The sequence below is a fragment of the Pristiophorus japonicus genome, chromosome 7 (assembly GCF_044704955.1).
Source record: "Pristiophorus japonicus isolate sPriJap1 chromosome 7, sPriJap1.hap1, whole genome shotgun sequence".
Lineage (NCBI taxonomy): Eukaryota > Metazoa > Chordata > Chondrichthyes > Pristiophoridae > Pristiophorus > Pristiophorus japonicus.
This window is the reverse complement of record NC_091983.1, coordinates 222,149,761-222,292,915: the sequence shown is the minus strand read 5'-3', so window position 1 is coordinate 222,292,915 and position 143,155 is coordinate 222,149,761. Positions and strand designations below refer to the sequence as shown.

Genomic DNA, 143,155 nt, shown 5'->3' with positions numbered 1-143,155 from the left:
TGGAGAGAAAGCAGGAAAGGGGTACTGAGGGAATGATCAGCCATGATCTTATTGAATGGCGGTGCAGGCTCGAAGGGCCGAATGGCCTACTCCTGCACCTATTTTCTATGTTTCTATAATCTGTGTCCTCTGGTTACCGCCCCTCCTGCCAGTTTCTCCCGATCTACTCGACCACTTTTCATATATTTTGAGCGCCTCTGTTAACTCTCCCCTTAACCTTTCAAAGGAGAACAACCCTAGCTTCTCTAGCGCCCCCCAGTGTTGCGGATGCTAATGATGACGGGGCTCACGGTGGCTGTGGTTCCAGACACACACAAACGAGCACAGTCTAATCGATGGGATTCAAAGCCGTGATGCTCAGGTCTCTGGAGTGGGGCTTCAAACCCATCACTTCTCGAATCGAGAGGCAACTGAGAGCTGCCAACTGAGCCAAGTCAACAGCTGATACAATGGGGGGGAAGAGAAAGGAAAAATAAATCTACCAGGCTGGTGGAATGGGCGGACACGTGGCAGATGAAATTTAACGCAGAAAAGTGCAAAGTGATACATTTTGGTAGGAAGAATGAGGAGAGGCAATATAAACTAAAGCCTACAATCCCAAAGGGGGTGCTTGAACAGAGAGACCTGGGGGTATATGTACACAAATCGTTGAAGGTGGCAGGGCAGGTTGAGAAAGTGGTTAAAAAAGCTTACGGGATCCTGGGCTTCATAAATAGAGGCACAGAGCACAAAAGCAAGGAAGTTATGATGAAACTTTATAAAACACTAGTTCAGCCCCAACTGGAGTATTGTGTCCAATTCTGGGCACCGCACTTTAGGAAGGATGTGAAGGCCTTAGAGAGGGTGCAGGAAAGATTTACAGAATCGTTCCAGGAAAGAGGGACTTCAGTTGCGTTGATAGACTGGGGAAGCTGGGGTTTTTCTCCTTGGAGCAGAGAAGGTTGAGAGGAGATTTGATAGAGGTGTTCAAAGTCATGAGGGGTCTGGATAGAAACTGTTCCCATTGGCAGAAGGGTCGAGAACAAGGGACACAGATTTAAGGTGATTGACAAAAGGACCAAAGGCTACGTAAGGAAATACCTTTTTTACGCAGCGAGTGGTTAGGATCTGGAATGCACTGCCTGAAAGGGTGGAGGAGGCAGAATCAATCGTGGCTTTCAAAAGGGTATTCAATAAGTACCTGCAGGGCTACAGGGAAAGGGCGGGGGAGTGGGACTAGCTGAAGTGCTTTTGCAGAGAGCCAGCATGGACTCGACGGGCCGAATGTCCTCCTACTGTGCTGTAACCATTCTATTTATACAGCACCTTTTATAACCTCAGCATGACCCCAAGCACTTTACAACCAATGAAGTGCTTTTGAAATGTTGTAATGGAGGAAACACAGCAGCAAATATGCGCCCATTAAGACCCCACAAACAGCAATGTGACCATGACCAGCTCTTGTTTTTTATCCTTTCGTGATGTTGGTTGAGGGATAAATACTGGCCAGGACATCGGGGAGAACTCTTCTGCGAAATAGTGGTCACGGGATCTTTTACGTCCACCTGAGAGAGCAGACGGGGCCTCGGTTTAATGTCGCTTCCGAAAGACGGCACCTCCGACAGTGCAGCACTCCCTCAGCACTGCACTGGGAGTGTCAGCCTAGATTTATGTCCTCAAGTCCCTGGAGTGGGGCTTGAACCCACAACCTTCTGACTCCGAGATGGAAAAAACAGCAACAAAGAATAGAAAGGATAGCACCATACCCCCTGACTGGGATTGACTTGATATATAATTTATTTCATTTTATTTACAAATATCATACATGTGTGTGGAATCTGAGTGTAGTCAGTGGGAACCAGCGCAATCGCCTACACGGGGAACATGTTCGATCAATACCTGCTCTGCATGACGTGGCGATGTAAATCACATTGAAAGCCGACTTTTACCCGGTCTTAACTCTCCCTCTCGACCCTCATTTCCATTTTAATATCAACACCTTCTCATCGAACAAATATTTTCCAAGACTGTCCTTTCGGGGATTACAGTATTATTAAGTGCTTCAAGGATTCTGGCTGTGCTCCCATCGAGTGGGAAATGTACGAAACGGCCGAGATATCTCCAAACAGTGCCGACATAAATAACGGCCACCCATATCAGGGCACTGGGGCCGGGCCGAGGGGCCGGTGTTGCAGTGGGGGTTCTGTTTCCTGGATGAATAACCTGGACTAATAATTCAATTACACCCTGGTTGTTTGCGAATTTAAATCCCGATTCTGAAAAAAATGCTAGTGTCTGGAAAAAAACCCAACTGGTTCACCAATGGCCCCCTTAGGCAAGGAAATCTGCTGCCCTTACCTGGTCTGACCTATATGTGACTCCAGCCCCCAGCCATCGCCCCCCTCCCCCCCGTGTGTTTTCACCCCAAACCATCCTCCGAAGCGACTTGCAAGCCACGGGGTCGGTCGAAGAAGACAGGCAATAAATGCCGGCCTTGCCAATGACGCCCCCCCCCGCGCCCCCCGAGAATGAATAAAAGGAAACGGATCAGCGTTTATCATTCCAAACTAAGGGTTTATGGCACTCCTCCGACTGTGCAGTGCCGTGGCTCCAGAGGACCAGGCTAGGCCTCGGGGGCCGCCCCTCCTTCATTGGTCACCCAGGCTACTCGGAGAACAAGATGGCGATGGGGGGGCCTGCCGGTAACCATGGAAACATAGGCCGGCCAGCGAGGCCTTCAAGGAACGCAGCAGGAGGGAGGGGCAGGGGGGGCACAGAGTAAAAGGACAAAAGGAGGTTAGGCCCCCTTCCCCCCCCCCCCCCCACCCACCCGGGAGGGGGGCCGCTGCTATATCACCGAGACGTTGTCCATGGTGCAGCCACACTTCTCGATGATCATGTTGGGGAACTCGGCCACCTCGATCTCGGTGTAGTCGCCCCTCTTCACCAGGTACATGACGGGCAGGGAGTTGCTCTCCACCACCGCACAGCTCCTCTCGCCGTAGTCGAAGGGCCCCTGGGGCTGCTTGCAGCCCCCCACACAGTGGAAGGCCTGGTATCCGGGGGGCTCGATGATCCAGTACTGGGTCCACGTCAGCTCCCTGAAGTTGATGAAGTATTCCTGCCTGCAGCACGTCCCGCTTCTCCGGGAATGGCTCCCCCCACAGTCCCCGGCAGCACTGAGGGCAATAAGAAAAGAAGCAGGTTTTAAAAAATAAAAAAAAGAAGTATTTTACAAACAGGCTGATGCAAGAAGTTGCTTTCCTGTTACCGCGTGAACATAAGAACATAAGAAATAGGAGCAGGAGTAGGCCATACGGCCCCTCGAGCCTGCTCCACCATTCAATAAGATCATGGCTGATCTGATCATGGACTCAGCTCCACTTCCCTGCCCGCTCCCCATAACCCCTTATCCCCTTATCGCTCAAAAATCTGTCAATTTCTGTCTTAAATTTATTCAATGTCCCAGCTTCCACAGCTCTCTGAGGCAGCGAATTCCACAGATTTACAACCCTCTGAGAGAAAAAACTTCTCCTCATCTCAGTTTTAAATGGGCGGCCCCTTATTCTAAGATCATGCCCTCTAGTTCTAGTCTCCCCCATCGGTGGAAACATCCTCTCTGCATCCACCTTGTCAAGCCCCCTCATAATCTTATACGTTTCAATAAGATCACCTCTCATTCTTCTGAACTCCAATGAGTAGAGGCCCAACCTACTCAACCTTTCCTCATAAATCAACCCCTCATCCCCGGAATCAACCGAGTGAACCTTCTCTGAACTGCGTCCAAAGCAAGTATATCCTTTCGTAAATATGGAAACCAAAATTGTACACAGTATTCCAGGTGTGAAGCGCCGGTTCCTGGGGAGATACAATGCAGGCCAGGCCGCTGGCTGCATGTGTAGTTCTGTATTGTAGTTCGGCATTTATTTCCCGTCCCTTGCCACCTTTGACAAGGTGGTGCTTTTGATCCACAAAATCGGCTCGCTAGGCCGCATCAGAGGCCAGTTCATGGTCAATCCCGTTGGTGTGGGACAGGAGTCACGTATAGGCCCGGACTGGGTAAGGACAGCAGGCTTCCTTCTCTGAAGGACTTTACTGAACCAGTCGGGGTATTTTTTTAATGTCGATGCCGACAGGTTTGTGGTCACTTTTACTGAATGCAAATTCTCAGTAGTGACCCCGCGGAGTGGGATTTGAACTCACGCTCTCTGCTAACGTTTAGCCACTACACTACCACACCCCTCAGTGGCATTAACACAATGGAGTGGGGGGCGGATGGGGGTGGTGCGAAGGGTCAGGCTCAAAGTAAAATCATTCTGAGATACGCCCCCCCCACCCCGGCACCTTTACTCACTTTGACTGACTGCTCCCCCCCCAGATACCATTACATCATTCATTTCAACCAGCACCAAGCAACATCCTACCCAATCTCCCTGCCCCTGATCCCTTGCCCCCCCCTCTCTCCTGATCCCCTGCCCCCCCTCTGCCCTCCCCCTCTGCCCCTGATCCCATTCCTCTCTCCTGATCCCCTGCCCCTCCCTCTGTCCCGATCCCTCCCTCTGCCCCTGATCCTCTGCACCCCCCCCGTCTGCCCCTGATCCCCCCACACATCCCCAACCCCAAATTTCTGTGCCGCAGTAACGGTGGAACAGACCAGACAAATGTGCAGCTGGGAGTTGACCAATTTATTTCCAGCCAGCTTTACAGGAGGAGAAAGTACAGAGTGATCAGGTAGACCCCCCCATTCAAGGCCAGCACGGCATTGAACCCGTTCCGGACTACCAGGCCGTTAAATTCATGCCTGCCAGAAATTCCTTGCTTTGCCATTCTGCCTTTAAATGTGTTAGCCGATTTACGCATAGCAAGATCCCACAAACCGCAATGTGATAATGACCAGATAGGGCGGACAGGGCCTCGGAATAACGGCTCATCCGAAAGACAGCAACTCCGACAGTGCAGGAGTGTCAGCCTGGATTTATGTGCTCAAGTCTCTGGAGTGGGACCAGAACCCACAACCTTCTGACTCAGGCGAGAGTGCTGCCCACTGAGCCACAGCAGCCTCGCGAGGGTCGCCGGCGTCTTAAACCCTTTAACTCTGCGCGAAGCCTGCTTAAGAACATAAGAACATAAGATCAGCCATGATCTTATTGAAAGGTGGAACAGGCTCGAAGGGCCCCTCGAGCCTGCTCCGCCATTCAATAAGATCATGGCTGATCTGATCATGGACTCAGCTCCATTTCCCCGCTCGCTCCCCATAACCTCTTATCTTCTTCTCGCTTAAGAAACTGTCTATTTCTGTCTTAAATTTATTCAATGTCCCGGCTTCCACAGTTCTCTGAGGCAGCGAATTCCACAGATTTACAACCCTCTGAGAGAAGAAATTTCTCCTCATCTCAGTTTTAAATGGGCGGCCCCTTATTCTAAGATCATGCCCTCTAGTTCTAGTCTCCCCCATCAGTGGAAACATCCTCTCTGCATCCACCTTGTCAAGCCTCCTCATAATCTTATACATTTCATAGAAACATAGAAAATAGGTGCAGGAGTAGGCCATTCGGCCCTTCGAGCCTGCACCACCTTTCAATAAGATCATGGCTGATCATCACCTCATTACCCCTTTCCTGCTTTCTCTCCATACCCCTTGATCCCCTAGGCCGTAAGGGCCATATCTAACTCCCTCTTGAATATATCCAATGAACTGGCCATATAAGATAAGATCACCTCCTATTCTTCTGAATTCCAATGAGTAGAGGCCCAAGCTACTTAACCTTTCCTCATAAGTCAACCCCCTCAGCCCCAGAATCGCCCGAGTGAACCTACCCGTATTCGCTGAAGTTGAGGGAGTACAGGACCAGCTCGGGTTTGCCCAGCATGTGGTCGGCGGGGTCCTGGGAGGTAAAGCGGACAAATCTGGCCCGTTCGGCCGCGTGCCTGCCCGGCCTCTCCGCCTCGATCCAGATCTCCAGGTACATCTCGCTCTCCTTGGTGGTCTGCCAGTAATGCACCGCCTGGGTGACGTCGAACATTTTCCACCCGGAGTCGAGGATGGGGATCAGCCTGTCACAGGGGAGGGGAACACAGGGGTGTTAGATCCACAGCAGCAATCCGTATCGAGAAGCCCGCGCTGAACGGGGACGGGCTAAATTCAAACCGAATCTGCGGAAACAGCACTTCGCCGAGCGAGCGGTCAATCTATGGAACAGGTATCCTGAGGAGGCAGTGGCAAGGGTTACATAGAATCATACAGCACAGAAACAGACCATCGTTTGGACAGCTCTTTCAAAGAACTGGCACTGGCTCGACAGGCCGAATGGCCTCTTTCTGTGCTGTAGGATCTATGATTTATTGGGCCCAACAAGTCCATGCCAGTGTTTATGCTCCACACAAGTCACCTCCCACCCTTCTTCATCTAACCTTTATCAGCTAGTTAGTGTTAGTTCATTCAAATGCAAATGAGATAGATGACTTTCAGAAAGCTGGTAATTGGGATTAGACTGGATAACCTCTTGTTGGCTGGCGCAGATATGATGGTAAATACTGCAGGGAATCGAATATGGCCAAGGTGATCTCCTAGACTATCGCCTGCGTGGGTCGGAGAGGAATTTCCCCCAGATTTTTCCCCCCAATTGGCCTGGGTTTTTAATCTGTTGTTTTGCCTCTCCCAGGAGATCACATGGTTCCGGTTGGGATGGAGTGTAGAATGTTGTGGTGCAAGGGGTGTCACGGTTGTGTGGGACGGACTGGGTGCTCTTTACCTGTCCACCATTGTTCATTGTTCATAGGTTTATGTGTAACCTTCAGGGCTGCTGACTGAGGGCCATGCGGCTCTTTGTCGGCCGGCACGGACACGATGGACTGAAATGGCCTCCTTCTGTGTAAATTTCTATGTTCCTATGTTTCTAAAACATTATCATGGGATCCAGTATATGGGTAATTTGAGGCATGACGGTGTAACAAGCTCGGGAGGAACAGGTGACCTTGGACCTCTGGACCCCAAAGCTCCCCACCACTGGGAGGGGGTGTTCCTCACCTCATGTCTGGGTCTGCTGTAGACTCATTGATTGATATAGTCAGTCAATGATGCCATTATTGTATCATGTGACTACCAGGATGGTAGAAGGTGAACTCTAGCACCTCTAGCATCACCATCTAGCATTTCCTACGTAGCAGAGGGGTTAATAACCAGGGCGCATAGTTTTAAAGTAATTGATAGAAGGATTAGAGGATTGAGGAGAACTTTTTTCACCCAGAGAGTGGTGGGGGTCAGGAACTCACTGCCTGAAAAGGTGGTAGAGGCAGAAACCCTCACCACATTTAAAAGATACTTGAATGTGCAGTTAAAGTGCCGTAACCTACGGAGCTACGGACCTAGAGCTGGAAAGTGGGATTAGGCTGGATAGCTCTTGGTCGGCCGGCGCGGACACGATGGACCGAAATGGCCTCCTTCTGTGCCGTAACATCTATAATTCCACAATTCTATATATCTCCTTTCAACGCCCCGTTATCATCGCCAGCTGACTCTCACGGCGTATCACACCTGTCCCGCAATGTCGCCACCAAGGGGAAGGGGCAGCACAGCACCGGGGGGCAGGGGGGGAGAGAAGTGACGCTGTGTGAGCAAAAGGAAGCTGTGTTGGTACCTGGAGTCTATGAGCGAGGTCCTGTTGCTGCCATCGGCCAGAATCCTGACCCAGTACACGCTGACCCTGGCGTTGTTGACCGGCCGGCTGTGTCTCCTGGGGGGCAGCTCTCCCCTGTGGACCCCTTTCTTGAAGAGCTTGAGCTCCGCCATGGTGACCTCGCTGTTTTCGGGGATCAGCCCCTTCATGTCGAAAACCAGCCTCTGCCTGGTGGGGTCGGAATAGAGCACGTCTCCCGTGGTATCTGGGGAATCGGGGCAGAGCAGTGTGAAGTGGAGGCCAAGTCACTGAATATATTTAAGAGGGAGATAGACAAAAAATGAGGAGGAATTTCTTCTCTCAGAGGGTTGTGGATCTGTGGAATTCGCTGCCTCAGAGAGCTGTGGAAACTGGGACGTAGGATAAATTTAAGACAGAAATAGACAGTTTCTTAAACGATAAGGGGTTATGGGGAGCGGGCGGGGAAGTGGAGCTGAGTCCATGATCAGATCAGCCATGATCGTATTAAATGGCGGAGCAGGCTCGAGGGGCCGTATGGCCTACTCCTGCTCCTATTTCTTATGTTCTTATCAAGGTGTATGGGGAAAAAGCGGGAATGTGGTGTAGAGGATCAGCCATGATCATATTGAATGGCGGTGCAGACTAGAAGGGCCGAATGGCCTACTACTGCTCCTATTTTTCTATGTTTCTATGAGAAACCAAATGGAACAGGAGGAGGCCATTCAGCCCCTTGAGCCTGTCCCGCCATTCAGTTAGGATCATGATTTATCTGTATCTTAACTCCAGCTACCCACCTTGCTTCCCTAACCCTTAGTACCCTTGCCTGACAAAAAGCTATCAATCTCAATACTCACCACCCTTTCAACGGGATTGCAACAGAATTAATCAAATGGTACAATTTAAACGGGTGCAGGAACAGAGAGACCTGGCAGTGTATGTACACAAATCTCTGAAGGTGGCAGGACACATTGAGAAGGCCGTTTAGAAACGCGTACAGGATCCTTGTCTTTAGAAACAGAGGCATAGAGCACAAAAGCAAGGATGTTATGATGAACTTTTATAAAACACTGGTTAGGTCTCAGTTGGAGTATTGTGTATAATTCTGGGCAGCACATTTTAGGAAGGATTTTGAGGCTTTGGAGAGGGTGTAGAAAAGATTTACAAGAATGGTTCCAGGGATGAGGGACTTCAGTTACATGGGCGGATTTGACAGGGTGTTCAAAACCATTAGGGGTTTTGCTCGAATAAATAAGGAGGAAATGTTCCCATTGGTGGAAGGGTCGGTAACCAGAGGACACAGATTTAAAGTGTTTGGCAAAAGCATCAGAGGCAGAGGGGAGTTAGTTTTACGCAGCGAGTTGTTATGATCTGGAACGCACTGCCTTCAATTGTAACTTTCACAAAGAAGTGGGATAAGTCCATGAGAAGGCACAATTTTCAGGGCTATGGGGAAAGAGATGGGACTCATTCGGACAGCTCTTGCAGTGAGCCAGCACAGGCACAAATGGTTACCTTGTGTGCCGTAAGATGAAAGCAGGCAGAACAGGCTGTTCATAACCTCGTTTCCGGCCTTTATTGTCCGGGAATATTCATTTCTTGTCTTCAGTAGACATCATGTTAAATTCTGAGAGTTAACTGTGCATTCCAGACAGTGCAAAATCGGCTGAAGCCTTTGTAATTCGCAAGGCTGTGAATCACTCGACAATTTGCAGCTCTAAGTGTAAAAGCCTTCCCAGACAAGGCTGAGGCTGATGGTGTGCAACATGTTTATTAGCAACTGATTAGATTTGCACAAGGCAACAGCAACACACAGAAAGTAAACTGTGTAAAACCCAGGGCCCGAGTTTTGCCTGATCCCAAAGCAAGGCCGCAGTGGTGGGGGTGGGGGGTGGAAGGCTCCCAGTGGGCTGGGGTGGGGAAATCAGCCTGGCTTCCCATTCCCGATCCCTGTTGGCAAAACCTCAGGTCTGGAGACCTCATGGGGCCAGTGGGACTGCCCCCTATCCCAGTGTGAGTGGCAGATTTTGGGGTGAATTTTGGGCAGAATGGGGAGGGCAATTTAAAACATTTTAAAACCCAAACTTCATTGGTTGGATGAGACAATTGAGAATTGGTGCTCGGAGCATAAAGGGAAGGGTAAAAAAAATATATATTTTCACCCAAATGGATATTAGATGTGGACATGTCACTGCCTTCGATGGTTCAAATCGAGTCACTTACATTTAAAAGGAAATTAAAGCAAAAATATACTAAAGGATACAGGGAAAGGAGATTAGATTAGATATCTTGGCTGGGAGAACTAGCACACACACACAGTGAAGCTGAACGGCCTCCTCCTGCACCCAATTCTCTTTGTCCTAAATTTACAGGAGACTGCAAGTGATTTGAAAGTTATAAATTAGGCTCGCTGACTATACACACACACACACACCCATATACACACACTCTGGTGGGTAGCCCTCTCACCTCTGAGTCAGAAGATTGTGGGCTCAAGTCCCACTCCAGAGACTTGAGCATATAAATCTAGGCTGACAGGACCGAGGGAGCGCTGCACTGTCGGAGGTGCCGTCTTTCGGCTGAGACGTTAAACCGAGGCCCCGTCTGCTCTCTCAGGTGGACGTAAAAGATCCCACGGCACTATTTCGAAGAAAAGCAGGGGAGTTCTCCCCGGTGTCCTGGGCCAATGTTTATCCCTCAACCAACATCAGTAAAACAGATAATCTAGTTATTCATCGAGTTGCTATGCGCAAATTAGCTGCCGCGTTTCCTACATCAGCTGCTACACGTCAGAAAATACTTCATTGGTTCTAAACCTCTCTGGGACACCCTGAAAGGCACTAAGGAAATGTAACAGCTTTCTCCCTACACACATGCAATCCCTGAATTATCATCATCATAGGCAGTCCCTCGAATCGAGGATGACTTGCTCCCACGTCAAAAAGTTCACGTCAAATTGTTTCAATGACGGACCTAAAACTCCAGGTCCCGAACTACACATTGAAAGGCAGAAGATGCCTGTACGTGGATTTTTTTAACGCGGGGTGACCGTTGCACACCAGCCACCACACGGGCTTGACAGAGCTAGGTCTTGGTCCAGTGGCAAGGGTTAGCCAGGACGACTGGAGACCAGCTCTGCTGCACAGACCTATCGCAGCGTGTATTACCAAACCTATTTTCTGGAAATGGTTACCAGTTTAGACCAACTTATGCAACTTTTACCGGGATCATAAAGCTGCAACAGCAGGCTCCACAGAAAACAAAACCTGGGCAAAATAGGCAAGATGCAAATTGTCCACTAAATGCTCGAAACGAAAAAAATCTTACAAGAACTCAAAATTTGCCAAGAACTGAATCAAGGTGACTAACGAAGGCAGAGATACGAACGTGACGGAAAGCATTCTGTACCTGCGTTGCCCGGAACTCCTCGTAAGATGCCGGCCAGGCTGGGCAGGGCTCTGCGCTTCCTCTCCTTGTACTTGTGGAGCTGCAGCATGGCGATGTACTTGTTCCTCACGTGGGCCGGGACCACCGCCTTCTCCAGGTCCCTCTTGGCGAGGCGCGGGGCCTCGGCCAGCCCCAGTCTCCCGAGCATGGCCTCCTTGATGTCACGCTGGTGGTGGTGGTAGATCCCATCAGCCAGCGCCGTCCAGAGGAGGCAGCCCAGGATCCCGAGGGACAGCAGGTTACAGCCGCTGCTCATTTTCACAAGCCGAGGCGCAATTTTCTTTTTCCTCCCTTTTAAATTCTCGCTGTCATCCGGCGGGGGAGAAAATTTCCCTCCCTGTTATGTTAAAATTCCTGTCTGGTTCAGCACAGCTCCTGGGAAGCACACCCTTGCTGTAGGGTGAAAGACTGAGTCACAGACTGACTGAGGGCTGTCGGCAGCAGCTTTTAAAGGGAGGTTCCCGGCCTTGATCTCCACTCCAGACAGAGGTGGATACACAAAAATTGAAAGGAGGCGCTGGAACATCAAAGAGGCAGGAGATTTGAGATTGCGACGCCCCCACTCCAAGCAGAATGATTGACAGTGCTCACCTGCTGTGCAAATCCTCCAGGATTAGCTTAATCGCGTGTCCCTTTCGGCTTTGCGCCGGCTGCAGATTAACAAGGCTGAAATCTCAAAGCAGATTAAATAAAAATGCTGCTGCAGCTCACGAAGGATTTTGAAACTTTTTGGCCATCGCTTGCCTGTCCAAGCAAGTTGAATTTTCTCTCGCTCTCTCCCATTATCAAAGCAAATGATTCGAGTGCAGTTTATGATGAAACTGGTACTGGAGCATGTTTATCAAGGGAGGGCTCTTAACCGATAAGGGAATCATCATCATCATCAGAGGCAGTCCATCGAAATCGAGGAAGACTTGCTTCCATTCTAAAAGTGAGTTCTCAGGTGACTGAACAGTCCAATACGAGAATTACAGTCTCTGTCACAGGTGGGACAGACAGTGGTTGAAGGAAAGGGTGGGGGGACTGGTTTGCCGTTCGCTCCTTCCGCTGCCTGCGCTTGCTTTCTGCATGCTCTCGGCGACGAGACTCGAGGTGCTCAGCGCCCTCCCGGATGGACTTCCTCCACTTAGGGCGGTCTTTGGCCAGGGGTTCCCACGTGTCGGTGGGAATGTTGCATTTTATCAAGGAGGCTTTGAGGGTGTCCTTGAAATGTTTCCTCTGCCCACCTGGGGCTCGCTTGCCGTGCAGGAGTTCCGAGTAGAGCGCTTGCTTTGGGAGTCTTGTGTCAGGCATGCAAACAATGTGGCCCACCCAGCGGTGCTGGTCAAGTGTGGTCAGTGCTTCGATGCTGGGCTGATCGAGGACGCTAACGTTGATGCGTCTGTCCTCCCAGGGGATTTGTAGGATCTTGCGGAGACATCGTTGGTGGTATTTCTCCAGTGATTTGAGGTGTCTACTGTACATGGTCCATGTCTCTGAGCCATACAGGAGGGCGGGTATCACTACTGCCCTGTAGACCATGAGCTTGGTTTATCCAGCAAGGGGTCTTAAACGATGAGGAAATAAGGGGTTATGGAGAGCGGGCAGAGAAGTGGACCTGAATCCATGATCGGATCAGCCATGATCGTATTAAATGGCGGAGCAGGCTCGAGGGGCCATATAGCCTACGCCTGCTCCTATTTCTTATGTTCTTATGTTCTGAGACAGAGCCACTTCTGCCGTGTGGGTCTGTCCAGACTATGCCACAAGGATAACCCACCCGGGAATACCCAGGCTTGTCGCAACAGCTTATAGTTATACAGCGCTTGTAACTTAGCTGAGTACAGATTGGGTAGGCTGGGTTTGCTCTCATTGGAACAGAGGAGGCAGAGGGAAGACCTCATCGAGGTATACAAAATTTTGAGGAGCTTGGATGAAGTGGATAGCCAGGGCCTATTTCCCTTGGTGGAGGAATCAATTATGAGGGGGCATAGTTTTAAGGTGGTTGGTGGAAGGTTCAGAGAGGATTTGAGGGGGGGAGGCTTCTTCACACAGAGGGTTGTGGGGGTCTGGAACTCACTGCCTGGAAGAGTGCTGGATGCAGAAACCCTCACCACATTTAAAAGGTGCTTGGATGGACACTTGAAGTGCCATAACCTGCAGGGTTACGGACCTAGAGCTGGTAATTGGGATTAGACTGGATAATCTCTTGTTGGCTGGCGCAGATATAATGGTAAGTACTGCAGGAAATCGAATACGGCCAGGGTGATCTCCTGGACTAGTTTCGATCGCCTGGATGGGTCGGAGAGGAATTTTCCCAGATTTTTTTCCTCAATTGGCTTGGGTTTTTAATCTGTTTTTTTGCCTCTCCCAGGAGATCGCATGGCTCCGGTTGGGGTGGCGTGTAGAATATTTCAGTGTAAGGGGTGTCGCCGTTGTGTGGGTCGGACTGGTTGGACCAGATGCTCTTTACCTGTCCGCCATTGTTCATTGTTCATAGATTTATATGTAACCTTTAGGGCTGCTGACCGAGGGCCGTGCGGCCAAAGACCGCCCTAAGTGGAGGAAGTGCATCCGGGAGGGCGCTGAGCTCCTCGAGTCTCGTCGCCGAGAGCATGCAGAAATCAAGCGCAGGCAGCGGAAGGAGTGTGCGGCAAATCTTTCCTTCAACCATGTCTGTCCCACCTGTGACTGAGACTGTGATTCCCGTACTGGACTGTTCAGTCACTTGAGAACTCACTTTGAGAGTGGAAGCAAGTCTTCCTCGGTTTCGAGGGACTGCCTATGATGATGATCAGGTGAGGACCAGACCAGGGTTGACTATGATGCTCCCATGGTAGAATAGCCTACCGACTATCAAGGCTCTGATGTGAAGAATCATTACTTGGGAAGGTCCTAGAGATTGACTGCTGCAAATGGAATCACATTCTGACTGCAAGAGAGCAGGGGAGGGGGAAGAGAAACTAAACTCCAGCTTAATATGGAATGAATGATGTTAAAACAAACTGTACTGTGGTGGTATTTATATGGCCGATCTAGTGCCATAGCTCATTGTTATCCTGGAGTCTGGAGCACGGTTAAACTGATCTTTCCCCGTTAAATTAAATCCAAGTAATTATAGTCACAGCTTGTCAAGGTCAGACTATAGTGACTAGTTAGTGCCAGAAACATATCAAACACACAACGACTGGTGAACTGTCTGTGGCACTGGCCTCAGTCAATTGGTGAATATGTTTATATATAAATATATATATACACACACAAGATGGCAACAGCATTAGAAACCAGACTTCAGAAACGCACTCCGCAGAGCCACCTAGTGGCCAGAGCTAGAAACACCATTGTTCACCCATTACCTCAGCTCTCACTGACCTACCTACATCATCATCCCTGTGTTCAAGTCCCTCCACGGCCTCAACCGTCCCAATTTCCCGAACCTCCTGCCGCCCAACAGCCCTCCGACATCTCTGCGTTCCCGAGATTCTCAACCACAGAGATTTGTTGAGGCCAGTTCGTTAGATATGTTCAAGAGGGAGTTAGATATGGCATCTTATGGCTAAAGGGATCAAGGGGTGTGGCGAGAAAGCAGGAAAGGGGTACTGAGGTGAATGATCAGCCATGATCTTATTGAATGATGGTGCAGGCTCAAAGGGCCGAATGGCCTACTCCTGCACCTACTTTCTATGTTTCTATCTTTCGCCAAATTCTGGCCTCTTGCACCCCTAAATTTAATCACTCCACCATTGGTGGCTGCATCTTAATCTGCCTAGGCCCAAACCTCTGGAATTCCCTCCCTAAGCCTCTCCACCTCTCTCTCCTCCTTTAAGATATTCCTTAAAACTTACCTTTTTCCTGTCCTAATATCTCCTTATGTGTCTCAATGTCAAATTTTGCTTTATAACGCTCCTGTGAAGCGCCTTAGGATGTTAAACTATGTTAAAGGTGCTATATAAATATAAGTTATTGATGTTGAACCAAGTACAATTCCATCCTTCCTTTGGACTCGTGCAATCTGTCCTTATTATTACATAATATACTCCAATTTGAAATTATATATAATTAAATAGCAAAACTTACAGATGTGTGGAAAGCAGAGTTGGTTGGAGGATAAGAGTTTGTCTGCAGTACTGGTTGAGGAGTTTGGGGGTGGGAGATACATGCAATTGATGTGCAATAGTGCTACCGCTGGTAGTAACTGCAGTGTGACATGTTTACATAGATATTTTCAATGATAAATGTGGACATTAGCTGGTTTGGAACTCCCCTGCTCTTCTTCGAAATAGCGCCGTGAGATCTTTTATGTCCACCTGAGAGAGCTGATTCATCTGAAGGACAGGACCTCTGACAGTGCAGCACTCCCTCAGCACTGCACTGGGTGTGTCAGTCTAGATTTTGCACTCAAGTCTCTGGAGTGGGACTTGAACCCACGACCTTAACTAGCGTGGAGAATGCTACCCATTGAGGCAAGACTAAGCGGTGGAGTTGGATGCCTGGAACCAGTTAAAGGCACGTTGATGGTTCAAACCTTCAGTCTCCCTGTCCAGCTGCCCACAGACGAAATGAGCTTTCGACCACCTATCTGCAGCATCACTAAGAGCGTCTATTTCCACCTCCGTAACATCGCCCGTCTCCGCCCTTGCCTCAGCTCTTCCGCTGCTGAAGCCCTCTTCCATCCATGCCTTTGTTACCTCTAGACCTGACTATTCCAACACACTCCTGGCTGCCTTCCATATTCTTCCCTACGTAAACTAGAGGTGATCTAAAACTCGGCAGCCCGTGTCCTAACTCGCACCAAGTCCCGCTCACCTATCACCCCTGTGCTCGTTGACCTACATTGGCTTCCGGTTAAGCAACAACACAATTTCAAAATTCTCATCCTTATTTTCAAATCCCTCCATGACCTTGCCCCTCCCTATCTCTGTAATCTTCTCCAGCCCCACAACCCCCGGGAAGTCTGTGCTCCTCTAATTCTTCCCTCTTGAGCATCCCTGATTATAATCATTCATCCATTAGTGGCCGTGCCTTCTGTTGCCTGGGCCCCAAGCTCTGGAACTCCCTGCCTAAACCTCTCCGCCTCTCTATCTCTCTTTCCTCCTTCAAGACGCTCCTTAAAACCTACCTCTTTGACCAAGTCTTTGGTCACCTGTCCTAATTTCTCCTTAAGCAGTTTGGTGTCAAATTTATTGTCTCATAATACACCTGTGAAGCACCTTGGGACGTTTCACTACGTTAAAGGCGCTATATAAATACACGTTGTTGTTACTTCGCTGGGCAGGCCACATAGTTAGCATGCCAGACATGAGACTCCATAAGCAATTGTTCTATGCGGAGCTCCTTCACAGCAAATGAGCCAAAGGTGGGCAACGGTAATGTTACAAAGACACCCTCAAAGCCTCCCTGGTGAAGTGCGACATCACCATTGACACCTGGGAGTCCCTAGATGAAGACCGCCCTAGGTGGAGAAAATGCATCCGGGGTGGGGGCGGCGAGCTCTTCGAATCTCAATGCCCGCGAGCGTGAAGAGGTCAGGCGCAGGCATCGGAAGGAGCGTGCGGCAAATCAGCCCCACGCACCCCTTCCCCCCGACGAATGTCTGTCCCACCTGTAACAGGGTCTGTGGCTCTCGTATGGGACTGTTCAGCCACCAAAGGACTCACTTTAGGAGTGGAAGCAAGTCTTCCTCAATTCCGAAGAACTGCCTATGATGATGGGGGTTGTTGCCCTGTAGCAGCTTGCCAAAGTAGTTACTGACCTCGATCATATCATTGAGTGCCAGGCGGGTTATTTAACCGAAGTGCAATCAAGAGTCGGTGTCAGGTGAGCACAGGCTTGGCTGCGAGAGATAGGGGCAGCTCGCCAACCCTCACCGTCTAGGAACGTATCTGCTGATTGGTCACTTGGGCAGGAGCCGTATCTCAGATAGGGTGAGCACCTTCAGGAGATGAGAAGAAGAAAACTGAGCAGAGGTGGGGGTGGTGGTGGGGGGGGGCATTGTAGAGGAGTAAAAGTAAATTAAACTTTATGTAAATAAGCTCACTTTGATTTCTTAATCCACTTGAGATCCACTAATGTGAGACCATGGCTCCTCTTTCAATCTCATGTTTATTCACGAGGCCCCTGCCTGGGTATATTTGTACTACTGAAGGCCCTCACGTGGCGCTCTCTTGATCCGAGGGAGGTGTTGAGGGGAGGCTGGCTGCTTCTCGGTGGGGAAGGAGCAGAATCTGCCACCTTTCCAGCAGTGAGCTCAAACTTCCAGCTTCCTTCGTGGTCGCTATTACGATGCAGCGTGACCGCCCTTAAAGCAGTCAGCCTTGGCTGAAAGCTCTTCACCCTTATCTCCTCGGTTCCCCAGGGTACTGAGCCGCGAGGAAGTCGAGCATCGTGCTCGGGCACCCAAACACAGCTCCTCAGCAAATCACAGAGTAAGAGTGGACGCTGGCTTGATATGGATCACACGCTCTCGCTCCCTGCAAGGAAACCCTCCCCTCCCACTGCCCCCCCCGCCCCCTCCTGGGGCTCCAAACCCCTCCTGCCCCCGCTTCCCTAACGACAGGGGCAGTCTGGTCATATGGGAAATTGGGAGATATCCTGAGTGTCCCGGCGACAAGCCACATAGTACGCATGCCAGATATGAGACCCCTTCATTATCTTATATGTTTCAACAAGATCACCTCTCATTCTTCTGAACTCCAAGGCCAATGCTTTATGCGTAGCCCCTTCACGGTAAACGAGCCAAAGGAGGACAGCGGAAATGTTATAAGGACACCCTCAAAGTGTCCCTGGTAAAGTGCGACATCACCACTGACACCTGGGAGACCCTGGCCGAAGACCGCCCAAGGTGAAGAAAGTGCATCCGGGAGGGCGTTGAGCTCTTCGAGTCTCAACGCAAAGAGTGTGAAGAGGTCAGGTGCAGGCAGCGGAAGGAGCGCGCGGCAAACCAGCCCCACCCACCCCTTCCCTCGACGAATGTCTGTCCCATCTGTAACAGGGTCTGTGGCTCTCGCATTGGACTGTTCAGCCATCAAAGGACTTACTTTGGGAGTGGAAGCAAGTCTTCCTCGATTCAGAGGGACTGCCTATGATGATAATGTTATCAGGTACCCAGCTTGAGGTATATCCTTCCTTCAGTTCTGGGCACTGCACCTCACAAAGGATATGTTGGCTTTCTTAACCGATAAGGGATTAAGGGGTTATAGGGAGCGGGCAGGGAAGTGGAGCTGAGTCCATGATCGGATCAGCCATGATCATACTAAATGGCGGAGCAGGCTCGAGGGGCCACATGGCCTACTCCTGTTCCTATTTCTTATGTTCTTATTCACCAGAATAACACCGGGGCTGAAAGGGTTAAATGATGAAGACAGGTTACATAGACTTGGCTTGTATTCCCTTGAAGATTGAAGAGTGATCTAATAAAGGTGTTTAAAATGATAAAGGGATTTGACAGGGTAGATAGAGAGAAACTATTTCCTGCGGTGGGAGAGTCCAGAACATAAGAGCAAAAGGAATAGGAGCAGGAGTAGACCATACGGCCCCTCGAGCCTGCTCCACCATTTAATACGATCATGGCTGATCCGATCATGGATTCAGTTCCACTTCCCCGCCCTCTCCCCATAAGCCCTTATCCCCTTATCGTTTAAGAAACTATCTCTGTCTTAAATTTATTCAATGACCCAGCTTCCACAGCTCTCTGAGGCAGCGAATTCCACAGATTTGAGAGCAAACCATAAAATTAGAACTAGGGGTGATGTCAGGAAACGCTTCTTCAGACAAAGGGTACTGGAAATCGGGAACTCTCTCCCCCAAAAGGCCAGGGATGCTGGGGGTCAATTGAAATGAAGTCTAACAACAGTAGATTTTTGTTCGGTAAGTGTATCGCGGAATGTGGAGTAAATGCTTTGAATTGAGGCCATGATCTAATTTGGGACTGAGATGAAGAGAAATTTCTGTAGTATCCTCTGATGCTCTAGTAATGACTCCATGTGTTGTACTTGAACTGTAGTGACCTTGGTCCTTTATTGATCACTCCAGAGTGAGGATCACACCTGGTGGCCTGCCTTTTATACTAGGCCAGGCACACCTGTACAGGTAACCTACGAGTCTCCCACTGCACTGCCCTCTGGTGGCATACCTTGTGACAGTACCAACGGTAGCCATGTAGGACACATGACAATTTCTTTGCTCGGGGGGCTGTGAATCTTTGGAATTCTCTACCCCAGAGGACTGCGGATGCTGAGGCGTTGAGTATATTCAAGCCAGAGATCGATCGATTTTTGGATACTAAGGGATATGGGAAGGTGGAGTTGAGGTAGATGATCAGCCATGATCTTATTGAATGGCAGAGCAGGTTCGAACAGCCGGGTGGCCTACTCCTGCTCCTAATTCTTATGTTGTTATGAATGGCGTAACAGGCCCGAGGGGCTGAGTGGCCTCCTGTAGTTCCTATCTCCCACTCCCTTTCGGGGCAGCCAGTCTGACCCCTGACTAAAGTCCCAGAATTCAGGTGGCGGTTGGCAAGAGCCAATGCCTCTCAAGTGTGCAGGGGCATGAGTGGAGAGTGACTAACTACAACCGTGTAGCTTTCTGGCACACCGCACAGATGAGTCTGCAACCAATAGGGAAGAATCCTTCGTCCCAGTAATGGGTTCAGCCCTCCAGTTCCCGTCATCAGGCCCATTTACTATAGCACCTTTCACTACCTCAGGACGTTCTGAAGTGCTTTACAACAACAACTTGTATTTATGTAGCGCCTTTAACGTAGTAAAACGTCCCAAGGCACTTCACAGGAGTGTTTTAAGACAAAACAAATACATTTGACACCGAGCCACATAAGAAAAAATTAGGGCAAATGACCAAAAGCTTGGTCAAAGAGGAAGGTTTTAAAAACCGTCTTAAAGGAGGAAAGAGCGGTAGAGAGGCGGAGAGGTTTAGGTAGGGAGTTCCAGAGCTTGGGGCCTAGGCAACAGAAGGCACGGCCACCGATGGTGGAGCGATTATAATCAGGGATGCTCAAGAGGGCAGAATTTGAGGAACGCAGACATCTCGGGGGTATGTGGGGCTGGAGGAGATTCATCATCATTATCATCATAGGCAGTCCCTCGAAATCGAGGAAGACTTGCTTCCACTCTAAAAGTGAGTTCTCAGGTGACTGAACAGTCCAATACGGGAATTACAGTCTCTGTCACAGGTGGGACAGACAATGGTTGAAGGAAAGGGTGGGTGGGGAGTCTGGTTTGCCGCACGCTCCTTCCGCTGCCTGCACTTGTTTTCTGCGTGCTCTCGGCGACGAGACTCGAGGTGCTCAGCTCCTTCCCAGAATGCTCTTCCTCCACTTTGGGCGGTCTTTGGCCAGGGACTCCCAGGTGGGGATGTTGCATTTTATCAAGGAGCTTTGAGGGTGTCCTTGAAGCGTTTCCTCTGCCCACCTGGGGCTCACTTGCCGTGTAGGAGTTCCGAGTAGAGCGCTTGATTTGGGAATCTCATGTCGGGCATGCGGACAATGTGGTCCGCCCAACGGAGCTGGTCGAGTGTGGTCAGTGCTTCGATGCTGGGGATGTTGGCCTGAGCGAGGACGCTAACGTTGGTGCGTCTGTCCTCCCAGTAAATTTGCAGGATCTTGCGGAGGCATCGTTGGTGGTATTTCTCCAGCGATTTGAGGTGTCTACTGTACATGGTCCACATCTCTGAGCCATATAGGAGGGCGGGTATCACTGCAGGAGGAGATTACAGAGATAGGGAGGGGGCGAGGCCATAGAGGGATTTGAAAACAAGGATGGGAATTTTGACATCGAAGCGTTGCTTAACCGGGAGCCAATGTAGATCAGCGAGCCAGTAAGCCAATGAAGTACTTTTGGAGTATAGTCACTGTTGTAATGTGGGAAACACGGCAGCCAACGTGCGCACAGCAAGCTCCCACAAACAGCACTGTGATAATAACCAGATCATCTGTTTTTTGTTATGTTGACTGAGGGATAAATATTGGCCAGGACACCAGCAATAGCTCCCCTGCTCTTCTTCGAAACAGTGCCATGGGATCTTTTACATCCATCTGAGAGCGCAGACAGGCTTGGTTTAACGTCTCATCCGAAAGAAGGCACCTCTGACAGTGCAGCGCTCACTCAGCACTGCACTGGAGTGTCAGCTTAGATTATATGCTGAAGTCTGTGGAGTGGGACTTGAACCTATGACCTACTGAATCAGTGACAAGATTGTTATTCACTCATTATCATTATAGGCAGCCCCTCGAAATCGAGGAAGACTTGCTTCCACTCTAAAAGTGAGTTCTCAGGGGGCTGTACAGTCCAATCCGGGAATTACAGTCTCTGTCACAGGTGGGACAGACAGTGGTTGGAGGAAAGGGTGGGTGGGGAGTCTGGTTTGCCGTTCGCTCCTTCCGCTGTCTGCGCTTGGTTTCTGCATGCTCTCAGCGACGAGACTCGAGGTGCTCAGCGCACTCCCGGATGCTCTTCCTCCACTTAGGGCGGTCCTTGGGCCAGGGACTCCCAGATGTCGGTGGGGATGTTGCACTTTATCAGGGAGGCTTTGAGGGTGTCCTTGTAACGTTTCCGCTGCCCACCTTTGGCTCGTTTGCGGTGAAGGAGTACCGAGTAGAGCGTTTTCTTTGGGAGTCTCGTGTCTGGCATGTGGACTATGTGGCCTGCCCAGCGGAGCTGATCAAGTGTGGTCAGTGCTTCAATGCTGGGGTTGTTAGCCTGAATGAGGACGCTGATATTGGTGCGCCTGTCCCCGATGTGTATTCCAGCAGTGACTATCTCCCCTCTCCACACCCAAGCCCCCCTCCCCGAGCACCGCCCATCGCTTCCGAGTCCAAAGTGCTGCCCAAACAGACAGGGCTGATTCCCGACGGCAGGAATGTGGATTGCCGCCTTCACAGGCCGGTGCTGATCCGCTATGATTGCAAGGATTTGCCTGCAAACCCTTTATAGTGCAAACAGAGAAAGTCAAGAATTAAGACAGCTGTTGGAGCCAATGTGTATTGAGGCCACATTACACACTGGGATGCCAGACTGTGAGGGGTGGCCAGACTCAAACACAGCAAAGCCCAGCGTCTTCATTCAAAGCAACTTTGAAAAAAAAAAATGCGCCTTTCCCTCCCCTGCCTTGCCCGAGCGACCTTGCTTCAGGTGGGCTATTCGACCACGGGGTGAGCTGCAGCTGGGCCCTATCCTGTCAATGACAACAACGACGCACATTTATATCGCGCCTTTAACATAGTGAAACGTCCCAAGACCGTCCCACCTTGGCATTTACTTTCTTGTATGGATAGCGATCAGAAGCAGGGAACCTTGGGTGATTTGCCCTCCCATTTCCCCCATCCCCACATCCTAGGTCAGGCCGGCAGTCACATCCCACCTAGGTGAGGTTACACCTGGAATACTGCGTGCAGTTTTGGTTTCCATATTTACGAAAGGATATACTTGCTTTGGAGGCAGTTCAGAGAAAGTTCACTAGGTTGATTCCAGGGATGAGGGGTTTGACTTATGAGGAAAGGTTGAGTAGGTTGGGCCTCTACTCATTGGATTTCAGAAGAATGAGAGGTGATCTTATCGAAATGTATAAGATTATGAGGGGGCTTGACAAGGTGGATGCAGAGAGGATGTTTCCACTGATGGGGGAGACTAGAACTAGGGGGCATAATCTTAGAATAAGGGGCCGCCCATTTAAAACTGAGATGAGGAGAAATTTCTTCTCAGAGGGTTGTAAATCTGGGGAATTCACTGTCTCAGAGAGCTGTGGAGGCTGGGACATTGAATATATTTAAGACAGAGACAGACAGTTTCTTAACCGATAAGGGGATAAGGGATTATGGGGAGAGGGCAGGGAAGTGGAGCTGAGTCCATGATCGGATCAGCCATGATCTTATTAAATGGCGGAGCAGGCTCGAGGGGCCAGGTGGCTTACTCCTGCTCCTATTTCTTATGTTCTTATGTTCTTATGTCCCTGCCTGATAACTGCTACCTCCGCACAGGTCTGGCGTATACCAAGCAGTAGACACACACACACACATATATATATACCTGAACAGTCAGGGGACATTCCATTTTAATATTGGCTACTTGGGTGAGGTAGCTGAGGGCAGTCTGTGTCTGTGGAACAACACCCCAGTCAGGGAGTCGATGGATGGACGATAGCACTGGGAGAATGTTTATAAAAGCTTACGAAGGAGGTGATTTACAATGAACAAGGTGCAGTGGATCGACAATAACTTGTATTTATACAGCACCTTTAATATAGTAAAATGTCCCAAGGTGTTTCACAGCAGCATTCTCAAACATGTCTGTTGTGCCCCGTAGGGGGCGAAATCCGCACTGTGACTCCGGGAGGAGCTCCTCAGCCACAGGGAGAAGACGGTTGAGGAGAACTCTAGCGACTCGATGATACAAAGGCCTTTGACATTGTCGACTGTGAGGGGTTATGGAGCGTCCTCCGCCGTTTCGGATGCCCCCCAAAGTTTGTCAACATCCTTCGCCTGCTCCACGCCGACATGCCGTGATCTTTACCAACGGATCCATCACAGACACAATCCACGTCTGGACCGAGGTCAAACAGGGCTGCGTCATCGCTCCAACTCTCTTCTCAATCTTCCTCGCCGCCATGCTCCATCTCACATTTGACAAGCTCCCCGCTGGAGTGAATTAAATTACAGAACCAGTGGGAAGCTGTTCAACCTTCGCCGCCTCCAGGCCAGGTCCAAGATCACCCCAACCTCTGTCGTTGAACTACAGTACACAGATGACGCCTGCGTCTGCGCACATTCTGAGGCTGAACTCCAGGATATAGTCGATGTATTCACCGAGGCGTATGAAAGCATGGGCCTTACGCTAAACATCAGTAAGACCAAGGTCCTCCACCAGCCTGTCCCCGCCGCACAGCACTGCCCCCCAGCCATCAAGATCCATGGCGTGGCCCTCGACAACGTGGACCGTTTCCCATACCTCGGGAGCCTCTTATCAACAAGACCAGACATTGATGCGGAGATTGAACACCGCCTCCAGTGCGCCAGTGCAGCCTTCGGCCGCCTGAGGAAAAGAGTGTTCGAAGACCATCCCTCAAACCTACCACCAAGCTCATGGTCTACAGGGCTGTAGTAATACCCGCCCTGTGTATGGATCAGAGGCATGGACGATGTACAGAAGACACATCAAGTCGTTGGAGATATATCACCAACAATATCTCCGCAAGATCCTGCAAATCCATTGGGAGGACAGGCACACCAATATCAGTATCCTCGTCCAGGCTAACATCCCCAGTATTGAAGCACGAACCACTCTCGATTAGCTTCGCTGGGCAGGCCACTTAGTTCGCATGCCAGACATGAGACTCCCTAAGCAATTGCTCTACGCGGAGCTCCTTCATGGCAAACGAGCCAAAGGTGGGCAGTGGAAACGTTACAAGGACACCCTCAAAGCCTCCCTGGTGAAGTGCGACATCACCACTGACACCTGGGAAACCCTGGCCGAAGACTGCCTAGGTGGAGAAAGTACATCCGGGAGGGCGTTGAGCTCCTTGAATCTCAACGCTGCAAGCGTGAAGAGATCAGGTGCGGGCAGCGGAAGGAGCGTGCGGTAAATCAACCCTACCCACCCCTTCCCTCAATGACTATCTATCCCACCTGTGACAGGGTCTGTGGCTCTCATATTGGACTGTTCAGCCACCAAAGAACTCACTTTGGGAGTGGAAGCAAGTCTTCCTCGATTCCGAGGGACCGCCTATGAATGAATGAATCTCAAACAAAATTTGACACTGAGCTGCCTAAGGAGATATTAGAACAGGTGACCAAGAAGTAGGCTTTAAAGAGTGTCTTAAATGTCCTCATTGTTTACTGCATTTCTAAGTTTTGTGTCATCTGCAAACTTTTAAATTATGCTCTGCTTACTCAAATCCAGGTCATGTATGTCACGAAGAGCAGGGGTCCTAATACTGGCCCCTGGGCAACATCACTATTGTCCCCTCCAGTCTGGAAAAACAACAGCCCACCTCTGGCCAAGCTCTTGGTCACACTCTCCTGATGCATCTTGGTGGCTCAGCATTCATTTTTGTTTCTTTGTGCCTCAGATTGCCTTGTCGTGTTATGTCCAGTTAAAACACAATATTGGTCATTATCATACTGTTGTTTATGGGAGCTTGTGTGCAAATTGACTGCCGTGTTTCCAAACGTTACAACAGTGACTACAATTCATTGGCTGTAAAGTGCTTTTGGACATCCTGAGGTTGTGAAAGGAGCTATATAAAATGCAAGTCTTTTTCTTCTTATTCATGGGTTGTGGGCGTCGCTGGCAAGGCCGGCATTTATTGCCCATCCCTAATTGCCCTTGAGTAGGTGGTGGTGAGCCACTGCAGTCCGTGTGGTATAGAACAACTTGAATTTGTATAATGTCTTTAATGTAGAAAAATGTCCCAAGGTTCTTCACTGAAGCATAACAAGACCTAAATGAATGCAGAGCCAAGGAAGGGTAGGATGACTAAAAACTTGGTCAGAGGTGGACTTTAAGGAGGGGAGAGGGAGGTGGAGACTGAGCAGTTTAGCGAGGGAATTCCAATGTGTAGGACCGACACAGTTTAAGGCATGGCAGCTCATGGTTGGTGCAAAAGGAGTGGGGGGGGGATATACAAGAGGCTAGAGTCCGAGGCGCTGTTGGAGGGTTGTAGGGCTGAATAGGGATGTGGAGGAATGAGGCGATTCAGGAAATTTAACACGAGGGTGAGAATTTTATGTTTGAGCCATTGGTGGACCAGGTAAGTAAGCATTAGGTCAATGGGTGAGCAGGACTTGGTGTGGGACAGTGTTTTGAATGAGCAGAAGCTTTGGAGGAGAAGGTGCTTTAGTTGGAAAAGGTTTTATCCTTGCTTAGTGACAAACACCAAATTGGTTTGGGTCTTTCTGCAGTGTCAGGGGAGCTGCTGATTGATTCTACATGTGTGATGTTGTTTCGATTGGTTTGTGAGTGCATCACTCTCTATATATGGTACTGAGAATCTAAGGGAGGTGAAACCCAAAACAACTTGTGAAGAAACAAGGAATTAAAGCTATACTTGATTTTGCATTTGTTAACCAAATAAACAAAACTAGCCTATTAAAAAGGCTGAGGCTTGCGAGCTCCTAGGACCATATCTACAAAACTTCTTGTTTGAGAACTGTTTTCAAAATTCATTAACTATTCAGTTTTGCTCTTGGGTGACGCGCCCTTTGGTTAATGATCTTTGGCTTATTGTTGCTTTCCAACATTAACGTTTTCAAACAATTCATCTTGGAGCTGAAGTTCTTTCTGTGTTTGTTTCAATTTCCTGATGGGAGCAGGTTTTAAAACACATGGGGCTAGATTTTACACTTTCGTGCAGATCGCCGAAAAATTCACCTTATTTTCGGCGTAGGTGGTAAAAATGGGTTTTCAGATCACCGGCTTGTCGCCCATTTTCAAAAACCCTAGACCCCATTTTAAAAATTGTGCGTTACCGCGAGTGATATGAAATGGGAGTTAGCGTTAAATCTCTCTGACCTTCTGCCGTAAAGTGTCGCCGTCCTTAGCAACGGCATGGCAACGCTCGATTCCCGCAATTCAGGAGGTCAAGGGTCATCATTACATGCGCAGAAGAGGAGACAGAGAGAGAGGGAGCTGAGAGGGAGTGAAGGCGTGTGTGGGTGTGGTGTGACTGCTTTGGGAGGAAGGAGGGAGAGTTTCAAGCTTTATAGCAAATTGTGCAAACAAATATTAGGTGCCTATAATGGAGGGAGAGGAGGAGGTGACACAGCTCGCTGTGGAGACTGATGCTGGCGAGAGCAGTGAGCTAGGAGAGGAGCACATTGGAGGACGCAAAAGAGCGAGGAGGTTCTCAGACGAGACAAATGCCTCCATCCTACAGGAGGTCGAGTTACGCTGGGGTGATTTGACACAGGGAAGGCGTGGGAATCCCACCCCAAAGGCCTACCAGAAGATATGGGCCGAGATAGCAGAGGTGATCTCATCAGCGACCAATGAGGTGCGTGAGGGCAACCAATGACGCAAACGATGGAACGACTTTGTTGGATCCGCAAGAGTAAGTATTACATTTATTAACGTTTACTGATATAGTTATATAATTTGATTTGTAACAGTCATGAGCGATTATCAGCAGATGTGAGGTCTTTCACTTTTACCAGGAATGTTTTACTCAAAGCCTGCGGTCACGGTGTATGTCTTTAGGTAAAGAATGATAATTATCATAATAATCGTGATTACATCTGTCGGTTATGTGTTGTATCAGTGTCTGTGACAGTACCTAGCAATGATATCACGCAATGATCTCATACCATGTTGTCCTGTCACCTTTTACAGAAGAAGCTATTGACGATGAGGTCCGTGCAGAGGCGAATGGGTGGGGGGCCACCAGTCCCCAGTGACATCACTGAGATGGAGGAGCGTGTGCTCGCACTCGTGGGGAAGCACACCCGGACAGCCACGATGCATCTACAGACCCTGAAGTGATGTCACGTGAGTAAAGTATACACCATTGCGTGATGTAAAGTCAATAGATGCCACACCCCCTCATATCCGAACAATAATATATGATAGATAGTTGCTAAAATTATGCTATCAATAATGCTGGCCTCATGAGAATCATTGCAATGCACAATGTGCTGATGGTCATGAAATGTGATGTCTGCGATGATTTTGAGAGCGGTGGTGCTTTTGTCGTGCATATGTTGTGTGTAGCGCTGGACTCACCTTGTCACCCTAGTACCCCCTTCTCCTCTAATAACCCATTTATGTTTTGCAGCTCAGCCAGCAGCGCGGCCCCAGGCAAGATCACAGAGGCCAGGAGGTGGGGACACGGGGCCGGAATCAACGGATGATCCTACACCTGGTGCTAAGGAGCTCTGATTCTCGCCCGTCAATCCACTGGGGTCTGTTCTTTACTGGTGAGAGCGCGGACTTTGAGGAATCTGCATCGCCACGCTCCAGAAGCCATTCCAGAACCCCAAGGCCATCTAGTGGTCCTCCGGTCATTCCCACCTCTACTCTGGAGATACCGGCCCCAAGCTCCTCGCCACAGGGCATCCCATTTGTCCCCAGGACGGTGCCGACCCCAGGGAGATTTCGTGGACGCGGCAGGTCTGGTCCACGGGCGCCAGATGAGAGCGGAGAGATGGTACAGATGTCCAGGAGAACTGTAGACATAGGTGACCAGATCCTCAATGCATTGGGGGGCATATCCCGACAGCTGGCCAGCATCTCCGGCACCATGACGGAGTACGTTCCGCAGATGGCGGAGGCCCTGGAAGCGATAGCCAGGAACATTGCTGGCACAGGCCTCCCAGTGGTCCCGGAGCACGGCACTCCACCCTAGGTTCCGCACCACCACTGCCAATGACAGATGAGAGGCAGGAGCAAGATCCTGCTTCTGCATCAGAGAATGTTCCCACCTCGGCACCCACCGCCTCTGCCTTCATCCCCCCCCCCCAATAAGGCACTGCCTAAGGAGCTCCTCAGCCAGGCGGCATGGAGCGAGGACGGGATTGATGTCAATGGTCGAAAAAGTGGGGTGGGGGTGGGGTGTTTTTGCTGATGATACATATGATGTTAGACCAATGGTCGTATTAAATGTTTTTTATTCAACTGTTGAGCATTGTCTCAGATAACTGGACCCTTACACATGTGATTCCTTAACATGAAAAGGTATAACTAAACTTAACTTGAATCAACTTAAACTTTAACAGGCACCAAGGTGACCCATTGATGTCTGAGCTGCACACACACAGCAGTGTGTCAACTTTGTCAATAACAGCAACGTTCTTTCAGGCAAATCGCTCAGCTATGTAGTCACCACGGGGCCTTCTCCTGCAGTCTGGAGGGGGGTGTGGGCATGGTTGCATAGTCAGCCTGACTGTCTGGCCCGAGGTCAGCATCGAGCCCCTCGTCCTCCTCTTCCTCTCTCTTCCGAGGTGGACCATCAGTGCCTTCTGGCAATTCTTGTCCCCTCCTGAGAGCCAGGTTGTGCAGCATGGAGCACACGGCCACGAATTGAGCTACTTGCTCAGGATTGTATTGTAGCTCCCCTCCTGAGTGCTCCAGGCATCTAAAGTGCTGCTTAAGCACAGTTACTGTGTGTGGCTCTGTGGCTCTGGTTGTATCACTTCTCGGCCTCGGTGTGGGTGTCACGCAGGGGGGTCATCAGCCAGGTGGCTTGGCCATATGGTTGGTCACCAAGCATCCAGCATTGTCCTTGTAACTGACTGTTAAACAGAGAAACAGAGAGACAGTACTCTCACGCAGGATGTGAGCCTCATTGAAGCTGCCCAGACATTTGGCATTCACTGCCATTATTATCTGGTTGTGGTCAACAACTAGTTGGACCTTCAGGGAGTGAAATACTTTTCTGTTGCGAAAAGCTTCTGGGTCCTGAGAAGGTGCCCGCATGGCAATGTGAGTGAACTGTATTGCTCCCTCCACCCTGGGGAACTTAGCAATGCAGTAGAATGGTCCAGCCCTGTCAGTCTGAGCCTCCGTGGTCATGGGGAAGCTGATAAAGTCCATCCGACGTGTGGCATGGTGTGGCATGGTGAGACGAAGGGTAATGTCGACCGCGGAGGCTCGAAAGGAACCGGATGTGTAGAACGACAGTGCCACGGTGACCTTGACCTCGATGGACAGTGATGTCCTGAAGGTGCTGGTAGGCTGCAGATCTGCCCTGATGAGCTGGCATATTTCAGTGATCACTATTTTGTGGAAGCACAGTTTTCTAAGGCAGGTGTTCTCAGTTACGTCGAGGGAAGAACATAAGAACATAAGAAATAGGAGTAGACCATACGGCCCCTCAAACCTGCTCCATCATTTAATAAGATCATGGCTGATCTGATCATGGACTCAGCTCCACTTCCCTGCCCACTTCCCATAACCCCTTATCGATTAAGAAACTGTCTATGTCTGTCTTAAATTTATTCAATGTCCCAGCTTCCACAGCTCTCTGAGGCAGCAAATTCCACAGATTTACAACTCTCTGAGAGAAGAAATTTCTCCTCATCTCAGTTTTAAATGGGCAGCCCCTTACTCTAAGATCATGACCCCTAGTTCTAGTCTCCCCCATCAGTGGAAACATCCTCTCTGCATCCACTTTGTCAAGCCCCCTCATAATCGATAAGATCACCTCTCATTCTTCTGAATTCCAATGAGTAGAGGCCCAACCTACTCAACCTTTCTTCATAAATCAACTTTCACATCTCCGGAATCAACTTAGTGAACCTTCTCTGAACTGTCTCCAAAGCAAGTATATCCTTTCATAAATATGGAACCAAAACTGCACGCAGTATTCCAGGTGTGACATCCCCAATATCTTATATTGCTGTAGCAAGACTTCCCTGCTTTTATACTCCATCCTCTTTGCAATAAAGGCCAAGATTCCATTTGCCTTCCTGATCACTTGCTGTACCTGCATACTATCCTTTTGTGTTTCATGCACAAGTGCCCCCAGGTCCCGCTGTACTGCAACACTTTGCAATCTTTCTCCATTTAAATAATAACTTGCCCTTTGATTTTTTTCTGTCAAAGTAAGACCTCTTCTCCCTGCAAGTGCTGGGTGTGTATGGTCTGGACTTCCTCCTCAGTCTGGCACGTCTTAGATTCGGCACATAATGGTGTGCGTTAGATGTTATGCCATTTGCACTCTGCAGCATCTGCGTTGTAATCAATGCAGGCTGAGAAATGGCTGGCCCCATTCCAATAAAAGTATAATGCTGATTGTCCAGAAGCAATAAATTTCAACACGAAAAGACACCGACAGTAAAACCCAATTGCCCAGAGTCTGAAAAGATGTCTGTTCAGATGGTCACTTCACCCGAGAAGAACTCCAGAGTCAATCCAAACTCCCCCGAAGTTGAAGTAGGCTTTTCAATGAAGCGACCTGCGATTTGAAAAATGGCGTCCACACCATTGTGATTAGTTCAGAACAGCCCACTTTTTCAGAGTGGCACAGAATGGACGTTATTGTGGGCGAGATGTGTGTGAGGTGCTGAAAGTGACGCTGGACGATCTACTGGGCGTTAGTTTCAACAAATTTGATCTTTACAATAAAAAAAAGTGGGCGGTCAGTATTATTGAATCTCGGCATTAATTACATGCCGAAAGTAATGCTGGCCAATATTATGGGCGTTGGTTTCACCCATTCTGATGATTCCGCCCAAAGAAAATGAGCGGGGGATATTATTTTTTCCCGGCGTTACGTACATGGCGAAAGTAAGACTCAGTGATAAGCGTCCGAAAAATGGATGGCAGTTTCCATTTTGTGGTGAAATGGGCGATCGGTGGGCGTTACACCTCAATTCAGCGTTAAAATGGACGTTAAATGGGCGTTATGTATGCCAAAATAATGGAAAATCTAGCCCATGGTAGCTTTTGGGGGCTACTACTACTAGAGTCGGTGACTGGAGCATGGGTAGCGAGGTCGGGGCGAAGGAGCGGTGAGAGATTGTAGAACGATATGATTGGGGCTCAGGAGAGGCGAGAGTTCGGGGTCCAGAAGAGGCGAGGGCCCGGGGGCAGCACGGGCCAGCCCACACTGCGATATGTGCGCGCACTAGGTCCGTGCAGCAGAGCTGGTCTCCAGTTGTCTTGGTTAACCCTTGCCACTGGACCAAGACCTAGCTCTGTCGAGCCCATGTGGTGGCTGGTGTGCAACGGCCAACACACGTTAAAAAAATCCAAGCACAGGCATCGTCCACCCTTCAGGATGTAATTAGGGATCTGGAATATTAGGTCCTTCATTGAAACCCCTGTGAACTCATTGAACTCATCCTTTTTTGGTGTGGAAGCAAGTCATCCTCGATCCAAGGGACCTCCTAAGAAAGGAGGAGAGTTGGAGAGGCGAAGAGCTTGAGGGGGTGAATTCTACAGCTTAGGGCCCAGGCAGCTGAAGGCACGGCCACCGATAGTGGAGCGATTAAAATCGGGATGCGCAAGAGGCCAGAATTGGGGGAGTGCAGAGTGTTGTAGGGCTGGAGGAGATTACAGAGATAGGGAAGGGCGAGGCCATGGAGGGATTTGAACACAAGGATGAGAATTTTAAAATCGAGGCCTTGCTTAACCGGAAGCGAGCACAGGGGTGATGGGTGAGCGGGACTCGGTACGAGTGAGGATACAACGCAGCTGAGTTTTGGATGAGCTCAAGTTTAAGGAGGATACAAGTTGAAAGGTCGGCGAGGAGATCATTGATATAGTAAAACATTCCAAGGCACTTCTCAGGAACATCAGCACATCAGACAAAAACTGACACCGAGTCACATCATCATCATCATAGGCAGTCCCTCGAAATCGAGGAAGACTTGCTTCCACTCTAAAAGTGAGTTCTCAGGTGACTGAACAGTCCAATATGGGAATTACAGTCTCTGTCACAGGTGGGACAGACAGTAGTTGAAGGAAAGGGTGGGTGGGGAATCTGGTTTGCCGCACGCTCCTTCCGCTGTCTGCACTTGATTTCTGCATGCTCTCGGTGACGAGACTCGAGGTGCTCAGCACCCTCCCGGATGCTCTTCCTCCACTTAGGGCGGTTTCTGGCCAGGGACTCCCAGATGTCGGTGGGGATGTTGCACTTTATCAAGGAGGCTTTGAGGTTGTCCTTGAAACATTTCCTCTGCCCACCTGAGGCTCACTTGCTGTGTAAGAGTTCCGAGTAGAGCGCTTGCTTTGGGAGTCTTGTGTCAGGCATGCGAACAATGTGGCCTGCCCAACGGAGCTGGTCGAGTGTGGTCACTGCTTCGATGCTGGGGATGTTGGCCTGATCGAGAACACTGACGTTGGTGCGTCTATCCTCCCGGGGGATTTTCAGGATCTTGCGGAGACATTGTTGGTGGTATTTCTCCAGCGACTTTAGGTGTCTACTGTATATGGTCCACATCTCTGGGCCATACAGGAGGGCGGGTATCACTACAGCCCTGCAGACCATGAGCTTGGTGTCAGATTTAAGGGCCACATAAGGAGATATTAGATCAATAGCTTAGTTAAAGAGGAGACAAAGTTTTCTTGGTCTTGACACAATCAGGATGCAGAGAAGATTCGGGGTGAAGCACCGTCTATTTACAGGTTAGGAGGGAGAAGAGAGGCATTTTGCCAGGAGCACTGACCATGGTGTTGATAAAAGAGAGAGAGAGACAAGTCAGGTTGTGAGCTTGGTGTTAATAGTCTGAGATCAGTCGCTGGCCCTTCTTATCCAGCCCCATGCGATCCAGTGTCAGCGTCACACGTTGTGAAGGACAGGCCTGCCGTCTGCACTGGTTGGAATATTTCACTCCCCCACCACCATCGCCCCGCCCCCCCCCCACACCTCCTCCCCCAGCTGGTGTCCCGCGGACAACCTCGAGTGTCTGTCGATTTTAGGGACAATTTGTGGGTAATAGGTATAAGGAGGTCAGTGCAATCTCAGGAGGTGAGATACAATGGTGACACATGGAGGGGGCTTGGCACACCACAGCAGCTTTTACACTGCTGCCTGTTTTAGTTTCTGTTCTGGCACCCTTAAATCTTGCTCCCTGTGTGCAAACTTCCAAACCTGGCTGCCTATCTTCATATTCCCTGACCCCGGCAGCAGAACCGCCTCCCGGAAGCACCGGTGGAAAAATGGCTAATGTTGGCCGCCAGGCTGGGCTTATCCGGTTGGCCAATGGTGCTCACCCGTGAGAAATCAGCGGCGCTGCCTTTGCTACCGCAGTCATGCCACCAGCTACCAGCTCACCGGCGGTGGCAACGCCAGTGTGAACTCGCCCTCAGGAAGAAAAAAAAATTTGCATTTCTCTCATCATCAGAGGCAGTCCCTCGGAATCGAGGAGGACTTGCTTCCACTCTCAAAGTGAGTTCTCAGGTGACTGAACAGTCCAATACGGGAATCACAGTCTCTGTCACAGGTGGGACAGACAGTGGTTGAAGGAAAGGTTGGGTGGGAAGTCTGGTTTGCCGCACACTCCTTCCGCTGCCTGCACTTGCTTTCTGGCGACGAGACTCGAGGTGTTCAGTGCCCTCCCGGATGCACTTCCTCCACTTAGGACGGTCTTTGGCCAGGGACTCCCAGGTGTCAGTGGGAATGTTGCATTTTATCAAGGAGGCTTTGAGGGTGTCCTTGTAACGTTTCCTCTGCCCACCTTGGGCTCATTTGTCGTGTAGGAATTCCGAATAGAGTGCTTGCATTTCTATAGTGCCTTTCACAACCTCAGTACCTCCCAAAATGCTTTACATCCAATTAAATACTTTAAAAAAAGTAGTCGCTGTTGTAACTTGGAAACACAGCAGCCAATAGCAAGGTCCCACCAACAGCAATGTGATAATGACCAGATTATCTGTTTTTAGTGATGTTGGTTGAGGGATAAATATTGGCCCAGAACGCCGGGGAGAACTCCCCTGCTCTTCTTCAAAATAGTGCTGTGAGATCTTTAACGTCCACACCTCGGTTTAACATCACAAACGAAGGCAGCACTCCCTCAGCACTGCACTGGAGTATCAGCCTGGATTATGTGCTCAAGTCCCTGGAGTGGGGCTTAAACCCACAACCCTCTAACCCAGAGCCGAGAGTGCTGCCCACTGAGCCACAGCTTACGCCTAACAGCCTGATAGTAAAAGAAGCTTCCTGATTGGTGGACTGAAGAGAATGTGTCGGTTGCGGTATTAAGGTAGTTAGCGTGTACCTTTGTGGCCTTGAAACCGTGCCCCGAGGGATTGCTATATCCGTGTATTCTCAGAGTGCCAGCTCAGCAAGTTTACCTCCAGTCTGAACTGAGCGAAGGCTCTCGTTTTCACACTTCATTTTATTGGAATCCTCTGTTAGTAGAGGGACCTGCATTGTGCTGGTATCTCCCTAACTGTATACTAGAATAACAGGACACATCAGTGTAGTGGATATGTTCCTCGCAATCCCCACCAGGGGCAGTATGAGAAATTTAACCCAGTTTTTTTTTAAGTCTGAAAATAAAAAGGTGGGATCAGTAAAAGTGACTATGAATATAACAACATAAGAACATAAGAAATAGGAACAGGAGTAGACCATTTGGCCCCTCGAGCCTGCTCCGCCATTCAATAAGATCATGGCTGATCCAATCATGGATTCAGTTCCACTTCCCCGCCCGCTCCCCATAACCCTTTATTCCCTTATCGTTTAAAAAACTATCTATGTCTGTCTTAAATTTATTTAATGTCCCAGCTTCCACAGCTCTCTGAGGAAGCGAATTCCACAGATTTACAACCCCCTGAGAGAAGAAATGTTTCCTCATCTCAGTTTTAAATGGGCGGCCCCTTATTCTAAGATCATGCCCTCTAGTTCTAGTCTCCCCCATCAGTGGAATCATCCTCTCTGCATCCACCTTGTCAAGCCCCCTCATAATCTTATACATTTCGATACGATCACCTCTCATTCTTCTGAAGTCCAATGAGTAGAGGCCCAACCTACTCAACCTTTTCTCATAAGTCAACCCCTCATCCCCGGAATCAACCGAGTGAACCTTCTCTGAACTGCCTCCAAAGCAAGTATATCCTTTCGTAAATATGGAAACCAAAACTGCACGCAGTATTCCAGATGTGGCCTCACCAATACCTTATATAGCTGTAGCAAGACTTCCCTGCTTTTATACTCCATCCCCGTTGCAATAAAGGCCAAGATACCATTGGCCTTCCTGATCACTTGCTGTCGGATTGCTGTAAAAACCCACCTGATTTACTAATGTTCTGTGGGGAAGGAAATCTGCCGTCCATACCCAGCCTGGCCTCGCTGTGACTCCAGACCCACGCATAAGAAATAGGAGCAGGAGTAGGCCTTTTGGCCCCTCGAGCATGCTCCGCCATTCAATAAGATCATTGCTGATCTGATCATGGACTCAGCTCCACTTCCCCACCCGCTCCCCATAACCCTTGACTCCCTTATCGTTCAAAAATCTGTCTAGCCCCGTCTTAAATATATTCAATGACCCAGCCTCCACAGCTCTCTGGGGCAGAGAATGCCACAGATTTATAACCCTCTGAGAAAATAAATTCCTCCTTGTTTCTATTTTAAATGGGCGACCCCTTATCCTGAAACTGTCATTTATCTTACATTATTATATATAACTGTATCCTAACATGCTATACATGACTGTAATAAGATATGACCTGTAACCACCAGCATACCTTACCACCAGGGGTGCACTTGCAAGAGACAGGTATATAAGGACAGGTCTCAGGCAAGTGCAGCATTCCAGAGCTGTGAAATAAAGGTGCAGGTCCAGAGTGACCTTGACTTCACTACATGCCTCGTGTGAATCTGTACTGAGGGGACAGGACTTTACAGAAACTATGCCCCCTAGTTCTAGATTTCCCCACGAGGAGAAACATCCTCTCTGCATCTACCTTGTCAAGCCCCCTCAGAATCTTATACGTTTCAATAAGATCACCTCTCATTCTTCTAAACTCCAATGAGTATAGGGACTTGTCCACCTTTAGTCCCATTAGTTCGCTTCGTACTTTTTCTCTAGTGACAGTAATTGTTTTAAGTTCCCCATCCCAATAGTGGTTGACTCTTAACTGCCCCTGCAGTGGCCTAGCGAGACACTGAGTTGTTGCAAATACTAACCACACGGACTGCAGTGGTTCAAGAAGGCGCCCCACAACCTTCTCAGGGGCAATCAGAGAAGAAGAATAAATGCCGCCTTGCCAGTGACACCCACATCCCGAGAATGAATTAAAACAATTAATAGAGCATGCAGGGGATTTATCCATGATTGCACTCCCATCTCGGAGTCAAATCCCACTTCAGTGCAGTACTACGGGAGTGCTGCATTGTCTGAGGTGAACATTAAGCCGAGTGGATATAAAATGTTATTCCATGGTGTTATTCAAAGAGGGCCCGGGAGTTCGCCTCAAGCATCTCAGCCAACCTTCTCCGCCAGATCACTGCCATCGGAATAACGAGCTGGCCGTTCATCTCATTGGTGTGTCAAAAATGTGAGATGGATTTCAATAAATCTGGTGCAAAAAGCCAAATACTGTAACTTCTGGAAAAGAAATGAGAAAATGCTTGAAATACTCAGCAAGTAAGTCAGGCAGCATCTGTGGAGAGAGAAACCGGCTTAGCGTTTCAGGTCGATGACCCTTCATCAGAACTGGTCATCAATGGAAGGTCACAGACCTGAAACGTTAATCCTGTGTCTCTCGCCACAGATGCTGCCTGACCTGCTGACTATCTCCAGCACTTTCTGCTTTTATTTCAATAAATATGGTCATTTGTTTGGCTGGCGTCAGAAACAAAAAGACCACGGAAGCTGTGGTAACAATCTAACTGGTTCCCTTGGGAACCCACCACCCCAACACATGACTAAAGTCCAGCACCAGGTAGTTAGTTGATCCTTAATGCCCTCAGATCGACTAGGGATGGGCAATAACCGATAAGGGAATAAGGGGTTATGGGGAGCGGGCAAGGAAGTGGACCTGAGTCCATGATCGTATTAAATGGTAGAGCAGGCTCGAGGGGCCGTAGGGCCTATTCCTGCTCCTATTTCTTATGTTCTTATAAATGCGACCTTGCCAGAGACCCCATATCTCAAGTCCCCACATCTCATGGACAAAAAATGTAAGTCAGATACATGTCCTTACTTTTATTTATGGATTAAAGGGGTGACTATTGGAGTTGGCTCAGTGGGTAGCACTTTGCCTTTCAGTCCACGAAGGTTGTGGGTTCAAGTGCCACTCCAGGGACTTGAGCACAAAAATCTAGGCTGACACTCCAGTGCAGTGCTGAGGGAGTGCTGCACTGTCGGAGATGCTGTCTTCTGGATGAGACATTAAACCTCAAAAAGTACTTCATTGGCTGTAAAGTGCTTTGGGACGTCCAGTGGTTGTGAAAGGCACTATATAAATCCAATTATTTTTTTTAAATTGGCCGTGAAGTGCTTTGGAGCGGCCGGTGGTCATAGGAGGCTCCAGAGCAAGTTCCTTATTTCTTGCTTTGGCTGGGTAAAGCAAATTTCACTGAATTTGTGCTCCATTCTCTAATACTTAACATGATCTCTGGCCTATTGTGAATGCTCTCCCCTCTCCCCTCTGCCCTATCAGTGAAGGCCGTGCCTTTAACTGTCTGAGCCCCAATCTCCGGAACTGTTATGCCCTAGGATGCTCTGATAATGACTCCACGAGGCAATGTGTTGTACTTGAACTGTAGTGACCTTAGTCCTTTATTGATAACTCCAGAGAGAGGATCACATCTGGTGGCCTGCCTTTTGTACTAGGCCAGACACACCTGTACAGGTAATCTATGAGTCTCCCACTGCAGTGCCCTCTGGTGGCACACCTTGTGATAGTACCAACAGTAGCCATGTGGGATACAGGACAGGAACTCCTACCTTAAACACCTCCACCTCCACCTCTCTCTCCTCTCTCTCTCTCTCTCCCCTCCTTTGAGATCTGTTTAAGAAGAGTGGGCAAGCCCAAGATGCTGATCACAGTGCTGGGCCTTGGAATGCTCGCCTCGGTTAAAGGTGCTATATTATTGCTAGTTGTTGTTGATATTCTAGATTATGGCGCAGTTCAGAAGAACATACATCCCCTTTAATGTTTATTCTCTACAGGGAGGACTTTTTTTTTTTTAAAGCTCATAAATCCCGGTGAACAGCAGGTAACGTCAAAGCTGATCTGTGTTACTCTTCGGCCTGATAGAAGTGCGGTGTTTGCAGAGTATGACTGATTCACGCTACTTTGGGATTTACACATGCAGGAGACAGGCTGGTGCGACAGGTTAGCACGCACGCACACACACACACCACCTTCTCATCTTGGTGGTTTGAAGTGCACGGCTTGAGCTGCTAAAGAGAGAAGAAGGTGTGAAAAAATTATAAATGTGGAGGGATGGGGTGGGGGAGAGAGAGAGAGTGTTAATGAAAGTCTATTTTTAGAAAAAAAGCTGGTGACAAGACTGTTGCCAAGTGCAATACTGGGCCATGTAGACCACCGAGACTGGCATTGCACAGACCTCGAGGGCAGTGCTGCCCAATATCCTGGCTATTCGCCACTTCTGGCTAATCGGCAATCCTGATGGGGCCAATTGCGTTACTGATTCGTAAATAAACGTATCAGCAAAATACAGTCGTTGGTCACCCAATCTCCAAGCTCTGTGCATGTGAACTTTAACCTTTTTGTGCGTGTCAGTAAAATGCTAAAAAATACAAAGTGCTCTCTGCGAAAACGTTTGTGTAACACGGGCTGGACTACAGCGCCATGAGAACACCAGAAACACATTGTACCGGGGGAAGTCGCCGGTGTGGTCAACTCCAGGCCAGAAGCAGGAAGCCCAACCAACAGGCTCCAGCTGGACATGACAACGGGCAACCTGCATCAACTGGGCTCTGGATAGAGGGCAGGGGCGGAGCGGGGTGGAGAGCGGGAGAGGGGACCGAGAGCGGGGGAGGGGGGGACCGAGAGCGGGGGAGGGGGGGCGGAGAGAGGGGGAGAGGGGGACCGAGAGAGGGGGAGAGGGGGACCGAGAGAGGGGGAGAGGAGGACAGAGAGTGGGGGAGGGGAGACCGAGAGGGGGGGGAGGGGGGACGGAGAGAGGGGGAGGGGGGACGCAGAGCGGGGGAGGGGGGGACCGAGAGAGGGGGAGAGGAGACGGAGAGAGGGGGACGGAGAGAGGGGAGGGGGGGCGGAGAGCGGGGGAGCGGGGATGGAGAGCGGGGGTGGGTCTGGCAGGTCTCATTGTCTGAGTCAACATACTCAGTATTCCCTCTGATGAAGTGAACGTACCAGCTGCAACTCTTGGACAAAACCTAGAAGCTGCACTGAGGTGCGCGCTCCGATAAATTCATCCCAGAATTCCAAACCTTGGTGAGCGAGAAAGACTGCAAAGTTTTGCACTGAATGGAAGTAGATGTTTGTTAAGTAAACATACAGGTGTATTGTGTGAAAGGTGTTTTCTACTAAAATTAGAGCACCAGCCAAAATAGTCTGCGACTAGTCAGTGATTCCTATTGGACAGAACTGTACTGGGACATGAAAAAGCCACTCAGCCCATCAAAACCTTTCCCTCCGAGTCCGAAGGTTGTGGGTTCAAGCCGCACTTCAGAGACTTGAGCTCATAAATCTAAGCCGACACTCCAATGCAGTGCTGAGGGAGTGCTGCACTGCCGGAGGTGCTGCCTTTCGGATGAGACGTTAAACCGAGGCCCTGTCTGCTCTCTCAGGTGGACATAAAAGATCCCATGGCACTATTTCAAAGAAGAGCAGGGGAGTTATCCCCGGTGTCCTGGGCCAATATTTATCTCTCAACCAACATAACTAAAACATATTATCTGGTCGTTGTCACATTGCTGTTTGTGGGAGCTTGCTGTGTGCAAATTGGCTGTCGTGCTTCCTAAAATACAATAGTGACTACACTTCAGAAGAACTTAATTGACTGTAAAGCGCTTTGGTACGTCCTGAAGTCATGAAAGGCGCTATAGAAATACAAGTCATTCTTTTTGAAGCATTTAACAACAAAATCTTGTTTTTATATAGTGCCTTTAACATAGTGAACCGACCCAGGATGCTTCACAGAAGTATTACGAGATTTAAAAAATTGATACCAGGCCACATAAGGAGACATTAGGGCCGGTGACTAAAAGCTTGGTCAAAGAAGTAGGTTTTAAGGAGCGTCTTGAAGGAGGAAAGAGAGGTAGAGGGGCGGAGAGGTTTACGCAGCGAATTCCAGAGCTTAGGGCCTAGGCAACAGAAGGCATGGCCACCAATGGTTGTAGGATTATAATCAGCTATGCTCAAGAGGACAGAATTAGAAGAGCGCAGATATCTCGGGGGGTTGTGGGGCTGAAGATTACAGAGATATGGAGGGGCAAGGCCATGATGGGATTTGAAAAAAAGGATGAGAATTTTGAAATTGAGGCATTGCTTAACCGAATGCCATTGCAAGTCAGTGAACACAGGGGTGATGGGTGAGCAGGACTTGGTGCGAGTTAGGACACAGGCAGCCAAGTTTTGGATCACCTCTAGTTTACATCGGGTGGAATGTGGGAGGCCAGCAGGAGTGTGTTGGAATAGCCAAGTCTAGAGGTAACAAAGGTATGGATGAGGCTTCAGCAGCAAATGAGCTGAGGCAAGGGCGGTGACGGACAATGTTACGGGGCTGGAACGAGGCGGTTATGTGGTCAAAAGTTAATTTCAGGATCAAATATGACACCAAGGTTGCAAACAGTGTGGTTCAGCCTCAGACAGGAGTTGGGGAGAGGGGTGGAGTCAGTGGCTGGGGAACAGAGTTTGTGGCAGGGACCGAAAACAATGGCTTCAGTCTTCCCAATATTCAATTGGAGAAAATTTCTGCTCATCCAGAACTGGATGTCGGACAAGCACTCTGACAATTGAGAGACCGTGGAGGGGTCGAGAGATGTGATGGTGAGGTAGAGCTGGGTGTCATCAGCGTACATGTGGAAACTGATGCTGTGTTTCCGGATGATGTCGCCAAGGGGCAACATGTCGATGAGAAATAGGAGGGAGCCAAGGATAGAGCCTTGGGGGACACCAGAGGTAACGATGCGGGAGCGGGAAGAGAAGCCGTTGCAGGAGATTCTCTGACTACGATTAGATAGATTAGAATGGAATCAGGTGAGTGCAGTCCCACCCAGCTGGACGATGGTGGAGAGGCGCTGGAGAAGGATGGAGTGGTTAACTGCGTCAAAGACTGCAGACAGGTCCAGAAGGATGATGAAGGATAGTTTACCTTTGTCACAGTCACAAAGGATGTCATTGGTGACTTTGATGAAAGCCGTTTCGGTACTGTGGTAGGCGCGGAAACCAGATCGAAGGGATTCAAACATGGAGTTGTCGGAGACATGGGCACGGATTTGGGAGGCGACAACACGTTCAAGGACTTTGGAGAGGAAAGGGAGGTTGGAGATGGGGTGGTAGTTTGCAAGGATGTAGAGGTCAAGGGTTGGTTTTATTAGAGGGGTTGAATGGATGGTCTCAATCTTAGAGATAAAGACAGGGTGGAGACTGAGGAGAGGGGTTTAAAAAAACGGTTAGTAGTGGAGAATAGAAGCCGGAGTTTATCTTGATTCTGGAATAGTGAGCGATTTTGGCAGACAAGAGCAGGACCCGATAATGCTTCATGTGGTCCAGCCAGATCTGCCGGTGAATGGCTAAACCAGTTGCCCACCATATCCGTTCAAGTCTGCGTCCCTTGGATTAAGGGAGCGAAGATCAGGGCTGTACCAGGGGGAATGGCCAGGGTGAGAGAGAGTAATGGTTTTAACAGGGACTAGGGCATCAAAGGTGGTGGTGAGGGCGTGATTGAGCAGAAATGTCATGATGAATGGACGGCCAACGGCTAGTCAGTTGAGAGTTCATAAGTACAGTTGTAAGAGTCGGGAGAGAGTTTTTTTCCAGGGGCGGGCAGACACAGAAGGATGTAGTGTTTGGGGTGGGGTTGGAGGGAAGGGGGATGTGGGTAGAGAGCGATACGAGGAAGTGGTCAGAGATGGCCTTATCTGCGATTGACACGATGGGAGTAGCGAGGCCACGAGAGATGGCAAGGTCGAGGGGAAGGCCATGAATATGGGTTGGGGAGTTTACATGGAGGGAGATATTAAGGGAGGACAGGAGAGTAATGAACTCAGGGGAGAGAGAGCATGCTGAATTGAGATGGAGGTTGAAATCACCGAGGTTGAGAAGTCGCTCGGTGCAGAGGCAGAGGGAGGAAAGCAGTGAAGATATCTCGGTGATAAAATGTTTATGGCACTTGGGTGGGAGATAGAGAACGAGAAGCGAGAGGGGTGGAATAATTCAACAATCAAAACTCACACAATCTGCTTGTGATCTTACCATTTTACCAACAAATGCACCCAAAGGTCACCTAAATACACTGTGCAAATACAAGTATTGAAATTATATGAACAATTTGGATGTCGATCACTCATTTTTATTTCAGTAATCGGAAGTGCAATTAGCCACATCTGGGTTCCCAAATAGCCACATGTGGCTCATGGCTAATGCACTTGGCCAACACTGTCCTTTAAGGGCTTTCTCACTGTAAGGAGATGAAGATATGTGTGAATCATGGGTTTGGGACGAGAGCCTATTCATTCCATGGCCCAGAGTGTGTCAATGGGTCAGTCTCAGTTGCATTTTGTTAAGGTTAACCTGCACATTGCAAGGATGACCTTTCTCTGGCTTTCAGTGCCACACAACCGACCACCATTTGTAAGCCTGGCAGAGGGCCGGCTGGCCCAGCTGACGTCTGCACCCAGCTATAATCTCAGACTGGGCTTTAATTGTACGTTAAGCCGCTGTGACAAGGACTGATCCTAATCCATTTTAGTGGCAGACAACTGGATCCGAAAAACATAGGGATTTGGTTTAATTTCAGGAGTCTCCCACTGTTCAAAACTGGCTTTTTTTGCACCCTGTGTCCGAGATGCTGGGATAGAGATGGTGTCCTGAAACGGTGACTGGCTGCAATACAAACAGGACAACAGTGGATCTTGCTTTGCAAACGATGGCTGCGCATTATGAAAATGATCCAAATCTATCACTATTTTAACACTGCATGATGGCCTCTCATAATGCTCCAGTGAGTTTTTACAGTGGCATAGACTAGGCTTGTATTCCTGAGTGTAGAAGATTATGTGGTGATCTAATTGAGGTGTTCAAGATGTTTAAATGAGTCAATAGGTAGATCGAAAAAGAAATGTTCAAAATTTTGAATGGGTTTTTAAAGAGTAAACCTCCCCCACTCTCTCTCCTCCTTTAAGACACTCCTTAAAACCTACATCTTTGACCAAGCTTTTGATCATCTGCCGCAATTTCTTGTGTGACTCAAGTGTCAAATTTGTGTCTTATACACTCCTGTGAAGTAGCTTGGCATGTTTTACTACGTTAAAGAGGCTATATAAATATAAGTTGTAGTTGTAAATAGTGAAAGATTATTTCCACTGGTTGATGAGTCGGATACAAGTGGATATACATTTAGGATCAGTTCTAGAAGGAACTTATATAGTGCCTTTCACAACCTCGGTGTCTCAAAGCACTTCACAGCCAATGAAGCACTACTTAATTGTAGTCTCTGTTGTAATGCAGGCAGATTGAGGAACCAATTTGTGCACAGCAAGGTCCCACACAAACCTTTGAGTGATCTTGGTGGGAATAGGTGGGAAAGCAAATTGTGAGGACACAAAAAATCTGCAAAAATTTGGCAGGTGGAATATAATGTCGGAAAATGTGAGGTTATTCACTTTGGCAGAAAAAATAGAAAAGGAAATTATAATTTAAATGGAGAAAAATTGCAAAGTGCTGCAGTACAGAGGGACCTGGGGGTCCTTGTGCATGAAACACAAAAAGTTAGTATGTGGTACAGCAAGTGATCAGGAAGGCAAATGGAATGTTGGCCTTTATTGCAAAGGGGATAGAGTATAAAAGCAGGGAAGTCCTGCTACAGTTGTACAGGGTATTGGTGAGGCCATACCTAGAGTACTGTGTTAGTCTCCGCATTGAAGGCTGTTCAGAGAATAAGGGGCCGTCCATTTAAAACTGAGATGAGGAGGAATTTCTTCTGAGTTGTAAATCTGTGGAATTCTCTGCTCCAGAGAGCTGTGGAGGCTGGGTCATTGAATATATTTAAGGCAGAGATGGACAGATTTTTGAGCGATAAGGGAATAAAGGGTTATGGGGAGCGGGCAGGGAAGTGGAGCTGAGTCCATGATCAGATCAGCCATGATCTTACTGAATGACAGAGCAGGCTCGAGGGGCCAAATGAAGGGTACAGCAGGTGGTGAAGGCGGCAAATGGTATGTTGGCCTTCATAGCTAGGGGATTTGAGTATAGGAGCAGGGAGGTCTTACTGCAGTTGTACAGGGCCTTGGTGAGGCCTCACCTGGAATATTGTGTTCAGGCTTTGGTCTCCTAATCTGAGGAAGGACATTCTTGCTATTGAGGGAGTGCAGCGAAGGTTCACCAGACTGATTCCTGGGATGGCAGGACTGACATATGAGGAGAGACTGGATCGACTGGGCCTGTATTCACTGGAGTTTAGAAGGATGAGAGGGGCTCTCATAGAAACATATAAAATTCTGACGGGACTGGACAGGTTAGATGCAGGAAGAATGTTCCCGATGTTGGGGAAGTCCAGAACCAGGGGATGCAGTCGAAGGATAAGGGGTAAGCCATTTAGGACTGAGATGAGGAGAAACTTCTTCACTGAGTTGTTAACCTGTGGAATTCCCTGCCGCAAAGAGTTGTTGATGCCAGTTCATTGGATATATTCAAGAGAGAGTTAGATAAGGCCCTTACGGCTAAAGGGATCAAGGGGTATGGAGAGAAAGCAGGAAAGGGGTACTGAGGTGAATGATCAGCCATGATCTTATTGAATGGTGGTACAGGCTCGAAGGGCTGAATGGCCTACTCCTACACCTACACCTATTTTCTATGTTTCTAAATGGCCTACTCCTACTCCCCATGTTATTATGGTTGTGAAATAAATGTTTACTAGGACACTGGGAATAACTCCCCTGCTATTCTTCAAAATAGTGTCTGTCATAGGATCTTTTACATCCACCCGAGGGGGCAGACGGAGCCTTGGTTTGACGTCTCATCCAAAAGACAGCTCTCAGCACTGCACTGAAGTGTTTGCTTAGATTACGTGCTCAAATCTTGAACCCACAAGCCTTCTGACTGAGAGGTGAAAGTGCTACTGACACCTGGAAGCATAAAGTAGCAGGCTAAAAAGAAATGTGTTTACATAAAGGGTTATTAGGATTACCACAAGGGGTTGTTGAAGACAAGTGGCAGGACATTTAAGAGAGGATTGGATAAAGAGTCAAAGAAAAATATTCAAGGGGCAGGGAAATGGGAATAGATAAGATCAGGTGTGGAGCTAGCAATGGGAATGAGATAGCTCCAGTGTGGAGCTAGCACTGGGAATGAGATAGCTCCAGTGTGGAGCTAGCACTGGGAATGAGATAGCTCCAGTGTGGAGCTAGCACTGGGAATGAGATAGCTCCAGTGTGGATGCACTGAACGGCCTCCAACTGTCAAAGAATTTCCACACTTCTAATTTTGATGACTCGAGAGCTGGGAAGGAGGAGGCGGGGGGGTGGTGGCGTAAGAAAGGGATAAAACTCTAAAAATATGAATGTGGTATTGGAGTATCTATCAGGAGTTTGGAGTTTGTAATAAATGTATGTCTGGATGCTGAAACTTTCTTTCACATTACTGAATTTCTGCCAGTTATTTTCTAGTACACACTTGCATCTACACATCCTTAGGAGATCCCCGAGGCACAGCAGCAACATGGGGAAACCCAGCAGCCAATTTGTGTAGAATGAGGAGCCATAAACAAGCAAACACTAACACACCAATCATTCCAACAGCTTAATCGAAGACACGTTTGCATTACATTGCAGGTGCGCAGCTCTCCCTGTTGCAGGGCAATCCTGGGTATAAATAGCCCTGCTCTGTATAAATGAGACCCACATCTCAGGAACTGGTGCATCTGCACGTCCCCGATGCTGCTAGAAAACCCGCTTGTGTTCCTCAAAACTACCACCCAGCTCGTGGTCTACAGGGCTGTAGTAATACCCGCCCTCCTGTATGGCTCAGAGACATGGACCATGTACAGTAGACACCTCAAGTCGCTGGAGAAATACCACCAACGATGTCTCCGCAAGACCCTACAAATCCCCTGGGAGGACAGGTGCACCAACATCAACGTCCTCATTCAGGCTAACATCCCCAGCATTGAAGCACTGACCACACTCGATAAGCTCCGCTGGGCAGGCCACATCTTCGCATGCCAGACACGAGACTCCCAAAGCAAGTACTCTACTTGGAGCTCCTTCACAGCAAACGAACCAAAGGTGGGCAGCGGAAACGCTACAAGGACACCCTCAAAGCCTCCCTGATAAAGTGCGACATCACCACCTGGGAGTCCCTGGACAAAGACCGCCCCAAGTGGAGGAAGTGCATCCGAGAGGGCGCTGAACACCTCGCGTCTCAACACCGAGAGTATGCAGAAATCAAGTGCAGGCAGCAGAAAGAGCGTGCGGCAAACCTGTCCCACCCACCCCTTCCCTCAGTGACTGTCTGTCCCACTTGTGACAGAGTCTGTGGCTCTCTTATTGGACTGTTCAGCCACCAAAGAACTCACTTCAGGAGTGGAAGCAAGTCTTCCTTGATTCTGAGGGACTGCCTGTGATGATGATGATGACTGCCTCTGTCCCCTGGAGGCACCTCCCCCCTTCCCCCCCTCCCGCCGCAGGGTAAAAGTGCCTCTGTGGGTGGGATAAACACAGGACAGTTTGCCCGTGAATACCTGCAGCAAGACAGGTTTCTGAAGCACCGATACCTTGATGATCAAAGTGCTTCCTAAAGAGGTGCGAAGTGCCAATCAACACGATCTTAATCACATTTGAGCCTCTGTGACGCAGCTCCCAAACAGCCCTCAATCTCGCCCTTTCTAATATGATCTGCCTGCAATAGTTTAAGTATAGAGAGTTAACCAATTCTGTAATTCTATGATTCATTTAGCTCAATAATCACACTGTAATGAGGTTAACTTTCTACAGGGCAGCTTTATTGTAGACCACTCCCTTCCCACTGAAGCAAATGTTCATCTTCCACCTCATTTAATGTACAAAAGGAGATGTTACATATCTTCCCGAGTTACATGTCCATTTACTCCATTATTTTTCTGTAGCGGGGGGGCGGGGGACAGCCAGATGTTTGGTTGTTCACCATGCTCAAGTCTTTAAACTAAACGAGTGAGAAGCCCACACCAGTAGAGTTTGTTTGTCTGATGTGGCCAGGCATATGAATCTCTCCCACCTCACCCATCACCATTGGAGTTTAACTGGGTAAAACCATGTTAGCTGACAGGACAGGGAATCATCTCAATGCTGGGCCAGATGGGACCATCCCACCAGTTAGCAGGGCTATCTGACACGGGTCAGATAGGACTATCCCACCAGTTAGCAGGGCAATCTGACACGGGTCAGACAGGACTATCTCACCAGTTAGCAGGGCTATCTGACACGGGTCAGACAGGACTATCTCACCAGTTAGCAGGGCTATCTGACACGGGTCAGACAGGACTATCGCACCAGTTAGCAGGGCTATCTGACACGGGTCAGACAGGACTATCTCACCAGTTAGCAGGGCTATCTGACATATATCAGAAAGGACCATCCCACCAGTAAGCAGGGCTATCTGACATGGGTCAGACGGGACTATCCCACCAGTTAGCAGGGCTATCTGACATGGGTCAGACAAGACTATCCCACCAGTTAGCAGGGCTATCTGACATGGGTCAGACAGGACTATCTCACCAGTTAGCAGGGCTATCTGGAACGGTCAGACAGGACCATTGTACCAGTTAAGTCAGTGGCCTACAAGGCTGTGTGGAGCTGAGTGAGATGAATCCCAGCCTCCAGTTACTATTCTTGTGTGGGGAACCACCAATGAACCAAGCCTGGTGTACACAGCATATGGAGCTGGTCATACGGAGTTTGGGGGGGGGGGGGGGGGGGAAAGAGAGCAAGGCTCCTGTGAGACCATTAAGCAATCAATGGAGCAGCCAGTGTCTGTGACACTGCAACCCACCAAGGAATCAATGGTACCCTTGGAACTATAACCCAACCAAGGGATCAATGGTGTGGCAGAGATGGGGTGGGAAGCAAATTAAGAAAAATAAACTCTTCGCTTCTATTTTTTCAGCATTGATAAAACAAATTAAATAACGACCCACACAGTCTTAATCCACAGCTTTCGTCCGACTCCAGGTCAAAACACTTATCACAGTCAACATCAAGATACAGATTTCAAAGAGACTAAATTTGTGTGGATTGACTCAAAAGGGTGGACAATGCATTGAAGGCTTCAAACAACCATTTACTGAGTGGCCAACCCACTGAGCTGGTTGAGCACTCTATTGTCAACACGGCCATCCATAAAATCCCGGTTCCCAGCATTAAGAGCAGTTTCTCATCACAGAACAGTTAAGAGATCCAGGAGATTCTGAAAGCCTGGGCATTTACTTATCTAAAAGGAGTTTGGTGAGAAAATAAATCTGATTCTTTCCTTCCATCATCATTTATTCAGGATACCTCAATAGGAAGATAAAAAAATCTTATAAAAAAAAATTGCTTTGTCTCTTGTCTCTCTCTCATTTCTTCTTCCCCTTGGCTGGTTTGGCAAACAGCGCCGGGTCAATTTCTTCCTTGGACAGTCCCTTGACAGAGAAAAGCCTTGCTGCACGCTCCTGTAAGGTGCCCCCGCACTTTAACCCGAGCGCCATCAGCTCACTCTTGAGTCTATCCAGTCCTAAACCTTCGAGCTCCTCCACAGAGTTGAGCGCCGTCCAATTCTTCAGTGAGGGCTCCTGAGGGAAAAAAATAAAACAGTTTCAGTCAGTCACTAAAGCTACGGGGTGGGTCACGGGAAGAGAGATCACTCGCGATGCCTGAAAGAACTCAATGATAATGGAGTCAATATTTTCAGGAGTGGAGCGGACAGGCAACACTCCTTATTTTGTACTGGGGTTCATAACATCACAAGTGCAAACTGCAGTAACTCATCTACCCTGAGCCAGCACCAATAGAAATTGTGGAGTAACACAGCAGCTCCCCTGATGGCGCAGTGAATTTATTCAGGGTACTATTCGGCTACGTAGACCAGGTGGGTCCCAAGTTCAATTCGCTGAGTTATTTGGCCAGGTTGTGTGTTTTAATAATGTTGGTTGAGAGTTAACAAGATCCGCAAGATCCTACAAATCCCCTGGGAGGACAGACGCACCAACGTCAGTGTTCTCGATCAGGCCAACATCGAAGCACTGACCACACTCGGCCGTTGGGCGGGCCACATTGTTCGCATGCTGGACACGAGACTCCCAAAGCAAGCGCTCTACTCGGAACTCCTACACGGCAAGCGAGCCCGTGGTGGGCAGAGGAAACGTTTCAAGGACACCCTGCTTGATAAAGTGTAACATCCCCACCGACACCTGGGAATCCCTGGCCAAAGACCGCCCTAAGTGGAGGAAGAACATCCGGAAGGGCGCTGAACACCTCGAGTCTCGTCGCCAAGAGCACGCAGAAAACAAGCGCAGGCAGCGGAAGGAGCGTGCGGCAAACCAGTCTCCCCACCCACCCTTTCCTCCAACCACTGTCTGTCCCACCTGTGACAGAGACTGTAATTCCCGTATTGGACTGTTCAGTCACTTCTGGAGTGGAAGCAAGTCTCCCTCGGTTCCAAGGTACTGCATATGATGATGATGGTGATTGAGGGATAAATATTAGCCAGGACACCAGGGAGAACTCTCCTGCTCTTCTTCAAAATAAGGCTATGGGATCTTTTATGTCCACCTCAGAGGGCAAATAGGGTTTAACAGCTCTTCCGAAAGACGGCACCTCCAACAGTGCAGCACTCCCTCAGCACTGCACTGGGAGTGTCAGCCCAGGTTATGTCTTCGAGTCTGAAGCTTCACACTCACACGAGGCTAATGCCTGAGCCATGGCTGACTCATTCTCATAAATGACTATTATAGGGACAGTGGTGAAAATGCTCTTAATGTGAACTTATGCAGGGAATAGGAGAGCGCAGAGCATCCGTGGTGAGTTAGCCGACTTCAGCCGGGGTGATGGTAGGGGTGGGCGTGATCTAGAACGTTCCCCAGAGGTCAGAGATGTGAAAAATCAGCCAGGGGAATCCTGCTCCAAATCATCATCTCGGCAGCCTTGCAGTTATTGTGAAAGTTCACACACGTCAGTAATTGCTGCTCGAGATATAGCTCACAGAACCACATACCAGCAAGGAGTCAACAGCAGAGGACGCAAGAGGAGAAATTGGGCAACAAAAAAAAGCACAACTGTAAGCCCCCAGCTGGCTGACTCCACATTAAGGAAGAAATAGCGGGACATCTAGATAGGAATAGTGCAATCAAGCAGACGCAGCATGGATTCATGAAGGGGAAATCATGTTCAACTAATTTACTGGAATTCTTTGAGGATATAACGAGGATAGAGGTGTACCGATGGATGTGGTGCATTTAGATTTCCAAAAGGCATTCGATAAGGTGCCACACAAAAGGTTACTGCAGAAGATAGAGGTACGCGGAGTCAGAGGAAATGTATTAGCATGGATAGAGAATTGGCTGGCGAACAGAAAGCAGAGAGTCGGGATAAATGGGTCCTTTTCGGGTTGGAAATCGGTGGTTAGTGGTGTGCCACAGGGATCGGTGCTGGGACCACAACTGTTTACAATATACATAGATGACCTGAAAGAGGGGACAGAGTGTAGTGTAACAAAATTTGCAGATGACACTAAGATTAGTGGGAAAGCGGGTTGTGTAGAGGACACAGAGAGGCTGCAGAGATTTGGATAGGTTAAGCGAATGGGCTAAGGTTTGGCAGATGGAATACAATGTCGGAAAGTGTGAGGTCATCCACCTTGGGGAAAAAAAAACAGTAAAAGGGAATATTATTTGAATGGGGAGAAATTACAACATGCTGTGGTGCAGAGGGACCTGGGGGTCCTTGTGCATGAAACTCTTTTTGGATTAAAGTTTCACGTAGCGAACTAAGTTGTCCGCGGCAGGACTCGAACCTGCAATCTTCTGATAACTTTGCAGTTGTAATCGAAGTCAGACGCCTTATCCATTAGACCACGCGGCCGCTGACAAAAAATCCCAAAAAGTTAGTTTGAAGGTGCAGCAGGTAATCAGGAAGGCGAATGGAATGTTGGCCTTCATTGCGAGAGGGATGGAGTACAAAAGCAGGGAGGTCCTTCTGCAACAGTATAGAAACATAGAAAATAGGTGCAGGAGTAGGCCAATCGACCCTTCTAGCCTGCACCGCCGTTCAATGAGTTCATGGCTGAATATGCAACTTCAGTACCCCATTCCTGCTTTCTCACCATACCCCTTGATCCCCCGAGTAGTAAGGACTTCATCTAACTCCTTTTTGAATATATTTAGTGAATTGGCCTCAACAACTTTCTGTGGTAGAGAATTCCACAGGTTCACCACTCTCTGGGTGAAGAAGTTTCTCCTCATCTCGGTCCTAAATGGCTTACCCCTTATCCTTAGACTGTGATCCCTGGTTCTGGACTTCCCCAACATTGGGAACATTCTTCCTGCATCTAACCTGTCTGAACCCATCAGAATTTTAAACGTTTCTATGAGGTCCCCTCTCATTCTTCTGAACTCGAGTGAATACAAGCCCAGTTGATCCAGTCTTTCTTGATAGATCAGTCCCGCCATCCCGGGAATCAGTCTGGTGAACCTTCGCTGCACTCCCTCAATAGCAAGAATGTCCTTCCTCAAGATAGGAGACCAAAACTGTACACAATACTCCAGGTGTGGCCTCACCAAGGCCCGGTAGCAACACCTCCCTGCCCCTATACTCAAATCCCCTCGCTGTGAAGGCCAACATGCCATTTGCTTTCTTAACCGCCTGCTGTACCTGCATGCCAACCTTCAATGACTGATGTACCATGACACCCAGGTCTCGTTGCACCTCGCCTTTTTTTAATTTGTCACCATTCAGATAATAGTCTGTCTCTCTGTTTTTACCACCAAAGTGATTAACCTCATATCTGTCCACATTATACTTCATCTGCCATGCATTTGCCCACTCACCTAACCTATCCAAGTCACTCTGCAGCCTCATAGCATCCTCCTCGCAGCTCACACTGCCACCCAACTTAGTGTCATCCGCAAATTTGGAGATACTACATTTAATCCCCTCATCTAAATCATTAATGTACAGTGTAAACAGCTGGGGCCCCAGCACAGAACCTTGCGGTACCCCACTAGTCACTGCCTGCCATTCTGAAAAGTACCCATTTACTCCTACTCTTTGCTTCCTGTCTGACAACCAGTTCTCAATCCATGTCAGCACACTACCCCCAATCCCATGTGCTTTAACTTTGCACATTAATCTCTTGAGTGAGACCTTGTCGAAAGCCTTCTGAAAGTCCAAATATACCACATCAACTACTGGTTCTCCCTTGTCCACTCTACTGGAAACATCCTCAAAAAATTCCAGAAGATTTGTCAAGCATGATTTCCCTTTCACAAATCCATGCTGACTTGGACCTATCATGTCACCTCTTTCCAAATGCACTGCTATGACATCCTTAATAATTGATTCCATCATTTTACCCACTACTGAGGTCAGGCTGACCGGTCTATAATTCCCTGTTTTCTCTCTCCCTCCTTTTTTTAAAAAGTGGGATTACATTGGCTACCCTCCACTCGATAGGAACTGATCCAGAATCAATGGAATGTTGGAAAATGACCGTCAATGCATCCGCTATTTCCAAGGCCACCTCATTAAGTACTCTGAGATGCAGTCCATCAGGCCCTGGGGATTTATCGGCCTTTAATCCCATCAATTTCCCCAACACAATTTCCCGACTAATAAGGATTTCCCTCAGTTCCTCCTCCTTACTAGACCCTCTGACCCCTTTTAGATCCGGAAGGTTGTTTGTGTCCTCCTTAGTGAATACCGAACCAAAGTACTTGTTCAATTGGTCTGCCATTTCTTTGTTTCCCGTTATGACTTCCCCTGATTCTGACTGCAGGGGACCTACGTTTGTCTTTACTAACCTTTTTCTCTTTACATATCTATAGAAACTTTTGCAATCAGTCTTAATGTTCCCTGTAAGCTTCTTCTCGTACTCCATTTTCCCTGCCGTAATCAAACCCTTTGTCCTCCTCTGCTGAGTTCTAAATTTCTCCCAGTCCCCGGGTTCGCTGCTATTTCTGGCCAATTTGTATGCCACTTCCTTGGCTTTAATACTATCCCTGATTTCCCTTGATAGCCACGGTTGAGCCACCTTCCCTTTTTTATTTTTACGCCAGACAGGAATGTACAATTGTTCTAGTTCATCCATACGGTCTCTAAATGTCTGCCATTGCCCATCCACAGTCAACCCCTTAAGTATCATTCGCCAATCTATCCTAGCCAATTCACGCCTCATACCTTCAAAGTTACCCTTCTTTAAGTTCTGGACCATGGTCTCTGAATTAACTGTTTCATTCTCCATCCTAATGCAGAATTCCACCATATTATGGTCACTCTTCCCCAAGGGGCCTCGGACAACGAGATTGCTAATTAATCGTCTCTCATTGCACAACACCCAGTCTAAGATGGCCTCCTCCCTAGTTGGTTTCTCGACATATTGGTCTAGAAAACCATCCCTTATGCACTCCAGGAAATCCTCCTCCACCATATTGCTTCCTGTTTGGTTAGCCCAATCTATGTGCATATTAAAGTCACCCATTATAACTGTTGCACCTTTATTGCATGCACCCCTAATTTCCTGTTTGATGCCCTCCCCAACATCACTACTACTGTTTGGAGGTCTGTACACAACTCCCACTAATGTTTTTTGCCCTTTGGTGTTCTGCAGCTCTACCCATATAGATTCCACATCATCCAAGCTAATGTCCTTCCTAACTATTGCATTAATCTCCTCTTTAACCAGCAATGCTACCCCACCTCTTTTTCCTTTTGTTCTATCCTTCCTGAATGTTGAATACCCCTGGATGTTGAGTTCCCAGCCCTGATCATCCTGGAGCCACATCTCTGTAATCCCAATCACATCATATTTGTTAACATCTATTTGCACAGTTAATTCATCCACCTTATTACGGATACTCCTTGCATTAAGACACAAAGCCTTCAGGCTTGTTTCTTTAACACCCTTTGTCCTTTTAGAATTTTGCTGTACTTTTTGTTCTTTGCCTTGGGTTTCTCTGCCCTCCACTTTTCCTCATCTCCTTTCTGTCTTTTGCTTTTGTCTCCTTTTTCTTTCCCTCTGTCTCCCTGCATTGGTTCCCATTCCCCTGCCATATTAGTTTAACTCCTCCCCAACAGCACTAGCAAACACTCCCCCTCGGACATTTGATTCCGGTCCTGCCCAGGTGCAGACCGTCCGGTTTGTACTGGTCCCACCTCCCCTAGAACCGGTTCCAATGCCCCAGGAATTTGAATCCCTCCCTGCTGCACCACTGCTCAAGCCACGTATTCATCTGCGCTATCCTGCGATTCCTACTCTGACTAGCACGTGGCACTGGTAGCAATCCCGAGATTACTACTTTTGAGGTCCTACTTTTTAATTTAGCTCCTAGCTCCTTAAATTCGTTTCGTAGGACCTCATCCCTTTTTTTACCTATGTCGTTGGTACCAATGTGCACCACGACAACTGGCTGTTCTCCCTCCCTTTTTAGAATGTCCTGCACCCGCTCCGAGACATCCTTGACCCTTGCACCAGGGAGGCAACATACCATCCTGGAGTCACGGTTGCGGTCGCAGAAACGCCTATCTATTCCCCTCACAATTGAATCCCCTATCACTCTCCCACTCTTTTTCCTGCCCTCCTGTGCAGCAAAGCCAGCCATAGTGCCATGAACTTGGCTGCTGCTGCCCTCCCCTGATGAGTCATCCCCCTCAACAGTACTCAAAACAGTGTATCTGTTTTGCAGGGGGATAACCGCAGGGGACCCCTGCACTACCTTCCTTGCACTACTCTTCCTGCTGGTCTTCCATTCCCTAGCTGGCTGTGGACCCTTCTCCTGCGGTAATACCAACTCGCTACACGTGCTACTCACGTCATTCTCAGCATCGTGGATGCTCCAGAGTGAATCCACCCTCAGCTCCAATTCCGCAACTCGGTCTGTCAGGAGCTGGAGGCGGATACACTTCCCGCAGATGTAGTTGTCTGGGACACCGGAAGTGTCCCTGAGTTCCCACATGGTACAGGAGGAGCATTTCACGTGACCGAGCTCTCCTGCCTTAGATACACTTAAATTGGCAACAACAATGCTAAAGTTTACTCACTGTTATAGAAGAGAAAAAAGAAAAACTACTCACCAATCACCAACCCCCTTGGTTGTGACGTCACCTTTCTATTTCTTTTTTGCCTTCTCCCTGTAGCTGCACCGGCACGCCTCTCCACGCACCTCCTCGACGCTGGGCCCCGGACTCCCTGCTGTGCCTTTTATAGGCCTTTCTCCGAAGTCCTGACTGCCTCTCCACGCACCTCCTCGACGCTGGGCCCCGGACTCCCTGCTGTGCCTTTTATAGGCCTCTCTCCGAAGTCCTGATTGCCTCTCCACGCACCTCCTCGACGCTGGGCCCCGGACTCCCTGCTGTGTCTTTTATAGGCCTCTCTCCGAAGTCTCGACTGCCTCTCCACGCACCTCCTCGACGATAGGGTATTGGTAAGGCTGCACCTGGAGTACTGCGTGCAGTTTTGGTCACCTTACTTAAGGAAGGATATACTGGCTTTGGAGGGGATACAGAGACGATTCACTAGGCTGATTCTGGAGATGAGGGGGTTACCTTATGATGATAGATTGAGTAGACTGGGTCTTTACTCGTTGGAGTTCAGACAGATGAGGGGTGATCTTATAGAAACATTTAAAATAATGAAAGCGATAGACAAGATAGAGGCGGAGAGTTTGTTTCCACTGGTCGGGGAGACTAGAACTAGGGGGCACAGCCTCAAAATACGGGGGAGCTAATTTAAAACCAAGTTGAGAAGGAATTTCTTCTCCCAGAGGGTTGTGAATCTGTGGAATTCTCTGCCCAAGGAAGCAGTTGAGGCTAGCTCATTTGAATGCATTCAAGTCACAGATAAGATAGATTTTTAACCAATAAGGGAATTAAGGGTTATGGGGAGCGGGCGGGTTAGTGGAGCTGAGTCCACAGCCAGATCAGCCATGATCTTGTTGAATGGTGGAGCAGGCTCGAGGGGCTAGATGGCCTACTCCTGTTCTTAATTCTTATGTTCTTATGTACAATGGGGAAACATTTCTGGCCCAGCTACTTTTTGGAGTAGTTTCTGTGGGTATCAAAATGTCACTGCTGACTTCTACACAGCAGAAACCGGCAAGTGCTTTCTAACCTTGAAGTGTGGACTGTCACCTAGTGGAGAATCAGAGAATAAACTCTCCAAGCACCACTGGCTGCCCATATCTCAACAAGTCAGCAACTTGTATTTATACAACAGGATGTAGAGGCACTGGAAAAGGTGCAAAGGGTGACACAGGAACTGAGGTGTTATATCCATCAGGAAAGGATGATCATTAAAGGATGAAATAGCAGCCCATTTGGAAAGCAGTGACAGGATCAGACCAAGTCAGCATGGATTTATGAAAGGGAAATCATGCTTGACGAATCTTCTGGAATTTTTTGAGGATGTAACTAGCAGAGTGGACAATGGAGAACCAGTGGATGTGATGTATTTGGACTTTCAACAGGCTTTTGACAAGGTCCCACACAAGAGATTGGTGAGCAAAGTCAAAGCACATGGTATTGGGGGTAATGTACTGATGTGGATAGAGAACTGGTTGGCAGACAGGAAGCAGAGAGTCGGGATAAACGGGTCCTTTTCAGAATGGCAGGCAGTGACTAGTGGAGTGCCGCAGGGCTCAGTGCTGGGATCCCAGCTCTTTACAATATACATTAACGATTTAGAAGAAGGAATTGAGTGTAATATCTCCAAGTTTGCAGATGACACTAAACTGGGTGGCGGTGTGAGCTGTGAGGAGGACGCTTAGCAGTTGCAGGGTGACTTGGACAGGTTAGGTGAGTGGGCAAATGCATGGCAGATGCAGTATAGTGTGGATAAATGTGAGGTTATCCATTTTGGGGGCAAAAACACGAAGGCAGAATATTATCTGAATGGCAGCAGAGTAGGAAAAGGGGAGGTGCAACGAGACCTGGGTGTCATGGTTCATCAGTCATTGAAAGTTGCATGCAGGTATAGCAGGCGGTGAAGGCGGCAAATGGTATGTTGGCCTTCATAGCTAGGGGATTTGAGTATAGGAGCAGGGAGGTCTTACTGGAGTTGTACAGGGCCTTAGTGAGGCCTCACCTGGAATATTGTGTTCAGTTTTGGTCTCCTAACCTGAGGAAGGACGTTCTTGCTATTGAGGGAGTGCAGCGAAGGTTCACCAGACTGATTCTAAGGATGGCCGGACTGTCATATGAGGAGAGACTGGATCAACTGGGCCTTTATTCACTGGAGTTTAGAAGGATGAGAGGGGATCTCATAGAAATGTATAAGGTTCTGACGGGACTGGACAGGTTGGATGTGGGAAGAATGTTCCTGATGTTGGAGATATCCAGAACCAGGGACATAGTCTTAGGATAAGGGGCAGGCCATGAGATGAGGAGAAACTTCTTCACTCAGAGAGTTGTTAACCTATGGATTTCCCTGCCGCAGAGAGTTGTTGATGCCAATTCATTGGATATATTCAAGAGGAAGTTAGATATGACCCTTACGGCTAAAGGGATCAAGGGGTGTGGAGAGAAAGCAGGAAAGGAGTACTGAGGGAATGATCAGCCATGATCTCATTGAATGGTGGTGCAGGCTCGAGGGGCCGAATGGCCTACACCTGCACCTATTTTCTATGCTTCTATGTTTTCTAACATGCTGGGCCTCTTTTCTCTTGAAAAAAGGCTGATAGAGGTCTTCAAAATTATGAAAGGTTTTGACAAGAGTGGACACGGAAAGAATGTTTCCATGCGGGGAAGAACAAAATTAGAGGCCATCAATATAAGGTAGTCACCAAGAAATCCAGTAGGGAATTCAGAAGAAACTTCTTTACCCAGAGAGTGGTGAGACTGTGGAACTCGCTGCCATATTTTAGCTATGAGGAAAGATTGGATAGACTGGGGTTCTTTTCTTTGGAACAGAGGGGGCTGAGGAGAAGACCTAATTGAGGTGTATAAAATTATGAGGGGCCTGGATAGAGCCGATAGGAGGGACTGATTTCCCTTAGCAGAGGGGTCAATAACCAGGGGGCATAGGTTTAAAGTAATTGGTAGGGGGTTTGGAGGGGATTTGAGGGGAAATGTTTTCACCCAGAGGCTGGTGGGGGTCTGGAACTCACTGCCTGAAAGGGTGGTAGAGGCAGAAACCCTCACCACATTTAAAAGTACTTGGATGTGCACTTCAAGTGCCGTAACCTACAGGGCTACGGACCAAGAGCTGGAAAGTGGGATTAGGCTGGATAGCTCTTGGTCGGCCGACACAGACACGATGGGCCGAATTGGCCTCCTTCCGTGCTGTAAATATTTATGATTTTATGATTCACAGGGAGTAGTTGAGGTGAGTAGTATCGATGCATTTAAGGGAAGGCTGGATAAACATGAGGGAGAAGGGATTAGAGGGTTATGCTGATGAGTTAGATGAGGAAGGATGGGAGAAGGCTCGAATGGAGCATAAATGGACTGTTCGGTCCGAATAGCCTGTCTCTGTGTTGTATATCCTATGGAATAATCTTTAATGTATAAAAATAGATCCTGAGGCATTTTGCAGATATTAGGAGGTGGTAATCAAACGCTTGGTCAAAGAGGTGGGTTTAAAGAGTGTTGTATGGGGGAGTGGGAGCTGGAGAGGTTTAGGGCGGGAACTCCAAAGCGTAGGGTCCAGGTGGCTGAAGGCACGGTCTCCAAGGATAGGGACCGGAGTCAGTGGAACTGCGGGTTTTAGGGATGGAGGAGGTTACAGAGATAAGGAGGGGAAGCCGTGAAGGGATATAAATACAAGGAAAAGAATTTAAAATTTGAGCCACTGGGTGACTGGGAGCCAATGTAGGTCAGTGAGGACAGGGTGTTGGGTAAGCGAGATAGGATACAGGTAGCAGAGATTTTGAGTGGAAGATGGGAGGTCAGCCAGGAAAGCATTGGAATAATCAAGTCTGGAAGTGACAAATCCATGAATGAGGGTTTCAACAGTACGTGAGCGGAGGTAAGGGCTATGTCTTTGTGAGGGAGGAGATATGCAGTCAAATAGTACTTCAAGGTTGAGAACTCTGGTTCAGCCATGATAACTGGGCCGGACAGGATAACCGTATAGTGACTGGGGAGGCGGATGGAATCGGTAACGAGGGGACATACGGCCTACGCCTACTCCTATTTCTTATGTAGCAGGGCATGAAGACGATGGTTTAGCAGGATGAAACTGGTCCATCCAAGTTTGGATATTGGACATCCGGTCTGAGAGCACAGGGGCAGTGGAGGGGTCGAGGGAGGTGGTGGAGAGGTAGAGCTGGGTGTCAGCAGCGTACATGTGGAAGCTGACCCCATGTCTGCCAATGATGTCAACAGGCAGCGTGCACCTTTATGTACGTAGAATCAGCACCACAGAAACAGGCCATTCGGTCAAAGGGTCGACACCGGAGTTGACACTCCACACAAGCCTCTCCCACTCCCACGATGCTCCCGTATCCCTCTATTCCCTTCTCCCTCATGTATTCATCAAGCCTCCCCTTAATGCATCAATACTGAGTGCTTCAACCACTCCATTTGGCAGCGAGTTTTGCATTCTCACCACTGAGAAGAAATTCTTTATTTGATCTAGAACATAAGAAATAGGAGCAGGAGTAGGCCATACGACTCCTCGAACCAGCTCCGCCATTTAATAAGATCATGGCTGATCCGATCATGGACTCAGCTCCACTTCCCTGCCCGCTCCCCATAACCCCTTATCTGTTAATAAACTGTCTATTTCTGTCTTAAATTTATTCAATGTCCCAGCTTCCACAGCTCTCTGAGGCAGCGAATTCCACAGATTTACAACCCACAGAAGAAATTCCTCCTCATCTCAGTTTTAAATGGGCTGTCCCTTATTCTAAGATCGTGCCCTCTAGTTCTAGTCTCCCCCATCAGTGGAAACATCCTCTCTGCATCCACCTTGTCAAGCCCCCTCATAATCTTATACGTTTCGATAAGGTCACCTCTCATTCTTCTGAATTCCAATGAGTAGAGGCCCAACCTACTCAACCTTTCCTCATAAGTCAACCCCCTCATCCTCAGAATCAACCTAGTGAACCTTCTCTGAACTGCCTCCAAAGCAAGTATATCTGTTAGTGACGATCTTATATTGTGACTGCACACATCCACAAGCGGAAAGGGTTTCTCCACCTCCATCCCATCGAACCCATTCATCAGAGACCTTTTCCAGAGAAAAGAGCACCAGCCCGCTCAATCTTTACTCACAGTTTCCTGAGGAGTAGAGAGAGGTAAGGATAAACCTTTGGAGGCTCTGGCTACAATCAGACAGGCAAGAGTGGACCAGGCGAAGGCAATCACATTGAGCTGGACAATGGTGGAGAGCCATTGAATGAGGATGGTGTGGTCATTTGTGTCAAAGGCTGCAGAGAGATTGAGATGGAATAATGCACCATGGTCACTGTGATTGACTTTGGTAACTTTGGTGCTGTGGCAGGAGAGCAGCCCTGATTGGTGAGTATCAAATCGAGCTGCAGGAGAATTGGCCATCAATTAGGGATGTGACGACTCGGTCAAGGACTCGGCAGAACAAAGGCAGGTTGCAGATGGGACGGTGGGTTACAAGGACAGAGGGGCCGAGGAGGATGGTGATGACAGCAGTTTGGAGAGACAGTATCCAAGGAGAGGGAACCATTTAACATTTTGCAGCACACATCCTCATCCTTGCTTTCAAATCTCTCTATAGACTCACTCCATCCGTTTTATACCCCTGCTCCTCCAACACTGGGCTTCCTGGACCCTCCCCCAACCATCCTGTTATAACTGGGCCTCTCATCTCTTCCTCCCCCCCCCCCCCCCCAAACACTGGGCTCCTCACCCCTCCTCCTGCCCCTTTAACACTGGGCTCCTCACCCCCGCCCCATCCCTCCCGACTCACTCCTAACACTGGGCTCCTCATTCCCCCACCCAACTATTTACATTTGCACGCTCACTCACTACGCTCCTGCCCGTTTGTTTTCTCTTGACATCTTCACATTTTCTAAACCATCCCCTTCAACATTCCTTTGGTTCCCCCGGCAATCTCATTTGTCACCTGTTTAGAAAGAAAACTGTACAAGCATCCTGCTCACACAGCAGGGAGAACCGAAGGCTGCCTTGTTTATATTACAACGCTGCTTTTTTGAGTGCCGGACAAGATCCTGTGATGCCCTCCACAGTTGAATAATCTGCCAACACTCACTGTGAAGAATGAGCACTTAAAACAAGACACAGGAGGACTCATGTGTGGGACTGCCACCCAGGAAGAGAGAACTCACCTTCAGAACAGGAAACGGATGACAAAACACATACTTATAACCTAATCACAGCCCTCTGCAATCTCCCACCAGAAAGTGTGTCAGTCATCTGTCACGCTCTGTCCCTGTAGAGAAAACTAGCTCAGACTACAAGCTCCCACACTGCCCCATGCACTTCCACTCCACAGTACAGGACCATATTGAGTGGTGTGGCAATGTTGTGTCCCTCTATCTTTGGCCAGGTGGGGTGGGGAAAGGGCTGAGGCGTGATGGATAGGCTCAATCGTAACCCCTCACAGAGTGAGCACCTGCAGACATGCTCAAAGTTCCCCATTCAGGCAAGTTCCTGAACGCAACCAGGTGCTCAGGGGAAGGAACTAGACAGAAACCAGGGGAGGAGAGGAGTGTGTGTGCCACCACTGGATATGCTCATGCACCTCCCTCAGTTTCTACTGGGCGGTACTGGTGGAGGCTTATACTGTGTATATCGTCAACTTGGCTACAGGCCCGGAGGGTGTGGTGCTGACGTTTGCAGAGGATGTCAAGGCAGGAAATATAGTCAGCGCTGGATTGGTCATATGGGTGTTAATTATGGAAGAACTCCACAAGACTGAGTACTGTGAGCTAAAACTGATGTGACCTTAGTCTCTTTAATACAAGTCCAGCATGGCAGACAACCTTTTATACTCCCTTACACGATGTGTGCAGGTGACCCTTGGGCCTCCAACAGTTGCACCCTCTGGTGGCAGGTCTTACACAGTTACAATGTTTATATACATAACAAATTGAGATTTTCCCAAGTACCCCCAGTGAAAGATTCCATAAGCATTGTACTATTGGCAAGACCCAGGCCAAAGACCGCCCTAAGGGGAGGAAGAGCATCCGGGAGAGCGCTGAGCACCTCGAGTCTCGTCGCTGAGAGCATGCAGAAATCAAGTGCAGGCAGCGGAAGGAGCGTGCGGCAAACCAGACTCCCCACCCACCCTTTCCTTCAACCACTGTCTGCCCCACCTGTGACAGAGACTGTAATTCCCGTATTGGACTGTTCAGTCACCTGAGAACTCACTTTTAGAGTGGAAGCAAATCATCCTCGATTTCGAGGGACTGCCTCTGATGATGGGTGGATGGACAGATCAGCCATGATCTAATTGAATGGCAGAACAGGCTTGAGGGGTTGAATGGCCCATCCCTGTTCCTAATGGAGATACAGATTTTATCACAAGAATATGAGAGAGGTAATGATGAGATTATACAAGTGTAAATGAGAAATATAGAAGACAAGGGCCTATATTCTCGAAAGTTTAGAAGAATGAGAGGTGATCTCATGACATACAAAATTCTTACAGGGCTTGACAGAGTAGATGCAGGGAGGATGTTTCCCCTGGCTGGGGAATCTAGAACCAAGGGTCAGAATAAGGGGTCAGCCATTTAGGACTGAGATGAGAAATTTCTTCACTCAAAGGGTTGTGAATTTTGGAATTCTCCACCCAGAGGGCTATGGATGCTTAGCCATTGTCGTTGAGTGTATTCAAGACAGAGATCGATAAATTTCTGGATATTAAGGGAATCAAGGGATATGGAGATAGTGTGGGAAGGTGGATTGAGGTAGATGATCAGCCGTGATCTTATTGAATGGCGGAGCAGGCTTGAGGGGCCAAATAACCTACTCCTGCTCCTATTTCCTAATTAATGAGACTTTAGTTAGAGTACTGTGTGCAGTATTGAGCCAACACTACAGGAAGGACATTGAGGCATTCGAGAGTGTACAAAACAGATTCACTAGGATTCTGCCTGGTATGAGGAAATATAGATACAACTGTATATGGTCCACGTCTCCGAGCCTGCAAATCCCCTGGGAGGACAGACACACCGATGTCAGTGTCCTCGACCAGGCCCACATCCCCAGCATCGACCACATTTGACCAGCTCCGTTGGGCGGGCCACATTGTTTGCATGCCTGACACAAGACTCCCAAAGCAAGCGCTCTACTCGGAACTCCTTCACGGCAAGCGAGCCCCAGGTGGGCAGAGGAAACGTTTCAAGGACACCCTCAAAGCCTCCTTGATAAAGTGCAACATCCCCACCGACACCGAATCCCTGGCCCAAGACCGCCCTAAGTGGAGGAAGAGCATCCGGGAGGGCGCTGAGCACCTAGAGTCTCGTCGCCGAGAGCATGCAGAAACCAAGCGCAGGCAGCGGAAGGAGCGTGCGGCAAACCAGACTCCACACCCACCCTTTCCTTCAACCACTGTCTGTCCCACCTGTGACAGAGACTGTAATTCCCATATTGGACTGTTCAGTCACCTGAGAACTCACTGAGTGGAAGCAAGTCTTCCTCGATTTCGAGGGACTGCCTATGATGACAGATATAAAGAAAGACTTAGAAAATGGGGGGCGGTTTCCCACGAGAACGCAGATTACTGGGTAATACGAAAGAAGGGCATAAAATGACCAAAGGACGAGATAGGGGGAACAGAAATAGATGGCACTTTGCCTTGTTGGCGCAGCAACACAATCAAACCAGCCCATCATTACACCCTCGATCATCCAACTGATTACCGTCCAGGGAGCTTGTGGCCTGTTCCGCTCAGCATCACAACTGGCCCATCGAGGGAGCCAGCTTGATGGCTCGTGCAATAAAAACCTGCCCAAGGACAGCTGAGCTCCATTCATCTCGTGTGAGCACCGGGGGCAGGGTTTACTTGCAACTTTCGGCATTTTGAAAATAAATACATATATATTTTTTTTTTTAAAAGCCTTCTTCCCCACCCCACGAAGCACTATGAGACATCTGACTGCTGAATACAGTAGTCGGCGCAGTATACATCATGCATGGCTTCAACCTCTGAGGCACAGGCTATTAAAGACACAATCCGAGACTGGGGCCTTAGACTGTCGGGGTTTGTAATTAATGGGGTTTAATGAGGCAGCAGACAGGGCAAAAAGGTTCAGCGAGTTTATGAAATCAGTGGTCAATACACAGAAACTTTAAAAAAAAAGCACAGGCACACAAAGGCTAAGAACGAATAAAAACAAGGGTTTATAAAGCGTAACACCTCGCTAACCAACGCAACTGTGGAAAGATAACCAGTGAATCGCTATCACAAATAGCTCCGAGATGGAACATCTGACGAGAATGGTTATCAGCAGTTTCCTTTCACATTAACCTCTTGTCTCGGGGCATTTCCTACAAGCATCACCAACTCCAAACAAATGCAAATGCCAACATGACTGTAGCATTGTCAGATAGTGTAGTGTTAAGTTCATCGGTCACACTGGAGTGTTTGGCTGAAAGCAGCTCTGATCCCACACACAGGCACTGTTACAGTGCAGATCCTAGAAGCATTGCCACAATGTGTAAAGGCTGCTACTATTCTGAATTCGACCCTTTTTAAAAAAAAAAATTGCGGAGTCCACTTAGTGTTAGTTGTTCAAATGTTACGTATGCAACCCAGTTTCTCGCAGCGCATATTCTCTAATGTCAGAGGAAGATCTGTACAGACCAGCAGTGTAAAGACATAGCACCTCGTTCCCCAGCCCGCCCCACCCTGTTATATGTCGAATCAGCTGAGGCAATAGTAAGGATGCTACAATTTGTATCATCATACCTGGGTTAGGGAAGGGGGCAGGGCAGTGCTGAGGAGAGATATAAAGTCAGCCAGTCTACCTATTCTTGAGAGCCTGTAAGTGCGTGCTTGGACACTGAGTAAACATGGAGTGAGGACAGTGTGAAGATATGTCACTACAAGGTACAGCGCGAGCTGGTGCAGGAGGGCAACGGCAGCGAAGAGTGACATCAGCAAGGTCCAGGTCGCTGATTGGAGCGTGGGCAGATGCAGCAGGAGTGGCGAGAGACTGCAGAGGGATGTGATCGGAGCCCAGGGGAGGCGTGAGTTAGGGGCCCAGGGGCAGCACGGGCCAGCCCACACTGCGATATGTGTGCGCACTAGGTCCGTGCAGCAGAGCAGGTCTCCAGTTGTCTTGGTTAACCCTTGCCACTGGACCAAGACCCAGCTCTGTCAAGCCCGTGTGGTGGCTGGTGTGCAACGGTCACCCCACATTAAAAAAATCCACGCACGGGCATCTTCCACCCTTCAGGATGTAGTTCAGGTTCTTCATTCGAAACACCTGTGAACTCATCCTTTTTTTTGGCGTGGTAGCAAGTCATCCTCGTTTCGAGGGACCGCCGATGAAGATGATAATGATGACTGGGTGATGATAGGGTTAAAGTCAGAGCTGTGATGGCCAATGTAGTTGAATAGCCGGTCAATATGATTGGTCATGGACTCGCAAAAAGAATGATTAGGTAGGTGGGGTACTGGTGCTCACAGAATCATGGCACAGAAAGGAGGCAACATCTCAGATGGGGAGAAAAAAGTGCCTTCTGAAATCTTGGTTGAACACTCTAGAACCCCTCTCCCTCCCCCCCACCCAAGTTATTTTTTATTACAGTTCCTTCTGCTGAGATAGTGTCAGCTGTGGCTCAGTGAATAGCACACTTGCCTGAGTCAGAAGGCTATGGGTTCTAGCCCCACACCAGGGACTTGAGCACATAAATCTAGGCTGACACTCCAGTGCAGAGCTGAGGGAGAGCTGCCTGTTGGAGGTGTCGCCTTTCGGATGCGACATTAAACCGAGACCCCGTCTTCCCTCTCAGGTGGATGTAAAAGATCCCAGGGCACTATTTAGAAGAGCAGGGGAGTTATTCCCGGTGTCCTGGCCAATATTTATCCCTCAATCAACATAACAAAAACAGATTAGCTGGTCATTATCTCAATGCTGTTTGCTGCATTTCCCACATTACAACAGTGACTACACTCCAAAAGTACTTCATTGGCTGTAAAGCAGGAGACATCTGTTGGTGTTATATAAATGTAAGTCTTTCTTTTAATATAGATAGGTTACAAGTGGGCAAGTCAAGCGGCAAACTCTCGGGCATATCTTCTGCTGGCTGGCTACAGTATCGCTGCTGCACTCTGCCCTCAAACACCCAACTACCGTTTGTTCCCTAATCCTTCCACTCCCTTCACAGGCCGACCTGCGTCCTGCCCAGTGGAATTCTCTCCCCAAACCTCTGTTGCACACACAAGGAGTCCTTCAAAATGCAAATGTTTGTGTTTGAAGCTTATCCCGTCAGCATTGAGAGATTTCAGGAAAGAGAAAATAATTTTTAAAACTCCCCCAAAATTCAGGAGTGAATACCCGGCAACCTCCCCCACCCCACCACCCCCCCACCCCACTGACCGGGGAATACACTAGTTAGCACACGATACACCTTGCGCTGTTTGTACCTTTGCGGAACAAGCTATTTGGATACAGTTTGAGGCTGTGGTTCATGAACATGTGGGTCATTAATGTCGTATTCACTATCCTGCAAATCCCCTGGGAGGACAGACGCACCAACGTCAGTGTTCTCGATCAGGCCAATATCCCCAGCATCGAAGCACTGACCACACTCGACTCAAAGCCTCCTTGACAAAGTGCAACATCCCCACTGACACCTGGGAGTGCCTGGCCAAAGACCGCCCTAAGTGGAGGAAGAGTATCCAGGAGGGCGCTAAGCACCTCGAGTCTCGTCGCAGAGACCATGCAGAAAGCAAGCGCAGGCAGCGGAAGGAATGTGCGGCAAACCAGTCCCACCCACCCTTTCCTTCAACCACTGTCTGTCCCACCTGTGACTGGACTGTACAGTCACCTTGAACTCACTTTTAGAATGGAAGCAAGTCTTCCTCGATTTCGAGGGACTGCCTATGATGATGATGATGATATGAGACAGACAGCACAAAGGTACAAGGTGCACCTTGAATCAGCAGCAAATACATACAAAGAAATATCTAAATATAGATGGAGCTCGCTACCCTAAATTGTGTGTCTTGTGGAACAGCAACGGGTTTCAAACTGGACATTCTGCATTTACTGCCTTATTCATATTTGCTTTCTGCAATGATACCAGTTTTTTCTTTCAGTTAGCTGACACGGTCTTTTTGAAAGTTGGGGTAGAGGGAGTATGCCAACTGAGCACTGGGGCTGGTTATTTTCATCACTGCGCTGTACGCCAATGGGCCAAAGGCTCATCCCGCCTGCAGTCAGAACAACACGCAGGATTACTGCTGGTTAAAGCTGGAGGGAGTGTGATGCTGCGCTGGCGGAATAGCTGTCTCTGTCTTGCAATGCTGGCACTGCCCCGGCTACAGGAAAGGTCTACAAGCCAGACACTCTCCGCGACCTCCATTTCCTAGAAGGACAAGGGCAGCAAGCGCATGAAATCACCACCACTACCTGCACATTCCCCTCCAACCTGTACCAGCACAGACACGATGGGCCGAATGGCGCCTTGTGTGTCATAATTTCTCTATGATTCTAAGTCATACACCATCCTGACTTACACATCTATTGCTGTTCTTTCAACGTCGCTGAGTTAAAATCCTGGAACTCCCCATCGAACTGTGGGAGCCCCTTCACCACACGGACTGCAGGGATTCAAGGCGACGGGTCACCACTATCTTTTCAATGGCTAGCTAGGGATGGCCAATAAATGCTGCCCTTGCCACGACACCCACATCCCAAGAATGAATTTTAGAAGTACATTCGGGCAGAATTAAGATCCTCATTGCATCTTTCCAACTGCGAGATGCCTCAGTGGTACGCTGAATTCAACCTGGTAGTGTAAACGGGATAGAACCAGAGCATCTGCAGACTCGACATCCTGTGAATCCCAATATTTTGCTTCAGTAAAGTGTGATTCTCTTAAACCTGTGTCGTCAACAGAACAGGAGTGGGCCATTCAGCCCCCCGAGCCTGTTCCGCCATTCTATATTGCAGCTGATTTGTATCTTAACCCCATTTATCTGCCTTGCTTCCATATCTCGATATCTTTGCTTAACAAAAAAAATATATCAATCTGCAATGAGAAATTTTCAAATGACCACCAGCAACAACTTGTTGGGGGAAGAGAGGTCCAGATTTCCACTACTGTCTCAGCTGTGGCTCAGTTGGCAGAACCTTTGCCTCGGAGTCAGAAGGTTTTGGGTTCAATTCCCACTCCAGACACTTGGGCACAAAAATCTAGGCTGACACGTCGGAGGTGCTGTCTTTCAGATGTTAAGCAGAGGCCCCGTCTGCTCTCAGGTGGATGTAAAAGATCTCATGGCACTACTTTGAAGAGCAGCAGGGTAATACCCCCTGGTGTCTCAGCTAATATTTCATCATCATCATAGGCAGTCCCTCACAATCGAGGAAGACTTGCTTCCACTCCAAAAGTGAGTTCTCAGGTGACTGAACAGTCCAATATGGGAATTACAGTCTCTGTCACAGGTGGGACAGACAGTCGTTGAAGGAAAGGGTGGGTGGGGAGTCTGGTTTGCCGCACACTCCTTCCGCTGCCTGCGATTGCTTTCTGCATGCTCTCAGCGATGAGACCCGAGGTGCTCAGCGCCCTCCCGGATGCTCTTCCTCCACTTGGAGCGGTTTTTGGCCAGGGACTCCCAGGTGTCAGTGGGTATGTGGCACTTCACCAAGGAGGCTTTGAGGCCTTGAAACGTTTCCTCTACCCACCAGGGGATCGCTTGCTGTGTAGGAGTTCCGAGTAGAGCGCTTGCTTTAGGAGTCTTGTGTTGGGCATGCGGACAATGTGGTCCGCCCAACGGAGCTGGCAGAGTGTGGTCAGTGCTAATATTTATCCCTCAATCAACATCACTAAAACAGATTATCTGGTCAAGATTACATTGCTGTTTATGGGAGCTTGCTGTGCGCAAATTGGCTGCCGCTTTTCCTATATTACAAGAGTGACTACACTTTGAGAAAATGTTATTGGCTGGAAAAGCACTTTGGGAGCGTGCGGTGGTCGTGAAAAGTGCCATAATACCCTTTGGTGAAAAGAAATGCTTCCTGATATCACCCCTGAGCAGCCTAGCTCTGATTTTAAGGTTATGCTCCTTCCCTGGCCTTGTTCTGGACTCCCGCACCAGAGGAACTAGCTTCTCTCCATCGACCTTACGTTTGTTGGAAGGAGTCGGTGGAGGAAATGGCCCTTTAGATGGTGTGTGTGCTTGTTTGCACCAAACGTTGGTTTTCATCCTGCATCCCAATGTCAAGTCGGAACAGTTAGCGTCGAAACGTCAGACCGGGTGATGTTGTCTCTCAGCCTCTCATCAAACACAAGTGCACCTCGGAAATGTGTATTCCGGGAGCTCCGGAGTTAGACGGGGATAATTCCCCGCAGCAGGAATGTGGATTGCAGGCTTTCACAGGCGAGTGATTATCCTTTTTGATTGCAGGATTTGTGAGCAGGCCTTTGTAATGCAAACGGCAGAGTCAAGAATTTATAATCGTGTAGTTACTACTCTGCATGTGTGTGCAGCCATGTAATGCCTCTTGTATTCGGACTCCATTTGTTAGACAACTTAGAAAACCATTTGCTTTTGCTGAAAGCTTGTGTGTACAGACTTTATATATACGGTAATCCCAGGCACGATCGGCCATGGAGTTGCCATCTTTTCTCCCAGTCAAAATCCTTACTGGCCCAGGCCAGGGGGTGAGATTATGACTTGAATTGATATTTTCTACGCTACTGAAAAAAATGTAAATGGAGAGAAAACAAACCATCCAGTTTCAGAGACATACAGACTATTCCCCGGTCAGTGCTGAATTAGAAAGACGTGCATTTCTGTAGCGCCTTTCACAACCTCAGGGTGTCACAAAGTGCTTTAAGTGTCAGCTGTGGCTCAGTGGGCAGCACACTTGCCTCTGAGTCAGAAGGTTGTGGGTTCAAGTCCCACTTCAGGAACTTGAGCACATAAATCTAGGCTGACACTCCAGTGCAGTGCTGAGGGAGTGCTGCACTGTCAGAAGTGACGTCTTTTGGATGAGACGTTAAACCGAAGTCCCGCCTGCTCTCTCAGGCGGACGCAAAAGATCCCACGGCACTATTTCGAAGAAGAACAGGGGAGTTATTCCCAGTGTCCTAGCCAATATTTATCCCTCAATCAACATAACAAAAACAGTTTATCTGGCCATTATCATATTGCTGTTTGTGGGAGCTTGCTGTGCACAAATTGGCTGCTGTGTTTCCCACATTACAACAGTGACTACACTCCAAAAGTACTTCATTGGCTGTAAAGCGTTTTGAGGCGTCTGGTGGTCGTGAAAGGCGCTATATAAAAGTATTTCTTTCTTCTTTAATAAACAACATGTATTTATACAGCGCTCAACATAGTACAGCAGGAGGGACGAAGGAGCGGCAAGAGTTTGTAGGTGGAAGTGATCGGGGCCCAGGGGAGGCGCAAGTTTGGGGCTCAGAAGAGGCGAGGGCCCGGGGGCAGCACGGGCCAGCCCACACTGCGATATGTGTGCGCACTAGGTCCGTGCAGCAGAGCAGGTCTCCAGTCGTCTTGGTTAATCCTTGCCACTGGACCAAGACCTAGCTCTGTCAAGCCCGTGTGGTGGCTGGTGTGCCACGGGTTTCAAACTAGACACTCTGCATTATTATCTGTCTCTGTCTTATAAAACAAAATTCTGCATGAGCCACATAAGGAGATATTAGGGCAGATGAGCAAAAGCTTGGTCAAAGAGATAGGTTTTAATGAGTGTCTTAAAAGGAGGAGAGGTGAAGAGGTTTAGAGTTGGAACTCATGTCTGACCTGGATTCTCGTCTTTCCTGACTTCCAGACACCTGCAATTCTAGCAAGGTGGTGGGAACCATGATCAGATCAGCCATGATCTTATTGAATGGCGGAGCAGGCTCGAGGGGCCAAATGGCCTACTCCTGCTCCTATTTCTTATGTTCTTATGAACCCAGGCTGATTTATTTCTCGTCGCCTCTGCCTAGCACAGTAGCCACTTTGTCCGCATGCCTGACACAAAACTCCCAAAGCAAGCGCTCTACTTGAAACTCCTGCACGGCAAGCAATCCCCAGGTGGGCAGAGGAAACATTTCAAGGAGAACCGTCTTGATAAAATGCAACATCCCCACCGACACCTGGGAGTCCCTGGCCAAAGACCGCCCTAAGTGGAGGAAGGGCATCCTGGAGGGCGCTGAGCACCTCGAGTCTTGTCGCCGAGAGCATGCAGAAACCAAGCGCAGGCAACAGAAGGAGCGTGCGGCAAACCAGACTCCCCCCACCCACCCTTTCCTTCAACCACTGTCTGTCCCACCTGTGACAGAGACTGTAATTCCCGGATTGGACTGTTCAGTCACCTGAGAAATCACTAAGAGTGGAAGCAAGTCTTCCTCGATTTCGAGGGACTGCCTATGATGATGATGATGGTACGGAGGTCAAGTGTAGCACTCCAAAGATCAGTTAATTCAGCACAAGCCGGTTTGGGGATCACATCTCGGATCTCCCTGACCTGTGCTGTTGAGCCACTCATTGAATAACGAGTGAGGTGTTAAATGTATCTTTATTACCCTTTCATTAATAGCACTGTTGATCATGTGTGTCTGACCAACAGAAGACATTCCCTTTATGACATAGTGTATATTTGAACAGTTGGTTATCAGTTTAAAAGCAGTAATTTTAATTGATTTGCTACTTCCTAACTCATTGCCAGCTATCTATTACCCTATATTTAATTATTTTAATGAAGAATTAAAAGTCTGACAACATTAGCACCACATTCAGCTGAGAAATGGACTGAATATGTGACTGTATATTCCACACCTTTCCTGGGTCAGACACACCAAGCAATCTGCAGTTAGCTTCCCCCACAGTTGAATTCACTACCACAGGGAGTAGTTAAGGCAAATAGCATAGATGCATTTAAGGGGAAGTTAGATAAGTACATGAGGAAGAAAGGGATAGAAGGATCTGTTGATGGAATTATATGATGTGGGATAGGAGGAGGCTCGTGTGGAGCATAAACTAGATGGGCCGAATTTGTGTTGTAGATGCAATGTAATTCTACGTATTCTCAGCCCACCTCACTGTCCAGGCAGCACAAGAAATGTTCTTCGCCACTGTTGATTGCAAGAATATTAGCGTCACTGCATCAGTGAGCTGACTGAGCTGCCCTAGTCTTTCACCACCTTCTCCCAGTCCCCAGCACAGATACTTGGGCAGAAGACACAATGTGCACACAATAAAATTAATCTTCAGTATGAAAACTTTAACTTAATTGTATGCAGAACATAGTGCGTGCCACATTATTTCCCTGCCACCTTTAGACAATGCAATATCACAAACTCAGCGTGTAGGGAAGACATCAACTCATTAAATGCCATAGTCTACTGTCCAACCCCACATAATGAAAGCTGCATAATCCTGTGTCAATTTTTCAAAATCTCATAACACTCCTATAAATCACCGTGGGACGTTTCACTACATTAAAGGCACTATAAAAATACAAGTTGTTGTTGTCTCATCGCCGAGAGCATGCAGAAACCAAGCACAGGCAGCGGAAGGAGCGTGCGGCAAATAAGTCCCACCCACCCTTTCCCTCAACGACTATCTGTCCCACCTGTGACAGAGACTGTGGTTCTCGTATTGGACTGTTCAGCCACCTGAGAACTCACTTTAAGAGTGGAAGCAAGTCTTCCTCGATTCTGAGGGACTGCCTATGATGATGATGGTTGTTGTCCGGTCATCCTTCTGTGCTTTGTATCTATCGCATAACGTGTAACTGAGTCACGAAGACTCTCGAGTTCCCACGTTTATCCGATCTTGGCTACGACAATAAAATTAGTCTCGGTATTCCTCAGCTCAAGAGGGGGGATCAAAAATAGCTCAAGTTCCTGCTTCTGATCACAACCCAGAAACCTCGCTGAAAACCGCACGCGTATCAACATCGGTTACAGACGGGGCAGGATGGACGCTAATGCTCCCTTCTCATGTAGCCAAACCGCTGATGAGCACTCACCAACTGGGGTCACAAATGGATCTCGGAGAGGTATTGTGGCACTGTACCTTAGCACCAGCACCTTCAGAGCAAGCCAGAAGGGGGAATTAATAAAAGGAATACACACACAGACTTTTGTGTTTGTTATAAATTTCACACAGGCTATCTCAGTCCTTTGTAAACATTTAATGTGTTTTTCAATTAGCCCGGTCCCCTGGGTAGTTTGCGATTTCCACAGAAGTTGGAAGGTGTCAATCAAACTTAACGGGTGTGACTTTTGAGTCCATGGCCTTTGATGTCTGGTCTCTTTATACGATCTGTTTTGTCTGGAGTACAGCATCTCCTTTAAAAGCTCAAGGGCGACCATCAGTTTGAAAGAGAAGGCAATCAGCACTTTTACCAGCTATACGGGGGGAGGGGGGAAACCCTAGGACCCCTTCAAGAACATGGCCAGAACCAACAGGCGCTCGACCATGGTGCTGCTTGGCTTTGTCTTCGTGCTTTGTGTAAAGGTGGCAAGTGGAATCTCCCACGATGACATTAAACACGCCATGCTTCGCAAACTGGGGCTGAGTGAAGTGCCGCAGATCGAAAAGCGGGACCAGGACAGTACGGTGGTCCCGGCCCACGTGAGGAACAAGTACATCTCCATGCTGCAGCTCCACAAAGAGAAGGAGAGGAAGCGCAGAGCCCTGCCCAGCCTGGCCGGCATCTTACGAGGAATTACGGGCAACGCAGGTAAATTGGTTTTCATTCACCACTTTATTTCTGGAACTGGGTCTTCTCTGCCAGCTGTCCCCGAAAGCACTGCCTTACATTAGGAAATGCCTCTTGCACTATAGGAGTGCAGTGAATGAAGGGGGATCTGCCATTCTCCCTGCTGTCACCTTTACTCCATAGTACAGTATAAACACAAGTAATGGGCTTCAACTTACACAACAATAAGTATTTATATAGCGCCTTTAACGTATTGAAACATCCCAATGCGCTCTTTCACAGGAGTGTTATAAGACAAAAATTTGACACCCCGAGTCACATAAGAAGAAATTAAGGCAGAAGACCAAAAGCTTGGTCAAAGAGAGAGGTTTTAAGGAGCGACTTAAAGGAGGAAAGTGAGGTGGAGAGTCGGAGAGGTTTAGGAAGGGAGTTTCAGAGCTTAGGGCACATATGCATCATCGGGTTAAGGGAGCCAGTTTTAGTAAGCGTGGATAACTAGTACCCTGGTTACCACTTGGGGGTTCCCGCACTGCATGGCAACGCCGAGTATGACCTGCACTTTGCTGAGAAGTTAAACAAAAAAGGTGGGAAGGGGAGCCCTAGACAGAAAGTGTGTGAATCAAACAATGTAAAAAAATATATTTTTAGGTGGCCATTCAATGCATGCTAGCAGGATATTCAACTGTGGGATGCATCACATCAGATGCCCACAGAAAAGCACTGCAGCTAGAGTTCCTGAATAATGATCACGTGTGGTAATTCTGGCTGACTTTTGCTCAGGCAGAGATCTTCTAACACGGTAATTACAAACAATAGTTATGTACTGTTTAAAAATGAGGGTCACCTTTAAAAAAGAAAACCTGTCAGGATTGTCTGTTGATAACAAATGACCTATTCAAGAACTCCTGAGCCTTGTCTGGGAAGGGTGGAAGGGCTTTACTATCATAGCTGCAAATTGACGTGTGATTCACAGGCAGGTGAACGACAAAGGCTGCAGCCGATTTCACACGGTTTGGAATATACAGTTAACTCTCAGAAATCTTTCGAAGGCAAGAGACTAATATTCTCAGGCAACCGGGTGGAAACGAGATTATAAACCGCCTTTTGCCTGTGCTCTGCCCCGATTCCCCAGATACCACGGGAGACGTGCTCTATTCCGACCCCACCAGGCAGAGGCTGGTTTTCGACATGAAGGGGCTGATCCCCGAAAACAGCGAGGTCACCATGGCGGAGCTCAAGCTCTTCAAGAAAGGGGTCCACAGGGGAGCGCTGCCCCCCAGGAGACACAGCCGGCCGGTCAACAACGCCAGGGTCAGCGTGTACTGGGTCAGGATTCTGGCCGATGGCAGCAACAGGACCTCGCTCATAGACTCCAGGTACCAACAAGATTATTGTGGGAATATAACCTGAGGTTTGACAGACCTTTAACAAAAGGACAATTAAAAAAACACACTGCCTCGATATTAAAGTTCATATTTGCCAGAGGTTATCTTAAACACAGAAACATAGAAAATAGGTGCAGGAGTAGGCCATTTGGCCCTTCGAGCCTGCACCACCATTTAATATGATCATGGCTGATCTTGCAACCTCAGTACCCCATTCCTGCTTTCTCTCCATACCCCTTGATCCCTTTAGCCATAAGGGCCACATCTAACTCCATTTTGAATATATCTAACGAACTGGCCTCAACAACTCTCTGCGGTAGAGAATTCCAAATCATTTGTGACTCATTTGTAATTAACAATGTTTGAGAAATCCTTTTTTAAAATACAATTTAATTCTCAGGATAGTGCACATCGCTGGCATTTATTGGCCATTCCCAGATGCCAATGTTTTCTCTAATTTACTTCTGGTTTTTCTATTTAAAAGCTGGCTCACCAGCTGTGCTGCAGGGCCTTAAAGGGGACACTGCTGTATGCAGAGATGGTGGTGGTGGACCACCCTCTTGAATTGCTGCAGTGGCGATGAGTGTCTTGTGTAGCAGTCTGATACAATCAAGTGGTTTGCTAGGCTATTTCAGAGAGCAGTTTGTGCGTCTACCTCATCAGTGCGGGACTGGATTCACCGGGTCCCCTTCCCTAAAGGACGAGTGAACTAGTTGGGTTTTTAACCACAATCTGAGCTATGATCAATTACAGATACCAGCCTTCTATTTCCAGCTTTCAAAAACAGAATTCAAATTCTGAAACAGCAAAAGTGGGACTTGAACTATTTTTCCCTGGATTATTCGTCTGGATTAATATCACTACACTGTTCAATTTGCATTAGGAAAAAACTCCAAGTGTTTTATTGTAGAGAAGTGTTGTCGAGTGTTTTGCTGCCAGTACGCTGGTCATTCTGTTTCAAAAGGGACGCTGCAGAGTCAGCAGTCAATCAGTGACGAATGCTCTTGGCATTTATTCCTCTTTAATCCCCTTTGCTCCTAATTGACGTGGCTGTTACTGGGGTACAGTGCCAGCTGCTGTCCCTTCATCAGGACACAGTGTCATTGGACTATTTGACCATGGAAGCTATCACAGCCAAGTCCTTACACTGCCAGCAGGGGCCACTAAAACACGAACATAAGTAGTAGGAGCAGGAGTAGGCCATTCAGCCCCCGAGCCTGCTCCGCCATTCAGTAAGATCACGGCTGACCTTCTACCTCTTCTCCACTTTCCTGCCCGATCTCCATATCTCTTGATTTCCTTCGAGCCCCAAAATCTATCGATCTCAGTCTTGAATATGTTCATTGACTGATCAGCCACAGCCCTCTGGGTAGAGAATTCCAAAGATTCACAACCCATTGAGTGAAGAAATTTCTCATCTCAGTCCTAAATGGCCGGCCCCTTATCCTGAGACTATGACCCCTAGTTCTAGGCTCTCCAGCCAGGGGAAACAGCCTCTCAGCATCTGCTCTGTCAAGCCTAAGAACTTTATACATTTCAATAAAATCATCACTTATTCTTCCAAACTCAAGAAAGTGTAGGCTTATTCTACTCAATCTTTCCTCATAGGACAACCCTCACAGCACAGAAATCAGTCTGGTGAACCCCCTCGATGGCAAGTTTATTCTTCCTTCGCTAAGGAGGCCAAAACTGTACACAGTACTCCAGCAAGACTTCCTTACTCTTGTACGCCAACCCTTGCATTAAAGGCTAACATACTATTTGCTGTCCTAACTGCTTGCTGTACAAGGACACCCAAGTCCCTCTGAATACCAACATTTACTGCTCTCGCACTATTTAAAAAATACTCTGCTTTACCATTCTTCCGACAAGTGAATAACTTCACTTTACGCTAAAGAATGAGACGCGAGATATGGAGAATTTTAATTTACGCAGCGAGGTTGTGATGATCTGGAATGCACTGCCTGAAAGGGCGCTGGAAGCAGATTCAATAGTAGTTTTCAAAAGGGAATTGGATAAATACTTGAAAAGGAAAAACTTGCAGGGCTATGGGGAAAGAGATGGAGAGAGTAGGACTAATTGGTAGCTCTTTCAAAGAGCTGGCATAGGCATGATGGGCCGAATGGCCCCCTTCTGTGCTGTACGATTCTATGAAAAGTTGAGATAAGAATTACAATACCAAAGAGAGAGATGAGGTTCAGTGAACCAAGTGGTCTATTATTGCCCTCATTTTCCCATGTTCTTAATACAGCTACTCAACTTGAGATAATGACCTGGCTTGTTCCCTTACACTCTCTTCGATTAACAGGATCTTCTCACTGGTTCAGCAATTTGATGCATTACTTGGTTGCTGGTTGGTTGGGTTGTTAAAAAAATAATAAATCACTGCCTATACAAAGGCGAGAGGGCAGGGCAATAATCAACTAAACAGCTTTCACTTTAATTGTCAGGTTGGTTCCGATCCTCGACTCTGGGTGGAAAAGTTTGGATGTCACTCAGGCGGTGCACTATTGGATGAAGAACGCAGACATGCCCATGTACCTGGAGATCTGGATCGAGGCGGAGCGACTGGGCAGCTATGCATCCGAACTGGCTAAGCTGGTGCACTTTACCACTCAGAGCCCCGCTGACCAAATCCTGGGCAAACCAGAGTTAGTCCTCTACACACTCAACCTTGAAGAATACGGGTACGTCCTCATGAAAGCCACCTTTCTGAAGTAACAGCCAATCTTATCCCCTGCACTGCTTAACTCCGATAATCTGAGCTATTAAAATCCGCACGTTCATCACCAGTTCTCCTTTCTCTCCCAGCGCCTCCCACTCGATTAGTTAGTTTTAAAAATATAAAAGACATATATTTATGTTGCTCCCTGTTGTATTCTTCCATTTCACACCTCCGTGTACACAGTGGAAGTCGGCCACGGGAAACCCATTGACTCCATGAGCACAGCATCAAAGATTACTGCTTAGAAACCAGTTCTCTCTCCCCCCCCCTCCCCCACCCCTTCATCTCAGCATTTGAGACAATACAAAATCTCATCCTTCATTTAAAAATACATGGAATTTAGTCTCTGGTCAGTTCCCAAATAACCCAGGTAATGCAGTCTTTGGTCAGTCCCTAATTGACAGGCGCCAATGTTACGATGAAGAGGTGGCTCTTCCAGACTGGTTGCTCAAGTGTGTCTGTTGCACTCTGCGGAATAATCTTTAACAGTGAGACTGGAATATCAGATAGTCCCTGTAGTCCAGCAGCATTTGAGGCAGCAGGCACATTCATATTGATCAACATATTTCATATTAACTTCAGCGAACCGTGATACCAACATTGCTCTTAAATCTTTAGTGACCACCTCCAATCCGCAGCGACAGAATCGTCCACTTTCTCCCCAGAAAAGAATGAGAGGTGATCTTATCGAAACGTATAAGATTATGAGGGGGCTTGACAAGGTGGATGCAGAGAGGATGTTTCCACTGATGGGGGAGACTAGAACTAGGGGGCATGATCTTAGAATAAGGGGCCGCCCATTTAAAACTGAGATGAGGAGAAATTTCTTCTCTGAGGGTTGTGGATCTGTGGAATTCACTGCCTCAGAGAGCTGTGGAAGCTGGGACATTGAATAAATTTAAGACAGAGATGGACAGTTTCTTAACCAATAAGGGAATAAGGGGTTATGGGGAGCGGGCAGGGAAGTGGAGCTGAGTCCATGATCGGATCAGCCATGATTGTATTAAATGGCGGAGCAGGCTCGAGGGGCTGTATGGCCTACTCCTGCTCCTATTTCTTAGGTTCTTAAAATGTAAACTGCACATTTACAAAGAAGAAGCAGACAGTTTACTCGCTGTTATTTCAAGGCGACAATCTAATTAAACGGTCTGAGCTACTCAACCTTCCCTCCTGCAGTTTGGGATGTCATCTGCATCTTGTGATTGGATTACAGCCCTTTGGTTAATTTAGAGCAACCATTAGCCCGTATTTAATCTGTGTATTGGGTGTTTCTTGGCCATCTCTTCAAACCAAACATCTGCAAATTAGTTTCTAGAAAGTGGTTACTAATACTGTACATTTAGTATTTAATATTTAGCATTTAACACTAAGCTATCAAAACATTTCATTGCAGCCTACTCTATGCAATTTACTCCTGCTTTGTCTTAGACTATTTTTCAAGTAACTAATATAGTTTTGTTGCTTTTTTTTAATGTCTAGGAGTACTGGGGATTGTGGTGCCAAGAGAAGTGAGGCGTGCTGCAGGCAGGAATACTTCATCAACTTCAGGGAGCTGACGTGGACCCAGTACTGGATCATCGAGCCCCCCGGATACCAGGCCTTCCACTGTGTGGGGGGCTGCAAGCAGCCCCAGGGGCCCTTCGACTACGGCGAGAGGAGCTGTGCGGTGGTGGAGAGCAACTCCCTGCCCGTCATGTACCTGGTGAAGAGGGGCGACTACACCGAGATCGAGGTGGCCGAGTTCCCCAACATGATCATCGAGAAGTGTGGCTGCACCATGGACAACGTCTCGGTGATATAGCAGCGGCCCCCCTCCCGGGGACGGGATTTCCTCCGAGAATGCCATTCTCTTAAAACTCTATCAATGCAGAGATGCACAATTCAGAAGCACTTCATGTAAATATTGTAATTTGAAAATGTATATTTTTGCTAATGTTACTTCCTTTCCACGTGAAACATTGAGGTCAATAATAAATTTAGTTATTAAATCAGTTTGAGTCATTTTCCCCTGCTGGACAATGGGGGGGGGGGGGGGTGGGCAGACGGAACCTGTGAAAATTCGTATTACACAAGTAAAATTCCCTATGGCCCTGGGGAGAGGGGAAGAGGAGAGGAGGGAGGGGGAAGAGGAGAGAGAGAGGGAGGGGGAAAGAGGAGAGAGAGAGGGAGGGGGAAAGAGGAGAGAGAGAGAGGGAGGGGGAAAGAGGAGAGAGAGAGGGAGGGGGAAAGAGGAGAGAGAGAGGGAGGGGGAAAGAGGAGAGAGAGAGGGAGGGGGAAAGAGGAGAGAGAGGGAGAGGGGGAAAGAGGAGAGAGAGAGAGAGGGGGAAAGAGGAGAGAGAGAGAGAGGGGGAAAGAGGAGAGAGGGAGGGGGAAAGAGGAGAGAGGGAGGGGGAAAGAGGAGAGAGGGAGGGGGAAAGAGGAGAGAGGGAGGGGGAAAGAGGAGAGAGGGAGGGGGAAAGAGGAGAGAGGGAGGGGGAAAGAGGAGAGAGGGAGGGGGAAAGAGGAGAGAGGGAGGGGGAAAGAGGAGAGAGGAAGGGGGAAAGAGGAGAGAGGGAGGGGGAAGCTTTCTTACATACAGTGACATACATGTCACGACAGTTGACATTGCAAAATTGTATTGGAAATGTTGACATAATTTGCATTACGTGCTGACAGAAATGGGTGAAAACAGGAAGCACAGTTGGTGGACCTATTGGGGGGACGTAAAGAGAGGAAAAAAGCCGTCGTAAGTGGAGGGGGGAGATAAGCATCCTACTTACTCCTCGATTTCCGCCATTTAAATAAACAGGGGGCACTGCGTGACTTCAGGCTGAAGATTTGCCCCACAGTACACCTGGAGCAAATTCACAGCACCAGCAGCTTTAGCACATCACAAAATGGTTTCTGGCAGAAACAAAAGCTGCAGAATGACACAACGGACAAGCCAAGTGGCCAGCCTGGATATTATACTCCAACCCAGCAGAAGACGGGCCAGGTCTGTAGAAGGATTTAAAAAACACCACTCTCGTGAATCACTAGAATGGTTGTACAACTTAGTATCTGGGATTGACAGACCACCATAGGGGTGGCAGATCCCCTTTGTTGAAGGCAATTACTGAACCTGTTGGTATTTTACAATGATCCAGTAGTCTCACGGTCATTTCTGTTACTGCCACCAGTTCAGAAACCAATAGATTTATTACATTCAATCTGACAACTTACCATGGTGGGATTTAAACTTGCAACCGTTGGTCACCAATACCACAATCACTACACTATTATACCTGCACTTACATGACATGCAAGCAGTAAACCCTACATTTTTACTAAGGAATGTATTTTTTTTTATAAATGACCCCAGAAACATTTGTTCATGACCCTGCCAATCCTGACTGACATCAGGTCATGTCATCCCTGTGCTAAGTAGCAGTGCAATCCACATCTGGAGAAAGCAGACATTGGTCCTTTGGAGCGCACACGATAAACAGCAGTGGGTTTGCACACGCAGAGTCTGATAACACAACCCAACAAAGCACCTCAACAGCTAATCCATTCACCAGTTTCTGTTTACCCGAGAACCGCTTGCATATTGTTCAAATGCCCCAGCACCCCACCTGCAAGCCGCACGGGCTATGCCAACCCCCGTAATAAACTTACTGCATTTGCCACAGCCAGCAGACAGGTAGACATTTTTCTTAATATGATGAAAGGTCATCGACCTGAAACATTAACTGTTTCTCTCTCCACGGATGGTTGAGAGAGAAACCAGCATTTTCTTTGCCTTTGTCTTCCTGTCTGCTATCTGCCTTCGACCTGGAATAAAGGCAGGGCTCCTTGTGACGTTAGTGCGCTCATCCCCGGACGTTTCCGAGATTAGGCCACCAGTGCTTTGCAATTCCGCATCGGCCAGCCACACATGCGCCGAACACAGGAGCTAAAGTTCACAGCTGCCGTTCACGGACAGCAGCTACACTGTACGTCGCTAAAGTGAAAGGGCACGGACTGCTCTTTTATTAACTAATGGTGTACCAAGATCACAAACCCAGTGTCGATTGCGTACTTGGAGTGATTACCCCACCTCCCCAACACTTCCACAGCACCTTGGAATGTTTTTCTACATGAAATGCAAACTTGCTCACATTCAGCTATGAAGCCATAGTACTGTGAAGTACTGCAGACAAGTGCTTCCCTCCCCATGATGTAATTCATGAATCGACTGCCTCTTGTTACACACGTCGACTCCAGGGATGAGGGACTTATATGGAGAGACTGGAGAAGCAGGGGTTGTTCTCCTTAGAGCAGAGAAGATTGAGAGGCGATTTGATCGAGGTGTTCAAAATCATGAGGGGTCTAGATAGAGTAGAGAGAGAGAAACCGTTCAGGGTCGAGAACCAGATTTAAGGCGATTGACAAAAGAACCAAAGGTGACAGAAGAAAATACTTTTTTTATGCAGTGAGTGGTTAGGATCTGGAATGCACGACCTGAAAGGGTGGTGGAAGCAGACTCAATCACTGCTTTCAGAGGGGAGTTGGATAAGTACTTGACAGAAAAAGATTTTCAGGGCGACAGGGAGGGGGTGGGGGGAGAACAGGGGACTAGCTGAAGAATGAGAGGGGATCTCCTAGAAACATATAAAATTCTGACAGGATGAGACAGATTAGATGCAGGAAGAATGTTCCCGATGTTGGAGAAGTCCAGAACCAGGGGTCACAGTCTAAGGATAAGGGGTAGGCCATTTAGGACCGAGATGAGGAGAAACTTCTTCACTCAGAGAATTATGAACGAGTGGAATTCTCTACCACAGAAAGTTGTTGAGGCCAGTTCGTTAGATATATTCAAAGGGGAGTAAGATATGGCCCTTACGGCTAAAGGGATCAAGGGGTATGGAGAGAAAGCAAGAAAGGGGTACTGAGGTGAATGATCAGCCATGATCTTATTGAATGGTGGTGCAGGCTCGAAGGGCCGAATGGTCTACTCCTGCACCTACTTTCTATGCAGATAGCTGGCATGGGCTCGATGGGCCAAATGGCCTCCTTCCGTGCTGTAACCATTCTATGATTCTATGAAGATGATAGTTTTTCTAATCAGGATGATTGGAAAATGTGGCTGCAGGGTGGACAATATACAGCAGCATGCCTATGGACAATGTTGCAATGATACATATTTGAGAATCATCCATTTCTATGAATGACGCACTGTTTAGAAACACTTTCTGTAAATCATTAATTTTTAAAAATGTCCTCAAACGGCGTTCACCCACAGCATTTCTAGTAAGGGGTCAGGAGCAAGAATCCTTGCGAGTATTACCATCCCCACACCACCATATCTTAGTGCCACAAATCAGGGATTGAAGCAAAGACAAAGACTTTACTTCAGACATCAAAAAGAGTTAAAAATATTTTTTTTTCAGGTGTACTGGAGAGAATGTCACACCACCACCATTGGCACTAGTTCACAACACACAGGGTAAAATCGTACTGTGTTGCAGCATAGACGGAGGCCATTCAGCCCGTCGTGAGTATGCTGGGTAATGAAAGTTTGGTTTAAAATGGATGCATGTTCCACCTAAAATTGATACAATTCCATCTTTCCCTCTGCTCCGAGATGGGGCAGAAACAGAACACCCAATGAAGATAAAAACAGAAGAACAAAACCTTCCAAATGCAGAGTACGCCAGTCGGTATCCATCATTTGCAGTCCGCCCTTCAGACTGTCGCAATTTGCAAATTTTATTTTTACACCCAATGAATAGCTGGGGGATAAGATTTTTTTCCCTCCCAGTTCAGAGCACCAACTGCTCATGCCTTCCTGTGTCAGTCAATTGAATATGACTATCATCGGTGTCAGTTACCAATAGTCAACTCAGTCATCCAAAATTCGAGGTCGCTGCCAGGAATTTATTTAGGCGGACAATGCAGGGCAGTGCTGAGGGGCTGCTGCATTGTCGCAGGTGCCTGGCTCCAGCTGGAGTGGTAAACCACAGGCCCCGGCGGCTTGGTGCTCAGGCGGATGTTAAAAATCCAATGGCACTATTCCGACATTCCTCTTTCAGCCCACAGCAAAAAGAAATAAGAATATAAGAACATAATAGCAGGAGTAGGCCATACGGCCCCTCGAGCCTGCTCCGCCATTCAATAAGATCATGGCTGATCTGATCATGGACTCAGCTCCACTTCCCCGCCCGCACCCCATAACCCCTTATCCCCTTATCGTTTAAGAAACTGTCTATTTCTGTCTTAAATTTATTTAATGTCCCAGCATCCACAGCTCTCTGAGGCAGCGAATTCCACAGATTTACAACCCTCAGAGAGAAGAAATTTCTCCTCATCTCAGTTTTAAATGGGTGGCCCCTTATTCTAAGATTATTCCCTCTAGTTCTAGTCTCCCCCATTAGTGGAAACATCCTCTCTGCATCCACCTTCTCAAGCCCCCCTCATAATCTTATACGTTTCTAAAGATCACCTCACATTCTTCTGAATTCCAATGAGTATAGGCCCAACCTACTCAACCTTTCCTCATAAGTCAACTTCCTCATCTCCGGAATCAACCTAGTGAACCTTCTCTGCACTGCCTCCAAAGCAAGTATATCCTTTCGCAAATATGGAAACCAAAACTGCACGCAGTATTCTAGGTGTGGCCTCACCAATACCCTGTACAACTGTAGCAAGACTTCCCTGCTTTTATACTCCATCCCCTTTGCAATAAAGGCCAAGATTCCATTGGTCTTCCTGATCACTTGCTGTACCTGCATACTATCCTTTTGTGTTTCATGCACGAGTACCCCCAGGTCCCGCTGTACTGCGACACTTTGCAATCTTTCTCCATTTAAATAATAACTTGCTCTTTGACTTTTTCTGCCAAAGTGCATGACCTCACACTTTCCGGCATTATACTCCATCTGCCAAATTTTTGCCCAATCACTTAGCCTGTCTATGTCCTTTTGCAGATTTTGTGTGTCCTCCTCACACATTGCTTTTCCTCCCATCTTTGTATCATCAGAAAACCTGGCTACGTTACACTCAGTCCCTTCTTCCAAGTCGTTAATATAGATTGTAAATAGTTGGGGTCCCAGCACTGGTCACACATCTTGTCGCCATTTGTGGGATCCTGCTGTGCGCAAACTGGCTGCCGCATGTGCCAGTCACATTATCTCACAATCAACTACACGTGAAGCACTTGAGAATTATCGGAGAGACGTCAGAAAGGGCCACATAAAGGCAAGTCTGTGCTTTCCAATTACTGGGCAATTGGTTTATAGAAAGAAAGACTTGCTTTTTTACAGCCAATGAATTACTTTTTGAAGCGTAGTCACTGTTGCAATGTGGGAAATACGGCAGCCAACTTGCGCACAAGCAAGCCCTCACAAACAGCAACCAGATAATCTGTTTTTGTTATGTTGATTGAGGAATAAATATTGGCCAGGAAACTGGGGAGAACTCCCGCGCTCTTCTTCAAAATGCGTTCATTTGAGAACAGACGGGGCCTCGGTTTAACATCTCATCCGAAAGACGGCACTGCCGACATTGCAACACTCCCTCAGCTCCGCACTGGAGTGTCAGCATAGATTTATGTGCTTAAGTCCCTGGAGAGGGACTTGAACCCACAACTAGAAGTGAGTGTGCTACCCACTGAGTCACAGCTGACACTGTGAACTTGTTAAAACAATAAAGGACCTTCTAACATCCACAATCACATTAACTGTAATAGTTATCTTGAAATAATCTCCATTTCAAAATTTAGGAAACCATAAAAGACCAGTACTTACTGTAGTCTTTGGTGCGTTATCATCTTGTGTATCTGCGGCCTTGTCTTTCTCCATTTCCTCAGGACTTTCTCTGGCGCCCTCTTCTGTTTCAAGCTGGTCGCTGTCCTGTGAACACGAAGCCTTTGGCTCCACGTCACTGCTGGGCCCTGGTTCTGCTCGGTTTCGATCTTCCTGCTGTACGGAAGCCGGCTCAGGCACACACGAGCCAGTACTGGGCCCTGGAGCGGAGCCCTTCTCGTTACTGTCAACGTTACTGTTCTCCACACTCGCTTGCCCCACAGAACTCTCGGAGTGAGACAGAGACTCATCGGAGGAGCTGCTGCCCACAGTGCTCTCCTCATCAGAGCTCCCAGATTCTTCGAAACCCTCCACCCCCATCCTGCAAGAAATAAAACCCAGTCAGGAAATGTATTCTTTAGCACACTAAAGGTCAACTTTTGCGAGACTTTTGCTCTTGTGGGAGGGCGGGGTGGGGGCGGGGTGGGAACCAACATTGGGGTCATAAATATATCATCATCATAGGCAGTCATTCTGAATCGAGGAAGATTTGCTTTCACTCCTGAAGTGAGTTCATTGGTGGCTGTACAGTCCAATACGAGAGCCACAGACTCTGTCACAGGTGGGACAGATAGTCGTTGAGGGAAGGGGTGGGTGGGACTGGTTTGCCGCACGCTCTTTCCGCTGTCTGCGCTTGATTTCTGTATGCTCTCGGCATTGAGACTCGAGGTGCTCAGCGTCCTCTCGGATGCACTTCCTCTACTTTGGGCGGTCTTGCGCCAGGGAGTCCCAGGTGTCAATGGGGATGTCGCACTTTATCAGGGAGGCTTTGAGGGTGTCCTTGTAGCGTTTCTGCTGCCCACCTTTGGCTCGTTTGCCGTGAGGGAGCTCCGAGTAGAGCACTTGCTTTGGGAGTCTCGTGTCTGGTATGCGAACTATGTGGCCTGCCCAGCAGAGCTGATCAAGTGTGGTCAGTGCTTCAATACTGGGGATGTTAGCCTGAATGAGCACGTGATGTTGGTGCGCCTGTCCTCCCAGGGGATTTGTAGGATCTTGCGGCGACATCGTTGGTGGTATTTCTCCAGCGACTTGAGATGCCTACTGTACATGGTCCATGCCTCTGAGCCATACAGGAGGGTGGGTATTCCTGCAGCCCTGTAGACCTATAGTCACCTAATAAATCCAATAAGGAATTCTCGAGAAACCTGTTTACCCAGAGAGTGGTGAGAATATGGAACTCGCTGCCACGTGGAGTGGTTGAGGTGAATAGCATAAGATGCATTTAAGGGGAAACATAGAAAATAGGTACAGGAGTAGGCCATTCGGCCCTTCGAGCCTGCACCATCATTCAATATGATCATGGCTGATCATGCAACTTCAGTACCCCATTCCTGCTTTCTCTCCATACCCCTTGATCCCTTTAGCTGTAAGAGCCATATCTAACTCCCTATTGAATATATCTAATGAACTGGCCTCAATAACTTTCTGTGGTAGAGAATTCCACAGGATCACAATTCTCTGAGTGAAGAAGTTTCTCCTCATCTCAATCCTAAATGGCTTACCCCTCATCCTTCGACTGCATCCCCTGGTTCCGGACTTCCCCAACATCTGGAACATTCTTCCTGCATCTAACTTGTCCAATCCTGTCAAAATTATTTATGTTTCTAGGAGATCCCCTCTAAATTCCAGTGAATATAAGTCTAGCCGATCCAGTCTTTCATATGTCAGTCCTGTCATCCCTGGAATCAGTCTGGTGAACCTTCACTGCACTCCCTCAATAGCAAGAATGTCCTTCCTCAGATTAGGAGACCAAAACTGTACACAATACTCAAGGTGGGGCCTCACCAAGGCCCTGTACAACTGCAGTAAGACCTCCCTGCTCCTATACTCAAATCTTCTCGCTATGAAGGCCAACATGCCATTTGCCTTCCTCACCGCCTGCTGTACCTGCATGCCAACTTTCAGTGACTGATGTACCATGGCACCCAGGTATCGTTGCACCTCCTCTTTTCCTAATCTGTCACCATTCAGGTAATACTCTGCCTTTGTGTTTTTGCCACCAAAGTGGATAACCTCACATTCATCTACATTATACTGCCACATCAAAAAATCTTGGCAGAGAATGGAACAGGAAAGTGCCTGATTAAGGATTCTGCTCATGTTCTCCCCTCACCCCCAGCCATTTCTATTGATTCTGGGGTATGGGTCCATGAGTGTAGGTCACCCTCCAGTACTTTGCCAATTATTACATAGTATTTACAGCACAGAGACTGGCCATTTGGACCAAAAGGTCCATGCTCCAAATGTATTCATGTCAGCCCAACAGTGAATGTTGGCAGATTATTCCACTGTGGAGAAAGGGGGAGGGGCATGGCACCCCTCAGCCGACCCCAATCCCATTCTCACATGACGTCCCCTTCCGCCAGTGATCCGATGCGGGGAACACTCACCCTAAATTGACTTAGTGTGAGCTGGTATGAGAACTGGAAAATATCGCACAGGTGAAGTGGAGTGTACTATGGCAGAAAAAAATCAAAGAGCAAGTTATTATTTAAATGGAGAAAAATTGCAAAGTGCTACAGTACAGCGGGACCTGGGGGTACTTGTGCATGAAACACAAAAGGATAGTATACAGGTACAGCAAGTGATCAGGAAGGCCAATGGTATCTTGGCCTTTATTGCAAAGGGGATGGAGTATAAAAGCAGGAAAGTCTTGCTATAGTTGTACAAGGTATTGCTGAGGTCAAACCTGGAATACTGCGTGCAGTTTTGGTTTCCGTATTTACAAAATGATATATTTACTTTGGAGGCAGTTCAGAGAAGGTTCACTAGGTTGGTTCCGGAGTTTGGCGGGGGGGGGGGGGGGGGTTATCTTATGAGGAAAGGTTGTATAGGTTGGGCCTCTACTCATTGGAATTCAGAAGATGAGAGGTGATCTTATCGAAACGTATAAGATTATGAGGGGGCTTGACAGGGTGGATGCAGAGAGGATGTTTCCACTGATAGGGCAGACATAGAAACATAGAAAATAGGTGCAGGAGTAGGCCCGTCGAGCCTGCACCACAATTCAATAAGATCATGGCTGATCATTCCCTCAGTATCCCTTTCCTGCTTTCTCTCCATACCCCTTGATCCCTTTAGCCGTAAGGGTCATATCCAACTCCCTCTTGAATATATCCAATGAATTGGCATCAACAACTCTCTGCGGTAGAGAATTCCACAGGTTAACAACTCTGAGTGAAAAAGTTTCTCCTCATCTCAGTCCTAAATGGCCTACCCCTTTCCTAAGACTGTGTTCCCTGGTTCTGGACTTACCCATCATCGGGAACATTCTTCCTGCATCTAACCTGTCCAGTCCCGTCAGAATCTTATAAGTTTCTGTGAGATCCCCTCTCATCCTTCTAAACTCCAGTGTATAAAGGCCCATTTGCTCCAGTCTCTCCTCACGTCAGTCCTGCCATCCCGGGAATCAGTCTGGTGAACCTTCGCTACACTCCCTCCGTGGCAAGAATGTCCTTCCTCAGATTAGGAGACCAAAACTGAACACAATATTCCAGGTGAGGCCTCACCAAGGCCCTGTACAACTGCAGTAAGACCTCCCTGCTCAAATCCCCTAGCTATGAAGGCCAACATACCATTTGCCTTCTTCACCGCCTGCTGTACCTGCATGCCAACTTTCAATGACTGATGTACCATGACACCCAGGTCTCGTTGCACCTCCTCCCCCTTTCCTAATCTGCCATCATTCAGATAATATTCTGCCTTCGTGTTTTTGCCACCAAAGTTGATAACCTCACTTTATCCACATTATACTGCATCTGCCATGCATTTGCCCATTCACCTAACCTGTCCAAGTCACCCTGCATCCTTTTGGTGTCCTCCTCACAGCTCACATCGCCACCCAGTTTAGTGTCATCTGCAAACCTGGAGATATTACATTCAATTCCTTCATCTAAAGCATTAATGTATATTGTAAAGAGCTGGGGTCCCAGCACTGAGCCCTGCGGCACCCCACTAGTCACTGCCTGCCATTCTGAAAAGGACCCGTTTATCCCTACTCTCTGCTTCCTGTCTGCCAACCAGTTCTCGATCCACGTCAGTACATTACCCCCAATACCATGTGCTTTGATTTTGCACACCAATGTGGGACCTTGTCAAAAGCCTTTTGAAAGTCCAAATACACCATATCCACTGGTTCTCCCTTGTTACATCCTCAAAAAATTCCAGAAGATTTGTCAAGCATGATTTCCCTTTCATAAATCCATGCTGACTTGGACCGATCCTGTCACTGCTTTCCAAATGCGCTGCTATTTCATCTTTAATAATTGATTCCAACATTTTCCCCAGTACTGATGTCAGGTTAACCGGCCTATAATTACCCATTTTCTCTCTCCCTCCTTTTTTAAACAGTGGTGTTACATTAGCTACCCTCCAGTCCATAGGAACTGATCCAGAGTCGATAGACTGTTGGAAAATGATCACCAATGCATCCAGTATTTCTATGGCCACTTCCTTAGAGCTGGGGTCCCAGACTAGAACTAGGGGGCATAATCTTAGAATAAGGGGCCGCCCATTTAAAACTGAGATGAGGAGGAATTTCTTTTCTCAGAGGGTTATAAAATCTGTGGAATTCGCTGCCTCAGAGAGTTATGGAAGCTGGGACATTGAATAAATTTAAGACAGAGATAGAATGTTTCTTAACTGATAAGGGAGTAAGGGGTTATGGGGAGCGGGCGGGGAAGTGGAGCTGAGTTCATGATCGGATCAGCCATGATCGAAATGGCACAGCAGGCTTGAGGGGCCGTATGGCCTACTCCTGCTCCTACTTCTTATGTTCTTATAGGTGTACAGGTCGCTCTGTATAGAGGACTGTCAAGCAGTGTGTATATTTTCAATATAAATTTGGCTCATTTTGAAACTCCCGATATTCCCCCTTTCTATTTCCTGATCGAACCCTTGTTGGGCATGGTCCTGTGGATGCCAGTCGGCCTCTGTGAGCCCAACACAGCAAGAGCCGGCAAATAATTAGACCACTGGGCCTCGAGGCCCAGCCTGAACTTGTTCTCACCCAAATTCCACGGACACATCCCATGGATGAGCGGGCAAGAATTTTTCTTCTGCCAATTACCGCACTCCTACTGCTATCCAGCGGACATCAGCTGCTCCTGGGGGCTTGAACCTCGGTCCTGAAAGCAATCTCTGCCCTCTGCAATGTGGTCCAATTGAAAACTAACCACTTGCGCACAATTCTGGGCACTACACTTTAGGAAGGATGTCAAGGCCCTGGAGTGGATAGAGACAAGGTTTTCCAGGATTCTACTGGGATGAAAGAGTTCAGTTATGTGAAGTGTTATGTAAAGTTCTGGTCACCACATTACAGGAAAGATGTGATTGCACTGGAAAGGGTTCAGAGGAGATTTACAAGAATGTTACCTGGACTGGAGAATTTTGGCTATGAGGAAAGATTGGAGATGCTGGGTCTGTTTTCTTTGGAACAGAGAAGGCTGAGGGGAGACCTTATTGAGGTGTATAAAATTATGAGGGGCTTGGATAGAGTCGATAGGAAGGACCAGTTTCCCTTGGCAGAGGGGGTCAACACCCAGAAGGCATAGATTTCAAGTAATTGGGGGGGGGTGGGGGGGGGGAGGGAGGTTTAGAGGGGATTTGAGGGTGGTGGGGGTCTGGAACTCACTGCCTGAAAGGGTGGTAGAGGCAGAAACCCTCACCACATTTAAAAGATACTTGGATGTGCACTTAAAGTGTCGTAACCTACAAGGCTACGGACCAAGAGCTGTAAAGTGGGATTAGGTTGGATAGCTCTTGGTCGGCCGGCACGGACACGATGGGCCGAAATGGCCTCCTCCCGCGCTATAAATTCCTATGATTCTGTGAAGAGATTGGAGAAGCTGGGATTATTCTCCTTAGAGCAGAGAAGGTTAAGGGGAGACCTGATAGAGGTATTGAAGATTATGAGGGGTTTTCCATTGAGCAAGTAGGGAGAAACTGTATCCCCTGGCAAATGGGTCGGTAACCAGGGGTCATAAATTTAAAACTAGGTGAAATGAGGATACATTTCTTCACACAGAAGGTTGTTATGATCTGGAGCGCACTACCTAAAAGGATGTTGGAATCAGATTCCATAGGAACCTTTAAAAGGCAATTGAACATGCACTTGAAGAGGGCTAATTTGCAGAGTTATGGGGAAATAGCTGGTGTGTGGGAGTAAATTGGATCGCTCTTTCGAAGAGCCGGTATGGGCACAACGGGCTCAATGGCCTCCTTCTGTGCTGCAAGATACTATGGTTCTATAAAATACAAATATCACAGCAATGCCCACCCAGTTGGCTCAGTGTGGTACTGAGCCACACAAAGGAGGAAGGTCCCCGGTTCAGTTACATAAGAACATAAGAAATAGGAACAGGAGTAGGCCACACAACCCCTCGAGCCTGCTCCGCCCATTCAATAAGATCATGGCTGATCTGATCATGGACTCAGCTCCACTTCCCCGCCTGCGCTTGGCGCAGAGGTTAACACAAAACGAGGACAGGATCAGGATCGGGCTCAGGCATGCCACGCGCCTTCCGCCAGACCCTGAAACTCAAGACTGCGGTCACTCAAACAATCCACCATCACGGGGACAGGAGAGGAAAACTGCAAAGTAATAGCAGCAATCAGCAGGTGCAGCAGGAAGTGAGTGGTAAGGAGCGAGTTTACTGCCATTTACCAGAGACATTTTTTCTTTCCCTCCTTTGCCTCTGTGTTTACGGTGGGGTGTGCACGTTTTCGAGCAGCTCCACCTTCCACCGACACCACATCACTCGACGATGCTTGTAAACCTGAACAGAAATACAGAATTAAAACGGTGCACAGACAACACACAGTTTGATTTTATGCATTGCCCACAGAGAGGAAGACGCTTTGACAGAACCTGCCTCTTTGTAGTACGAGTGTTCAAATGGTCCGGAAGGAGCAGATTTGTAATCGAGATGCCCCCGAGTATTCATTTACTTTTAATTATAATCAAAGAATACTGGAATGTGGATCTCCTCCATCTTAATTATTCACTTTTTCAAAATAAACAAATGATGCCCTCGGTCGCTTTGTAGATACACAGTAAATTCAGTCTCCAAAATATCGTCACTGGAAGTAAAGGAACCCAGTGCTGCTCCACCCTGCAGTTTAAATTCTTTGCCCTCCTGGTAGAGCACAATGGCACCCAGTCAGGAGGGACACTGGACCAGCCATCCCCAGATCTCTGCCGACGCCCCTCAAAGCGTCCCTCGAAGGCTCCAAGAATGGCTGAAGCTGATTCTGGCCCCATGTGGGGAGCTGCCAAGCTTCCACTGCAGTGCACTGCACCCACGCTGCCCTCCCCACCGCCCCTCAACCTCTCACACCATGGCTAAGATCCAGCACTGGACTTGAACAAGGATTGGTACCACAGGCCAATCGCTCTGTATGACAGCCCGTTTGGTCAAACAACCGTGACCGTGTTGGGTGCCAGTAGGGCGAGGCTTCTGAACGCAGCTGTACCTTTAAGCACGGAGTCCTCCAGGCGCTCAGACATCTCGTCCAGCTGCTGCTCGTACTGTGGGTCAGTGAAATAGTGCTTCGGCTCGGCGAGCTTGCGCTGCAATCGATCCACTCGCCTCTGCTCCTTGTCTGTTTCCCGCTCCGCCTGCTTCTTTATCCATTCGGCCATACTGTACAAAGAAAACAATGAAGCAATTATTGAAGGCTTCACCATCACGGTCACAGGGGCAAGTTACGTTTCCCTACTCCCCTCCTGTGCCGTCGGCTTTTTCTTCTGCAGTTACACAAGTAACGTAGCTCTCTGCTACGTCAACAAGCGGTCCATTCTTCGAGCTTCAAAAGTCTTGCATTTATATAGCACCTTTCCCGACCTCAGGACGGTACAAGTCGCTTTACAGCCAGTTGTGCACAGCAAGCTCCCACACAACAGATAATCTGGTTAGTGATGTTGATTGAGGGATAAATATTGGCCAGGACACCAGGATCTTCTTCAAAATAGTGCTATAGGATCTTTTATCTCTTATGAGAGGGCAGACGAGCCCTTGGTTTAACATCTCATTCGAAAGACAGATCCTCCGACAGAGCAGCACTCCCACATTACTGCACTGGAGTGTCAGCCTAGATTCTGTGCTCACAGGATTTGGAGTGGGTCTTGAATCCACGGCTTTCCGACGGAGAGGCGAGTGTGCTACCATCTGAGACACAGGTGACACTGAAACAGCATGTTAGCAAACTCTTCAACCCACAGGCAGCTTCACAGCAAGCACCCAATCGGTCCTCGCCCAGAGGCTGAAGACACTCATATCAGCAGCAACGGGGACTCTGGCCGATTTCCCACAGCAACCAGAAGTGTTGTAGCCACAAGCAGCAGCCCAACTGAGATCAGCAGCTCAGCCAAACTGGGGCTCAAACTTGGGACTTTCTGGTGGCCAGGGCTTGGTTTCATAGCAAGCAGCACACTTGCCCACTGCAGCAACGAGACACAGGCTGTTGATTTGTTGCCCAAATCTTTCCAACAGTTGCTCTTGGCTCAGTGACACAAAATGTTACACAATCAGCAAAACAAGATCAATGTCTTTCTCCCTTTGATCAGTTCCACTCAAGCACCATCAGAATGTGACCAACACAAAGGTTTCTGTCAATGCAGAAGGGGTTGCAAGGGCAAATAATCTATCAGCAAGGTACCAGTGAAAACATGGCTCTTCATCACAGGGGAAGCAATAAAAGATGGCAAGTAAATTGTTCCCGGTCTCATACTGTACAGCAGTGGGGAAGGTGCCCGGTCTCATACTGTACAGCAGTGGGGAAGGTCCCCGGTCTCATACTGTACAGCAGTGGGGAAGGTCCCCGGTCTCATACTGTACAGCAGTGGGGAAGGTCCCCGGTCTCATACTGTACAGCAGTGGGGAAGGTCCCCGGTCTCATACTGTACAGCAGTGGGGAAGGTCCCCGGTCTCATACTGTACAGCAGTGGGGAAGGTCCCCGGTCTCATACTGTACAGCAGTGGGGAAGGTCCCCGGTCTCATACTGTACAGCAGTGGGGAAGGTCCCCGGTCTCATACTGTACAGCAGTGGGGAAGGTCCCCGGTCTCATACTGTACAGCAGTGGGGAAGGTCCCCGGTCTCATACTGTACAGCAGTGGGGAAGGTCCCCGGTCTCATACTGTACAGCAGTGGGGAAGGTCCCCGGTCTCATACTGTACAGCAGTGGGGAATGTCCCCGGTCTAATACTGTCCATCAGTGGGGACTGTCCCCGGTCTAATACTGTACATCAGTGGGGAATGTCCCCGGTCTAATACTGTACATCAGTGGGGAATGTCCCCGGTCTAATACTGTACATCAGTGGGGAATGTCCCCGGTCTAATACTGTACATCACTAGTGCCCGATAGAACATTTATAAGATAATATATACCAGCGTAAACTTGACCTTTACCAATACGAGTACACTTTTGAAAGAATTCTTGTGTTAATGAATTGAATTTCTTACGCCTTCTCATGGTTTACATCTCGTAATCTTCTTCCACTCAAATCCCGGCATGCCTCTCGATTGGTAGTTTTTTCGATTTGCGCTCCGAGAGCACGAAGCATCGACCCGAACCCTGTGCAATGATACAAACCGAACATTATGCAACCACTTCACCAACTGCTTCATCCAAATAGTTCATCATTCGTCAGCGCTACTGATTGCATCCCTAGTTTTGAAACAGGCAGATGGCCTGACCAGACAGGCTTCTTGGGGACAAAGCGGAGAGAGGTGGATAAAGATATTTAGAAGCCATCTCATGTCAGTGAAATAAATAGATGTAGGTTGCTGTGGCATGTTTTTCGCTTTGTATTATTTTGCGCAATAATTGGTATGGATTAAATTGCGTGACAAGCAGCTTCATGAGTAGCAACTCTGTTGGTGAGAGTATAAACCAGGAAATATTGGGGGCTTGTCAAAAGGGAACAACAATAATCATGGGTGATTTTAACCTCCATATTGATTGGACAAATCAAATTGGTCAGGGTAGCCTTGAGGAGGAGTGCATAAGGGCTGGGTTCCTTGAGCAGTATGTAATGGAACCAACCAGGGGGCAGGCTATCTTACATCTGGTCTTGTGTAATGAGACAGGATTAATAAACAATGTCCTGGTAAAGGATCCCCTTGGAATGAGTGATCATAGCATGATTGAATTTCAAATTCAGATGGATGTAAGAAAGTTGAATCTCAAACCAGCATACTAAGCTTAAATAAAGGAGACTATGAAGGTACGAGGGCTGAGTTGGCTAAAGTGGACTGGGAAAATAGATTAAAGTGCAGGACGGTTGAGGAACAGTGATGTACATTTAAGGAGATATTTCACAACTCTCAAGAAAAATATATTCCAATGAGGAGGAAAGGGTGCAAGAGAAAAGATAGCCATCCGTGGCTAACTAAAGAAATAAAGGACAGTATTCAATTAAAAACAAGGGCATACAAAGTGGCCAAAACTAGTGGGAGGACAGAAGATTGGGAAGCTTTTAAAAGCCAGCAAAGAATGACTAAAAAAATGATTAAGAAAGGGAAGATAGACTATAAAAGTAAACTAGCACAAAATATATAAACAGATAGCAAGAGTTTCGATAGGTATATAAAAAGGAAAAGAGTGGCTAAAGTAAATGTTGGTCCCTTAGAGGATGAGACCGGGGAATTAGTAATGGGAAACATGGAGATGGCAGAAACTCTGAACAAATATTTTGTATCATTCTTTATGGTAGAGGACACAAACAATATTCCAACAGTGGATAGTCAAGGGGCGATGGGAGGTGGGGGGAACTTAACACAATCACAATCAGTAAGGAGGTGGTACTCAGTAAGATAATGGCAGATAAATCCCCTGGACCTGATGGCTTGCATCCTAGGGTCTTAAGAGAAGTAGCGGCAGAGATAGTGGATGCATTGGTTGTAATTTACCAAAATTCCCTGGATTGTAGGGAGGTCCCAGCAGATTGGAAAACAGCAACTTAAAAAAGGAGGCAGACAAAAAGCAGGAAACTATAGACCAGTTAGTCTAACATCTGTGGTTGGGAAAATGTTGGAGTCCATTATTAAAGAAGCAGTAGCAGGACATTTGGAAAAGCATCAGTCAGGCAAAGTCAGCATGGATTTATGAAGGGGAAGTCATGTTTGACAAATTTGCTGGAATTCTTTGAGGATGTAATGAACAGGGCGGATAAAGGGGAACCAGTGGATGTGGTGTATTTGGTCTTCTAGAAGGTTTTTGACAAGGTGCCACATAAAAGGTTACTGCACAAGATAAAAGTTCACGGGTTTGGGGGTAATATATTAGCATGGATAGAGGATTGGCTAACCAACAGAAAACAGAGAGTCAGGATAAATGGTTCATTTTCGGGTTGGCAATCAGTAACCAGTGGGGTGCCACAGGGATCAGTGCTGGGACACCAACTATTTACAATCTATATTATCGACTTGGAATAAGGGACTGAGTGTAACGTGGCCACGTTTGCTGACAATACAAAGATGGGAGGAAAAGCAATGTGTGAGAGGACATTAAAAAATCTGCAAAAGGACATAGGCAGGCTAAGTGAGTGGGCAAAAATTTAGCAGACGTAGTATAATGTTGGAAAGTGTGAGGTCATACACTTTGGCAGAAAATATCAAAGAGCAAGTTATTATTTAAATGGAGAAAAATTGCAAAGTGCCGCAGTACAGCAGGACCTGGGGGTACTTGTGCATGAAACACAAAAGATTAGTATGCAGGTACAGCAAGTGATCAGGAAGGCCAATGGAATTTTGGCCTTTGTTGCAAAGGGGATGGAGTATAAAAGCAGGAAAGTCTTGCTAGTGTTATACAGGGTATTGGTGAGGCCACACCTGGAATACTGCATACAGTTTTGGTTTCCATATTTACAAAAGGATATACTTGCTTTGGAGGCAGTTCAGAGAAGGTTCACTTGGTTGATTCCGGAGATGCGGGGGTTGACTTATGAGGAAAGGTTGAGTAGGTTGGGCCTATACACATTGGAATTCAGAAGAATGAAAGGTGATCTTATCGAAACGTATAAGATTATGAGGAAGCTTGACAAGGTGGATGCAGAGAGAATGTTTCCACCGATAGGGGAGATTAGAACTAGGGGGCATAATCTTAGAATAAGGGCCGCCCCATTTAAAACAGAGATGAGAAGGAATTTCTTCTCTCAGAGAGTTGTAAATCTGTGGAATTTGCTGTCTCAGAGAGCTGTGGAAGCTGGGACATTGAATAAATTTAAGACGAGAGAGAGATAGTTTCTTAACCAATAAGGGATTAAGGGAAGCAAGAAGGGAAGTGGACCCAAGTCCATGATTGGGTCAGCCATGAACGTATTAAATGGTGGAGCAGGCTCGAGGGGCCATATGGCCTACTCCTGGTTCTATTTCTTATGTTCTTAGGTTTCCTTATGATTCGTATCTGGCCTCTTCTCACCAAGCTCGCTCAGTCCGCATTCAGGGAGATTACAAATGTACACGCGCAAAGATATGAATACCCAGTTCAGGCCACAAGGGGTTATTACTGTTACATGTCCTGGTCACGTTATCGTACAAGCCGATACAGAACTGTGGGGTCAGCCTTCAGACAGTTCACGGGAACACTGCCACGACTGGGCCAGAGAAGGTATCTATGGCAGACCCCAATTCGCAACAGCCCTCAATGGCACTGTTTAAGCCTTACCTCCTTTCCCGCCAACCAGTCTTGGTTCCAGGCTGTAAATTCCTCCATGATGTAGCTCCTCCTCGTCACCAACCAGTTTTCCATTACATTTCAGGTAAATATCGGCAATGGGGAAGCCCTACATTGAAAGAAATAAACAAAAAAAACATGTGTTGACTTTGTGTATCTATCTTATTCTATACATATATTTATTTTGCGCACACTCTCACGCGTCAGGCTCATGGCGACAGACCAGCGGATAGAGATATGGGGGGGGGGGGAAAAAGAGAGCTGTGGGAAAGCGAAAAGATAGGGAGCGATGAAGAGGGATAAAGATGGGGCTGAGGGAGAGAGTGAGAGTGCACGAGGATGATGGAGGAAGACAGAAATGGACACATTAGTACAGGAGTTATTAGGGGGCTTGGACATATTTAAGGTCAGGAAGCGACATGGGCAGCTGTGGTGCAAAGCTGTGATTCCACGACTGAATATTGTTTTAATGCAACCATCTTACGGTGACAGTCAGTGTCAGGGTTACACTATCACCGTCTCCATTCGAGTGTCTGTCGGAATCACAGGTCATGCTCTCCGTGGGCCAGCCTGCTTCTCCCCGGGACAGTCTGTGTCTGGGGGGTCACACTGTCTCCCCGGGACAGTCTGTGTCTGGGGGGGTCACACTGTCTCCCCAGGACAGTCTGTGTCTGGGGCTCACACTGTCTCCCCGGGACAGTCTGTGTCTGGGGGGTCACACTGTCTCCCCGGGACAGTCTGTGTCTGGGGGGGTCACACTGTCTCCCCAGGACAGTCTGTGTCTGGGGCTCACACTGTCTCCCCGGGACAGTCTGTGTCTGGGGGGTCACACTGTCTCCCCGGGACAGTCTGTGTCTGGGGCTCACACTGTCTCCCCGGGACAGTCTGTGTCTGGGGCTCACACTGTCTCCCCGGGACAGTCTGTATCTGGGGCTCACACTGTCTCCCCGGGACAGTCTGTGTCTGGGGCTCACACTGTCTCCCCGGGACAGTCTGTGTCTGGGGGGGTCACACTGTCTCCCCGGGACAGTCTGTGTCTGGGGGTCACACTGTCTCCCCGGGACAGTCTGTGTCTGGGGGACACACTGTCTCCCCGGGACAGTCTGTGTCTAGGGGGTCACACGGTCTCCCCGGGACAGTCTGTGTCTGGGGGTCACACTGTCTCCCCGGGACAGTCTGTGTCTGGGGCTCACACTGTCTCCCCGGGACAGTCTGTGTCTGGGGCTCACACTGTCTCCCCGGGACAGTCTGTGTCTGGGGGGGTCACACTGTCTCCCCGGGACAGTCTGTGTCTGGGGGGGTCACACTGTCTCCCCGGGACAGTCTGTGTCTGGGGGTCACACTGTCTCCCCGGGACAGTCTGTGTCTGGGGGGTCACACTGTCTCCCCGGGACATTCTGTGTCTGGGGGTCACACTGTCTTCCCGGGACAGTCTGTGTCTGGGGGCTCACACTGTCTCCCCGGGACAGTCTGTGTCTGGGGGGTCACACTGTCTCCCCGGGACAGTCTGTGTCTGGGGGGTCACACTGTCTCCCCGGGACAGTCTGTGTCTGGGGGGGTCACACTGTCTCCCCGGGACAGTCTGTGTCTGGGGGGTCACACTGTCTCCCCGGGACAGTCTGTGTCTGGGGGGTCACACTGTCTCTCCGGAACAGTCTGTGTCTGGGGGGGGGTCACACTGTCTCCCCGGGACAGTCTGTGTCGGGGGGTCACACTGTCTCCCCGGGACAGTCTGTGTCTGGGGGGTCACACTGTCTCCCCGGGACAGTCTGTGCCTGGGGCTCACACTGTCTCCCCGGAACAGTCTGTGTCTGGGGGGGGTCACACTGTCTCCCCGGGACAGTCTGTGCCTGGGGCTCACACTGTCTCCCCGGAACAGTCTGTGTCTGGGGGGGGTCACACTGTCTCCCCGGGACAGTCTGTGTCTGGGGGGTCACACTGTCTCCCCGGGACAGTCTGTGTCTGGGGGGGTCACACTGTCTCTCCGGGACAGTCTGTGTCTGGGGGGGTCACACTGTCTCTCCGGGACAGTCTGTGTCTGGGGGGTCACACTGTCTCTCCGGGACAGTCTGTGTCTGGGGGGTCACACTGTCTCCCCGGGACAGTCTGTGTCTGGGGGGGTCACACTGTCTCCCCGGGACAGTCTGTGTCTGGGGGGGTCACACTGTCTCTCCGGGACAGTCTGTGTCTGGGGGGGGTCACACTGTCTCCCCGGGACAGTCTGTGTCTGGGGGGTCACACTGTCTCCCCGGGACAGTCTGTGTCTGGGGGTCACACTGTCTCCCCGGGACAGTCTGTGTCTGGGGGGTCACACTGTCTCCCCGGGACAGTCTGTGTCTGGGGGGGTCACACTGTCTCCCCGGGACAGTCTGTGTCTGGGGGGGTCACACTGTCTCCCCGGGACAGTCTGTGTCTGGGGGGGTCACACTGTCTCCCCGGGACAGTCTGTGTCTGGGGGTCACACTGTCTCCCCGGGACAGTCTGTGTCTGGGGGGTCACACTGTCTCCCCGGGACAGTCTGTGTCTGGGGGGGTCACACTGTCTCCCCGGGACAGTCTGTGTCTGGGGGGGTCACACTGTCTCCCCGGGACAGTCTGTGTCTGGGGGGGTCACACTGTCTCTCCGGGACAGTCTGGGGGAGATCCCGGGGGAGCCCCCGGTTTTGGGGCGCGGGAGGCCTGAGGCCCGCGCGGGACCGGCGCACACTCACCTCCCGCTGGGAGCAGCGCTGTTTGAGCTGGAGGCCACAGCAGCGGGCCGGCAACGCGAGGGCCGAGAGCCGAGCGCCCGAGCCGCGCACACAGATCTCCATGGTGGCGACGTGATGACATCCGTGTCGCTGCACGGAGCCGTGACGTGGCGCGGGCATACGCGTCCCCTCGCCACGTGACCGCGCTGAAGCCGGTCCGGAAAGGGGGGGGGGGGTAGGCCGCCCGGGTCACGTGACGGTGCCCAGTTGCTCTGGTCCTGAGTTGTTTATGTCCAGACCTTGCCCCTCCCTCCCCCAGGGCTCATCAACCACACCAGGAATCTGACCCCCAACTCACACTCGCCCGCCCCTCGCTCCACTCCCACTCTGACCTCGCTGTTCGCCGCCCCCTGCACTGTTCCAACGAAGCCAAAAAGGAGTTAGAAACATAGAAAATAGGTGCAGGAGCAGGCCATTCAGCCCTTCGAGCCTGCACCGCCATTCAATGAGTTCATGGCTGAACATGAAACTCCAGTACCCCATTCCTGCTTTCTCGCCGTACCCCAGTTAGGTGCAGTCCTTACTACTCGGGGGATCAAGGGGTATGGCGAGAAAGCAGGAATGGGGTACTGAAGTTGCAAGTTCAGCCATGAACTCATTGAATGGCGGTGCAGGCTCCAAGGGCCGAATGGCCTACTCCTGCACCTGTTTTCTATGTTTCTACGTTAAGCTCAAGGGACTGCGCCTCATCTTTCCATTGGGCACTTTACAGCCTTCCGGACTCCATCGAGTTCAACAATTTTACACCATAACCGCTGTTTGATGGTTCTGCTATTCCCATTTCATCATCATCATCGTAGGCAGTCCCCCGGGATCGAGGAAGACTTGCTTCCACTCTTAGCATGAGTTCTTAGGTGGCTGTACAGTCCAATATGAGAGCCACAGTCTCTGTCACAGGTGGGACAGACAGTGGTTAAGGGGAAGGGTGGGTGGGACTGGTTTGCCGCACTCTCATTCCGCTGCCTGCACTTGATTTCTGCACGCTCTCGGCGACAGATGCACTTCCTCCACTTAGGGCGGTCCTTGGCCAGAGACTCCCATCACAGACCCAATCCACGTCCAGACCAGGGTCAAGCAGGGCTGCGTCATCACCTCTTCTCAATCTTCCTCGCTGCCATGCTCCACCTCACAGTTGACAAGCTCCCCGCTGGAGTGGAACTAAACTACAGAACCAGTAGGGAAGCTGTTCAACCTTCGCCGTCTCCAGGCCAGGTCCAAGACCACTCCAACCTCTGTTGTCGAGCTACAGTACGCGGACGACGCCTGCATCTGTGCACACACAGAGGGTGAACTCCAGGACATAGTCGACGTATTTACCGAGGCATATGAAAGCATAGGCTTTACGCTCAACACCAGTAAGACAAAGGTCCTCCACCAGCCTGCCCTCGCCACACACACTGCCCCCCAGACATTTCCATTTACCGCTCTTCTGGACTCATCTTTTGTTTTCATTACTTGTTCCCATTACCATCTCCTTTAGCTTTATATAATCATTCCTGTCATGTATTCCACTGTCATTGTAATCCATGTATAAACTGACCTAAGTTGTACACCGTGAGAACACTGACCAGCAGGCGGTGAACTTGTGGGAGACACTCCTAACCTGGACTTTCAGGTATAAAAGGGGAAGCTCCGCCCACCTTCATCATTTCACTGCTGGCTAATAAAGGTAACTGGTCACAGAGTGACCTTCTCTCGAGTATGGACCTCGTGTGCATTTGTACTGTATAGTAAGGACATATTAATCCCTTTTGTCATTCCATCTCTCCTGCCTTCCAGCTTATCACAGTCCTTTCCCTTTTGTTCTTTCCTCCGCTCCCCGCTATCCTTGTCTCCGCACTTGCTTAAAACCGGTTGCATCTCTAGCTTTTTCAAGTTCTGACAAAAGGCCACAGACATGAAACGTTAACTCTGTTTCTCCCTCTCCACAGATGCTGCCTGACCTGAGCATTTTCAGCATTTTCTGTTTTTATTTCAGGAATTTGTTCCTTCATTTTGCACAATGTTTCATTGGCCCTCGTCACTCCACAATAACATTTATATTGATACAAAAGCTAAACACTGCGGATGCTGGAAATCTGAAATATAAACAGAAAGCTGACCTTATGGAAAGATACAGCCTATTAAAGGAGCGCGATAGGTAAATCTAGAATAACACGTGGAATGGATTTCCAGGCTGGCTAGTAGAATCCTTTAATAGACAGTGGATACTTTGTCGGCCTTTCTGGATAGATGGGCCAAGAGCAGCTGGCTGGTCTCCCTCCTATTTCTGTACTGTGATCTTGAAATTAGCCGGATGTAAAGGTACCGTCATCCAAAAGCAACAGTGTTGGCCGGTAGGGTATATTATTGGCCCAGTTGTCGTACCTGGCTTCACATCAGCAATTCTGCTCATGGGAATTTAATCCACACTTAGATGCATGCCAATTACATCTGCCTTTATTTATTTTTTATTCCCAATGTTCTCCTCTGTTCACTTAAAGACACTGGAGTGCGTTTTCCTCATCATAGGCAGTCCCTCAGAGTCCACTCTAAAAGTGAGTTCTCAGGTGACTGAACAGTCCAATGCGAGACCTACAGTCTCTGTCACAAGTAGAGCAGACAGTGGTTGAAGGAAAGGGTGGGTCGGGAGTGACGCACGTTCCTTCCGCTGCCTGTGCTTGGTTTCTGCTTGTTCTCGGCGATGGGATTCGAGGTGCTCAGAGCCCTCCCGGATGCTCTTCTTACACTTTGGATAGGGATTCCCAGGAGTCGGTGGGGATGTTGCACTTTGTCAGGAGGCTTTGAGGGTGTCCTTAAAGCGTTTCCTCTGCCTACCTGGGGCTCGCTTGCCGTGTCGAAGCTCCGCGTAGAGCGCTTGCTTTGAGAGTCTCGTGTCGGGCATGTGGACGATGTGGCCCGCCCAACGGAGCTGATTGAACGTGGTCAGTGCTTCGATGCTGGGGATGTTGGCCTGAGCTAGAACACTGACGTCAGTGCATCTGTCCTGCAAATGGATTTGCAGGATCTTGCGGAGGCAGCGCTGGTGGTACTTCTCCAGTGCTTTGAGGTGTCTGCTGTATATAGTCCACATCTCTGAGCTATACAGGAGGGCGGGTATCACTACTGCCCTGTAGACCTTGAGCTTGCTGCCAAATTTGAGATTCTGATCTTCAAACACTCCCCTCTTCAGGCGACCGAAGGCTGTGCTGGCGCACTAAAGGTGGTGTTGGACCTCGTCGTCAATGTCTGCCCTTGCTGACAGTAGGCTCCCGAGATATGGAAAATAGTCAACATTGTCCAAGGCCTCGTCGTGGATTTTGATAATCGGGGGGCAGTGCTGTGGTGGGATCAGGTTGGTAGAGGACCTTTGTCTTACAGATGTTTAGCATAAGACCCATGCTCTCATATGCCTCGGTAAAGGTGTTGACGGTTTGGAGTTCGGTCTCTAAGTGTGTGCAGACGCAAGCGTCGTCTGCGTACTGTAGTTCATTGACAGAGGATGGGAAAACCTTGGATCTGGCCTGGAGACGGCGGAGGTTTTAACAGATTCCCATCTGTTCTATAATTTAACTCCACTCCGGCGGGACCTTGCTACGGGTGAGATGTAACGTTGCAGTAAGGAAAATCAAGAAACATAGAAACATAGAAACATAGAAAATAGGTGCAGGAGTAGGCCATTCGGCCCTTCTAGCCTGCACCGCCATTCAATGAGTTCATGGCTGAACATTCAACTTCAGTACCCCATTCCTGCTTTCTCGCCATACCCCTTGATCCCCCTAGTAGTAAGGACCTCATCTAACTCCTTTTTGAATATATTTAGTGAATTGGCCTCAACAACTTTCTGTGGTAGAGAATTCCACAGGTTCACCACTCTCTGGGTGAAGAAGTTCCTCCGCATCTCGGTCCTAAATGGCTTACCCCTTATCCTTAGACTGTGACCTCTGGTTCTGGACTTCCCCAACATTGGGAACATTCTTCCTGCATTTAACCTGTCTAACCCCGTCAGAATTTTAAATGTTTCTATGAGGTCCCCTCTCATTCTTCTGAACTCCAGTGAATACAAGCCCAGTTGATCCAGTCTTTCTTGATAGGTCAGTCCCGCCATCCCGGGAATCAGTCTGGTGAACCTTCGCTGCACTCCCTCAATAGCAAGAATGTCCTTCCTCAGGTTAGGAGAACAAAACTGTACACAATACTCCAGGTGTGGCCTCACCAATGCCCTGTACAACTGTAGCAACACCTCCCTGCCCCTGTACTCAAATCCCCTTGCTATGAAGGCCAACATGCCATTTGCTTTCTTAACCGTCTGCTGCACCTGCATGCCAACCTTCAATGACTGATGTACCATGACACCCAGGTCTCTTTGCACCTCCCCTTTTCCTAATCTGTCACCATTCAGATAATAGTCTGTCTCTCTGTTTTTACCACCAAAGTGGATAACCTCACATTTATCCACATTATACTTCATCTGCCATGCATTTGCCCACTCACCTAACCTATCCAAGTCGCTCTGCAGCCTCACAGCATCCTCCTCGCAGCTCACACTGCCACCCAACTTAGTGTCATCCGCAAATTTGGAGATACTACATTTAATCCCCTCATCTAAATCATTAATGTACAGTGTAAACAGCTGGGGCCCCAGCACAGAACCTTGCGGTACCCCACTAGTCACTGCCTGCCATTCTGAAAAGTACCCATTTACTCCTACTCTTTGCTTCCTGTCTGACAACCAGTTCTCAATCCATGTCAGTACACTACCCCCAATCCCATGTGCTCTAACTTTGCACATCAATCTCTTGTGTGGGACCTTGTCGAACGCCTTCTGAAAGTCCAAATATACCACATCAACTGGTTCTCCCTTATCCACTCTACTGGAAACATCCTCAAAAAATTCCAGAAGATTTGTCAAGCATGATTTCCCTTTCACAAATCCATGCTGACTTGGACCTATCATGTCACCCCTTTCCAAATGCACTGCTATGACATCCTTAATAATTGATTCCATCATTTTACCCACCACCGATGTCAGGCTGACCGGTCTATAATTCCCTGTTTTCTCTCTCCCTCCTTTTTTAAAAAGTGGGGTTACATTGGCTACCCTCCATTCCATAGGAACTGATCCAGAGTCAATGGAATGTTGGAAAATGACTGTCAACGCATCCACTATTTCCAAGGCCACCTCCTTAAGTACGCTGGGATGCAGTCCATCAGGCCCTGGGGATTTATCGGCCTTCAATCCCATCAATTTCCCCAACACAATTTCCCGGCTAATAAGGATTTCCCTCAGTTCCTTCTCCTTACTAGACCCCTCCTTCGTGAATACCGAACCAAAGTACTTGTTCAATTGGTCCGCCATTTCTTTGTTCCCCGTTATGACTTCCCCTGATTCTGACTGCAGGGGACCTACGTTTGTCTTTACTAACCTTTTTCTCTTTACATATCTATAGAAACTTTTGCAATCCGTCTTAATGTTCCCTGCAAGCTTCTTCTCATACTCCATTTTCCCTGCCCTAATCAAACCCTTTGTCTTCCTCTGCTGAGTTCTAAATTTCTCCCAGACCCCAGGTTCGCTGCTATTTCTGGCCAATTTGTATGCCACTTTCTTGGCTTTAATACTATCCCTGATTTCCCTTGATAGCCACGGTTGAGCCACCTTCCCTTTTTTATTTTTACGCCAGACAGGAATGTACAATTGTTGTAGTTCATCCATGCGGTCTCTAAATGTCTGCCATTGCCCATCCACAGTCAACCCCTTAAGTATCATTCGCCAATCCATCCCAGCCAATTCACGCCTCATACCTTCAAAGTTAGCCTTCTTTAAGTTCTGGACCATGGTCTCTGAATTAACTGTTTCATTCTCCATCCCAATGCAGAATTCCACCATATTATGGTCACTCTTCCCCAAGGGGCCTCGCACAACGAGATTGCTAATTAATCCTCTCTCATTACATAACACCCAGTCTAAGATGGCCTCCCCCACTAGTTGGTTCCTCGACATATTGGTCTAAAAAACCATCCCATATGCACTCCAGAAAATCCTCCTCCACCGTATTGCTTCCAGTTTGGTTAGCCCAATCTATGTGCATATTAAAGTCACCCATTATAACTGCTGCACCTTTATTGCACGCACCCCTAATTTCCTGTTTGATGCCCTCCCCAACATCACTACTACTGTTTGGAGGTCTGTACACAACTCCCACTAACGTTTTTTGCCCTTTGGTGTTCTGCAGCTCTACCCATATAGATTCCACATCATCCAAGCTAATGTCCTTCCTAACTATTGCCTTAATCTCCTCCTTAACCAGCAATGCTACCCCACCTCCTTTTCCTTTTATTCTATCCTTCCTGAATGTTGAATACCCCTGGATGTTGAGTTCCCAGCCCTGATCATCCTGGAGCCACGTCTCTGTAATCCCAATCACATCATATTTGTTAACATCTATTTGCACAGTTAATTCATCCACCTTATTGCGGATACTCCTTGCATTAAGACACAAAGCCTTTAGGCTTGTTTTTTTAACACCCTCTGTCCTTTTAGAATTTTGCTGTACAATGGCTCTTTTTGTTCTTTGCCTTGGGTTTCTCTGCCCTCCACTTTTCCTCATCTCCTTTCTGTCTTTTGTTTTTGCCTCCTTTTTGTTTCCCTCTATCTCCCTGCATTGGTTCCCATCCCCCTGCCATATTAGTTTAACTCCTCCCCAACAGCACTAGCAAACACTCGCCCGAGGACATTGGTTCCAATTCTGCCCAGGTGCAGACCGTCCGGATTGTACTGGTCCCACCTCCCCCAGAACCGGTTCCAATGCCCCAGGAATTTGAATCCCTCCCTGCTGCACCATTGCTCAAGCCACGTATTCATCTGCGCTATCCTGCGATTCCTACTCTGACTAGCACGTGGCACTGGTAGCAATCCCGAGATTATTACTTTTGAGGTCCTACTTTTTAATTTAGCTCCTAGCTCCTTAAATTCATTTTGTCGGAACTCATCCCTTTTTTTACCTATGTCATTGGTACCAACGTGCAGCACGACAACTGGCTGTTCTCCCTCCCTTTTTAGAATGTCCTGCACCCGCTCCGAGACATCCTTGACCCTTGCACCAGGGAGGCAACATACCATCCTGGAGTCTCGGTTGCGGCCGCAGAAACGCCTATCTATTCCCCTTACAATTGAATCCCCAATCACTATCGCTCGCCCACTCTTTTTCCTGCCCTCCTGTGCAACAGAGCCAGCCACGGTGCCATGAACTTGGCTGCTGCTGCCCAACAGCACTCAAAGCAGTGTATCTGTTTTGCAGTGGGATGACCACAGGGGACCCCTGCACTACCTTCCTTGCACTGCTCTTCCTGCTGGTCTTCCATTCCCTCGCTGGCTGTGGACCCTTCTCCTGCGGTAAGACCAACTCGCTACACGTGATACTCACGTCATTCTCAGCATCGTGGATGCTCCAGAGTGAATCCACCCTCAGCTCCAACTCCGCAACGCGGACCGTCAGAAGAGAGTTGGTGCGATGATGCAGCCTTGCTTAACCCCGGTCCGGATGTGGATTGGGTCTGTGGTGGATCCATTGGTCAGGATCACGGTTTGCATGTCATCGTGGAGCAGACGGAGAATGGTGCTAAACTTTTGAGGGCAGCCGAAACAGAGGTGGACGCTCCATAATCCTTCACGGTTGACAGTGATGGTCGCTTTCCGACATTACAACAGTCACTACACTTCTAAAGCTGTAAAGAGCTTTGTGACGTCCTGAAAAGTGCGATAAAAAGGCAAGTTCCTTTTTTCCATTCTCATCATTATCGTCATCATCGGCAGTCCCTCGAAATCGAGGAAGACTTGCTTCCACTCTAAAAGTGAGTTCTCAGGTGACTGAACAGTCCAATACGAGAACCACAGACTCTCTGGGCCCAAGTTTCGGCCTCAGTTGCTCCTGATTTTTTGGAGCAACTGGTGTAGAACGGAGTATCTTAGAAATTCAAATTCTCGGCATTTAGTTTGCTCCAGTTCTAGTCAGTTAGAACAGTTTCACTTTGGAACAGAATTTTTTTTTCAAAAGGGGACGTGTCCGGCCACTCACGCCTGTTTTCAAAGGTTCGGCAGTGAAAACTTACTCCAAACTAACTTAGAATGGAGTAAGTGAAGATTTTTGTACGCCCGAAAAAACCTTGTCGACACTTTAGAAAATCAGGCATAGGTTACAAATCAGGCGTAGGGAATGGGGGAGGGGGAGTTTAAAGGGAAGTTTACAAACATTTTACACTTCAGTTTTACAAATAAAGAGCCATCATCAATAGTAAATGATTAAAAACATCAATAAATCAACCAATAAATCAATCAAAAAAAATTAATAAGAAATAATTTACAAAAAATAAAACATTTTCTACTTACCGACTGCAGCACCGGGAGCCCTCCAACAGCATGCTGGGATACCCCCCCAGTGTGTCTCTGTCAGTGTCTCTATCTCTCTGTCTGTCTGTGTGTGTCTCTCACTCTCTGTCAGTGTCTGTGTTTCTGACAGCGAGGGAAGGGGGAGGAGGGGGATAGAGGGAGAGGGGGGGGGAGGGGAGGGAAGGGGGAGCGATGGGGAGGAGGGAAGGGGAGGGAGGGGGAGAGGGGAGGGGGGGAGGGAAGGGGAGAGAAGGGGGAGGGGGAGAGAAGGGGAGGAGGAGGGGAAGAGGGGGAGGAGGAGAAGGGGAGGGGGGGAGGAGAAGGGGAGGGGGGAGGGGGGGAGGAGGAGAAGGGGAGGGGGGAGGGGGGGAGGAGGAGAAGGGGAGGGGGAGGAGGAGAAGGGGAGGGGGAGGAGGAGAAGGGGAGGGGGAGGAGAAGGGGGAGGAGGAGGAGAAGGGGAGAGGGGGAGGAGAAGGGGAGTGGGGGAGGAGGAGGAGAAGGGGAGGGGGGGAGGAGAAGGGGAGGGGGGAGGAAGAGGAGAAGGGGAGGAGGAGAAGGGAGGGGGGGAGGAGGAGGAGAAGGGGGGAGGAGGGGGTGGAGGAGAAGGGGGGAGAGGAGAAGGGGGGAAAGGAGGAGGGGGGGGAAAGGAGGAGGGGGGCGAAAGGAGAAAGGGGGGGAGGGAGAAAGGAGAAGGGGGGGGGGCTGAACGGGCCGGGCCCAGCCGGGCCCAAGACTTCGGGCAGGGCCCGTCCCCAGCACCAGATTTACAAGTAGGTGGCGTTGGGTCAGGTCGGGGTCCGGGGTCGAGAGCGCGGGTCGGGTCGGGGGGAGCGCGGGTCGGGATTAAAAAATGTGTCCTGACTGGGGATTGGACGCCCGCACACGGAGCATGTCCTGAGGAGGTCAGACCGTTCCACAGACGGAGGGATGAGCTCTCCATCCAAGCCGACTGCCTACTATGGGGCAGCTGGGTAGTTGTGCCCCAGAAGGGCAGGGAGGCATTCATCAGGGAACTCCACAGCGAGCACCCAGGCATTGTGCTGATGAAAGCCATTGCCCGGTCACACGTTTGGTGGCCTGGAATTGATTCAGACCTGGAACACTGTGTTCGCAGGTGCACGATGTGTGCCCAGCTGCGTAATGCTCCCAGGGAGGCCCCGCTCAGCCTGTGGCCCTGGCCCACCAGGCCATGGTCACGCATTCATGTTGACTACGCAGGCCCGTTCATGGGAAAGATGTTCCTTATTGTGGTAGATGCGTACTCGAAATGGATCGAGTGCATCATTCTGAATTCATGCATGTCATCCACCACTGTGGAAAGCCTACGTGCGATCTTTGCAACCCATGGCTTGCCGGACATCCTGGTTAGTGATAATGGCCCATGTTTCACAAGCTACGAATTCCGAGAGTTTATGTCGGGCAATGGCATCAACCACGTCAGGACTGCGCCGTTCAAGCCGGCCTCCAATGGCCAGGCGGAACGTGCGGTCTAAATCATTAAGCAAGGTATGCTCAGGATTCAAGGACCCTCCCTACAATGCCGCCTATCGCGTCTCCTGCTGGCCTATAAGATCCCGACCGCACTCGCTCATGGGGGTCCCGCCCGCAGAGCTACTAATGAAACAGACACTCAAAACTCGGTTGTCCCTCATTCACCCAGTCCTGACCGACATAGCTGAGGGCAAGCGCGAGTCACAAAACGAGTACCATGACCGTAATGCGAGGGGGAGATGTATAGAGATAAATGATCCTGTATTCGTCCTCAATCTCGCCATGGGGCCCAAATGGCTTGAGGGCACTGTAATTGACAAAGAGGGGAATAGGGTCATCGTGGTAAAACTCAACAATGGTCAGATATGCCGTAAGCATCTGAACCAAGTAAAAAAAAAGGTTCATGAGATGGAGCTCACAACACCGACAGTGAACGAGCAACAAGAGCAATCAGAAGAATGCACAGTCCCTGCGGTCAGCCCGGACAGGCCAGAATCACTACAGGTGACAGACACTCACGTCAGTGTCCAACAACCAGACCCCCAACTGCGGTGCTCCACGAGGGAGCGTAGACCACCTGAAAGACTAAACCTATGATCCCAATAAGACTTTGGGGGGGAGGTGATGTCATGTATGTAACCACAATGTAACACCACTGTATTACTGTATACACTCAACCTAGATGCACACCTTGACCACAAGGGGTGAACTTGTGGGAGACACTCCTTACCTGATCACACAGGTATAAAAAGGGAGGTCCCACGCAGGGTCATCGTTTTGGAGTCCTGTGAATAAAGAGTTAAGGTCACAGAGTAACCTTGTCCCCAGAATGTGCCTCGTGTGGTTTCATACTGTAGAGTAAGGACTTTACACCGAGTAGAGCGCTTGCTTTGGGAGTCTTGTGTCGGACATGTGGACAATCTTCAGTGGAGTTGGATAGTGACAGGAAGCTTGAGCCAGGGCTTTTCTAGCCTCTGCAGCCCACTGGCATTGAGTCCAATTGGAGCCCCAATGTCAGCACGGCCAAAGTTAACTAAATCAGCACAGACTATGAAACAAAGCTGGAATGTTCTTGTTTGAAGGACAATCTATGGACCACTGGGAGCTACAGGACCTTCTGGGCTACTTGAAGAAGAGCATGATGTTCTCCTAACAATCTGGCCCACATTCCTCCCTCAAGCAACATGGCCTAGCAGAGATGAACTAATTATTTGTCTCATTGCTGTTGGTGAGATCTTGCAGCATGCAAATTGGCTGCTTCACCTACATTACAACAATCACTGTTTTGCCAACCAATTCTTCATCAGTGAAGAGCTTTGAGATATTTTTGAGATATGAGAAGGCATTATGTAAATAAAAGATCTTTCTAACTACCACCTATAAAGTATCTGGTTTCTTGTTTCCCAGCGCATGAGTTCAAAATCTTTGGCCTTTTTTACAAGTCCCTCCATGGTATCATCCAACCGTGCCATCTTTGCACCCCATCCTGTGCCCTCTGTCAACTGGTGGCCTCCTGTCTATCCAACTTCTCTCACTCCATCATTCCATTGTCGCGGTCCTACTCTCTTGAACCATTTACCCTTTGCAACCACTGCCTTTAAATACCTCCCCAAACCTCTGTGACCATACATTTGGACATCTGTCCTAAATCTCCCACCACCACTCAAAAACCCGTTTCTCCTCGGTGATGCACTATGGGTCATTTACTACGTTGATAAAAGAACCAGAGGCGACATCAGGAAAAAAAATGATGCAGCGAGTTGTTACGATCTGAAATGCCCTGCCTGCAGGGGTGACGGAAGCACATTCAGTGTTAATTTTTAAAAGGGATTGGGGTAGATACTTGAAGGGGATAAATTTGCAGGACTATGGGGAAAGGGCAGGGTTGGGGAACTAATTGGGCAGCTCTTTCAAAAAGCTGCCACAGGCACGATGGGCTGAATGGCCACCTTCTGTGCTGGGACCCTATGAAGATACAGTATAAATGAAACCAGTTGTATGTACAAGAATTAATTTTTCATTATATTTTTAAACACATTATTATTTAGTTTTGTTTCTGCTTATATGAACAGTTCCCAGAGATCCATTGGTTACAAGTATCCAACGGGAAACTGGAAGATGAGAAACAACTTTGTGACTTTGTCGCCCTTTTTTGTAGTCAAGACCATCCCATTAGTGAAATATTGCATCTGGCGAATCTTTGACATGTATTCCCCTGTATTCCCCTTAGGGGTGTGGTAGCATAGTGGTATTGTTAATGGACTATTAGTCCAGAAGCCTAGACTAATAATCCAGAGACGTGAGTTGAAATCCCACCACGGCAGCTGGGGTAATTTAAATTCAGTTAATTAAATAAACCTGTAATTAAAAAACAAACTAGTATGAAATCACCAGATTGTCAGAAAAACCCAACTGGTTCACTAATGTCCTTTCGGGAAGGAAACCTGCCAATCTTACTCGGTCTGGCCTATATGTGACTCCAGACCCACAACAATGTGGTTGACTCTTAACTGACCTCTGAACTCAGTTGTACCAAACCGCTAGTCAGCACTGTGGGAGAACCTTCACCACACGGACTGCAGCGATTGAAGAAGGTAGCTCACCACCACCACCTTCTTGAGGGCAATTCGGGATGCCAGTGATGCCCACATTTCGAGAACGAATAAATAAATTTCAAGACAGGATATGGCTGAAAATTGTGCTGTGCGATACGAGTGACAGATGCGTGAAATTCCTACTTTAAGTTGTTATCACATTTATCCCAGCGTCGGCGGCAGTCGGGAGCAGCGTCGGAGGTGTGTGGAGAGGCCTATAAAAGGCGTACTTGTGCAGCTACAGCGGGAGAGAAAGCAAAAAAGAAGTAGAAAGAAACAGAAAGGTGACGTCACAGCCAAGGGGGTAAGTGATTGGCTGGTGATTGGTGAGTAGTTTTTATTTTTTCTCTTCTATAACAGTGAGTAAACTTTAGCATTGTTGTTGCTTATCTAAGGGTTAAGTCATGGCAGGACAGCTCGGTCACGTGATATGCTCCTCCTGTACCATGTGGGAATTCAGGGACGACACCAGTGTTCCTGACGACTACGTGTGCGGGAAGTGTATCCGCCTCCAGCTCCTCACGGACCGCGTTGCGGAGTTGGAGCTGAGGGTGGATTCACTCTGGAGCATCCACGATGCTGAGAATGACGTGAGTAGCACGTGTAGCGAGTTGGTCGTACCGCAGGTAAAGGGTCCACAGCCAGATAGGGAATGGAAGACCAGCAGGAAGAGCAGTACAAGGAAGGTAGTGCAGGGGTCCCCTGTGGTCATCCCCCTGCAAAACAGATACACTGCTTTGGATACTGTTGGGGGGGATGACTCATCAGGGGAGGGCAGCAGCAGCCAAGTTCATGGCACCGTGGCTGGCTCTGTTGCACAGGAGGGCAGGAAAAAGAGTGGGAGAGCAATAGTGATAGGGGATTCAATTGTGAGGGGAATAGATAGGCGTTTCTGCGGCCGCAACCGAGACTCCAGGATGGTATGTTGCCTCCCTGGTGCAAGGGTCAAGGATGTCTCGGAGCGGGTGCAGGACATTCTAAAAAGGGAGGGAGAACAGCCAGTTGTCGTGGTGCACATTGGTACCAATGACATAGGTAAAAAAAGGGATGAGGTCCTACGAAACGAATTTAAGGAGCTAGGAGCTAAATTAAAAAGTAGGACCTCAAAAGTAGTAATCTCGGGATTGCTACCAGTGCCACGTGCTAGTCAGAGTAGGAATCGCAGGATAGCGCAGATGAATACGTGGCTTGAGCAGTGGTGCAGCAGGGAGGGATTCAAATTCCTGGGGCATTGGAACCGGTTCTGGGGGAGGTGGGACCAGTACAAACCGGACGATCTGCACCTGGGCAGGACCGGAACCAATGTCCGAGGGGGAGTGTTTGCTAGTGCTGTTGAGGAGGAGTTAAACTAATATGGCAGGGGGATGGGAACCAATGCAGGGAGACAGAGGGAAACAAAAAGGAGACAAAAGCAAAAGACAGAAAGGAGATGAGGAAAAGTGGAGGGCAGAGAAACCCAAGGCAAAGAACAAAAAGGGCCACTGTACAGCAAAATTCTAAAAGGACAAAGGGTGTTAAAAAAAACAAGCCTGAAGGCTTTGTATCTTAATGCAAGGAGTATCCGTAATAAGGTGCATGAATTAACTGTGCAAATAGATGTTAACAAATATGATGTGATTGGGATTACAGAGACGTGGCTCCAGGATGATCAGGGCTGGGAACTCAACATCCAGGGGTATTCAACATTCAGGAAGGATAGAATAAAAGGAAAAGGAGGTGGGGTAGCATTGCTGGTTAAGGAGGAGATTAATGCAATAGTTAGGAAGGACATTAGCTTGGATGATGTGGAATCTATATGGGTAGAGCTGCAGAACACCAAAGGGCAAAAAACGTTAGTGGGAGTTGTGTACAGACCTCCAAACAGTAGTAGTGATGTTGGGGAGGGCATCAAACAGGAAATTAGGGGTGCATGCAATAAAGGTGCAGCAGTTATAATGGGTGACTTTAATATGCACATAAATTGGGCTAGCCAAACAGGAAGCAATACGGTGGAGAAGGATTTCCTGGAGTGCATAAGGGATGGTTTTCTAGACCAATATGTCGAGGAACCAACTAGAGGGGAGGCCATCTTAGACTGGGTGTTGTGTAATGAGAGAGGATTAATTAGCAATCTCATTGTGCGAGGCCCCTTGGGGAAGAGTCACCATAATATGGTGGAATTCTGCATTAGGATGGAGAATGAAACAGTTAATTCAGAGACCATGGTCCAGAACTTAAAGAAGGCTAACTTTGAAGGTATGAGGCGTGAATTGGCTAGGATAGATTGGCGAATGATACTTAAGGGGTTGACTGTGGATGGGCAATGGCAGACATTTAGAGACCACATGGATGAACTACAACAATTGTACATTCCTGTCTGGCGTAAAAATAAAAAAGGGAAGGTGGCTCAACCGTGGCTATCAAGGGAAATCAGGGATAGTATTAAAGCCAAGGAAGTGGCATACAAATTGGCCAGAAATAGCAGCGAACCTGGGGACTGGGAGAAATTTAGAACTCAGCAGAGGAGGACAAAGGGTTTGATTAGGGCAGGGAAAATGGAGTACGAGAAGAAGCTTGCAGGGAACATTAAGACAGATTGCAAAAGTTTCTATAGATATGTAAAGAGAAAAAGGTTAGTAAAGACAAACATAGGTCTCCTGCATTCAGAATCAGGGGAAGTCATAACGGGGAACAAAGAAATGGCGGACCAATTGAACAAGTACTTTGGTTCGGTATTCACTAAGGAGAACACAAACAACCTTCTGGATATAAAAGGGGTCAGAGGGTCTAGTAAGGAGGAGGAACTGAGGGAAATCCTTATTAGTCGGGAAATTGTGTTGGGGAAATTGATGGGATTGAAGGCTGATAAATCCCCAGGGCCTGATGGACTGCATCCCAGAGTACTTAAGGAGGTGGCCTTGGAAATAGCGGATGCATTGACAGTCATTTTCCAACATTCCATTGACTCTGGATCAGTTCCTATCGAGTGGAGGGTAGCCAATGTAACCCCACTTTTTAAAAAAGGAGGGAGAGAGAAAACAGGGAATTATAGACCGGTCAGCCTGACATCGGTAGTGGGTAAAATGATGGAATCAATTATTAAGGATGTCATAGCAGTGCATTTGGAAAGAGGTGACATGATAGGTCCAAGTCAGCATGGATTTGTGGAAGGGAAATCATGCTTGACAAATCTTCTGGAATTTTTTGAGGATGTTTCCAGTAGAGTGGACAAGGGAGAACCAGTTGATGTGGTATATTTGGACTTTCAGAAGGCTTTCGACAAGGTCCCACACAAGAGATTAATGTGCAAAGTTAAAGCACATGGGATTGGGAGTAGTGTGCTGACATGGATTGAGAACTGGTTGTCAGATAGGAAGCAAAGAGTAGGAGTAAATGGGTACTTTTCAGAATGGCAGGCAGTAACTAGTGGGGTACTGCAAGGTTCTGTGCTGGGGCCCCAGCTGTTTACACTGTACATTAATGATTTAGACGAGGGGATTAAATGTAGTATCTCCAAATTTGCGGATGACACTAAGTTGGGTGGCAGTGTGAGCTGCGAGGAGGATGCTATGAGGCTGCAGAGCGACTTGGATAGGTTAGGTGAGTGGGCAAATGCATGGCAGATGAAGTATAATGTGGATAAATGTGAGGTTATCCACTTTGGTGGTAAAAACAGAGAGACAGACTATTATCTGAATGGTGACAGATTAGGAAAAGGGGGGGTGCAACGAGACCTGGGTGTCATCGTACATCAGTCATTGAAGGTTGGCATGCAGGTACAGCATTGCAGTTAAGAAAGCAAATGGCATGTTGGCCTTCATAGCAAGGGGATTTGAGTATAGGGGCAGGGAGGTGTTGCTACAGTTGTACAGGGCCTTGGTGAGGCCACACCTGGAGTATTGTGTACAGTTTTGGTCTCCTAACCTGAGGAAGAACATTCTTGCTATTGAGGGAGTGCAGCGAAGGTTCACCAGACTGATTCCCGGGATGGCGGGACTGACCTATCAAGAAAGACTGGATCAACTGGGCTTGTATTCACTGGAGTTCAGAAGAATGAGAGGGGACCTCATAGAAATGTTTAAAATTCTGACGGGGTTAGACAGGTTAGATGCAGGAAGAATGTTCCCAATGTTGGGGAAGTCCAGAACCAGGGGACACAGTCTAAGGATAAGGGGTAAGCCATTTAGGACCGAGATGAGGAGAAACTTCTTCACCCAGAGAGTGGTGAACCTGTGGAATTCTCTACCACAGAAAGTTGTTGAGGCCAATTCACTAAATATATTCAAAAAGGAGTTAGATGAAGTCCTTACTACTAGGGGGATCAAGGGGTATGGTGAGAAAGCAGGAATGGGGTACTGAAGTTGCATGTTCAGCCATGAACTCATTGAATGGCGGTGCAGGCTAGAGGGGCCGAATGGCCTACTCCTGCTCCTATTTTCTATGTTTCTATGTTTCTATGTTTCTAAACACATTTGTTACACAGCAATCCCAACCCCAACATCTAAATTACTTGATATTTTTGTAGAGGTGTTTTCCTGGCTCACTTAGTAAATTCACCACATAGTGTACACTTCATGACATTTCTGAGATGCGACAAGGCATTACATAAATGTTCGTTATACACAAAAATATATAGAAGGTACAAACCGGATACAGGCCATTCGGCCCAATCAGCTTGTGTCGCCGTTTACCTCTGCAGTGGAGTATTTAAAATAAACACTCAACACCAGGCCTGGGTTCGAAGATTCAAGTCTTTATTTTACACTGGTGTGGAGACCGCCTGCTCTCTGTCTGTAGCCAGACTTCTCCGATGATGTAAAGTTCCAAGCAATCTTTTATACACTTAATGATGCATGTCAGCCTCATGCACGATCTCCCTGTGCCGTTTAATTGGCTCAAATCCCACGTGCACAATTGCTGATTGACTAATTCCTTTTCGCGTCACACAATCATTGGCCTATGTCTCATACCAGATGGAGTTTCTCCAACGTGTTACTTCTGACCCGTTGCCCTGTTTAACTGCCTCTCTGGGCCTCCCGTGGTTCAACAGTTTGGCTATTTGTAATTGTCCTCAGGTTACACAGCTTGTAACAATCATTTAATCATTCTGACATGTTATTTAGTGCTATCTATTCTGTCCTTTAAATACCTTTGGAAAGTTGACCACTACAAAAGTCCTTTTTAGTTTCAAGTCCCATTCTTAACCCTTTAATTATACCAGAGCTTGAAAGTCCCACTTCACCCTCCACACGAGCAAATAGTCCCAATCATATTTACCTGGTCTTTTCCAATATTCCTTCAACTTGCATCCCTTAAAATCTGGAACTCTGTCCCCCAAAAGGCTGTGGAAGCTGGGGGTCAATTGAGTAGGTTGGGCCTCTACTTATTGGAATTCAGAAGAATGAGAGGTGATCTTACGGAAACGTATAAGGTTATGAGGGGGCTTGACAAGGTGGATGCAGAGAGGATGTTTCCACTGATGGGGGAGACTAGAACTACAGGGCATGGTCTTAGAATAAGGGGCCGCCTATTTAGAACTGAGATTAGGAGAAATGTCTTCTCTCAGAGGGTTGTGAATTTGTGGAATTTGCTGCCTCAGAGAGCTATGGAAGCTGGGGCATTAAATAAGTTTAAGACAGAAATATACAGTTTCTTAAATGATAAGGGGATAAGGGGTTATGGGGAACTGGCAGGGAAGTGGAGCTGAGTCCATGATCAGATCAGCCATGATCTTATTGAATGGTGGAGCAGGCTCGAGGGGCCTTATGGCCTACTCCTGCTCCTATTTCTTATGTTCTTATGATGTTTCCGAGACTGAAATCATTAGTATTTTGTCTGTTAAGGGTATCAAGGGATATGGGTTAAAGATGTGTGCGTGTTGAGGTACAGATCTGCCATGAAGAGGACCGAGGGGCTGAACGGCCTGCTCCTGTTCCTGTGGAAGCCTTTTTCTTTCACCTACCTGGCTAATCTAAAATGGATGTTGACACCGTTTCTGCGTCAACCTCCTGCCTGTCTCAGGCAGCAAGCGGTTCAGGTAGGAATATAAGACCAGCTCAGCTCTCTTGTGCGTGTGGAGTAATAAAATTATCTTTCATCCTTACTTATCCAAGAAGAGCAGCTGCTTGGAGCAACTAGACTAAGGTTGCCAACTCTAGTTGTTCATATTCCTGGAGGTGTCATCACATGACCTCCTGCCTCCAACCGCCTCTGCCATTGGTTGCCCAACTCACCCATACTTGTGGTACACTGCCTTCCCACGCCAACCGCAAAGTGAATAGACTCTTCATTACCCGATTGGATGATTCTTGACTCAGCCTTTATTCCCCAAGTCGGATACTTTTATAAGTCATCATCATAGGCAGTCCCTTGAAATCGAGGAAGACTTGCTTCCACTCTAAAAATGAGTTCTTAGGTGATTGAACAGTCCAATACGAGAACCACAGACCCTGTCACAGGTGGGACAGACAGTCGTTGAGGGAAGAGGTGTGTGGTACTGGTTTGCCGCACGCTCCTTCCGCTGCCTGCGCTTGGTTTCTGCATGCTCTCGGTGATGAGACTCGAGGTGCTCAGCGCCTTCCCGGATGCACTTCCTCCACTTTGGGCGGTCTTGGGCCAGGGACTCCCAGGAGTCAGTGGGGATGTTGCACTTTATCAAGGAGGCTTTGAGGGTGTCCTTGAAACATTTCCTCTGCCCACCTTGGGCTCGCTTGCCGTGTAGGAGTTCCGAGTAGAGCGCTTGCTTTGGAAGTCTTGTGTCAGACATGCGAACAATGTGACTTGCCAGCGGAGCTGATCGAGTGTGGTCAGTGCTTCGATGCTGGGGATGTTGGCCTGATCGAGGACGCTAACATTGGTGTGTCTGTCCTCCCAGGGGATTTGCAGGATCTTGCAGAGACATCGTTGGTGGTATTTCTCCAGCTACTTGAGGTGTCTACTGTACATGGTCCACGTCTCTGAGCCATACAGGAGGGCGGGTATTACTACAGCCCTGTAGACCATGAGCTTGGTGGTAGATTTGAGGGCCTGATCTTCGACCTCTCTTTTCCTCAGGCGGCCGAAGGCTGCGCTGGCGCACTGGAGGCGGTGTTGAATTTTGTCGTCATTACTTTTATAAGTAATAAACAATTGAAAATTTAAAATGAAAACATTTTTTAACCCTCCCTTATGTTTTTCTGGTTGGCTGGCAGTCGTGTCCTGAAGATTAAGCTCTAATTTCTGGAGACTCCAGGACAATCCTGGAGGGTTAACAACCCTAATTTACTGGACGGGACAGAGGTGGGTACCCAAAGAGCTACTGGTGCTCAATAAAACATAGGCCAGCAGGAGTCACCACCTTCTGTAGAGGAGGAGAGAAAACTGGGGGGGGGTTGGGGGAGGTGGACGGCTGTGTGTGAAATCAAGTTTTATACACTGCTTAAACATGTCCTACATTACAACAGTGGCTACACTTCAAAAAGTACTGCATTGGCTGTAAAAGCGCTTTGGGACGCCCGGTGGTGGTGACAGGCGCTAGAAAAATGCAAGTCTTTCTTTAAATGTGCAACGGTCAAACAAATGACAAATCTTTAATTCTTGCCTGCTTAATTGCCCTCATGTGCCACACAGTGGAGGGAAGGTGGGGAAACCCTTTCAATTGAGATTGGGTGTTTTGCTTGGGGGGGGGGGGGGGAGGGAGGAGAAGGGTTAATATTCCTCCCCCATTCCACACCACTTCATCCTCTTGCAATCAGCTTGTAAGCTGTGCATTGCTTCCATTGCAGTGGGTGTGGGTGTATATAGACAGAGAGAGAGAGGGAGGCCTGGGCGCGGGAGCTTCTGGGAAGGCCCCAGTCAGCCATCTTCTTCAATTGTGTTTTTGCAGCGAAAGGGGAATTAAAAAAAAAAGCCACATTTCCAAAAGAGGCTCGCGCGGGGGGGAAAAAAAGCAAGCAGGGAGAGAGAAAAAAAAGACAAGGTAAGTGCAGCGTGTTGAATTAATGCATTAGGTGGCAACTTCAGATACAAAGTGTCCCCCCTCCTCCTCCTCTTTCCCCCCCCCCGGTTGCAGTGACTTTGTGTCCAGCTCTTTGTGAAGGGCTGTGCAGAGCAGAGCTGCTGTAACAAACTTTAAGGTGTCCATTTTGTGGCCGACACATTGTAGCAAATCGGCGCGTTCCCGGGCCAGCGTTACACTTGTGCCTCGCTCGCCTCTCTCTCTCTGTGTGTGTGTATTCTGTAGTTTGATTTATCTCCTCAGTATTTGTGTTGCAATGCATCACCATTCCTAACCCGTGCAAACTCTTTTTTTTTTTGTTTATTTCGTCGAATGAGCTCGATAGACAAGAATTGGGACTTTTTCCCTTCCGAAAATGGCTTTGAGTCTTTTTTTGTTTTGCTGCGGGCTTTTAGTGTTTGTTGCAAATGTATTATTTTTCTTTAAAGTTTTTTTTTAAAGCAAGGGGGGGAAGCGGGACGTGCTGTTTTTTTTCGCTTTCTGCGCCTCCAGCTGTTGCAAAGCTTCACCATCTTTGCTCTATCTCTCCCTCCCTTGTCGCATCGCCCATTTTAAAAATAGTTTCCCGGTGTGAGTGTGCAGCTCCCTCGCTCCCAAGAGTTTGGCTGCTTTTCTGGGTTATCTTTTTTTTTTTAGGAAAGGGTTAAAATTGGATTTGTTTCTAATCTTTTTTTTTTTCTCTCAACAAAAACAAATGCTGGCCGGAAATCCCAGAGGTGCAGATAATGCCAATTCTATCTGGCTCGCCAGCTTTTGAGTTGCTGTTTTCTTGAGCCTGGGCTGGTTCGGCAGGCTTGAGCAAGGTGCTCGCTTCCTGAGTCACTTGGTGTACACCAGGGCGAGAAGTTTGTGTTGATCTATCTCTTTTTTTGAATAGGTTTGGTCTAGATTTTATTTTCAATTTGCTAACTAATGTTTACACATCGAATGGAGTCCATTTTACTGAGTGTGTACAGGTAATCTTGGCTTCCTGTTGGTCACCAGCACAGGTGGCGCCTCCTATTTTACAAACCATGAGACACGAGCAAGCTCCGAACAAAAACACTTTTTAAAAAAAAAACATTGCTATTTGCCCAAGTTTCAAAAAAATATATTTTTAAAAATGACACGCTTCAGCTGCTTGGCCCCTTAGCCCTGGAATTTTCTCCCCCCCACACCTTCACCCCTCCTTTTTTTAAGACGCTCCTTTAAAACTGACCAAACTTTTAGTTATCTGATCTAATATCCCCTTTGGTTCTATGTCAGATTTTGTCTGATGATTGCTCCTGTGAAGCGTCTTGGGATGTTTTACTATTTTAAAAGTGCTATAAAAAATATAAGTTGTTGTCTCTTCCATTCCTGGTAATGCAGACAGTTTATTTCCTCCACTGCCCAATTTTCTTTTTTACAATATGCTCGAAATGTCCTTATTTTGTTTTAACTATTCAGGGCAGAATGGATTGGGGGGGGTTGGTGGGGATTCAAATGGCATGGGTTACTTAATCATTGGAGGAGTTGTGAATGGAGCTGGACAGCAAACAGCCCCACTTCTGACCTTTTAATAATGGAGAAAAGGTCACTGAAGTAGCTAAAGTTGATTGGGCTGAGGAACTCCTGCGGCGATGTCCTGGGGCTATGATGCCTCCACCATCTTCCTTTTTGTATCATGGTATCACATGGTATCCAGCCACTGGAGTGTTTTCCCTTTGATCTCGATTAACCTCCGTTGTGCTAGGACTCCTTGATGCTACCCTTGGCCGGCCGGACGCTGGCTCGATGCTGAAGGTAGTTACTCTCCCGCCCCTCCTCTGGCGTTCAGCTCTTGCGTCCATGTCTGGATTAAGGCTGTGACGAGAACTGGAGCTGAGCGATGGTTCTAGCAGAACTGAGCATCGATGCGCAGGTTATTGGTGAGTAGGTGTCACTTGATGGCACTATTGCTGACTGTTTCCATCACTGCCTGGGCAGTAATTATTCATATGCTAGCATGGATGCTGGTGGTAGGCCATTGACTGCAGAAGGCGTCACACTTGGGGCTTAATTGTATATTTATTTGGGCGTAACCTGAAGTCCACGTGTCAAGTAGGATGCACTGGACAACAATGTCGAGAGATCCAGGACTGGCCAGTTCTAGCACCACACTGCAGCTAACTGCACATGTGGTGAATCTGACCTGGGACCTCCTTTGCCTGTTTTTCTTTGTGCTACACCACTTTATGCATTTACCCATCGAGCCATGAAGGGAGCCCATTTTCCCCATCAAATTATTTTCTCCCTTTCGCTTCTCTTTCCCCGCCCCTTCCCCCCACAACAAATGATTCAGTTGGCACTTCTAATTAGCTCCATATTTCTGCCAGTTCCTCTCCTCTCTGGGCCGGCTGCCCAGCAGCGAACAATTGAGATCAGGAACTTGGATGTGGATTGGGGATCATGAGCACAAACGCACTTTACCTTGACACTCGGTTAGTCACTCTCTTTATGTGATTGCAGTAAATGGATTTCAAAATCTCTGTCCTCATCTTTAAATCTCTCCATGGCCTTGTTGCACCCTGTCTAGGAATTCTGCAACAGACATTTATCCAACCTACACCAGCTTCTGTTCCTTTGTCTGAATTGCTAATGCTCCCTGCTCCACCTCTCTTTCCCTGCCACCCCCACCCCAAATAAAACCCCTTTCTTCCTGCTCCGTGCCCACCTCTAGTAAAGTGTCACGCTCCGCATAAAGATTTCTCCATCGGTCTTCAGTTGTTTAAGGATCAGTTTGACTACTACGATCAAAGCATAGGGGGATCAAGGGGTATGGTGAGAAAGCAGGAATGGGGTACTGAAGTTGCATGTTCAGCCATGAACTCACTCGAAGGGCCGAATGGCCTACTCCTGCACCTTTTTTCTATGTTTCTATGTCAGATAAGTTGGAGCATTGTTAGTGCTGAACTACCAGAGACGTGTGTTCTTTAAGGTGAAATGTTAAACCAGAGCCACGTCTGTCTGCTCCAGTGGGTCATGTGAATGTTAAAGATCCTGTTTCACTGAAGAGGACTGTTAGCGATTAAGGAGCACGTAGTCTGGTTAGTAGTATGGATAGACAGGGGTCAAATTACATTTAATGCAGAGAACTGTGAGATGATGCATTTTGGAATGGTGACTTGGGAGATGACATAGACATGTGGTAAGTGTAGTATTCTTGGGAGGAACAGATGACTTTGGATCTGTTTGGAGTTGCGAGATGAGCCCAAAAGTGATGCGCATCAATGAGCTTTTTTTTTAATAAGGCGAAGAATGTTGACCATGTAATGCTCAATTATTCTGCTGCTCAGACCAAGTCAAATAGTTATTCAGTATACACATGGTGAGGGTCACTGGCCTACATCGACTCCTGGTCCGACGCCTCAATTTTAAAATTCTCAGCCTTGTTTTCAAATCCCTCCATAGCCCTCGCTTCCCTCTAACTCTAACCTCCTCCAGCCCTAAAACCCTCCTGAAATCTCCGTGGTCCTCCAATTCTGGCACCTTGACCATCCCTGATTTCAGTCACCCCACATTGGTGGCTGTGCCTTCAGCTGCTTGGGCCCTAAGCACTGGAATTCCCTGCTTAAACCTCTGTCCTCCTTTTAAGACGCTCCTTAAAACCTACGTCTTTGACCAAGATTTTTGTCGCCTCTTCTAATATCTCCCTATGTGGCTCGGTGTCAAATTTTGTTTGATGCACCTGTGAAGACCTTGGGCCGTTTACTACGTTAAAGGCGCTATATAAATGCATGTTGTTGCTGATAGAAGATTCTGGTAAATTTCAGCCTCCAGATCAGGATGGAATGCAAGTCTCTCTTTTTTGAGAATACTCTTGCTTTACGTGTTTCTGTTTAAATTGTTGCTCTGGATGTAGCCGTGGTTGTTTGGATCCAATGTTGTCGTTACGTTCTGCGCCTATTGGCAGCCGACAGTGACCGTAGAGTTGCCCTGGTGCGGTTCTGAAGCTGCCAGTGATTTGTTATGTTGCCTGACGGGAATGGGAGCATGTTGGTGAATGTCTTGAGCTGTGTGACTCTGGGCTGGCACTCTGATTTCAATAATGCTTTCCCACCCAGGATAGTTAACCAACTGGCAGGTGAATTATGTTTCTGTACTCGCTGTTCGTTTTTTTTTAGCTGGTTGTGAAAGAGACAATCTATCTCGTACTGGCGATCAAAGTTGTCCGTATTTCCCAGCGAGAGTCAAACTACCTGTTAACTTAAGAGTAGCTTCACCCTACAAACAGATTACCTGAGAACTAGTCGGGGTAAACCATCTCTATGGATATGGAATGAGTGCGTCCCACCCTGTAGCGGGGTGGTGTGTGTGTATGGAGGGCCCCACTCTGTAGCTGGGGGGGGGGGGTGTGTATGGAGGGCCCCACCCTGTAGCTGGGGGGGGGGGGGGGGTGTGTATGGAGGGCCCCACCCTGTAGCTGGGGGGGGGGGGGTGTATGGAGGGCCCCACCCTGTAGCTGGGGGGGGCGGGTGTATATGGAGGGCCCCACTCTGTAGCGGGGGGGGGGGTTGTGTATGGAGGGCCCCACCCTGTAGTGGGGGTGGGGCAGGTGTATATGGAGGGCCCCACTCTGTAGCGGCGGGGGGTTGTGTATGGAGGGCCCCACCCAGGGGGGGGTGGCGTATGGAGGGCCCCACCCTGTAGTGGGGGGGGGGGGGGGGCGCGGGTGTATATGGAGGGCCCCACTCTGTAACGCGTGTTTCCAGCACAGAAGGAGGCCATCGTGCCTGTCTGGCTCTTTGGTAGAGCTATCCAGTTAGTCCCACTCCACTTCTCTTTTCCCCACAACCCTGCAATTTATTTCCCTTCCAAGTATTTATCCCAAAGTATCTATCGTCTGCAACATGTTGAGCTGAATGAGCCCACGATGGATGTAAAAGGCATTGCTGAAGGACAATTTGATCTCCTGCTGTGTTGCATGGGGATAATCTGGTGTTGTCACTGAGATGAATTATCGGGCAGTAATGTTGTCGAGTGGGATTGAGATGACTGATCATAAAACTGTTGAGGTCAAGGTTCATTTAGCTTATGTCTGTCATCCGAACTCCCGAGATGGGGCTTAATACCTTTTAATTTACTTAGCGATAACTTGCCGTCCATGTGAATTATCTCCTGTAAGAAGCTCCTAATATATGCTGCAGAAGTTTTCCTTTTTGAAGGCACCAGTAATGTTGAGCGCTTAAAGATACTGTTGGACGCTCCTTGCTTGGCTCGGAGAGTTTATCCAGGGAGTTCCTGCACCACTAGTGAGAGACGGGGAGGGAGGGAGTGTGGGTCTGGGTTTGATTCCTGGTCTCTGCTGAACTGGCTAATCTAGGTTGGGACCTTGACGCTCCTGAGCTATGGAGGAGAGTCACCAACCAGGGTTGCTGCTCGTGAGCGCTGTCCAGCGAGCAACACTGCGTGGTTTGCACAGGCTGGCGCTCACATTGAAGAATAGGCCCTTGGGTGGGGTATTGGAGCGTGATGGGCATTCTGAGCTGGGTGGCAACTTGCCCATTCTAGCTGTGGGTCGTGCGAGCCATTGGTGGAAAAGTGAAGACTGGCCATGATGAGTGTACTGGAGTGTAGTGGTTATGTCACTGGACAAATCCAGAGGCCTGGACTAATAATGCAGAGAACGTGTGTTCAAATCCCCCCAGGGACAGTTGGAGAATTTGATTCTTGTTCTCTAAAAGGAGGAAAAGATCGAATTGTTGAAAACCCATGTCCTTTTTAGGGAAGGAAATCTGTCGTCTGTCTTGGTCTGGCCTGTGTGTGACTCCTGTCCAATAATAACTGCAGAGTGGCCGCGTAAGCCACTCGGATCCACCATCACCACCTCAGGGCAACTAGGGATGGACCATAACCGCCAGCCTTGCTAGTGATGCCCATATCTCGGGAGATTAATTGACACAAATCTAGGTGCACTGAAGCATGATTCCCATTGCATTTGAGTCAATCCTATTGGGTCCTTTGGCACTGCCCTGCAGAAGCTGCAGTGTACGATACGTGATGTGCTGGGATGATATCTTGCCCTGTTTGTATTTCAGGTCCTAGGACAACTCGGAAGGAAGGAAGATGGCTCGTACCAAGCAAACTGCCCGCAAATCCACCGGTGGCAAAGCGCCCCGGAAGCAGCTGGCGACTAAAGCTGCCCGTAAAAGCGCGCCATCCACCGGTGGTGTGAAGAAGCCTCATCGTTACCGGTCAGCGGCTGAACCGTTAATGGGTGGGGGGGGGGGTTGAACTTTAGACCTGGGCTTGAGCAGATCTCCACTTTGTTACCGAGTTGGTCCTTGCCAATTCACTCCCCCGCCCCCTCCCACACCCGTTCGGCTGGGGTACAGCGTCAGTGAGACCGTCACCAGAGGCAGGGGCACGCGCGTCACTTGATCTCGCAGCCAATAACAATCCCAACCCATTGCCCACATGCTGCCACCTAACCAGCAGTGCTCGTTGAACCCTGGCTAGCACGGGGGAACCCCAGTCCGTGTTCTCTTGCCTGACCCAAGGGCCATTTGAAGGCTGTTCCATTGCTCCTTGATGCCATCCCGACTGACTCACTGAATCATCTCGGAGCCCTCGAGTGAGTGTGAGGGGTGCAGAGACCCTGTTGCAATTTTCCCAAATGGATTATAGTCCATGGAAATGAACTGCCCCCAAAGTGTTGTGAAGAATGCTGGTCACCACGGTCTTTAAAGGAAAAGTTTCTATGACCAGAAATGGATCCCCACATTTATGACAAGGTGCTGCTACTTTGGGTAGGGGGAGGACGAGAGTAGTTGAATTTGAAGAGTAAATATGATCATTGTTTTCTTCCACTGTATCTTGAGCTTGTTTTTTTTTTCTGCCCCCTCTTTTTATATATACCATCGCACAGGACCATGGAGCCTTACAGCACAGAGCAGGCCATTGACAGAACTGTTCAAATAGTCCCATTCTCCCCCCCCCCCCCCCACACTCTTTCCCCAGAGCCCTGCTGACAATTCCTTATTGAGACAGTGCATCCCAGATCAAACTCGCTGCCTAAAAGAATGTTCTTACTGACAAAGAATCAGACTGTGTAGAAATGGGGCATCTGTTAGTGAAGGGCCATTTTTCTATGTGTGTACAAGGTGTCTCAACCAGCTCTGAATCCAACTGTCTCAATTAATTTTTGTCAAAACTAAATCCCCCCCCCCAAAATTTTTTGGGGTTTGTGTTAAATCCTAAAAATGTGTACGAGTTATTCTGAAATACAGATTGCGTCTGCTGCAGCTGGAACTCACTGATTTAAATCTGCGTAACCTTCTTTCCCAGCCCGGGTACCGTGGCCCTTCGAGAAATCAGACGCTACCAGAAGTCCACTGAGCTTCTGATCCGCAAGCTTCCCTTCCAGCGGCTCGTTCGTGAAATCGCTCAGGACTTCAAGACCGACCTGCGCTTCCAAAGTGCTGCCATTGGCGCTTTGCAGGTGATTTATTTTTTCTCTCTGAAATTTTCCCCCCTTCTGGAACTCCTTCCCCAGGAGAATGGATGGAGGGAGGGAGGGAGGGAGTGGGCGGGTGGAGAATTGAAGCAATCCGTAACCTTCGCCCCCCCCCCCCCCCCCCCCCCAATGCTGTTTTTTCCACGTGAGCCTTGACGTTGAGTGTTAAACCAGCGGGCACTATATCTGTCCTCGTTCACTGTTTATTGTGAGCGATAGTTGTGGCTCTGTGGGTAGCACTCTCGTCTCTGAATCAGTAGCTTGTGGGTTCACGTCCCACTCCACAGACTTTAGTACGATATTTAGGCTGACACTCCAGCGCAGGGAGTGCTGCACTGTCGGAGGTGCCGTCTTTTGGATGAGATGTTAAACCGCGATCCCATCTGCGCGCTCGTGGATGTAAAAGATGCCATGGCACTATAATCAGGGGCGTTTTCCTGGTCAATACTTATTTGGGGATTCCAGAACAGGGGAACATAACCTTAAAATTAGACCTAGGCCGTTCAGGGGTGATGTCAAAAAGCACTACTTCACACAAAGGGTAATGCAAATTTGAAACTCTTTCTTCCCCCCCCCCCCCCCCCCAAAAAGCTGCCATGGCTGGGGGCAAATTGAAAATTTCACGACTGTGATTGTGAGAGATTTTTGTTAGGCAAGGGTATTGAGAGTTATGGAGTTAAGATACAGATCAGCCATGATCTAATTGAATGGCGGAAGAGGCTTGAGGGGCGGAAGAGGCTTGAGGGGCTGAATGGCCTTCTCCTGTTCCAATGTCTGCGCACTCCAGCAGGTGTGGGACCATTGGGACTAAGAGGTCAGCTAACTCGTCAGAGGTCAAACCTCTTGGTTTGAATGGTGCAGAAATGGTGACTTCACCGCTCTCTCATCGGGACACCTTCTTAATGAGTTCTTGGGAAACGCCTTGTTTATTTCTGCTTCCTATCTCCACTTCCCCTTCTGACAGAGAGGGGAAATAGAATGAGAGTAAACTAGCAAGAAATATAAAAACTGAGTTTTTACAAGTATGTAAAAAGGAAGAGATTAACTAAAGTAAATGTGGGTCCCTTAGAGCCAGAGACAGGAGAAATGACAGAGACATTTATGTCTGTCATTACAGTAGAGGACACAAAGAACATACATTGTGGGGAACCAAGGATCTAATGAGTGAGGAATTTAAAGTAATTAATATTGATAAAGAAAATGTACTGGAGAAATTTAATGGGACTAAAAACAGACACATCCCCTGGACCTGATGGCCTGCAGCCCATGGTTTTAAGAGGTGGTTGTGGAGATAGTAGATGCATTGGTTGTGATCTTCCAGAATTCCCTAGATTCTAGGCTGGTCCTTGTGTGTTGGAAAGTAGTGAATGTAACACCACTATTCAAAAAAGGAGGGAGGGAAAGAAAATAAATACAGGGAACTACAGACCAGTTAGCCTGAAATCAATAGTAGGGAAAATGCTGGAATCTATTATTTGGGACATGATAACAGGGCACTTTGACAAATCATAGTGTGATTTGTCAGTCAACACGGTTTTATGAAAGGCAAATCATGTTTGACAAATCTATTTAGAGTATTTTGAAGGTATAGCTAGCAGGGTAGAAATGGGTGAACCAGTGAATGTAGTATATTTTGATTTTCAGAAGGCATTCGATAAAGTTTTTCAATTGACACCAGACAGCAAAACAAAGGGACATGGGTAAAAGCCTGCTAACACTCGCCTCTCTGGCCTGGAATACATCTGGCACGCATGTAACTTGAACACATTGAGTATTGGGCTTTGTACTATGGGAAAGGATATTGAGGCTTCAGAGGCGGTTTAATGTAGATTCCCTCAGAGGTTGCCCGGTAATGAGGAAATACAAATATGAAGGAGGACTGGGGGGGGGGGGTGGGTTGAAAATCATGAACGGCTAAGTACCTTCTACAGGGTCAGTCGAAGCGGACCGCTTCCAGTCGACGAGAGGCCAGAGACTTGGAACAAAGGGCGGAGAAAACCCCAGGGTCCAGGGTCAATGACTGAGACAAACTATTGTCAACATTCAAGATTAGATTGGATAGGTGGATGATGGAAAAGGGGCTGAAGGGATTATGGGAACAGGGCAGGTAAATGTGAAGAGGACAGTTTGATGGCGTGGAGGGTAAACATGGGCTGGTTGGCATGCTTCCGTGTTGGAAAGAAAGACTTGGATTTATATAGCGCCTTTCACTACCACCGGATGTCACAAAGCGCTTTACAGCCAATGAAGTACTTTTGGAGTGTAGTCACTGTTGTAATGTGGGGAAACGTGGCAGCCAACGTGCAAACCAGCAAGCTCTCACAAACAGCAGTGTGAGAATGATGATCTGTGTTTATGTTGATTGAGGGATAAATATTGGCCAGGACACCGGGGATAATTCCCCTGCTGTTCTTCGAAATAGTGCCGTGGGATCTTTTACGTCCACCTGAGTGTGCAGATGACTCCTCGCTTTAACGACTCATCCGGAAGTTGGCACCTCTGACAGTGCAGCACTCCCTCAGCACTGCACTGGGAATGTCAGCCTGGATTTATGTGTTCAAGTTCCTGGAGTCAGACTTGAACCCACAACCTTCCAACTCTGAGGCGAGAGTGCTGCCCACTGACGCTGTAGATTCCATGTATTTCAGGAGAGTAGGGGAGTAAGTTGGTTTGTATGGGGTATCTTTGTATTTATGCATCAATACTATTTAACTTTTCTTTCTCTCTTTCCCCCCCACCCCCTTCAGGAAGCCAGTGAGGCCTATCTGGTGGGACTGTTTGAAGACACCAACCTGTGCGCTATCCATGCCAAGCGTGTGACGATCATGCCAAAGGATATACAGCTAGCTCGTCGCATCCGCGGGGAGCGTGCTTAAACATCCCATCACCTTGGGGCGGGGACGGGGGAGTTAGCATTGAAGTCTTCACCCCCATAATCCCAACTTTCAACTCTGTCTCTTTCTCTCCTCCCCCACCCCCCCCGCAAAAAAAAAGCATAAGAATAATTTAAAATCAGTCCATTCTTCCTATCTGGTAGTAGTCAGTGGGCTGTTTATCATTTCATTTCCTTGGGAGAGGGTGGGGGGAAGGGAGGTGGGGGGAGGGGACATGGTCGTGGGAGGGAGGAGGGTGGGGTACATGTCTGGGGGGGGGAAGGGAGGGAGGGAGAAGAGTGGCGGTCATGGGGATGAAGGCGGAGGAGAGTGGGATATGTTTGTGGGGGGGGGGAGGGAGAGTGGGGGAACATGGTGGGGAAGGGGAGAAGAGTGGGCTATGTTAATCGATGGGGTGGGTCCTGCGATTCTAACTCCTTTTGTGTGGAGGGGTGCTGGGGAACAGGTGGCAGAATGATCTCCAAACATGCGCTGGCTACTCCGGTTACGCGTGTGTGAATCTTCAATGCAGAAGAATGAAATTAAAGAGCGGGCAGATTTATGTATTTGATTTTTTTTTTCTTTTTTCGTTTTCCAACAATGCAGCTTTGAAAATATTTTAAAACAATTTTTGATTTCTGAACAACGCCAGCATTTGGGAGAGTTTTTTTTATATAGTACGAACTTAAATTTCTTATCGGATCTGAAATATAAAATTTAATATTTTTCATAAAGTAGATCCCATTGTTTGCTTTACTTTTTTATAAGAAATGTTTTTGGTGTATTTAGTAACTGTTTTTAAATATTTGCGTGTCCTCTTGTGCTGTTTCCAGTAAGGTTTTCCTATTAAAGTATTTGAAACATAATGGTGTTGGGTGTGGGTTATTTAAAAGATCTATTATATAAGCGGTGGGGACTGTATAACAGGCATGTTTTCCTCACGATACGCGACGGCCGGTTTAATGCAGTAAGTAAGTGCTACAGAACAAGAATGTTGTCGCTCATCAGTATCCGCAGCTCCGGGAGTCGCTACCTGAACGGACATCCTTACCATCTGGCCCTGCAGCGGCAACCTCGTGACCCTGAAAACTTGAGTGATTCATAAGAAGGTTGTAGATCAAGAGCACGAGGAGCGAACTAGTGAGAGTGTAGCTGTTTCTGCCTGTAATAATTAAGTGCAAATGGTGAACTGTTGCCTTTTTTGGCGAACTGTTGCCTTTTTTGGCTGAGCGAAGTGACTGGCCATTTCAAGCGATGCGGACTGCAATTTAAAAATCTGGCAACGTCTACAATGCGGCCAATAGGCCAGAGGGTGTAATCACACAAGCCAAGACTCTTGCTTGCAATGCAGTCAGACATTTTTTGTTAAAACCTTCGGCGATGGTTCTGATGTTTTGTGTTTTTGTTACGTAGAAACAGAAAATAGGCGTAGGCCATTTGGCCCTTCGAGCCTGCACCACCATTCAATATCATGGCTGATCATGCAACTTCAGTACCCCATTCCTGCTTTCTCTCCATATTCCTTTAGCTGTAAGGCCCACATCTAACTCCCTCTTGACTATATCTAACGAACTGGCCTCAACAACTTTCTGTGGTGGAGAATTCCATAGGTTCACAATTCTGAGTGAAGAAGTTTCTCATCTCAGTCCTAAATGGCTTACCCCTTATCCTTAGACTGTGACCCCTGGTTCTGAACTTCCCCCAACATTGGGAACATTCTTCCTGCATCTAACCTGTCCAGTCCCGTCAGAATTTTATGTTTCTACGAGGATCCCCTCTCATCTAAACTCCACTGAATATAAGCCTTGTCCATCCAGTCATATGTCAGTTCTGTCATCTGGGGAATCAGTCTGGTGAGCCTTTGCTGCACTCCCTCAATAGCAAGAATTTCCTTCCTCAGATTAGACCAAAACTGTACACAATATTCAAGGTGTTGCCTCACCCAGGCCCTGTACAACTCAAATCCTCTGCCATGAAAGTCAACATACCATTTGCTGCCTTCACCACCACCTGTACCTGCATGCCAACTTTCAATGACTGATGTCCCATGGCACTCAGGTCTTGCTGCACCTCCCCTTTTCCTAATCTGTCACCCTTTAGCTATTCTGCCTTCCTGTTTTTGTCCTCAAAGTGGATAACCTCACATTTATCTACATTATACTGCATCTGCCCACTTACCTAGCCTATCCAAGTCACCCTGCAGCCTCACACTGCTACCTAGCCTGGTGCCATCTGAACCTTGGAGATTACATTCAAATCCTTCGTGGCATCTCCAGGAGTATCATCGAAGGAGCCTTGATTCTAAGATTAAATGTAATAGCAAAAGAAAGCACCTTCCATGATCACAGATATCCTAAAGCATTTCACAGCCAATGAAGTATGTTTTGAAGTGTAGTCACTGTAGTAATGTCAGAAATGCAGCAATCAATTTGCACACAAGCAAATTCCCACAAACAGCAATGTGATAATGACCAGATAATCTGTTTTAATAATGTTGATTTAGGATAAATATTGGCCAGGTCACCAGGGATAACTCCCCTGCTCTTCTTTAAAATAGTGCCATAGGATCATTTACATCCACCTGAGAGCAGCCAGAGCTTCGGTTTAATGTCTGAAGTGTAGCACTCCCTCAGCCCTGTACTGGGAGTGTCAGCCTGGATTTTTGGGCACAAGACTCAGGAGCAGGATTTGAACCCACAACCTTCTGACTCGGTGCTACCCACTGAGCCACAGCTGACATCTTGTGTATATATTGTAAAATGTAGATTTACAGAATACATTGCAGTGCCTGGATGGGTCATGGGTGTTGGTAATTTGTAAATGTAGCAATAGTATTATGACAACACAAAAATAACAGACCCACATTAGCGCTAGGCTATCATGTTACACCTTAGTGCACACTTTGAGCCCCTTCAGCTCAAGGATTGGCTGCAGTATTAGGTAATTGCCATTAGAGGGAGCACCAAGATTGTTGTCACACACTTGGTCTCCCAAGAAATAGGAACTAGAGTAGGACTATCAATTAGTTCATGGCTGATATGTATGGTAACTCCATTTACCCACCTTTGCTCCATATCCCATGGTGACTAGTGGAGTGCCGCAGGGCTCAGTGCTGGGACCCCAGCTCTTTTTACAATATACATCAATGATTTGGATGAAGGAATTGAGAGTAATATCTCCCAAGTTTGCAGATGACACTAAATTGGGTGGCTGTGAGAGCTGTGAGGGTGACTTACACAGGCTAGGCGAGTGGGCAAATGTATGGCAGATGCAGTATAATGTGGATAAATGTGAGGTTATCCACTTTGGGGGCAAAAACGCAAAGACAGAATATTATCTGAATGGTGGCAGATTAGAAAAAGGGGAGGTGCAACGGGACCTGGGTGTCATGGTACATCAGTCATTGAAAGTTGGCATGCAGGTACAGGCAGTAAATAGTATGTTGGCCTTCATAGCTAGGGGATGAGAGTATCGGAGCAGGGAGGTCTTACTGCAGTTGTGCAGGGCCTTGGTGAGGCCTCACCTGGAATATTGTGTTCAGTTTTGGTCTCCTAATCTGAGGAAGGACATTCTTGCTATTGAGGGAGTGCAGCGAAGGTTCATCAAACTGATTCCCGGGATGGCCGGACTGACATATGGGGAGAGACTGGATCAACTGGGCCTTTATACACTGGAGTTTAGAAGAATGAGAGGGGATCTCATAGAAACATACAAGACTCTGACAGGACTGGACAGGTTAGATGCAGGTAGAGTGTTCCCAATGTTGGGGAAGTCCAGAACCAGGGGACACAATCTTAGGATAAGGGGTAGGCCATTTAGGACTGAGATGAGGAGAAACTTCTTCACTCAGAGTTGTTAACCTGTGGAATTCCCTGCCGCAGAGAGTTGTTGAGGCCAGTTCATTTGGATATATTCAAGAGGGAGTTAGATATGGCCTTTATGGCTAAAGGGATCAAGGGGTATGGAGAGAAAGCAGGAAAGGGGTACTGAGGGAATGATCAGCCATGATCTTATTGAATGGTGGTGCAGGCTCGAATGGCCTACTCCAGCATCTATTTTCTATGTTTCTATGTATACAGCCCAACACACAAATCAAGTCCACTGTTCCGAACACCGCAAGGTGCAAATCAACAGCGTGGTCACTAATCGCATTTGGTGTCTTTATAAGTCGCACTGCAGTGTGTTGGGCGAGATGCTTCCTGGGGGGGGGGGGGGGGGGGTGTTGGGGCGTGCAGGGTGCTGTCAACTCATCACCAAACATTATTCACACTTTCACCCCAAGGTCAACACAGCTCAGCAAACTGGAACTCTGCTGCTGGGACGTTCTCACTAGTTCGGTTTGGCTCCTCCCAAATACAGCAGCTTTGAAAGTGGATAAATCCCTGTACCCGGATGAAATGTATCCCAGGCTGTTAAGAGAAGCCAAAGAGGAAACAGCAGATGATTTGACCATCATTTTCCAGTCCTCTCTGGCTACAGCTGTGGTGCCGGAGGACTGCTAATGTTGTACCGTTGTTTGAGAAGGAGAAAGGGATAGACCGAGTAATTCCAGGCCAGTCAGCCTGGTGGGAAAATTATTGGAAAAAATTCTGAGGGACAGGATAAATCTTCATTTAGACACGGATTAATCAAGGACAGTCAGCATGGATTTGTTAAGGGAAGGTCATGTCTGACCAACTTATTTTAATATTTTTTGAGGAGGGTCAATGAGGACAGTGTGTATGATGTAGTGTGCATGGATTTTAGCAAGGCTTTTGATAGGCCCCACATGGCAGACTGGTCACAAAAGTAAAAGCCCATGGGATCCAGGGCAAAGTGGCAAGTTGGAGCCAAAATTGGCTCAGAGGCAGGAAGCAAAGAGTGACAATTGATGGGTGTTTTTGTGACTGGAAGGATGTTTCCAGTGGGATTCCGCAGGGCTCAGTGCTAGATCCCTTGTTTTTTGTGGTATATATCAATGATTTGGACTTTAATGTAGGGGGTATGATTAAGAAGTTTGCAGATGATACAAAAATTGACCATGTGGTTGATAATAATGAAGCTGTAGACTGCAGGAAGGTATCAATGCACTGGTCAGGTGGGCAGAACAGTGGCAAATGGAATTCAATCCAGAGAAGTGTGAAGTAATGCACTTGGGGAGGGCTAACAAGGCAAGGGAATATACATTAAATGGTAGGACACTGAGAAGTGTAGAGGAACAGCGGGACGTTGGAGTGCATGTGCCTGAAGAAGGTGGATAAGATGGTCAAGAAGGTATAATGGAATACTTGCCTTTGTTAGCCAAGGCATAGAATACAAGAGCAGGGGGTAATGCTTGAACTGTATAAAACACTGGTTAGGCCACGCTGGAGTAGTGTGCGCAGTTCTGGTCATCACATTACAGGAAAGATGTGAGTGCACTGGAGAGGGTACAGAGGAGATTTATGAGAATGTTGCCTGGATTGGAGAATTTTGGCTATGAGGAAAGATTGGAGAGGCTGGGGTTGTTTTCTTTAGATCAGAGGAGGCGGAGGGGAGAACTGATTGAGGAGTATGAAATTATGAGGGTCCTAGATACAGTGAATAGGGAGGACCTATTTCCCTTAGCAGAGGGGGCATAGATTTAAAGCTAGGAGGTTTCGAGGGGATTTGAGAAATCTTTTCACCCAGAGGGTGGTGGGGGTCTGGAATTCACTGCCTGAAAGAGTGGTAGAGGCAGAAACCCTAATCACATTTAAAAAGTACTTGGATATGCAGTTAAAGTGCTGTAACCTACAGGGCTGCAGACCAAGACCTGAAAAGTGGGATTAGGCTGGATAGCTTTGTCGGACGGCACGGACACGATGGGCTGAATGACCTCCTTCTGTACTGTAAATGTCTATGATTCTATGAGGTTATCAGGCAGAACTGCACTTGTGTCGCTGCACTGTGGTAGGTGCTGGCTTTTGTTGCCTTCAAAGGTTTTTCCTCAAGTCACCTCTGGTTCCTTTGTCAATCACCTTAAATCTCATTTTCCACCCTTCAGCCATTGGAAACAGTTTTTCTTTATTTATCTACGCCCTTCATGATTTTAAACACCTCTATCAAACCTCCCTTTAGCCTTCTCTGTTCCTAGGAGAAACGACACGAGCTTCTCCAAGTCTAGCCCCATAACTGTATAAAAGTCTAGCCTTGTCCCTGGAGCCATTCTAGTGAATCTCTTCTGTACCCTCTCCAAAACCTTCACGTCCTTCCCAAAGAGTGGAGCCAGAATTGGACCCCATATTCCAGCTGGGGCCGAACTAGTGTTTTATAAAAAGTGTTAGCATTGGTTCCTGATTTTTGTACTCTATGCCTCTATTTATAATCCCATATTATTTATTAACTGCTTTGTTAACCTGTCCTGCCACCTTCAGAGATTTGTGCACAAACACCCTCAGGTTTCTCTGTTCTTGCACCCCCTTCAGAATTGAACCATTTAGTGCTAGTTTTAAACCAGCATGCATCTCTAAAGTCTAATACATTGTCTGGAACTCACTGCCTGAGTGGTAGAGGCAGGAGAATAGGAAGATGGGGTTGGGGGTGGGGGTGGGTGAGTGTTTTATCCACTGAGCCACAAGGAGTGCTTCTCTTGCATTAAATAAAGCCACCAGATTTGCCTGGTGCACCATGATCTTATTGAATGGCGCAACAGGCTCGAGGGGCTGAATGGCCTACTCCTATCCCCATGAAGGGTACGGATCTGAAACACTACCTAGAATAATACAGCACTGAAGGAGGCTATTCAGCCCATCATGCCTATGCTGCACTTTACCCACTCCCCTGCAAAAAGTTCCCCTGCAAGTATTTATCCAATTCCCTTTGAAAGTTATTGAATCTGCTGCCTGCATGCTTTCAGGCAGTGCATTCCAGGTCATAACTCGTTGCATAAAAAAATCTCAGCTCCCCCATGTTCTTTTGCTAATTACCTTACCCTGTCTTAGCTCTTTACAGATACTGACTGACTGAGTAGAAACATAGAAAATAGGTGCAGGAGTAGGCCATCCAGCCCTTTGAGCCTGCACCACCATTCAATAAGATCATGGCTGATCATTCACCTCAGTACTCCTTTCCTGCTTTCTCTCCATACCCTTTGAGATCCCTTTAGCCGTAAGGGCCATATCTAACTCCCTCTTGAATATATTTAACGAACTTGCCTCAACAACTTTCTGTGGTAGACAATTCTGTGAGTGAAGAAGTTTCTCCTCATCTCAGTCCTAAATGGCTTACCCCTTATCCTTCGACTATGACCCCGGTTCTGGACTTCCCGAACATCGGGAACATTCTTCCTGCATCTAACCTGTCCAATTCCGTCAGAATTTTATATGTTTCTATGAGATCCCCTCTCATTCTTCTAAATTCCAGTGAATATAAGCTTATTCAATCCAGTCTTTCATATGTCAGTCCTGTCATCCCGGGAATCAGTCTGGTGAACCTTCGCTGCACTCCCTCAATAGCAAGAATATCTTTTCTCAGATTAGGAGACCAAAACTGTGCACAATATTCAAGGTGTGGCCTCATCTTGAATACGTACTTTAGGATCATCATGCCGTTCCTTCAAGCAGAAACTGACCAACACACAATGAACTTCCAGATATAGCGGAGGAATAAACCCTGGAATGGGATGAAATGTTTTTTTTCTGGATGAATGAATGGCAAGATGGACCTAAAATGACCTTGTGTACCTTGTGACCTAGCCGTATCTGGTGATCCCTTTCTCGTGCCAGGCTCTGTATCCTGAACTTCTCAGTTGGCCATACTGGAGGGAGGGGCAATAGACACAGAGGGAGCTGTAGGAAGCCAGGTCTCTATGGAGGTTAATGAGAGATTCCAGCAACCGAGGCACCTTTCTGAGGATGCATGAATGGTAGGCTGGGCCCCCTGTTTGAACACTCTCCCCTAAAGGCTATCTGAAACAACTTGTATCTCTACAGTGCATTAGACATAGAAAATGTCCCAAGTTGCTTTAGAGTGGGAGGGAGGGAAAGAGGAAAGAGGAAAGAAAATAAGAGAATGGGAACGGAGCCATGAAGGAGGAGATTAGGAAGGGCAACCAAAAGCCTGGTTGAAAAGATGTAGAGCAACAACTTGTATTTATATAGTGCCTTTAACATAGTGAAACATCCTAAGGTGTTTCACAGGAGCGTTATGAGACTTAAAAAATTTGACACCGAGCCGCACAAGGAGAAATTAGGGCATGTGACCAAAAGCTTGGTCAAAGAGGTAGGTTTTAAGGAGCGACTTGGAGGAAAGAGAGGTAGAGAGGCGGAGAGGTTTAGGCAGGGAGTTCCAGAGCTTGGGGGTCCAGGCAACAGAAGGCACAGCCACCAATGATGGAGCGATTATAATCAGGGACGCTCAGGAGGGCAGAATTAGAGGAGTGCAGTCATTTCGGGGGGTTGTGAGGCTGGAGGAGATTACAGAGATAGGGAGGGGCGAGGCCATGGAGGGATTTGAAAGCAAGGATGAGAATTTTGAGAATCAGCAGGATGAGAAGTCATTGTTGGAGATGCACTGGCTACATTTGGACGAGAGTTGAACTTTGCAAGGGCAGTCCCGTAGCGGTAGACAATACAGCAACAGAGAATGGCATGGTCAACTGTATCCAGCACTGCAGAGAGGCTGAGGAGAAGGAGGAATAATACATCATGGCCACTGTCAGATCAGGCAACTCAGTACTTTGGCTATGGCCATTTCAGTGCTGTGAGAAGGGGGCGGGGGGGGGGGGTTGGGGGTGGGGGGAAGAGAGCGGGGGCGGGAGGAAGCCAGACTTCAAATAGGGTATTTCAGGCAAGGAGCTGAGAGATCAAATTCAAGGTCATTTCAAAGGGAGGGAGATTGAGAAAGTGGTGGGGCGGCAGAACAGCTCAGTTAGCTCCTGCCTCTGCTCATTGCTCATGATCTGCGAGATCTTTGCTGAGGGGTAAATAAGGTGTTGCCAGCATGATGTGTGTTTGCATCTCTTGCAAAAACACAGACCAATGGCAAACCACATCAACCACTGTTACTTTAGGATTTAAAGAGTCTACTTTCTTTATGTACGATTGTCCTGCAGTAGGACAGCCCTCAATATATCTTCTGCTGGTTCATTGGCTGGTACAGACACCTTAAGTCTCCCGTGAAGCCGTAAAAGAATTCCAGAATCCAGCGAGGCTAGATAAACGAACGGACTGCCCGATATTCTAATATCCGACCAATCAAACTCACTTCTGTAAATAGGCTGGAGGCTTTGTCTCAAACCTTTAGCGCCAGGAAGTCAGCGGGTTTGACTTTTACTCATCCTTATTTCATTTTTATCAAACTGCTACAAGGAATAAGAAGAATGGGTTCAAGAAGGCAGCTCACCAGCACCTAGGGATGGGCAATAAATGTGGCCTTGCCAGCGACACCCACATCCCAAAATCAATTATTAGAAAATAATGAGACGCACTTATCAAGCTATGCTATACTCACACAGCAACCAGTTCATGGAGTTGGGCCAAACGGTCTGATTCTGTGCTGTATATTTATGGAATGTCCTTTAGGGAAGAAAACCTGCCGCCCTTCCCTGATTTGGCCCATGGGTGACTCCAGTCCATCACCAACGTGGCTGACTCTGCTCTGTCCTCTAAAGAGGCCGAAGCAAGCCATTCAGTTGCATTAAATGATGTAAAGGGTAAATTGCAGCAGACAGAAAGGGGATGAATTAATCAGTATTAAGTCTGAGAAATTGCCCATGTAGGTAACACTTGCTTATGTAGGTATAGCACACTTAAAATTGTATCCTTAACCTTAGTAACACTTAAAACAACCAAAGTCAACAGGTTTTGATTAGAAGTCTCTGAGGAAGTGATAAGGAAGCCAGTATTTTGGTACAGTTAATCTAGGCGACGTGCAGACTGGGGTAGAGGGCAAATAATGGAACACTATAATAATGGGAAATGGACAGTTGCATATACAACTCAGGGTCAGTCTGATAAGGGTCGACAAATCAATGTAACTCCGCTGATAGCAATAGACCTAATCGATGATTTTGTAGGAGGGTAGTTCCTCTCCAAAGCCTGTATAAATTATACTCAAAACCTCGTGTATTTCGAAGGTTCCACGACCTTCCCTTGCATTGCTCGAAATAAAGCCGGCTAACCTGAGGTTTTGTTTGCTTACTTCCGTGGTCGTTACACAGCGGGAGTTGGGCGAGGTGTCGATTATCTAGATCAGTTAATCCACCCCGAGGAAGAGAAGCCTTCCTTCTACCCCAACAGACGGGCGAGGTGTCGATTAACCTGTATCAGGTAGTCCGCCCCCGAGGGACAGAAGCCTCCTTTTCACCCCTACAAATGACTACAGCATTGCGGAAACCCCTTCACCCCAAGGTGGAATGGGCAATAAATGCCGGCCTGGTCACTGACACTCACATCCAGAGAGTGAAAATGGACGTGCCAGGTGCAGAAAGATCTACAACTGGATCCAGCTCGTGTGAAATTGTACAA

At 48.2% G+C, this 143,155-nt stretch overlaps 4 protein-coding genes and 1 non-coding gene across 7 annotated transcripts; 2 read left to right on the top strand and 3 right to left on the bottom strand.

Moving 5' to 3' along the window:
- Positions 1-2,508: 2,508 nt before the first annotated feature.
- On the bottom strand, positions 2,509-11,316 carry LOC139266675 (left-right determination factor 1-like). The gene is made up of 4 exons (XM_070884264.1): positions 11,022-11,316; positions 7,617-7,860; positions 5,797-6,033; positions 2,509-3,158 (listed from the first exon to the last, which is right to left on the bottom strand). The coding sequence occupies exons 1-4, from the start codon at positions 11,314-11,316 to the stop codon at positions 2,828-2,830; spliced, it is 1,107 nt and encodes a 368-aa protein (XP_070740365.1). The 3' UTR covers positions 2,509-2,827.
- Positions 11,317-47,563: 36,247 nt separating this feature from the next.
- On the bottom strand, positions 47,564-102,063 carry sde2 (SDE2 telomere maintenance homolog (S. pombe)). Of its 2 annotated transcripts, none has more exons than XM_070885840.1 (7): positions 101,897-102,063; positions 99,178-99,295; positions 95,973-96,084; positions 93,983-94,152; positions 93,174-93,285; positions 86,453-86,831; positions 47,564-49,388 (listed from the first exon to the last, which is right to left on the bottom strand). In XM_070885840.1, the coding sequence occupies exons 1-7, from the start codon at positions 102,053-102,055 to the stop codon at positions 49,173-49,175; spliced, it is 1,266 nt and encodes a 421-aa protein (XP_070741941.1). In that variant the 5' UTR covers positions 102,056-102,063; the 3' UTR covers positions 47,564-49,172. The 2 variants fall into 2 exon arrangements, with proteins under 2 accessions (XP_070741941.1, XP_070741942.1); XM_070885841.1 differs by lacking the exon at positions 47,564-49,388 and adding an exon at positions 82,913-83,036.
- On the bottom strand, positions 51,587-51,675 carry trnar-ucg (transfer RNA arginine (anticodon UCG)). The gene is given in 2 exon segments: positions 51,587-51,622; positions 51,639-51,675. It is a non-coding gene; the product is annotated as a tRNA-Arg (tRNA).
- Positions 74,327-80,508, top strand: LOC139266991 (left-right determination factor 2-like). Its single transcript, XM_070884624.1, has 4 exons — positions 74,327-74,618; positions 75,730-75,973; positions 78,433-78,669; positions 80,187-80,508. The coding sequence occupies exons 1-4, from the start codon at positions 74,327-74,329 to the stop codon at positions 80,506-80,508; spliced, it is 1,095 nt and encodes a 364-aa protein (XP_070740725.1).
- Positions 102,064-122,158: 20,095 nt separating the features above from the next.
- On the top strand, positions 122,159-132,908 carry LOC139267475 (histone H3.3A). Of its 2 annotated transcripts, none has more exons than XM_070885838.1 (4): positions 122,159-122,321; positions 128,399-128,554; positions 129,648-129,801; positions 132,564-132,908. In XM_070885838.1, exons 2-4 carry the CDS (start codon positions 128,427-128,429, stop codon positions 132,690-132,692), a joined length of 411 nt encoding a protein of 136 aa, XP_070741939.1. In that variant the 5' UTR covers positions 122,159-122,321; positions 128,399-128,426; the 3' UTR covers positions 132,693-132,908. The 2 variants fall into 2 exon arrangements, with proteins under 2 accessions (XP_070741939.1, XP_070741940.1); XM_070885839.1 differs by lacking the exon at positions 122,159-122,321 and adding an exon at positions 124,168-124,249.
- Positions 132,909-143,155: the final 10,247 nt, after the last annotated feature.

What these genes read in the sequence shown, in the direction of transcription:
- LOC139266675 (XM_070884264.1), bottom strand. Translation starts at nt 11,316, where the DNA reads ATGAGCAGCGGCTGTAACCTGCTGTCCCTCGGGATCCTGGGCTGCCTC. An exon ending in ACCTCGCTCATAGACTCCAG is followed by an intron (nt 6,034 to 7,616) that starts GTACCAACACAG and finishes CCCCTGTGACAG; the next exon opens with GCTGATCCCCATCCTCGACT. An exon ending in CTCAACTTCAGCGAATACGG is followed by an intron (nt 3,159 to 5,796) that starts GTAGGTTCACTC and finishes TATTGCCCTCAG; the next exon opens with TGCTGCCGGGGACTGTGGGG.
- LOC139266991 (XM_070884624.1), top strand. Translation starts at nt 74,327, where the DNA reads ATGGCCAGAACCAACAGGCGCTCGACCATGGTGCTGCTTGGCTTTGTC. An exon ending in AGGAATTACGGGCAACGCAG is followed by an intron (nt 74,619 to 75,729) that starts GTAAATTGGTTT and finishes CCGATTCCCCAG; the next exon opens with ATACCACGGGAGACGTGCTC. An exon ending in CTCAACCTTGAAGAATACGG is followed by an intron (nt 78,670 to 80,186) that starts GTACGTCCTCAT and finishes TTTAATGTCTAG; the next exon opens with GAGTACTGGGGATTGTGGTG.
- sde2 (XM_070885840.1), bottom strand. Translation starts at nt 102,055, where the DNA reads ATGCCCGCGCCACGTCACGGCTCCGTGCAGCGACACGGATGTCATCAC. An exon ending in AGCGCTGCTCCCAGCGGGAG is followed by an intron (nt 99,296 to 101,896) that starts GTGAGTGTGCGC and finishes CTTTCAATGTAG; the next exon opens with GGCTTCCCCATTGCCGATAT. An exon ending in GGAGGACTCCGTGCTTAAAG is followed by an intron (nt 93,286 to 93,982) that starts GTACAGCTGCGT and finishes ATTTCTGTTCAG; the next exon opens with GTTTACAAGCATCGTCGAGT.
- LOC139267475 (XM_070885838.1), top strand. Translation starts at nt 128,427, where the DNA reads ATGGCTCGTACCAAGCAAACTGCCCGCAAATCCACCGGTGGCAAAGCG. An exon ending in AAGAAGCCTCATCGTTACCG is followed by an intron (nt 128,555 to 129,647) that starts GTCAGCGGCTGA and finishes CTTCTTTCCCAG; the next exon opens with CCCGGGTACCGTGGCCCTTC. An exon ending in CTGCCATTGGCGCTTTGCAG is followed by an intron (nt 129,802 to 132,563) that starts GTGATTTATTTT and finishes CACCCCCTTCAG; the next exon opens with GAAGCCAGTGAGGCCTATCT.